We start from the raw sequence: 144,179 nt of genomic DNA on the forward strand, positions 1-144,179 counted from the left end.
ATTAGTTTATGGTCTGAAGTTACCAGTGAGGGATACACTTCTGGTCTGGAGCATAGAGTCCCCATGTTGGTGATGATCAGGTCCAGTATGTTTTCCCCTCTTGTGGGAGTGGTAACAAGTTGTTCCATAGCATTTGAATTTATAAATTCTAGGAACCTTTGGGCTAGGGTGTTGGAGCTAGAGTAATGCTCCCAGTCTATGTTTGGGTAGTTGAAGTCGCCCAATATAATGGTGTTTGGAGAGACCTTATCTTCAGTTTTGTTGAAGAATAATTTCAACAGACATGTTAGGTTACCCTCATCTTGCATCAATGGGACTGTTGTTAATTGCTGTTTACCTTCAGCACAAGAAATACAGTTCTCACGATGTGCTTCTCGGGTACTATATCTAACCCAAGATAACCATTCATTATGGTGTACGAATCCCGTCTCGAGTAACAATTGTTCTTTTTTTGTGAAGGCAAAATCTGCTTTATTTGTAGCATTCTTAAGGCTTTGTACTTTAAGTTGGAGGGTCCCCAAAGGATCAGTTCTAGTTGGAAGAAACACTCCGATTCCATAAACTCCTGAATTACTTTCTTGTGGTGACACAATGGTTATAGTAACTACTCCGGTACCTTGGAAATGCGCAATTTTTATTCTTTGTTGCCTGCTTTTATCTTTCTCTGGTATCACTGCACCACTTGTTTCCCATACATTCACATCTGTTGACCACCAAACACTTGACCAGGACGTACAGTCTCTATTGCACAAGTATTTGAAATTATCATTGTTCCATTTAGAACAGTCCAAAATTGCTTCACAAAGTTTCACCTTAAACACAGTAGTAGCACCTGTTTGTGCTTGCAGCACCACCATTCCTTTTTCTCTTGCAACTGTTCCTTCTCGTATGGACATATTTACTTTCACCACCAAAATCATCATCATGTGACAGTTCAAGTACCAGTTGAACATGGCCATCCTCCCTAAGGACTACCTCACGCCGTTGGTTTCTTCACTGGGTTTGAGACGAACTAACAACCTATTGGGCTAATCCCCCTTTGTAGCCAGACTTTGCGCTCAGAGGTCCGGTGGTGTTTGACCAATATCAATGGCAGAAGGAAGAGCCTTGAGTTTTTTACAGTGGGTGATATGAATCCATGAAATCCTCTCAGCGATCTTTACAGCCGTAGGTGTCGAGATAAGTACTTGGTATTGGCCTTCCCACCTGGGGGATGACCAATACTTTCTCTTCACAATTCGGATCCACACCCAGTCCCCAGGTGCCACGCTTAACAAGGTTTCATTTCTGGAATCTGCAAAGGAGTCATTGGTTACAAGAGATTTGACATTTAGCAGCTTCTTCATATAATCCGCTAGATCCTCACCCCCCTCACGTTCCGCTGGCAACAATCCTTGCCACTGCGGGACGTAATATGGTCTCCCAAACAAAAGTTCAAATGGTGTAAGTCCTTTGTAGGAAGGTGAGATTCGCATGTACAGGAGTGCCAACGGAAGGCACGCAGTCCATGACCTATGTGTTTCTGCCATTAGTTTGTGGAGCTTACTCTTCAAGAGACCGTTGTGTCTTTCCACCAGTCCAGCTGATTAGGGATGGTAAGCAAAATGATTTTTGAGATCAATTTGAAACACTTGACCCAATTTCTGAACAATCTGGTTAACAAAATGAGACTCATTATCACTGTAAATGCGTCTTGGTAGGCCAAATCGGGGAATTATTTCTGTAGTCAAAAGCTTTGCTACTGTTTGTGCATTCGGATGCTTCACTGGAAAAGCTTCTACCCATTTAGAAAAAGCATCAATAATGACCAAACAGAACCTTTTTCCCTCTGAGGGTGTCAATTTAAGTCCATAGAGAGTGTGTGGAATGGATACGGCGGGGTAGGAAATGCCTGCTGAGACTTTTTAACTCCCTACTGAGCATGATACTTTGCACATAATAAACAAGATAAACAGAATTGCCTTGCATAAGTTGAAAACCCTTTACACCAAAACACCTTAGACACTATTTGAATCATTGTCTGTACTCCTACATGGGCAGGTCCATGGCTAACCAATGCTGCATACCTAAAAAGGTTTGAGGGTAATACCATTTTGCCATCTTGCCCTATACAACCCACTCTGTTGAGTGATACCATATTTTACCCAATGACATTTTTCCTTCTGTGTCGTCAATGTTTGCATTACTTTTAGTGTCTCTAAGTCTAAAAGGTGTCCGGGCTCTAAATCATTATCATGTAAAAGCAAATCATTTTCTTGAGCTGCCTTTTTTGCAGCCATATCAGCAAGTGCATTTCCCCTGGAGACAGGATCTTTTCTGTTGGTATGTGCAGAACATTTACATATCGCTATCTGAAGTGGTAGTTGCACTGCATCTAACAACTGTAAAATTAAATCTCTGTGATTTATTGGTTTGCCTGTCACAGTAACCATTCCCCTATTCTTCCATAGTTGAGCAAAAACATGTACAGTGGCAAAAGCATATTGACTATCTGTATAAATTGTCACTTTTTTACCCTTCCCCAAGGTACAAGCTCGAGTCAAACCCACCAACTCAGCTGCCTGTGCAGAATAAATGTTTGACAATCCTTTTGCCTCCAAAACTTCAGTTTCTGTGGTGACAGCATACCCTACTAGTGTTTTTCCTACAGTGTCTTTCTTTGCTGATCCATCTACAAACAAAATGAGATCAGAATCTATCAACAGAATATCCGTTAAATCTAGTCGGGGAAGTACTTTATCATGAATGCTCTCTAAACAAACGTGTGGAGTACCTTCTTCTGGGGTCGGCAAAAGTGTCGCCGGATTAAGAGTAGTACATCTTTCTATGGTCATATGAGGCTGTGTCAGCAGCACTGTCATACACAACAAATGTCGACTAGGAGATAAAAAGGTTATCTTATCTTGCAAAAGTATAGTAGCTACTGAATGTGGAACCTGCAATTGTAATGGGTGAAACAAAACTAATGATGCTGAGGCTTGTACTGCCATGGCAGCCGCCACCACAGCTTGAACACAATGCGGCAATGCCCTTGCAACAGGATCTAATCTGGAGGAGTAGAAAGCTATCGGCCTCTGTTTATCCCCATGTACTTGCACCAGAACTGAAGTCATATATCCTCCCTTACAATCAACCATTTGTACAAACGGCTTAGAATAGTTCGGAAAACCCAAAACAGAGGATCCTGCTATCAATTGTTTAATTCTAATAAATGCCTGTATCGCCTTAATTGTCCACTGTATATTATTCTTAGCCGCCATGGGAGTATCATAGATCAGTGTGGCCAATGGCCCTACTTCCTCAGCATAGTTAGGGATCCAACTTCTACAAAAATTAGTCACACCTAAAAAGGACATCATCTCCCGCTTAGTTATAGGCATAGGTGCCTCAAGAATTGCTTGTTTTCTTTTGTTCTCCAATTGTCTACCTGCCTGCGAAATTAAATAACCCAAGTACTTTACTTGTGCTTTCCACAATTGTAGCTTTTCTTTATTTACCTTATGTCCTTGCTCAGCTAAAAAACTAAGAAGGGTAAATGTATCCTTTCTACAACTTTCCTGCGTGGGTGAGGCCAACAAAATATCATCTACATACAACAGAACCTGGCTTCCCTCTGGGGGAACAAACTGAGCTAAATTCGCAGCCATTTCTTGTGTGAATATTGTCGGACTCTCACAATAGCCCTGTGGCAATCTGGTGTAGGTGTATCTTTTACCTTGATAAGTGAATGCAAACCAAAATCTGCTCTCCTTATGTAGTGGTATGGAGAAAAAGGCATTGCTTATATCTATGACAGAAAAATATCTGTGCTGAGGTAATAAATCATTAAGTAATGTATAGGGGTCAGGGACCACCGGTGCTCTTGGGATCACAGCCGAATTAACTGCTTGTAAATCCTGAACCAACCTCCATGACCCATCCGGTTTCTTTACAGGAAACAACGGAGTATTGCAGGGCGAATCTGGGCATTTAACAAGAATTCCTACCTGTTTTAGCTGCTCAATGACTGGCTTAATTCCTTCCTCTGCTTGTTTACTTAGCGGGTATTGGTGCTTACGAGGTCTAAAACCTGACTTTGTAGTTATACAAACTTCACCTGCTGTTTTCATCAGTCCCACATCCCATTTACCTTTTGACCATAAATCTACAGGTAAGGCACTTAACGCACTATCTTCCTCTTGAGTTAGGAGGATTTGTCATGCCATTTCTGTTTTGTCATCCCTGAGGTGCACACTTGGTTGTGCCCAAGTCACCCAATTTAATCTTTGTACCTGGATCTGTTGATCCTTCAACTGACTTTCAGACATTGTGTCCCAATTTGTTACCTTTTTCGCCAAATCTACCCAATGTGTCCCCACCGCTTTAGTAAATGAAATATGTGGGCTATAACCTGAGCGATATAAAGAACTAATTTCCTTGGTCAAAGTACAGGTCACTACTGTATTACCTTGCTTATCCCAAAACATATCATTCAAAATTATCCTTGCACATTTGTGCCTAAAGAAATCTTTTTCAAATTCTTTATCCAGACCAGGGGCCTGTCTGTAGTACATAGTACAATGTAAGTGCGCCGCAACCTGCGGTGACCTGCGCCTAGATTTACTTAAAGCTAGGTTGATCAAATCTGTATCAACCCTCCCCGGCCCGTTTGAAATCAAGTCCTGGCTATACCAGTAAAACAAGTCTTGTACTCCTTGTACCACCAAGCCATCCGCTAACCTTTTCGCCTCAATGCCTTTAGGTGTGGGAATTGGTGCTATTCCAAACAAATGCATCAAATCTCTTCCCAGCAAATTAACTGGACAAACTTTCAATATAATTACCCTACACCTAACAGTTTGGTTTGTTTGCGGATCTGTGAACAATAGAGGATGTGACAGTGGTTCCTTATAGATTTTCCCATTTGCCGCTTTCACAAGGACAAACTCATCTGTTTCGCAGTTCGGGGGTAGAACTGCTGGACCCAAAAGTGTACACGATGCACCTGAATCACATAAAAACTCCACTTTCTGTCCCTCAACCAAAAACTCTATCATGGGTTTTTGATCCAGATGCATAGCAATACCCAAATGTGTCAGGTTTATGACTTCACAGTCACAATCCCGCCCTTCCTTAATTTCCTGGGTGTCCTGACATTCATCGCAGAGAGTGTCTGCCTCATCATCATCACAATCATTTTCGCTTTCTTCTTCTCTACAATAATCACAATAATGAATTTGGCGCCTTCCTTTACTATCATATAGTCATGAGGAGCCCTTGTTCGTAAGCTGTGGGGGATGTTGCCACTCTTCGCAGTCGGCAGCAAAGTGCCCACGTCTACTGCATTTAAAACATTCTCCATGTTTTAACCTCCCCTCATATTCCTCTGAATGTCCACCCTGTTTATACGATGCATCCCATTTCGGGCCCCCACGTCTTTGTACGCCACCACGGCGCCCTTGCCCCCTTTGGTCCTGTACCAAAAATATACCACCATCATTCCCTACTGCTAACACCTGTACATTCTTTTTCTTTTTTAAATTGAAATGTCACTCAGCATGCCTTGCATATTCAAACAAAGGTTGCAGTCTACATGTTCTGTGATCAACCATATGCTTAGTTATAAAACTATTTATCGGAGCCTTACAACCTTTAAGAAAAGCGTTTTTCAATTGCTGTTCGTACGGACTATCAGTAGTCTGACCCTGCGGAATCATCATTCCACAATGGTTATTGAACACTTCTGTCAATCTTACAATATAGTGATCTACAGATTCATCATCATTTTGGATGCACTGATTTATTACTTTCCAATCTACTCTTGGATGCCACTTATCAGAAATTCTCTTCAACAAATCAGTGACTCGCGTGTCTAACACCCCAGAATTATGCTTTAATGTAATGCCGTCATCTGCCTTACATGTCCAAGTACCACAAACTAAGTGCCAATCTGGACCCAGGATTTATCGCACTACTTGTTCTACTTCTAAACCATTTAGATGATAACTTAAACGCACACCAACTATGTCCTCAGAAAACTTTTGAAAATTAACCTTGGGATGAGGAATAACATCTGTAGCTCATTTTATATCCTCTCTAGCCCAGGGACGATAAACTAAAATAGTTGTCTCTTGTCCAACATCCCCTGCTTGTGGGTTTGCAACTTGTATTAAGGGAAGGTCTTCTGAGTGGTCAGAAAGAAAGTTTAATGGCCCAACGTCCTTGCCCTGCTGGTCCCGACCTTAACTGCATAGGTTGGTCTACCTGTTGCAAAGCAACCTTGGGTACTATGGGAATTTGCGGGTAAATTGGAGGGGTCACAATGTTTCCTTGAGCAGCCAATAACCCATCCTGCTGTACAGATCCCATATCTTCAGACTGATATTGAGGAGATTCCGCCAGTACAGCAGCAGCAATTTCTCCATACGGTGGGGCAGTTGCCTGCCTTTGTACCGCACAAACTGTACGCTCATCCTCCTTATCAAATAATAAAGCTACTTTTCCACTTGGCACCAGTGATCCCTTTTGATTTATTTTTTCTTTTTCCTGGCACTGTTTTTCTTTTATAGCTTGTTTATTTGCCTCTTCTAACCATTTTTGTGCTTGGGGAAATCCCAATTGTCTTTGTTTTTTAGTTCTAGTTCCCGCATCTCTTTTCAAATCTCTAACCAATTTTGCACAGGCATTCTTATTCAGTGTACCATCAAAATCATATCTCAAGTTCCACTTTTTCAAAAATTTAACATTATTTTTGTTTAAACCTTTCATATACTTAGCATCAACATTTAAACAGGCATCACTCTCACACTTGCAGCAACTCAAACCCATGTTTCCCCTAGATTTCTTATTTTACTTTCCCCTTCTTTTTTTTTTTTTTTTTCAGGTATTCTAAAGACATGCTTCTGGAGCATTTCTCCCCGGGCCTCCGCTGAAAACAGGATCTGTGGAACCTAGTCGGACTTTCTCGGTCAACAAATGTTAAATAAATAAATAAATAAATTTAGGACTGTATCAAAATTATTTTACAGGGCTTATTATAAAATGGGACTATCTTAATGGGTGACCCTAACAAAATAATCTTAACAAGTAATCCTACCCACCCTTAACTAAAAATAAAACCTTGTCGACAAGATTAAATTAAATTAAAATAAATGTATTTTTCATCCTACCTGAACCAGATGAGACTCTGTTTCCCCTTTTCATTCAGAAACCATCCCTCAGATAGGGATCAGAGAGCAGCCGGCCTCCTTTCAATGACAAATCAGTCGGAGGGCTTTCAGTCGAGGGAATATTAAGATGAGAAACCCTCACCTGCACAGGTTTTTCGGTCTCTCTGTCGGTCTGATCCATATCTTCGTAGAGGTTTCCGGTCCGAAGGACCAAAATGTCAGAAGAAAAAATTCAAACGAGTCACATCTGCGTCAGGTGATGAATTTTCTTTTATTATCAGCTAACCAGATTACACAGCATGTTGGCCAAGATGTCCGGTCTGGACTGATCTGATCTCCTCTGATCTGATCAACTTGTTTACTGACATCATCTTTTATACTGCAAGCAAAACAACTTTTTGTTACATTTCTGACCGTTGACAGTTGGCTATGAAAAACATATAAGAAAAACATGTTTATCACAAATTACCTCAAACCACAGCTAGTACAGAATGTTCAATTCAACAATGGTAGCTCAAATTTTCCAGGACACACAGCCTGTCCCAGTAAATTAACTCTTACTCGGCCGTGCGTCCTTATCCCAGGCTTCACTGAGCTATAACAAAATCTCTTTATTCTGAAATGCAGAAAACAGATATCATTCAGGTTCATAAGCAATGCTGCAATTTGTTCACAGATGAGGCCCATCTTTGATAGGCATATCCCAACAAATAACATGTTCACTTTGCAAGAACAGGAAAAAGACAAATAACAGTATGTTTTTAAAACTTTTTCTCTGAACACATTTACATTGTTAAATACCATTCTTATGTTTTTTGAGTTGTGGTATTTTAATATTAAAGTGTTGCTCTGTTTTTGTACATGGACTTGGACTATGTTTTTCAGAGTTTGTTGCTGTTAAGAGTTTGTTGTTTTGTCTGCGCAAGCTCTTCCTGAAAGTATAATTTTAAAGGTTAAAAGGGGAGCTGTGATTAAGCAGGGACTATTTGTCAATTGTCTTAAAGAAAAATTTAGTTTGAAACATTATATAAAATATAGGTGTGGTGACCCAGCTAACCATATATTAGCAAATGTATTGCAGTATAATTTTAGCTTTTCGTATTATGTAGAGAAATTCTATAATAATAATGTATTGCTGTGCAGCCAATATATAATATGTTGAAGTCTGTTTGTTATTAAATTGTGTTGCAAAGCTGTAGTCAGATTTATGCCAAAAAGTACATCAGGGATAATCTAAAATGTTCTTATATTATAAAATGCAATGCACACACTGTTGATACAGCATAGGCCTTAATGCACCAATTGTCTAAATTGCAAGCTTTCAAATGGAGTTTACCTTTTTTCTTCTATTATCAGTCCAGATGACACTTTCCAGAGAAGCAAATTACAAGGTCATTTCTGCACTGAACATTTGTATAAGAAATTCCTGTCAAGCAATTTTAATTAGTGGAAAGTCCCACACAAGATGTTCAGCTATCTGTTGAACACATGTCAGGCAACCACAAAGATATTTGGACATTTGCAAGACAGCAATAGCGATTTCTAGGAAAACAATAAAACTGCATAAACTTTTCAAATTTTGATATGATTACTGGCATAGTGATTATATAACTTCTTCTTGTTCAGATAGTATAAAAGGGTGCCTGCATCCCATATTAGGGTCAGTCCATAAATATTGACATATTCCTTGTTGCTATGCTACTGTGTTTATGCTTGTAATATTGTTCAAGTTATGCATTACTCTTGTCTGTTTGTTAATCATTTTCCCCAAAACTACCAAATGCATCATTTGAGTTTCTCTGTGCATCTGTTTATACATAAAAGCAATTACATATAAAATTCTCTTGAATAGTTTAGCTGATATTGTCTTGCTGAGAGAGACATCTAAATTAATTTAAGTTTTTCTTAGTCTGCCCAGTGTCTTATTTGTGATTAGATCTTAGGTAGTTATCTTCCAGCAAAAAATCTAACAATTGGATCAATTTGTTAATATGTATATATATATATATATATATATATATATATATATATATATATATATATATATATTGTCACCGTTATGAAGTCTCTGTTTACAGTGTTCTACTCTTATAAGTGTCGTATAGTCCACAAGCTAGAAGGAAGCTGATGAACCTTGCAAAAGTAAACTACTCAGTGCAAAACATCTATAGCACTGAAATGTGGGTAACAACTCTGTAGAGAACATGGCCTACCACCCTTCCTAATTCTCTTATTCTCTTAGAAGGGACCGTCACTGATTCTGTAACAACATCATTTTTTCTACCATAAATCCACAGTTTGTAGCTTGCCCCCCCCCAAAAAAAAATCAAAAAAGCAGAAAACATGTACTCAAGTAATATGAAAATGTGATTTTGGAGTTGTCTCTTGTCACTGTAAAAAGGGATCTATCTGAATAATTCAGGAATGAAGGCAGCTTAGGTTCCGCCTGTTTAGTCTAATTAACTTTTTCAGGTGTGTTGCGCAAGCTGTTAACAGCAGCCATGCTATTCACACAGCTTTTCTAGATTTGGCCAAGGCCACTGATGCCAAACCCTATGCCAACACTGTAAGAAAACTAACAACTTTGAACATTGATCCTTCTGAGGTAAGATGGATAGTAAATTGGGTAAGGCAGAACCCACAAAACACATGTGACAAACATGTCCTTTAATAGTGCTAAGGTAACCAGTGCACTCAACCAGGGCTCTGTACCAGGTCCCCTCCTTTTCAGCATCTACTTCTTTGACATCCAAACAGTAATCCAGGACCGCTGGTCAACCAAATTTGTAGACAACTGAAAATGGAGATGTAACTGTTAATACACCTTCAGGCTTAAAATACCATGAAAAAAGGAAAAGATATAATCCACAACATATGGTCAGTGAAATAAAATAATTTAATCAGCACAAGCACACGTTAAAAAAACTCTCAGTACACCAGACTCTAGCGCCTTGGCTCAACAGCCTTCCAGGAAATAATACACACCCAAAATGCAATATTCTTTTATACTCTACTAAATCACGTTAATTATTTAATTTAAAAAAGCTATTACAAAATAATTAACTTTTAAATATTTAAATAAGAAACTTCCAGTTGCATTCTCTATTTAAACCAACAGGTGTCATAGTATCATACTTTAAAATAAAAACTGTTTCTTTACACAATACATTTTTTTTAAATTTCATTTTCTGATGTTACATGTTCCAAAATGCAACCTTTTAATTCTGTACTAACCCCCCATGAAATTCATTAAAATGGCAAGCCAGCAGGCTCTCTGATTTATTATTCTTGATATCTCTAACGTGTTTCTGCAACCTCTTTCTAAAAGCTCTTTTGGTCTCACCTATATAAAACAGGTTGCAGGAACAACTAAAAGCATAAATTACTCCCATAGTATTACAAGAATATTTGGCCATAGATGTATATTTAACTCCATTTATAACATCAAAAAAATTGATTATATGAGGCATATAGAACAGCCCCCACAAGCCCACGTACCAAAAAATTTGACGTCAATATTAAATCCCATTTTGGGTACTGTAAAATTATTGTGAACTAACATATTTTTTACACTTCTACCCCTCCTATAAGATATAAGAGGGGTACCCCATAAATTCTTTAATCTGTCCATGCCATTCAAAAGAGAATGCCAATAATATTTTACAATTTTAACTATCACAGCGGTCAGTAAACTAAATGTAGTAACAAAATAATTTTTTTTTAATCTCGCCCTTTACTATAATTATTTCTAAAATGACTAACTACTTTATTACTATTATCACAATCCAACTTACATAACCTTTTTAAAGCTTGACTAATTATTCTCATACTATATCCTCTTTGTTTAGACATAGTACAAGTATTGACAACTTCTTTCTCTAAAACTAGCTGATCATTACATAACCTACTAATTCTCAACATTTTTCCATATGGGAGGGAGTCCAAAGTATGTGGAGGGTAGCAACTATTGGCATCTAAAAAATGCCCTCCATCTTCAAGCTTTCAATGGACTCTAGTTCTAATTTTACCATCCTCAGACCCCTCTAAAACCACATCCAAAAAAATTAACAACTTTACCCTTTTGTATACCATCACATTTAAACCCAAAGCAATTCTGATATAAATCACTAATAAAATTATCTAACTTGGATATGCCCCCTTACTTAAAAAATACAAATAATCTATAAACCTATAATAAAGTATAACATGTTCTCAGAAAAATTTTAACTTATACAAAAGAATCTATCTCAAAAAATTGGCATACATGGGAGCAAAGGGGGCTCCCATTGCCATACCCTGAATTTGCTGATAAATAACCTGATTGAACTCAAAAAAAATTTTAGTTAAACTGAAATAAATTAATTCAATAATATAATTAGCCATAGAGCTAGCTCCAAGAAAGACTTTTAGTGCCTCTAGGCCTACTGAATGTTTAATGTTGGTATATAGCCTTTGTACATCTAATGTTACCCAGTAGAAATCTTTCCCCCAGGTAATCACTTCCAGTTTTTCCAAAAATTCAAACATATCACTTATATATGAACTGATTTTCTCTATAAACAGAACTAAATAAAAATGTAAAATTGTTCCAATACTATGTAAAAAGTAGTTGTTAGCTGCTGCACTTGGACATCTAGATGGAGAAATTAAACTTTTGTGTATTTTAGGCAGGCAATAAAATTTTGCAAAAGTACAGTTCTGAATATTAAATTTTACTTCTATATCAAGTTTAGATAAATAACCTAATCTATGGCCTTACTTAAAAGTTCCTTGAATTCAGTTAACACATGCTCATATTCATTATAAGTAACAATCTTATAAACTTTGTTGTCACTAAGATGATCCATACACATTTTTAAATACTGAGAATAATATATTACACTTGTATTACCTTTATCTGAAGGTTTGATAATAAGCTCCTGCCATTTGCTCATTTCACACAAAGATAACCATTCTTGTCTAGTTAAATTATATTTAATTTCTTGTTTTTTTTTTGAAAAAATTACTGAACGTTATCATTTACTGCAAAATTCAACATAGAAGAAAATTGTGATATCCCTGTATGTGTATATGGGGGAATACATTAGGCCGGATTCACGAAGGCTTGCATGGAGTCTAAGAGTAGAGTAAGACTCCAGATAGCCAATATGTCTGCCGAGTGATCCAGGAACAGCCGGCAGGGGCGTGCATGAGAGCTCCTAAGACTACCCTTGCACGCACAGTGTTATGTTATGCAAATTACCTCATTTGCTGCAGAAAGCTATGCAAATGAGGTAAATTTGCGATCCAGGAAACACTAACCTGTCTGAGTAAGAGTAGTGTTATTTGCAGAAATGTACTCCATTGGTAACGGAGTACCGTTCTGCAAATAGCAAAACGGAGCTATGACAGCTCCAAATAAAGGATGCATCCAGTTGAGGAAGCATGCCAATGGCCAAATATAAGGCCATTGGCATTTTTATACATTGCGAAATAGTAAAAAATGATTTTTTTCCCCAATCTCCGATGTTTAAGCATAGCGCAGCGCCACGCAAACGTGCAGCGCTCTAAAAACCAGAAAAAAATAAAAGCCAAAAATAGGCATTTTATTAAAAATATTCATCTGCCATGCAGGTGAATGGCAGGCTGAAGACAACATGGCTACTGAGTAGTGGTTGCTAAGGGGGGAAGCTCAGTCTGAGAGATGTAACCAAGCATTACTAGGCAATCCTATGCAAATGAGGATAAGGATAGTGAATCTTAATTTTGCCTGCCATGTGAACCATGTCACTAGAGTGTAAGAGTAGGATTAGGGGAGTAACAGAGTAGAAAATAGGTGACATCATGAGGGGGTATGTATGAAAGACTGTAAGCTTATTGGAGCAGAGTGGCATGTGTTTGCTGTAAGTGACTCAGGACTGGAAGAGGCGTGTCTACAGTTGTCTTAACTGAAACTCAGAAAACGAAGGTGTACGCCATGGATATAACCAAAGTTTCTTGCAAAGATGCTTACACTGTGTGCGCACGTGTGCGCACCTGTAAACCCGTCTAAGCCTGTGTGCGCATGTGTGCACCCGTGTAAGCCTGTGTAAGGCTGTCTAAGCCTGTGTGTGCGCATGTGCACCTGCCTAAGCCTGTGTAAGCCTGTGTAAGCCTGTGTAAGCCCATGTAAGCCTGTGTGCGCGCGTGTGCGCATGTTTGCGCTTGTTCGGGTGTTGCTGCCCCCTGTGGAAACAGAAAGGGAAAAGGAAGGAAAAGAAGTAGTAGGAAGTTAAGCAAAGAGAACTAGCAGACCTGCCAGGTGAAATCAATCAGAATCAGCCAATTACACAGGCAGTACACTAGCCCAGCCCAGCCCAGCACTTAAAACTCTGCAAGCAACATTCCCCCATGTTTTTTTCTCAGAAACACTGCAACACTGCAGTCTACAAAGAGAACTGAAAACTTAAAAAGCTCAACTGAGACAAAAAAATGTTAGGGGCTGCCATTGCTATTATAAGGCAACATGTGCAAGATGCTGAGGGCGGTGCCAATGTGAATGCTGCTGAGCAACCCACAGTGAGAAGACGGAGAAGAGTGTACAGACCCAGGGTAACCTACCAGGGGCTACATGAGCTGGAGATAGTGCAGCGCTATAGAGTGGACAGAGACCTCCTGCAGCAAATTGTTGCGCTGTGCAGGCCACGCCTCTCACACAGAACCAACAGAGAGGAATCCGTCTCAGTGGAAAGCAAGGTATGTGTTGGTCTAAGAATACTAGCAACAGGTACCTTCCAGAGACCAACTGGTGATATGATGGGGATATCACAGGCATCAGCATCCAGGGTACTACACCAGTTCCTGAATGCCATGTCAGCACATGTCAGTGATCATGTATACTTCCCCAATTCCCGTGAGGTATTGGCCAGCAATATGCATCTCTTCCAGCAAATAGCGGAATACCCTGAGGTAGTGGGTGCAATTGACTGCACACACATACACATCAAAGCACCAGCCGGTGAGCTGGGTAGGGCCTACATCAACTGCAAGGGATTCCCCTCCATCAACTGCCAGGTCATGTGCGATGCCCAGGGCATAAGACTGAATGTGTGCTGGCTGCCCTGGAAGCTACCATGATTCCCATATCTGGCATCTGACACAGCTGTACCAGACATTTGCCAATGGGGACATCCCTGACGGTCACCTAGTGGGGGATGCTGGATACGCACTGGAGCCGTGCTGATGACACCCATCAGAAATGCACACACACCTGAACAAGAACTCCATAATGAGGCACACGCACAAACACGAAATATAATTGAGCATGTGTTTGGGATGTTCAAGTCATGGTTCCGTGCCTGGACACATCTGGTGGAGCCTTGCAGTACTCACCAACTACATGTACCCAAATTGTCATGGTATGTGCCATGCTACACAATATGATCCTGCGAAAACAGCTGCAGCAGGAACAGCATAGGGCAGGGCCAAACAGCCCCCCACCATTGCCAAGGCCTGCACAGGCACAGCGTGACCCGAAGGAGGAACAACCTGAGCCTGCCCCAGTAGGCAGATGGAGGCATGCCTAGTATGCCTTGGCCTTGGCAAAGAGGCAATGCATAGCACATACACTGGCTCAGTAGGAACCCTGGAAATTATACCTCTCTCTGACTCGCACGTAAAATAAAAGGGATGCCTAACTTGACACTACCTGTTTCCAAACATGTATAGGGAGTGTAGTATGTGCATCCGACATAAGCAGCCCTGCAGCACCACCTGAGGCATGATTGCCATGTTTTAAGCAATATAAAGCAGTGCTAAGCAGCTTTTACCAATATTTAGTATATGTAAACAAAATTGCCCGTGCTAACTAGCGCAATGTCAGGCAATGTTGAACAATGTTGGGCAAGGTCGGGCAAAGTTGAGCAAAGACAGGTAAACATGCTCATATTAGCTTTACTGTCCCTTAAGCAGTCTGGTCTGCCCAGCATGAAAATAAAAAGCAGTGACAGGGCTCGAACCCAGGATACGATGCACTATAGTCACAGTACTGAACCACTAAGCCATGATAGCATTGCAGTAGCACAAATACAGCAGGACAATTGTACAGTAATGCAAACACAAAGAAATGCTGTAACATGCCCCTAAAGACGCATATAGGTAACCTCCCCCACAGGCCTATGCAGACAGAGAACATCAGGCCAGGCGGTGTGATGTGGGTTGTGTAGGCTATGAAGTTGCAATCTAATATATGTGGCATTGGACGCTAAGAAGTGTAGTACAGTAGCATGCCTCAAGCCAGTACGATAGGCAACAGTACAGACTGAAATGGTGCACCGTACATAGCAGTGCAGGCATAGCAAATGTGTTTAAGTGTCAGGTGAATCCCTCATCATATGTACACCCACAGTAACAATCAAGTGTGCCCCTGGGTAGAAATGTACAAAGAATAGCTGTCCCCACTGTATGTAGAAATGGTGATAAGTCTATGCAAAGTGTCTCATGGAAGCCCTGCAGGCACAGCATGATCCCTGTTGATCTATGACACAAAGGTGAGGCCTGCTGTAAAAATACAACTTGATTTTCCATACACATATAATATAAATGTCTATACTGGGCGTGCTCACACACTCCCACAAATGTAGTGGATTTAATTCAGCATCACACTGAAAGGTCATACTGGGCATGCTCGCACACTTATGCCAAATACGGAGGTGATAATAAGGGATCTATGGACAAATGTGGATAGACATCTCTACTTCCAGAAACACATTCACAAAGTTGTCAGAAAATCATGCTATGTGTTTACACAAACTGCCAAGGTCTGTGCATGTAGGTCAAAGGAGGTTCCCACTACTCATCAGTCATCAGACCCGTCAGAGAGTACCACAGCACACTTGCGATGAATCTGACTAGGCACGTTCAGCAGCCAGAAAGACCACTGAAGTACCCTAACAAGAGGATTACTGGCCTCAAACAGTTGCCCCATGCAACAAGACTGAATGTAACCCAATTTGTACTCTGTTGCATACTGTCTACTCAGGAGATCTCTGCCCAACAGACAGGTCCATGTCATGGCTACACTCAGATCTGTTCTGAGTTACAGGCACTTAATATACAGACCCAACTGATATTGCCAACATCCTGGCAGATAGGATCAGTGTTAACTGTACCCCCCTCTCACCCATGAAAGAGCACATCTCTATAATGGAAGACTGCAAAGTTGCTGTCATCACGGCTGCACAGGTAAAAAACACTCTCCAAAGCCAGTATCACAGCAGCCATGGGACCAGATAACTTCTCAGGCTGTGTTCCACACAAACCACAGAATGAACAGGCACCACACTGATGTACCATGTGCAGTCATAGCCTCACCTCATGCTTTGTGCCTGTTGAATGGTGCACAGTGATGGTTATCCCACTACACAAGGGTGGAGACACCATGGACCCCAGGAACTAGCGCCCCATTAGCCTGACAAGTCCGCTCTTCAAGGCCATGGAATGTATCATCATACAACATATAAAAAATTACATTTGTAATCCCCAAACCCTGGACCACAACCATGTTGAGTTTGTAAAATGCAGATCATGTCACCTAAACCTGATAGATGACATTGAAGCAGTCAACAAAACTGTTGACAAGGGTAAGGTGGTTCACACAGCCTATGTTGATCCTGCCACGGCTTACAACACCACCCCACACTCTGGAAATATAGATAAACCCACTAAACTAGGTATAAATTGCTATGTCACAAGATGGGTTGCCAACAGGCTTACTGACAGAACACACACTGTGAAAGTAGCAGACTCCAAGTATGACTTTGGACCAGTGATGAGTGCAGTACCACAAGGTCCAGTCCTGTGTCTTGTCCTGTTTAGTATCTACTTCCCTGAAGTAAACTTTAACATGGAAGGTCTGTGGCTACTGAAGTTTCCAGAGGACTGCAAACTAGGAGCCATAATTGTAAACACTAAAGATGTGGACATCCTACAAAAGGGCCTCACTGAGACAGATGGCTGTTGTCAAAGCCATGGGCTCTAGCTCAATGCTAAAAGGTGCATTGTCATCCCCTTAGTTAAAAACTCTGTAGCCAAGAACTACAACATAGGCGGTAGTATACTTAACACTGAAAGTGTGACAAGAGACCTTGGGTCACAGGTGGACAGTGGACACAACTGTGATAATCACATCCCCACAGTAGTCAGGAAACCCTGCTATGTGGCACACCTCAACACAAAATGTGTCTCATGCAGAATAGAAGAGGACATTGTTCTCTACTACTCATCACTCACTAGAACTATAATAGAGTACAATGCCACTTTTGCTATGTACCTCACAAGACAACTACAACAACTGGAAAGCCTGCAGCAATACCTCACAAAGAGCATTAGCAGCCTGAAATACATGCCATACACAGACCATCTCAAAATGCTCCATCTGTACTCCCTTGCATATCGCCTACTCAGATGTGTTCACTGCCTAACATACAAAGCTATGTCAAACACAGAGCTGTTGGACTTGCTCCATGTAAAACACTCACAATCCCTCTGACCTTCGGACCCAAAACCACGAGTGAAATACAAAAGGAAGGGGTGTACCCATTTACCTTATGGATACCCACACCTTCAGGTTAGTGGTACAGCATAAAGCCTTGGAGACCATGCAAGTGCAACTAACATTGGGCAAAGCTGCTCATCAGATTGTAGCCTGCTACAGATTACCTACCTTGTCGCAGGAACCTCACTCAGTATTCCTGAGAACAGTGGAAAATATAAAGGTCCTATCAAACACCATTATATGAGGTGATTACAAGTACCCAAACATTGAGTGGGAGAATTACTTGTGTACAACGTCCTTTGCCCAATGTTTCCTAGAGTTTAAAAGCTCTAACACCCTGGAACAGCTGGTCACCATGCCCACTAGAGGTGACACCATACTGGACATGATCATCACCAACATGGGGTGCCAGTGTTCCACAACAGAGATAAAACTCTCACTGGTAATATCAGATCATAAAGTAATCACACTGGACATCCACATCTCCCCCCCCCCCCACCCAGTCAATGAAACCACCGTGAAGACATTTTCAAAAGCAAATTGCACACATCCCAAGACCAAAGTGGAAAGTTCCAAAGCCCTTTTGCTATAGGATAATGGTATACAATCTGCTGAATCAGTTACAAGTGCATCCTATGAGCATCTACAGGGATGCATGGATTGAGACATCAAAAATAAAACCAAGATGCACTCCTCCAAAAATAAGAAAACAATCTGGTGGTCATTGCCCATAAATAAGCTAGACAACAGAAGGAGGAAACTAACACCTGATAGAGCCAACTTCACTAAAGGAAAGGCATCACTGATCATTATTAGGAAGAAGCAATGATCACTCATAAAATAATTCAAGGACAGTTTCAAAAGACAAATTGCCAAGGACTGTAAGAATAACAACCACAAAGCCTGCTGTAGCTATACCAGACATGTAGGTGTCAACTTCCAAATATGCTGTCAGCTACTGACAAATGGCAAGGAATACACTGAACCAACTTTCATTGCCCACATCCTGGGGGACAAGTTCAGTGTGAACTTCCCCCCATCACCCCCAAAAGGGTCTGTGTTCATCACAGAATGATGCAGAGCCCCAGACGTCATGGACATGCAGGTAAAGACAGCCCTCTCCAAAGCCAAGAACACAGCAGCAATAGGACTGAATGGTGTCCCAGGCTGCGTCTTACACTAGGCCCAAAAGGTACTACACCCTCACCTACATTCACTGCCCAGACTCAATCATACCACAGGGTATGTACCCAAAGAATGGCATACACTAACAGTCATCCAACTCCACAAAGGGGGTGCCACAACAGAACCTGGAAACCATTGCCCTATATGTCTACTCAGCCTGGTCTACAAAGCTATTGAGCAAACTGTCATGGAACCCATAAACAGAGACATTGGGGACCTCCAGACATTGGACCCTACACAATCTCGCCTTTTAAAGGCAGATCCTGCCTCCTAAACATAGTTGACTTACTTTAAACAGTTACCAAGGACATAGATGGAGGTGAAAGTAGTCCACATAGCCCACCTGGACCTCACTCAGGACTTTCTACACCATTTCCCACTCTGTCATCATGGACACACTTATCAGCTTGAACATTAACAGCTATGTCACAGGATGTGTGGCCAAGTGGCTCACAGATCAAACACACATGTTCAGAGTTGCGGGTGCCATGTCCGACTCTAAGACAGTCACAAATGGCATCCCACAGGTCTTGGTCCTGGGACCCCACCTGTTCAGTAGACACTGCTCAGAGGTGCAGGCAAGCACGGGAGGAGTATGGCTGAACAGGTTTGCAGATGACTGCTAACTGTGGTCCATAATCGACACTATGGCTGACACACACATCCTCCAGAAGGGGCTTACAGAGACAGATACCTGGTGTCAAAACAATGCCCCAAGAAGAATGCCAAAGAATGCATAGTCATCCCCTTTGGCTAAAACAAAGTGCAAACAAATTACCACATAGGTGGTACTCCAGTATGTATGGAGAAAGTCATTATGGTCCTGGGGACTCAGTTAGATAGTAAACTCTCCTTTGATGATCACATGGCCAAAGTGTTTAGACAGTCCTTCTATGTAGCCCACCCAATGTCACCTAATGTAACCCACTTTGTCTAGTCTGATGATGTCACCATCCTACAAATATACCTGTGGAAATTTGAACTCATAGTAATGTGTATAGCGCGTCGTGTAAATGCATACACCTGTACTCTCATAAACCGGTTAGGTAGGGGTTTCAATCCTGCACTTGACAAATGTGTGTGTGTCTGTTTGTGCATGATCTTCTTGAAGAGGAGCAACTTTTTTTGGAGAGTACTCATTAAAAGTGGTATACTAATCTTTGTCAGGTCTGATTATGTCACCATCCTACAAATATACCTGTGGAAAACAGAATTCACAATAATGTGTATAGCACATCATGTAAATGTGTACTCTTGTAGTTTCATAAACCAGTTAGATAGGGGTTTGAATCCTGCACTTGACAAGTGTGTGTGTCTGTTTGTGTGTGATCTCCGTGGAGAGGAGCAACCTTTTTGGAGAGTACTCAAACACCTTAAAAGTGGTATACTAATCTTTGTCAGGTCTGATGATGTCATCATCCCACAAATATACCTGTGGAAAAAAGAACTCACAATAATGTATATAGCGCGCCGTGTAAATGCGTACTCTTGTAGTATCCTAACTCAGTTAGGTAGGGGTTTGAGTCCTGCACTTGACAAGTGTGATCTCCTTGGAGAGGTGCAACCTTTTTGGAGAGTACTCAAACACCTTAAAAGTGGTATACTAATCTTTGTCAGGTCTGATGATGTCACCATCCTACAAATATACCTGTGGAAAAGAGAGCTTGCAGTAATGTGTGTAGCTTGTTGTGTTAATACATACTTCTCTAGTATCATGAGGTAGTTACGTAGGGGGTTGAATCCTGTGTGTGTGTGTGTGTGTGTGTGTGTGTGCTCTATGTGTATGACACTGTTGGTCAATGGGTTGTGGGTTTTGCTTTTACTACTGTATGACATATCAGTATGACACCAGTATGTGCATTGCACATGTGAGGTAGCTGTGTGGCAAATACATATACGTACATGTGACCTCAATTATTGCATGTGTGGGAAACCTGCTTTCTCCAAGAACACATCTGTCAGCTTTTCAAGAGATGTGTTTCAAGTGCTGCTGCTTTCCAGACCTTAGGTCACATTTGTATGCTTGTGACAAGGCCAGTCACTACAGTGATCCCTGGCCTAGGTCAGCTGTGTCACACACACTCATTACGGTTTCTATAGAATTGTGTGAGTGAGGGTTTATGGCCGAGGTATATGTCAGACCTGTTCAAATACAGCAAAGTCTATCAATGATGGCTATTCATTATAGGTGTACAACAACCTTTGTGGATATGCATGCAGACCCCTTATTGCTTATGTGATCCACCGAGGGATTTAAAAATACCTTTGGAAATGTGATTATCAAAGGAGAGATGACGTACCTCTTGGCTGCATGTACACATCGGTACCTGTTCTTCTTGTTGGTGGCTACTACCTATGTGGTACTGTGGGAATACCATGTTCCATAAAGGTGGATGACTATGCTTTGGTTGGCTTATAGCTTTACAACATGGGTTTGACAACAGGGATCTGCCTGTGTGATACCCTTGTGGAGGAAGTGTGTGTCATCTGGAGAATGCATTATAGGCCACAGTATGCATTACCAGACATGGACGGACATATCCCTACTGTGATTGCTTGTACCTAAGAGAGCTATATGCCAAACAGGAGTGGTCTCAGTAATGGGTGCAGGTGAATACCACTGGTTACTGGCATAGTATAGTACCTGAAGGATCCAAATGTTACTGTGTGTCCTACATCTGTGTGTCAGTTGTCAAGACATCATCTAACGATTGGTTATGGTCAAGCTGTTGAAGTTATGTATACTACCAGAATGCAAAACAATGACAGATAGTAACAGTATCACCCACAGCACAGTGTCAAACCATGTCATACACACATGTGTAGTCAAGTTCCGAAATGTGTGTAGTACAATGCATACTGGCCACCAAGTGAGACTATGTATGTGTGTGTGTGTGTGTGTGTGTGTGTGTGTGTGTGTGTGTGTGTGTGTGTGTGTGTGTGTATATGTGTGTATGTGTGTGAAGGCCAAGAGTACTGCTATGGGCCAATGTTGATGTAATGTGTGTGGGTATGTGGTGTCTTGTTTATGTGTGTGTGTGTCTGCATGCACACAGTTCCACCATGTGGCTGCCATATACGGGTATTTGTGGGACAGCCACAGACTGTACCTGCCAGGCTTTACAGGTCACCATCTCTAGCCATGTATACGGTACCTGTGCCTGGCAGGGGTGCTACTGACAGTATCAGGTACTAAGCCTGACTGGGTACTATCCCCAGAGGCAGATGGATGTACACTGGACCCAGGTCCCTGCTGGGACTGTCCAGAGCCACGTGCATGTGGTCTTCTAGGACGGTCTATGGACAGCTCACCCCCAACATTGCTGGGGCTGGCACTACGGGAGTGGCTGTGACTTGAGGGATGTCCGCGGCAACTGCCAGCTGCTGATGTTGCTGGCATACGTCCACGTCGATGACTCAACTGTCCCGCACTGTCCTGACACATGGACATGACATTGCAGAGAATATCTAATGTCTCACCTCAACGTCTATCAGTGACCTCAGTGTAATGATGGATGGCACCTGCTAGGTCACAGATACTGTCAATTACGGTGGTATGTGCCCTCTGTGCCCTTAGTCCCTGTCTGGTGTACCGTTCCATATGTGCCTGTGCCTCCATGACAGCCTGGAACATGCGTGAGGTTGTAAGACCTGTGGCAAGTCTGCCAGTGGCATGGTGAGGAGCAGTGCTCTGACGAGAACCCCCGGACATCTGCCTATGTGGTACCCTTCCAGACATCTGGGTATGGCTGCTGTGTCGGGATGCATGTGCCATAGGTACCACACTGTCCTGGCCAATGCCGGCTGTACGCTGTCCCTCAGCTAAGGGCATTGGTGATGGATGTATTGGCAGTATGACTGTGTGCATGGATGGGGTAGACACTTGTGTACTGTCGACTGGTGGCCCAACAACAGACCCTGGCAAACATGCCTGTGCCTCAACACACCTATCATCATTATCACTATTATGCTCAGTGACATCAGTTTCACTGCTGCAGTGAACCAACCCAAAATCAGCACCTGTGAGAGGAAGACAGGAAACACACTTTACGACCTGTACATGATGTCGGCACACATGCACACATGAACACATGCACACATGCACACATGAACACATGCACACATGCACACATGGACACATGCACACATGAACACATGCACACAAATACACTCCTCACTAAAACAGACACACACACACACACACACACACACACACACACACACACACACACACCACCAGCAATCCAGAACATACTCAATAGCGTGTGATGGTGGGGTACAGTATCACAAGCCAAACATTTTTATCAAACGTGACAGCATGCAGGACGTGTGTTGCTCAACAGCATGCAGTGTGAGTGTAGACAGCCCTTGCTAATAACAGTATACATGGCTTTGATGCATGTGTGTTTTGTTCAGTGATTGGCCTCACCATGGAACGCAATGTGTACATGGACACAACATTGCTGTGCAAGTATTAAAAGCTCTGCAATGTCCTGTGCACCATCACTCACAGGTATACATACCATGGCTGGATGTGTATCAGTGTGTCACATAGATATCCATTTCTGATTAGAGCATCTGTGTCTTTAGCAGATAATTATGGACACAGGTTTAGCACACGCATGCTATGTATACACACAGGATGAGTGGTGCATGTATACTTGATGAAATACCATTGCTCAACATAGCCATTGTACAGTGGTTATGGTGAGTGTAGGACATATTGTGGACATGCCAGTGCCAGCCATGACATGGCATGCTACCACACAACTGCAACATTAAACATCACACATACACAATGTGTGTCATGTGACCTATACACTCAATAGCATTACAAGACATATGTGTGTCACTTTGTACAAATGGTGATTGCTATGCACATTGTGAATAGGTGCATATGTTTGCACACACATACAACATTGAGGTTCATAGCAATTAATGATATGTGTAGTACTGTGGCCACTGTAATTGGATGGGGTGTAGTACCATGAGCCATCATCATGCAGCATCATGTGGTCACTCAAGGCTACTAATGTGTGCCAGACCGGCACATAGCATGCTGTACCTGAACTGCAGTACCATGGCTACATTCACCATTTCACAGCCAGTTGTTACATGGGTTTGTAAGGTGCCCAATAGGGAGCATTGCCTAACATGAATGTGTTATGTGTTGAAGAGTGTCGCACAGCCACATGAGAGGCCTCTACCACTCAGGTATATTATGTGTGCTGTGTGGATGACATTTGGGATACTGGAGTGTGACCTTACAGCGGGTGTCTGAATACGCCATCTGTAGCATGTTAACGTGTACTGCATATGACACAGTTGTGTATGTTGTGTGCATGTGTATCGACTCTGCCTATCCAACATCCACTACAGTGTTGCCACAATTGTGTGGGATGCTCTGTGTATTGCATGTGTTTGAGGCAGCTACTCACGTTACTGAAATGTGCATAGTCTCACAGCAAACATGCACAACATGCATTATGCGCTGGTGTGTGACGTGTACATGGCCTACACCTCACCTATGACATGCACATTTAATTAGCAATATTAAATGTGGAACACACTCACCAGCATGGGTCTGCTGCCTTGCTGTCACACCAGAGGGACCTACAAGGATATGAGACAGTTTGTCAGTGGCAACAACTGTGGCATTGCTACTGTGTGTTTGCAATCTTACAGTAGTACGACTGTTGACAGTCACAGGCCTGCAGATTATATTCCTAATTATTATTATTGCACAACACTAGGCACCACATCTTGTAACTACACAGTACACATCTCACATAAGCATGATCTACCAATAGAGGTAACAGTAGTGTACAGCTATGCCATGTTACCTGCATGCTCCATGTCAACTTGCTGGGTGGCTCTGGCCTCCATGATGATGCATGTTAGTTGTTGTTGTTGTTGTTGTTGTTGTTGGCCAGGAGCCACCTGGCTCATTAGCAGCTCCTCCACTCTGGTGAAGGGGGGATGGATGGCTACCCCACCACCTATGGCAAGCTGTTGTCTACGGATATCAGATGCACGCTGCCGGCCATGTCTAATTAAATCACTGCAGTGATGGCGTACCTGCTCATATGTCCGGTTATGCATGTCTATGTCATTTACCCTACGGACAAGATCTTGCCACAGTGCAGTCCACTCATGCTAGTCCTGGCTGGTTCTTGAGAACAGCAGGGCATAGTGCTGAACCATGGTGGCTGTAATCACTTCCTCCTCTGCTGGGCTATATGAGGGATTACGATGGTGGGCCATGACCCTGGAAGACAATGAAACAATATGTGTGAGCAAGTCAAGTGGCACACTTAACATTCTAAAGTACAGATATCAATTAACTGCCATATATAGCAACCTATTGTCAATGCCACATATCAGTGCTCAACCCACAACTGCCTGACAGTGCCTGGCACACTCTATATATCAAACCATGTTTTGCACAGCAACAAAGATAAACCAGTATGTAAGACTATTCAACAGTACACGGCACACTGTATGCGACACAATGCCACCTAGCCACAGGGGGTATATATCAAGCTAATGCATAATGTAACATTTAATCCATTGCAATGATTGTAAAGTCCAGTTACAGTATTACCAGTATACCACACTAGTCACTGATGGCAAACCCCTTCCTAACATATGTGCTCATTCATTAATATAGGTGGCATAGTGCTGTACTAGACTATACATGTTGCTAGATATGCATCTATATCCTGTAACACACATATGACTGAGGCCATGGTACAGGCATACAAACACACATCAGACATACATACCAGAAACAAAGGTATGGCAACCCACATGACCTTTACCTGTGTACCATACAGTAGTGTGTGTCAGTAGTTACAAGACCTTATTCCTGAGGTATGTCATCTGTGAGGACTACGAGGAACAAACAAAACAGTGGTTCCAAGACATGTGGACATACACCATACTGTGCTGTTTAGGCATACAGCTTCAGGTAGTACTACAGTTCATTCAGGGGTTGGATTCACCAGCAGTAACACTCAATTAGCATACATGTACTGCTGTAGCCTACAATGGGACACCCCAGTCGACACTGGCGGACTACGTCAGACTGTATGGCATACTGCTTTTTCTGCCTAGCAATAGCATACACATCTTTTGCTGGGATCACAGCTAGGACACATAATACCATGACAGAAACAGTTTCCCACTTAGTTATCACACATATACAGAACTCTGACACATTCACCAACACATTCACCATCACACACAGTCAACCTCACATAGCAATTATTGCAACAAGTACATGTGGGTGTGCATCGGTTCATAGGTAGGTTATAGGCTATTGGCCCTAGGACCTATAGATGTCTAGCCATACGCTACCCTGGCCTTCGACACACAAGTAATTTCATTTCATGTGGCCCTGTCAAGCAGAGCCACAGAGGTGATTCCTGGGGTGTATTTCCTATCTCCCATACAATCATCGGGATTATATATGACGACTGCTAATTAGGAGCTTTGTTTGCTATTGATAGGTGGTTTGTTCCAGAGTATGGGATGCCTCTGAGATAGGGATCTATCCCTCCAGCATGTGCTATTTATTGAGGTGACAAGGTTTAGGTCCCTAGAGTGTGTAGCTCATAGGGATTGTGATCTGTTTACATGGAGCATGTCCAACAGCTCTGGGTTTCACATAGCTTTGCATGTTAGGCAGAGATCACCTCTAGGTAGGATGTATGCAATACTGTCTAGCTGTGGTTTTGTGAGACGGTCTGCATAGGGCATCTGTTTGAGGCCGGTATTACTCTTTGTGAGGTATGTCTGTGTCCTTTCCAGTTGCTGTAGATGTCTTGTGAGGTACATACCACATGGGGCATTGTACTCTATAATGGGTTTTATGTGTGTGGAGTAGAGGGGAACACTGACCTATATTTCCCTGGATGACACACCTTTTGTGATGACGTGTGCCACGTAGACAGATTACATGACTAGTGTGGCACTGTGACAATCAAAGGGGAAACTACTGTCCACCTGTGTCCCATGATCTCTTATCACACCTTTGGTGTTAAGTAGACTACCACCTATGTGGTAGTTAATGGGTACTGAGTTTTTGCAAGAAGGGATGCCAATGCAGTGTCAACATTGAGCTTGAGTCCATGGCTTTGTCACCAGGCATCTGTTGCAGTAAATATGACCCTGTCTCTCTCTCTCTATCTATATATATATATATATATATATATATATATATATATATATATATATATATATATATTTATATATATATATACACATACATATAAACATCCATTGGTGTACATATAGATATACATATAGGCATATATACAGTCCACCTTTCATGGTGGAAATATCAAGTATGGGAAGGTTATGAGGTATACGGTTATGTCATAATATTGCAGTGTTGTGCGGAATGCATTGAAGGTGTTTTCAGCCCATGTAGCTTTAGCAGGCCTCACTGGCTGCAACACTGCAAACCTGATGAATCATACTCACAGCGTTTAACCACCACATGTCATATACCAGAACTGTATGCTGTCTGGTTTGCCACACACTACAACCTACATAGAAATATGCACATAACAACCTTTAACAACATATATATATCCACCTTTCACAAACAGTTGCAGTATGTCCCTTGCTCTATGCACATGTACAGATGCTAATATATCTGACACAGACAGATCTCCATATGTGTGTGCCATACACACACAAGGACCACACTGTTGTAAGTCCATGTACCTCACGGTTGACCTGTTGGGCCTTGCTGCAACATGAACAGGTGTCACATGTGAGCACACAGTAATATTAGATGGTGTATATATAGCTGCAAATGCTAAATTAGCATACTAGCCTGGTACAGCTGTTGCCAATGCTAAGCTACATGTTAATATGACTATCATGCATTTGTTACTCTGTCACATCCATGTTTACATAACTGTATGCGCTACTCCCCCAAACAGACATTGTACACACTACTGTACAGAACACAGATAACATGGATCAGATGTTTGACATTTAATGCTGAACTACATATGTCACAGTCATATCCCACTGCACACAGCTACACACTGATTTCTCCATGGCAGTAGTTATGCAGGGCATCTGTGCATAGATACGTACTGCTGCCACATATGGCTGATTCAAACTATGTAGAGTACTCTTCAAAAACATCTACTACATGCCAGTAAATACATATCTGTTACATACCTTTCCTTTGTATGTGTTTGTAGTAGTCAGTTCTGTGTGTTTTGTACACTTTGTTTTGTTTATATCTTATTTTTTTAAAAAATATATATTTTTTCAATATATTATATTTTTCAATATATTATTTTTTTCAATATATATTTTTTCAATATATATTTTTTCAATATATATATATTTTCAAGATATTTTCTTTTTTCAATATATTTTTTTCAATATATTTTCTTTTTTTCAATATATTTTTTTTCAATATATATTTTTTCAATATATTTTTTTCAATATATTTTTTTTCCAATATATTTTCTTTTATATCTTTTTTGTTTCCTGTTGTTGTTGCTGTTGCTGTGGTCTGTGTCTCTCGGTGTCTCTCTGTGTCGCTCTGTAACACTGTCTCTCTCTCTCTCTCTCTCTCTCTCTCCCTCTCTCTCCATACCTGCAATGAAATGATTGCATGTGTGGACAGCTAGTACAGCCTGCTTTTATAGGTATCTGCACATGTGCATGTGATGGCCTCTGTACCAATTGTTAGCCACCATTTGGCAATCGCATGCAGCCTGCTGTGTGGTACTTGCAGTACTCACTGTCATAGCAACCAAATGCTATAAATTGCTAGGTCAGGTAGGCGTAGCCCTTTCAGCTTTCCAAAGTGGGGACCATGCTTGTTTGCTGTGGACACCGTTGTGTAAGTCAGAAGGTTGGTGTACTTCTTGTATTTGATGCTAGGGGTGTAGCCAATGATTTGAATGTTGTACTCAGACCTGAATGTTGCCACTTCCAGTACACAGTTGTCAGTGTAGAATTGTACTCACCCCTACAAATGCTAACACAAGATACATGGGAGTATTTAGTTTCTTTTCTACTTATACAATTAGCTGCCATACATACGTAGTTATTGAGATGTTTTCATTTGGCGCATGAACTGTTTGTGAGCTGCTATACTGTGGATATTAATGTACTCACTTCTGCACAGTTTGTTTGTTTTTTTTGTTAACAGCACAGGATGCTCATGAAAACTGGACAATTCCAGTACTGAGTATGCCTACCTACATCCTTGCTGGACCTTGAACACACAGGTATTTTGTACATTTGGGTGGGGATTGTCCTGCTATGATACTGTGTGGGGGTTGTAAAGTGCTGCTGTAACATTATTTAATGCTAAAATGTCTGGTTCTGTTATCACAGTCATGTAATGCAGTTCCACAACAACTGCTGGTAAAGTTCCACAGAACAGGTTTTGTGTTATGGCCTTCCTATCTTACCTTTACATTCACTCATTCTGATGCATGATATATATATTTCAGCAACAATCTGCTGTATATCTACTGTGGCCTAGTGGTACTTCATGCAGTCTAGTGTGTTCAAGGTCCAGGGTTCGAGACTGACGTTGGTGTTTTATTTTGCTGCTGAGCAGTACAAGGGCCCTCACATGCAGGGTGACTAAGGCACTTTTAAGCAGTTGTAAACGGGTTTGCGTGAAGCTTAGCAATACTTAGCTAAGCGCATACAAGCGCACACTCGTGCAAACTCGCTAACTACCGCTTAAAAGTGCTTACTCCCGCTAACCCCCGCGCTCATTTCTTTGAAAGAAAAGAAAATGGGGAAAGGGGAAAGTGGTGAAAAAGGGGCACAAAGAGGGAAAGACAGTAGGGAAAACAGCTCGGGATGTGCATGACAGGTGTAGGGAAGGTCCATAGCTGCCTATTTCTTTAACAGCAACAGCTGTGCATATACTAGTAATTTGAAGGGAAATTTGAAACCTTCCACCCCTGAGAGAGGGGTGAGGACAACAAAGTATGTTGTACTGCCAATTAAATTTCAGTTTATGTGTCCAGCAGACATGTGTGCAAAATGGGCAGCTATGTATGGGGTGTAATTTTTTTGTGGGAGCAGATTGCCCATTTTTTTTTCAGGTGAGAATGGAATGTGGGATAGGGGAAGTAGGTATATTTTGGGAGGTAGGTTGGGGAGGTAAACAGACAAGACAAACAAGACACATACAGGGGCGGAATATGACACATGGGGTGGGTGAACACTATTGACGGGTAACGATGTTTGGAAATCGCAAGCCCATGAGCCCACAGATGGCAACAGTGGAACTGAGATCCCCACCCATGGGCAGTCACAACTGCACCTTCACAGCCTGGAGGGTGGCTGTGCTGGGGGCTGTGTAGGAGGGGCAGGCTCACCCGTGAGTCGTGCCACTCTTGCCTCGAGCTGGCATAGAGGATGAGCAACTGAATGCTCGATCTCCCTACGCACCACAGCCCGGACCGTTTGGAGGGTGATAGATGGCCCTCCTCTGGCCACACTTGCACGGGGGGGACGAGCCCCATCCCCTGCAGCGCTTCCACCTGATGGTGGCACAGGACCAATGGAGGAGGAGGTCCTGGGCTGGGCACCGGACCTGCTGGTGCCAGGTGCCATCGTCAGCTGAGGTGGGACAGGTGGGTCCGCTGGGACCGGCCTTCCCATACATTCTATGTTTAGGAGGATTTAATGACAATATGGGTTAGTAATAGCCAACAGCATTCCAATTTAGTTGTAACAGCGTACAGTAGTATTCCCATTAACCCAACACACCAGAGTTCCAGCAGTTGAACAGCAAGCATAACACATGCATATATAGAAGAACAGTGGACATTCCAACAGCATGCAGGATTGATTGGTGGCAACAGGCCACCAAGATTGTGGTATGTGAACAGGGCACATGCATCAAAGTAAATGCAGATATTTATAAACCAATAGGACATGTGTCCCAACAAATGTTATGAGATTAGACATACCCATTGAGGTGAGGAATTGCATTGTTTATGCACATACAGTAGGGTGTAAAAAGATACCTCCATTAGCAACTTATATATACTTATAGTTTGCACTACATTCCTATTGACTGCAGTTATATATCCCCTACATGTATTATTACACTAGGCAATGTCCGTTAAATTGTGAAATGGGTTTTTCTAGTTCTTGATATACCTGACCTGTATCTGACATACAAACTGTCCTGGATGCAGATGTTACTGCTACATATTTATATATTTCATTTATATTTTTATATCTACATATCTGGATGTGTTCAGGTGACATTATCAGGTATATGTTAACAGCCCCCTACATTTCTAGCAGCACACTGGCATTTCTGGGGAACACAATAACAAGCTACTCATGTGCCAGATTAACCTGTACATGCCGGCCATGAACCGACAGTTGAGGACTGTATATATGCTTAACAGCTACTGGCACTCCCTTCATCCACTTTATATGGGCCTACACATGTGTGGGTTGACTGCGCTTAATACAAAAGCACTATTTCTATAATGCAAGGGTACAACAACATATCGAAGAAAGTGACACTGACACACTCCAGGAATTATACCTTTATTAATTACATTACACACTTTTCTAGTGGCTCTCTCATTTATTTGATATATCAGTGCATGCAGAGGTATTTTATTCAAGACATATTATACCTTTATTAATGGGTTACAACACCTTTTCATGCTGTCTCACTTATTTTATATAACAGTACATGCAGAGAAGTTATTCAACACTTATTATACCTTTATTAATGGGTTACAACACTCTTTTTCAGGCTCTCTCACTTCTTTTATATGACAACACACGCAGAATAATTACTAACCTGCCTGGTGGCACAGCCTTAGCAGCCTATCTGCATAGGCTTGCTGATTCGCAGCATGGACACCTGCAGCTGTGAAGTAAATGAAGGGATATTGAGACATACCTATCCATAATATAGACTACAATAGCAATTTTTACATACTTCATTCCATGGCTACATACTCAGTAGTGGGGCATTTTCCATTTCACGGGCCTCTTGTATCCACTGGTTCAGTCGGTCCTCCTTGCATCTCTTCAGGTCTGAGTAGTGGTGTTGGACCTGCTCACCAGTCCGAGGGACACCTGTGGCACTGGTGTGATCATGTGCTAGATGGTTCCAGGCTTCCACTTTGTACTCAGTGTCCTGAAACTGGTCCTGCAGGAGTCTTGCATCATGATGATGGATGAGGAGCCAAACCATTACTTTTGACTCCTCAATGCCCCACTGTTGCGCTCGAAAACGAGACCCCTCTCCAACACCGGCCATACTGTCTGTAGATGGGAGCTACAACCAGTTATGGCAATTATTCCCACCTATGGAGCTTAAATATGTCTCATTTCCCGCACTTATTTGTGATCGGCCAGTTTTGAAAAATCTCAGCTAAATGCAAACCTGCCTAGCAATGGGTAAATTTCCATTGATATATATGAGTGTGTTGGAAATGCATCCATTTGTAAAGCTGTCATTTCTTAGTGGTTTAGTACTGTGATCATGTTGCACAGTATCCCAGGTTCGAGGCCTATCATTGCTTTTTATTTTACTACTGGCCAGACTTTGCTCAACTTTGTCCAACGTTGCCCGACGTTGCTCTACGTTGCTCTACGTTGCTCTACATTGCCTGACATTGCCCGACATTGCCCAACGTTGTGCTAGTTAGCACTGTGCGCAGCTCCATGCAAACATGTTTTGTTTGCGCTAGTTGGCGCGATGTGCAGCTCCTCGCAAATCCATTGTGCTAGTAAAGCAATGCTAAGCTATGAGCAATTATACTTAACTGTGCTTAATACTAGTAAACTTTGCTTAGCAGTGCTTCACATTGCTTAAGATACATTACTTATGCATTTATCGGTATGCATGACCATTCCACCTTCTTATATATATATAAAATATCGTTCACTACCACATAGGCCATTTCAATGCATTTTACTAAAATTTAAAAAGTAAATGTCAGGAATTCTTTTTACGCACAGATTTCCTACAGAAAATGGGAAGGGGAGTGGCGGGACTCAAACCGGGAATGCCTCCTCTTTGTGTGAGGGCTTTACCACTACACAATTGCTGTTTGACTTAAGTTGCATATAAGTAGTTTATTATCCTCTTCGATGTCTTTACTGCTAACTGTAGCTAAGCAATGGGCAAACCTGCGCATACACATGCAAATACAGGCAGCTATATTGGGAATAATAAAAAAAAAAAGGAAAGCTTTACATTTTAAACTTGTACAGGGATTTAGAATGTGGGGGAGTGTAGTGTTGGGTATGTAGACATTTGAGCGGACTCGCTCATTTCAGTTGACATATGCAGTTTAGGCACTTGCAGGGGCGTGGATATTTGGACTGCTTGGCAGTCTGACATGCCCCCTGCACTCGTGCATGCTCAGTGTTAGCCTTAGAGTTGAGTCAGCGTGCCCTCTTGAATATGCATGACGCGCTGACATCATACTCTTAGACTGCAGTTTCCAAGTAAGACTTAGTTAGTCTTACACGGAGGATTAGTGAATCCCGGCCATTTACTTTTAACAGGAACTTTGAAGTGTCCATTAAGCAATAAGCATTTACAACCTTATTATCCAAAGAACATCTATAACACATCCATTATCAAAATTTATTGATGTTAAGGTGAAAGGGTTACTGAAAAAATATGGTCACAGTTGTTGTGACTCATGCAATTTTTTGACAAAACTTAGGAATATAAAATACACAGGAATTTTTTTTTTTTTTTTTTACTGTGGCTGTAGTAAACCTATTTAATGTGATACCACAGGGTATGGAAATGTTTCATGACCTTTTGACTGAAGTAGAAAGCTTTGACAACAATGAAATAAATGCATTGGATACTTTTCTAGAACTGGTATTAAAATATAATTTTGTACATATAGACAACCAGTACTTTCAACAGAAAAAGGGTGTGGCTATGGGGACCTCCTGTTGCCCCTTGTTTGCCAATATTGTAATGTTACAGTGGGAAAAGGAGCATGTATTTAATGTGTTTAAGCCTACACCTTGGCAGTTATACACTCGATTTCTGGATGACATTTTTATAGCTTGGGAGGCAAATGAAATGGAAATACAAGAATTTATGAGATACTTGAATTCTACTTCATCATTTTTAAATTTTACATGTGAATATGACAGTAACAAAATCAGTTACTTGAATGCATTAGTCAGTAAAGAATAAAGAACCTATTGTAAGCAACTAATTCCATTGGGCTATTGCATTACACTAGTTGTCACCCACAACACCAAAAAAGAGGTATAGTGAAAGGACAATTTGTATGATTGACAAGGATGGTATCTGAGGACATGACCTTTGAGATGGAAAGTAATAAGTTGGCAGAAATGTTTTACACAAAGGGCTACCTGACAGAATTAGTAAGAGAGGTGCATTCTGAGATCACAAGGAAAAGGTATGGTGGAGAACTAGTACCACTTCTTAAGGTAGAAGAGGTTCAGGAAATAGTTAATATGAGAATAGAATCTAAGGTTGAATATGCTAGTTCCTTTATTACTACCTTTGCACATGAAAATGAACATATATATATATATATATATATATATATATATATATATATATATATATATATAAAATGCTGGAGAAATATTGGAAAATATTCCAATGTTTTGTTGGCTTGACTGAACTAATAGGGGAAAAGCCTCTAGAGTAGTGTATAGAAAAGACAGATCTTTAAAAATGTTATTAGAAAATGACACTCAACATAGTTTTGGTTCCAGTAAAAAACGGGAACCTTTAGATGTGGCTTTTGTAGCCAGTATAAATATGTATTAGAGGCTGATAAGGTCGTGGTCAATAAGCAATGGGTTTATACCTCTTTTCATTGTACATGTAACTCCAGGAGAGTTTTTTATCCAGCTATATGTAAAAAATGCGGAGTGGCAGAGAAGTATGTAAGAGTGGTACAAGATATGTACAAGGGTAGTGTGACATTGGTGAGAACTGCAGTGAGAGTGACAGATATGTTTAAGGTGGAGGTGGGATTACATCAAGGATCAGCTCTGAGCCCTTTCTTATTTGCACTGGTGATGGACAGGTTGACAGATGAGATTAGACAGGAGGCCCCGTGGACTATGATGTTTGCAGATGACATTGTGATATGTAGTGAGAGTAGGGACCAGGTTGAGGAGACCCTGGAGAGGTGGAGATATGCTTTAGAGAGGAGAGGAATGAAGGTCAGCAGGGCTAAAACAGAATATATGTGTGTAAATGAGAGGGAGGGTAGAGGAATGGTGAAGTTGCGGGGAGTAGAGTTGGTAAAGGTGGATGAGTTTACGTACTTGGGATCAACAGTTCAGAGTAATGGTGAGTGTGGAAGAGAGGTGAAGAAGAGAGTACAGGCAGGGTGGAATGGGTGGAGAAAAGTGTCAGGAGTGATTTGTGACAGACGGGTACCAGTAAGAGTGAAAGGGAAGGTCTACAAGAGGGTAGTGAGACCAGCTATGTTATATGGGTTGGAGACGGTGGCATTGACAAAAAGGCAGGAGTCAGAGCTGGATGTGGCAGAGGTAAAAATGTTATGATTTGCACTGCGTGTGACTAGGATGGACAGGATTAGGAATCAGTATATTAGAGGATCAGCTCAGGTTGGACAGTTTGGAGACAAAGCAAGAAAGTCAACATTGCTTTGGTTTGTGCATGTGCTGAGAAGGGATGCTGGGTATATTGGGAAAAGGATGCTAAGGATGGAGCTGCCAGGTAAGAGGAAAAGAGGAAGGCCTAAGATAAGGTTTATGGATGTGATGAGAGAGGACATGCAGGCGGTTGGTGTGAAAGAGCAATATGCAGAGGACAAGAAGAAATGGAAACAGATGACCCGCTGTAGCAACCCCTAACGGGAACAGCCGAAAGAAGATGATGATGATTTATGTAAAAAATTTGATCATTTTTATGTTGGGAAAACACAATGAAAGTATAAAGAACAGATTCATGAACACACAGCAGCTATAAGAATGAAGCAAATCAACAATTCATCATACGAACACATAGAAAAATAGCCTGAGCATGGATTTGTATTTTTTGGTATTGATACTGTGCCTATGTGTGTAGAAGGGGGCCTGTGGGTGGATTTGATAGAGCATAAAGAAACTTTATGGCAATTAAGGTTAAATGCACGTGTGCCACTGGGCCTTAATGCATTGTATTTTAAGGCTTCTTTCATATAAAGTAAAGCACACGAAATATTTTTTTATATTTTACAAACTATTTTAAAATATAACATTATATTAATTTTTTAACAGAAGGTTATTTAGTAGCTGTATGATTTTTATTGGTTATAGAAGGTCATGTGATTTTTTTTAAGAGGGAGATTTAAGAGATAATTCATGAATAGGTATATTGATTCTGAAGAAGTCTGTGAATTAGCAAGATGAAAGTGCTTAATCTATGTGTAATTTGGGAAATAAAGTCTGTGTTGGAGTAAACTGGAGTATCTTTGCTTTTCATGAGCTTTGATAACTTTTTGGATACATTTTATCTTAAGGTTCTGAGTTTGTGGATTGTCAACAGCAATGTCCTTGTCGGAGCATAGTGGGTGCACTGGACTGAGACCAGTCATCAACCTGGATGCTTTAAACAGCAGTATTGGTATGTTGACTCAGTTAGTACAGCAATTATCAGAACAAGTGGTTGGTACTTTGAGAAACTTGCAGGGTAGTATTGATTTCAACAGCACTCCCTCTTGTCTTTTGCCATTGGGGCAGTTAAATCATGAAACGGACAATGTAGTCAGCAATGATGACGCTATGCAAGACTCTCAAGGCAACGTTAACTTCAATTTGTGGATTAATAGAAATATGGATTTTAGTACCGGTTCAACAAGAAGCACAGGCACCTCTCAACAGGCATTAATTGACTTTGAAAATGTTTTTTTTGCGGTGTTGGAAGTTACAAGTGGAGAATTTATACCTGTCCAAATGTATTAAAGTGAAGCAAATTCCTAGAGGGTTGCGTAGCTGGAAGTCTCCTACTAGGCTTGTTGCTAGTTCCTGTTTACATTTGGAACTGCTTGAGTTGTTCAACAAACTGGGTGTTGGAACTATTAGAGCTACTAAGAAAGCACAACCAAATGGCAATAGACAAAATGATTAGTGAAGCAACCTAGTTGGACCATGTTATTAAAAATGATTTTTGTTTGGAGTGACTTACAGGCAATACAATACTGTATTTGACAAAATAAATCGGATCGTGGTCAATATTAAAAAAGGAAAAGAAAAGAAACTGGAAAGGGATCATGTGGAGTATCAGGAGGGTAGACCTTACCCTGAGCCAATCGGGTTCGAGAGAAAAGAGTGTCCTTGCTTTTCAAGAGCTGTGGTAACTTCTTGGATACAGTTTGCCTTAAGGTTCTGTGTTTGTGAAAAGTTTACAACAAAATAAAATAAAAAAAAGAACAGAAATACATTCAACTGTTTTAATATAAGCAATAAAATAAAGTGCAGCAAAGCTTTCGGGTTTCCCCTTCCTCGGTGCTATACTGACAAAAATAATTAGCTCATTTAAATAATGGTAATAAAGTCATGTGACATAGCCAACCAACAAGACAATGAAGTTAATAATTGGTACCATATAAAAATATGTACATATAAGTAGAAAATTATTTTTATATACTGTAAAAGGTTATTTAAATACATTAAAAATCATAAAACATTAAATGCAAAGCATGTTGTTTTTTAACTAAGACAGGTTTTATACTCACTTTATTGTTGATGCCAGGGTAGATATCTGCCTGTAGTCTCACTATCCAAGAATATTCAACATTCTCCAAGTTATTGATGTCACCCCCCCCCCCCATATTCTTATAAATTACTATCTATGTTCATTATTGTTTTCAGCTATATGTTTGGCCAATGCATTAGCATGTATATTTTTTCTAATTTCAGACTTGTGCTCTATAATACGGTCCTTTAATCTCCTAGTACTCTTACCAACATAAAATGAGGAACATTTAATACATGTAGCCAAATATATTATAAAAGCTGAATTACAATTCGCATAACAGTCAAAATTGTACACATGCGTAGTGTTGATGAATAAACTGAGTGTTTGTGACTACATCTTCACAACAACTACAGTTATGACAAGGGAAAGTGCCTTTTTATTGGTATTATATTTGACATTACTTTCATTTCATTTAAAATCTTTAAAACACAACCTCTGTCTAAGATTCTTTCGTTCTTATAGGCAAAACAGGGTCTGTCATTGATCATTTGTTTTAATTCTGGCATTGATAGTAAAATATTTCAATTCTTTCATATAACTTGTTTAACTTCCTTTGTTTTAGTATTAAAAGCTGTAACATATCTAACTGCATGGCCATTAGTTGTATCATTATTCATCATACAACGTCTTTCACTGAAATATGGGGCTGTGACGTCCAATCTCCCTTTCATCACATCTTAGGCCATATAGCTAATATTTTCACTGTTATACCCTCTCTCTCTACAAATTTCTGTCCCATAGCCTCCATCTGTTCATTACAAAGATGCTCATTGGTATTAAGTCTGCTCACCCTACAGAATTGGCTTTTAACTATACCTTTGAATGTATGGGGAGCATGCATACTACGTCTATACGTGTATCTATTCGCATGCACTAGTTTTTTGTGCACACTTGTATGTAACTTTCCATTTTCTAGAAATAAATTAATATCCAGAAATGCTATGCTGTTATTTGATGAACACAACTTAAAACATAAAAAAATAGTAGTTTCTTCTAAGGACAGTATAAATCTGTGTAATTCATTAGCTGTACCTTTCCATAAAAGGAAGCAGTCATCCACAAATCCTTTATAGAACAATACATTTGCATTACAAAAACCATCATCAGTATAAATGAATTTAATTTCCCATTGATTTAAAACAAGATTTGTGTACACATTGGCCATTGGAGTACCCATGGCCACCCCAGAAACTTGCAGGTATGATTTTTCATTAACAAGAAAAATATTGTTGTTAAGAATAATATCAATTAATTCACACGCAGTGGCTATTTTCCTTGCTGTGAAGTCAGTATTACAGCTTAAAAGTTCACAAATACATTCCAGTCAAAAATCATTTGGAATGACTGTAAACAAAGAGTTTATGTCCAGTGTTGCCATAATAAATTGTTCCGCTTTATTGGTGCTGTTCCAAGCAAATACTTTCTTCAAAAAAGTCACATGAATCCTTCATTACACTTTTACATCTCATCATATATTTACATAAAATATGTTGCGTGTGTGTGCGTATATATATATATATATATATATATATATATATATATATATATATATATATACATATATTGATTGGGGTTCAGTAATCCAACCCCTCCCTGATACAATCGGTCTGGGGGGTGGTTAGTGATTTATATATTTTAGGTAAACCATATATAATAGGTAACACTGGACAAGAAACTGTAAAAAATGTAAACTCTTCTAAAGTAATGTCATTTTGTAATTGTAAATCATAAACAAATTAATGTTAGAAATGCATTTTTTAAATTCATTAGCATCTCAGTCTGAATGTTTTTCATCACTTAAAAATTCTTACCAGCGCTAACTAAACACTTGTGTTTGTCTGAAATCAAGCATCTTTCTACATTGTGTACCTTAATAAGGTTTTTGAATAACCATATTTGTGCATTCATTCTGATGTTAACTAAATATCTTGTTATTTTTGCTTCTCAAAATCAGAAATTTCATCTTACTGTGTCTTTTCCACATGCCAATTTTTTTAATAACTCAAGCACTATCCTTAAGACCCAAATCTCACCTCTTGGAATGCTCATTTATGCCCCCCACACACACATGCACGCGCGCGCACACACACACACACACACACACACACACACACACACACACACACACACACACACACATACATGTATCATACCTCTCAATCTGTTAGCAGCAGAAATCTGGACAAAGCCTAACATAATGGTGGGGGGGGGTAAAGGCCCCAAAATAGGGACAGATTTTAAACATTGCTCTTCAAAACATAGAAAGTTGCTAGAATAATATGATTTGTTTTTGCATGCATTTTTTGAGAGATATCAAGCCTTAAACTCAAATGTATATAATTATTTAGTGATTTCAATCCTCATTAATTTGCCAGAAAGCCACAACTTTTATGAGGAACAGACCAAAAATGTGAAGGAAAAATTTGAACATTCTGTGAAAATGTGGACAGCTGAGAGGTATGATGTATGCAGAAGTATTCTCACTGCATATGCACAGCCATGGCATAGTTATTTGTATGTGAACTTTAAGGGGATTGCTAACAAGAGAGAAAATGCTTAATATGCAAATAGATATCTATAAATAAGTAGACAGCTGAAGCACAGAGGAGAATGTGAGTTGTTAATGAAGGGTTAGAGTATTGAAAAGGTTGATGAATACAGAGAGCTGACATAACTTTCTTGAGGCTGTTAGGCTATAAACATTGATCATACCTCAAAAGATCATAGAAGCTATTTATAACTGTTGCATGCCAATTTCTCATACTGTTGTTATACTTATTCAGCTGATAGAGGAGTCAACTGTACATATATCCTATAGTAAAAAGAACCCTTAAATAGCTGCAGTCACAGCTGTTGTATATGCCCTGTCCTAATCCTCAAAATTCACATTGGCTATGGAATATGTGGATAAGAAAGAAATGTAATGTCACACAGGAGACATTGTGAAGTGATACATATAAAAACAATTTAAATTAAATATGATATATATCTATACATTTCTTGGCAAGGTGGGTTTCTAGGATGGGTGACAGTAAGGCCTCACTAGTCAACATGCTTCCATAACAAATAAAGAGTAGTTATTTATTTTGCAATAACCAACTTAACTACTGTGGAAACTATTTTCTTACATTTTTAAATCAGGAGGACTGCTGTTGGTGAGTGATTTGTATAAGAGAAATGATTGTTTCTGGCACTAAAAGAATGATATTTGTTATTATGAAACATATTTTCCAGTCTGAACTAGTATCAAGGGGTCCCAAATGTTTCACTTCAGTATACTTTAAACCAAGTGCCTTTTCAAGCTGCAACACAATTTAAGTATTTAACAGAAAAAATTCAAAGCCATTTCTGCTGCACAAAAAGCTTGTTTAGTCAAGATATCAGATGGTTTGTTAACTTAGTTAATGAGAAAAAGGTGCACATATGCTATGTCCTGTAAGCATATATGTCAAACCTGCTTACACATTTATATTCCATGTGCCTCTGAGCATGTTTCAATACCAGGGCAAAGCCTTTTCATCAACCAGGAAAATAAACAGTTATATCCAGTGAGTTTTAACCAGTTGGTCAACATATATAAAACTGTAAAATAGCCATTTATGCCTTTAGAAGTCTCTAGATTAACTCCATTTGGTAGTCCAGTATTTCCCTGAACTGTATTTCACTGAAGGTAACTCTTTCAAATGAAACTGAGTAAAATTGCACTCACCAATAAGGGACTTAGATTTCTCAGAAGTGGTGCAAAAGTAGATTATAATTCTGTGAGAGAGGAGGAGGTCTTCTACTCTATGAAATGTGGGAACTAGGAAGCAAAGCACATTGCATACATAAAATGTGTTAATCTTGCGGGAATCCTTGAATGCGGTTTCATTCAATTTTACTGAAAATTTGGTGAAATACTCATAAGGAACATGTAACACATTTCAGTAATGCAATGTTTCCCAAACTATATTTCACTGAATAATGTCTTTCAGCTTTTCCCAGTCAGGGGTCGCCACACCGGAACTCCAGTCCGCTAATGATTCGCAGTGGATTTTTACAGTGCCGAGGTGCTGATATTTCTTATAAAGAAGATGAGCAAACTAGCACTCAATAAAAGGGGACATACTTTTCCTTGCAATGTGGCAATTCTGCAGTTGATTATAATAAGGATGCAGTTTAGAGACTTGCCCCTTTACTGAGGTGTTGAAAACTTTGTTCCCCACATAACTTTCTTGGGTGGGGTAAGCCAGGGAACCTTGTTGGCTAGGCTTATGTAGGCCCTTGGACCAATAGCCTAGTACCTACCTATGAACCTATGAACCTATAAAATGCTTTAGTTTTGCATTTGTTTTATAGTTTTAGCCAAATGCAATTTTACTCAGTGTGATTTTGGAAACTGCTTGCAGTGAAATATATTTTGAAGAAGCATGCAATATATACGCCAAGCTTTCAAGTCAACAGTAGATCTGCTTTGAGTTTAAACAGAAGCTCTTTGTGCAATGCGGAGTTAAGGAGTTTTGCTTTTACATAATCTGGCAGTGTCTGGTTCCTCATACAAGTGTATCTCCATATCACTTACAGTTTACAATGGAGCCAGATTTAGTTTCTTTACATACCTCTTTTTTATCTTGTCCCTTTGTAAGTTTTTTGCTTTACTGCTTAATTACTGACAATTGTATCTAGTCAGTAATGAAACACAATGGAATTTCATGCTATGTATTTTTCAAAAAAATCATGGTAATGCAAAATGTGTTATTTTACTAAATGTCTAAGTTATTTTACTAAATGTCTAAGTTAGTTTGAGTAATATTTACAGCATCCTTGATTTTGGCCTTTCTCCCCTTTATTTCTTGCTTTCTCCAGGATTATATGCTGTCCCTCTTCTAAATATCTTACTGTTGTTGTACTGAAGAGGCTTGCTTAGTGGGGTAAAGCTGTTCTGTGTTTTTTTTCTTCTTGCTCTGAATAAAGTTTTCAGGCTGTTTGAAGAGATGGCAGGAGTGTTGTTGCTCATTTATACACAGACGCCAGCTGCTTTGGCACATAGATCTTTAGTTTCTTTAGTGTTGTAGTTTGATATTTTGCATTTGGTATTCATTCTTGTAGGGATGTTGTGCTGAATTTCTGTTTCATGTGCTGAATACAATAATGGCCTCTGATACTACTTTACTGACATGTCATTGTATGAGAAGTAAACGTTATGTGTATTTCACTTGATGTTTTACATTTGCCACATAATGTTCAGTAGATTTGAGCAGCTAAAGCTACTAGGTTAGATTCAGAGTTATATTGCACTGAAACCACTAAGAGTAGAACAGCAGTCGTAGGTGAATTTTGTAGATGAACTCCTTGCTCTTAACTTCTGAAAGTTACATAATTTGTAAATTCAAAGAAATCTTGAAGAAGAACCAGGATGTGTCCATTTATACATATACACTATAGCATTGGCTCAGAGGCTTTCACTGCCAAGTCTGACATGTTGCATCATACTCCGTTTCCACTGGGGGTCTGTTTTGAAATTATACTTGGTATGCAGAATGTAGTAGTACCTAGAATACTTTTTAAATGATTTGTCTTTGCATTAGAAGTAAACAATCATATAATTTTGCCATAAAAATGATATTTTGATTGCAACCTGACATAGCTAACATGCCATAGTTTTTAGCCATGAAAACAGTGATGTCAAATTCAGCATTGTGTAGACTTGAATATATTAAAGGTAGAATAGGAAACATATGTGCTTTGTTAGCTAAATAAAATGTTACTGCCTGAAAGTTTTATGATAAAATCACAAAGGACTGAGATATGGCCTTTTTTGAACATGCACCAGATTCAGTGATTTAGAGGTGTTCACTGCTACAGTCTAACATCTTATATTCTATTTTTTTGGGGGTATACTGTTGAAATTCTGTATGCAATATAAAATAATAGTCTAGAATGCTTCCTTACTAGTCATTGTGTAGCAAAAGTAAAATTCGTATATACTTCTCACAAAAATATGTTTTGTTTATATCAACCATAGCTAACAAGCCTTGTTTGTGAACAACTGAAGCTGTAGGGTCAAATTCAGCATTATACGACATTAAAACCTCTAAGATTAGAGTATGATTCTTAGGTGCTTTTGTAGCTGAACCCACATTACTGCTTGGAGGTTCATGATGAAATTTTAAAGGGAATTTAGATATGAATGGTTCAGAGTCTTTCTCTGCCACAATCTGAATTATACTGTTCCTACTGGGGTGTTGTGTTGAACAACAGATATCTTTGTTTGCAACATGCCATGGATAAAATGCTGTGGTTTTGAACATCTAAAGCAGTGGGTGTCAAATTCAGTATTGTTCTGCATTGAAATCCCCAAGGGTCAAATGTCAGACTTGAGTGTTTTTTGTTAGTTGAACAACCTGTTGTTAACTACTTGAAAACTGTACAATACAATCACAAAGTAAGTCGGAGATATGGCCTTCTCTACATGGGCAGCACACCCATTAAATTTATAGACTGAAATTTTTCATTGTATTCTGTATCTATTGTTGGTGTTTGATGAATGTGTCTTCATTATGCAGTGTACAATAATGTCCTACTATGATTCTTTTATGTGTGCTTATTAAATCAGAAAAAAAATCTATATATTTCTTCTGAAAAAGGAAGTTTCTGGTAGTGGAATTATTACCCCTCACATGCACAATTTAAACTTTTGTGCTATATATGGGGATACAGTTGTTTATGTATTGTTATACCAAGAATCACCAATTAAGTGGCACCCATAGTTGAGAGTCATGATATGTTCTGAAAAATTTGTTGCAATGTTTCATGAGATTGCAGAGTTGTAGTCCTGTATCACCGGGTACCATGCATAGTTGATATAGCTATTGGGTGTTTTGCTTTTTGCTATTTGGTTCTCAGCAGGCATGAGCAGTTTGTATATTTTAGGATGACAAACTATTTGGATATGTGAGTTGTATCATTAGTTTCCTCTTATAAAATCAGAACCAAAAAGAATGCTCTCTTTTCAGAAAAAAATATTATTGCTTTTTATTTAATGTTATAGAAAAATAAGCATATTTAGCATATTCCAACAGACATGGTTACATTTGAAATTGTGTTGTCTATGTTCCCTCAATATTATTAGGCTGTGTAAAAACTCAGTAAAATAAGACTATGCAGGGGTCTCATTCTGAGAATATCATAAGAATATATTCAATCAGTGGGGATAGAGAAATTGTCATTTGAAGTTATTCAGGTCAACATAGCCTTTTAAAATTTGCAAAGAAATTGGGTGTACAAAATAGTTGAAAACTAAAGTGTGGATTTCACTTGTCTTCAGACTAAATGAAACAGCAGAGACCAGTCACCAGTAAAATATAAAGCTGTTGTGATATATTAACTGAAAAGAGTTTGCTTTCCTGCATAAAAGAGATATTTAAATCGTTTTCTATGATCAGGCATATAAATGATAAAACATTGATTTGTTTTCAAAGGTTCAGCTGCCATTTTGCCTTCTGATTACATGTAGTCTATATGAGGAAAATCTGTTATTAATTATGCTAGTAACATTCCTTTAATATTTCATGAAAAAATGTGGAATTCTTTTGAAAAAACAACCATTAAAAATAACCTGGAAGTCAGTTGTTTGAGGGCAGTCCTTTGGAAAATGGTCAGTAGTTAATGGTTTAAATGAGATAGATAGTAAGCTAAAATAATATAATACTGTAGTTCATAAGCAGTTGCAAGTGCAGTTTTGTTATTTAACTCTACAGCCAGAGAAGAGAGGAATTACAGATTTTCTGAAAGGCAAATTGCAGTTTAAAGCAGTCCTAGTAGAAGGAGTAAACTTAATTGTAAAACTTGTATAGTTGGACCTGTTTGTTTTAAAATTGTACTCTGAAACATTCTGCATTTCCAAAGCCATTTTGTAGGGTGCATAGTACCCTAGTGGCTGGCAGACTTTCAGCCTTCTAGATTTACAGATTTATGTTTCAGCATGCAGTTTTCTCTATGTAGTTAATATTAGAAATGCATGCAGAAAGGCAAAAACAGTATACATTGGTACTGAATGAAGGAGTTTTGCCAAGCACAGTCTTGCATAATCATTTTGTAGTGTGCATAGTACCCTAGCAGCATGCAGAGTTTCAGCCTCCTAGCTTTACTGCTCTTTGAGAAAACAAATGTTTCAGCATGTAGTTTTCTCTGCACAGTTAATGCTAGAAATGCATGCAGAAAGGTAAAAATGGTATACACTGATACTGAAGGAATTAGTTGTGCCAGGCACAGTTTTGCATAGCTGCTTTGTGGTGTACAGAGCACCCTAGCAGCATGCAGAGCATCAGTCTTGTTTATGGAGGAATTTTGTTAAAGAATGCAATCTTTACAATATTGTGGAACCAGTCTATAGAGAAATAAATTAAAGGTATGCTTTTTTTCTCTCTGAAAAGATGAACTTGAGACTTAAATTAAAATAAAAATGTTAAATGGATTTTATGCAAATTTAAATTTGGGAGTGGAAATGGCTGTGAATGAAATGGCATGACTCGAGAAGGATTGATGAGGTTAAAACAACTTTATCTCTGGTACATCTGTTTACCAGGCAAATGACCAAAATTAAGTAATGGACGTGTAGTTGTAATATGTTGTCTTGCATTTATATGTTGTATTAGTCTGTCATCTTCCAGGATGCTGGAAATGGTAGAGAAAATATATTATTTTAGAATATCTTGTACATGATGATGTCATATTCTTGCATTTTATTTAAATAGTACAGAAGAGTACAAGATTTTGATCTCAAGCATTCATTCATTCATGCTTTACACAGCCTAAATTCCAGTCTTTCAAATGTACAGGCATGAAAAGTAAAGGATTTAAATATCTTTCCCCAAAGAAATTGCCTGTGCATCACAAAACTACATTTGTGATCTGCATTTAATCTGCGGTGCTCATACATGTCATATAGCAGAAGCCCCTCCCAAAACACTCAACTTTAAGTAGGCAGCTTAACACTTGCCTAGCTATAGAAAAAAAATATATATATATATATAATACATCAACTTAACTTTTGACCTATTCTGAGGTTAAATCAATTAAGAATTCAGAAATGCAAATTTTATATTGTGGAGAATAGAATGTATGTTAACAACTTTAGTTACTGTCACTTGTCCCTCTCTAACATAGATGACAAGCAGGTGGGGTATTTCATTTAGATGCTTTAATACATAGAAACACATCAGGATGGATAGCAGGATCATAAAATATAAACAAACTGGTTAACAGACAGACCTTACATACATACATGCTTAGATCTCAGTAGCTTACCACAAAATGGCAGTCAGTCTGACTCTTGCACATGCTCAGTATTTATACACTTGGGCAAGCCCTTGGATAGCTTCTTAAAGGTACATACACACACATTGATCTACATCCTCCCTCTTAAAAAGATTGACCGTTGTAAAATAATATTAGAGTTAGACATGCATTACTATAGACATTACAAACAAAACACAATGTTCATGTCCAAATTGCTGTATATTTGTTACATGCTCTGGAGATATGACCAAATCTTGTAACATAACAATCTGGACTGAATTTAGCAACAGGGACAGTCTTCAGTGAGCAACTCATATCAGGAACTTCTGTATTTGTCACAGGAATGGGAATATTCTCTGGAACTTCCTCAGGAACTGGAACACTGGACAAATCACTCTGAGATAAAGAGTCTTTCTCACAGGCTATATGCTGTGGAATAGGCTCAGACAGTGGTCTCAAATGTTTCTGATTCCACCTAAACTCTGGTCCTTGTGATTCCAGAATGGATAATCTCAGCTCTGGCAAATATTCTTCATGACACTAATCCAATCATAACCTTTGGACATTTGCATCCTTACCACTTCTCCTTCTTGTAATGGATTGAGCGGTTTGCCGGTCTTATCATAGTAGGACATCTGGGTTAAACATTTCTTTAATGGATTGGCTTTCACTGATCACTGCCACTTTCACTGGGCATACTACATTTCAGTTTGGGTAAGAGTTCTCGATGCATAGGCAACAGGTTGACTCTCTTGTAGAATGACTGCACCAAGACCAAATTTCAAAGCTTCACATGAAAGAGTTACTGGCTTGTGAACATCATAGTATCTGAGAGTTGGTGGGCTAGCAATTCTCTGTTTCAGGACGGATGCTATTTGGTGTTTTTCTAAAAAAAAACAGGATACACCTTTATGTGTTAGCTCTCTGAGTGGTGCTGATAGTTGGCTCAAGTCTGGAATGAACTTTCCTAGATAGCTAACCATGTCAAGAAAACATTGCAGGACTTGAACATTGTCTGGAGCTGGCATCTCAAGAATAACTGTTTGCTTAGAAGGGTCTGGTCACAAGCCTGAACTGGTAAATAAATGACCAACATAAGTAACTTCTTCTTGCCTGAATTTGCATTTCTGTGGACTGAGCTTAAGATTCACTTGACGTGCCCTTTCTAGAACTTTTCTGAAGTTTCTGTCATACTCAGCTTCATCAGGACCTCCTACTAGTATGTTGTCAGCTATAATAGCACAAGGATACCTAGAAAAAAGTTGCTCCATTGCACGTTGAAAAACTTCACTTGCAGAATTTATCCCAAATGGCATTCTCAAAAATCTGTACCTGCCAAATGGAGTACTGAATGTAGTGAACAATGATAATTCCTTGTCAAGCTGGATTTGCCAAAATGAACTATTTGCATCTAAGACAGAAAAAACAGTGGCATTTGGCATCAAGGCTGCAATTTCTTTGATGGTGTGCATTGGATGAGGTATTTGTAGCACTTTGTTCAAATTCTGTTGGTAATACATATTCTGATATCATCTGAGCTTTTCTTATGAGCTACCACCATGGAAGATACCCATTCAGTTGGAGCTGCAACTGGACAAATCACACTTTATCACACCATTTTATCTAACTCTGCTTTGACTCTGTCCTGCATGGATATTGGAACTCTGTGAGCTGGCCTGATAACTGGACTGACATCTGGAGCTAACTTCATGGAGTACACAACTGGAAGCTTCCCTAATTTGTCTTCAAAGAGATCAGCATAGGTAGAAAAAATGTACTGGGTGAAATTAGAGTAGTGGTCTTGCAAGCTAACATGATGGACTTCCTTATAAAATGAAAGCAGTCCCATTTTCAAACTCTCTGAACCCTAATAATGACTGGACGTGCCTCTTGACCACATAAAATAAGAGTTCATAACATCTCCCTGCAGAGTAGCATGAAAGCACTACTAAGCCTTCAGTCGGACTTTCTTCACCACCATAAGCAACAAGCTTCACACTCCTTGCCAAATCAAGCCTTTCACCATAACACACTCTAGCAAGTGTTTCTGCTGACATAACACTGTACTTGGAATGTGTGTCAACTTTGAGCTCTATGGGTTTTCCATTTATCCAAACAGTAGAAAAATTTTCATCCTTTGCCCTTAAATCTACTGCATTGACTGTTTCATGAAGCACTGACACACCATCCACATAAAGAGTAGGGTCACAGCTCTCTAATTGATCAACTTGTTTCTTAAAATGTTCCCTCTTAATAAAAGAATGCAGGCTTTTTTATTTACAAAACATTTTGAAATTATTCCATTTATTGCATTTGTGGCACTGTTGACCAAAAGCTAAACATTTTTCCATTTTAGATTCATGATTTCCACCACAATTATGACAGTTGGCAATGAAACTGGGTTGGGGCATATGCTTTGAGTTTGCTGACTCACTTTTATGCTTCACTGAGATTGTGCGAACTCTGGAATTTGCTGGTGAGTGGTGCAGGGGCTAGAGTTGCTGCCATGTGCTTGGGCCTATTTCTTTTAACCACATGCTGCATACTATCAACATGAACTTTGTCACTGTGCCTTCTAGAGCTGTTCTCATTAGTAAGCATATTTGTGTGTTTTTCTGTGAGTTCATATATATGACAAATCTCAATGGCCTTAATTAAAGTTAAATCACTGTCATGAAGCAAAATCTTTTTCACAGGATCATCTTTAATACCACACATAAGTCTGTCTTTTATCAACTCATCCCTTAAATCACCAAATCTGAATGTTTCAGCCTTGTTTCTCAAGTCATTTATATATGCTGATATATGCTGCAAAAGTTTCATGAGGCTTTTGATCCCTTGTGTAAAGTAAGTGCCTTTCCATTGTAACATTTGTCTGGGGGTTACACATTTCTCTAAATTTATGTTTTAAGCACTCAGGCTCCTCCCTTGACTCAACCTGTACAACAATATGATGATTTTCCCCCTCTCCAGCATGGACAGCAGGTGCATACACAAATGAACGTTCCCTTTCTTTGGCTCCTGACCCAGCTAAATTAAGTAGAATAAATGCCTTTGTACAGCCGTCTTTATCAGAAAATGCAGCCTGTATGAAAATGTCGTACTCTTGCTCAAACACTCTCCAGTTCTCTGCAATATTATTGTCAAATACAAGTGCACTGGGTTTTCAAAATTCATCTGCCATGCCCACAAAGTATGTGTTTGTGTATACACTGAAAATATGGCCCTTGTAATTATGTACGAACAAACAGTTCGATGAGCTTGTAATAACATTCAAATGCACAATAAACTCTTTGAAATACTGTGCTTTGCGAAATATGCTCTGTAATTGGCTGCATTTTGTGAAATAACTTTACTGTAATACTGCACAAACATGCAAACACTTTATACACTTCTGATAATTGATATCTTTAATTAATACGAAAAACGTGCTTAGCGAAAATTCAATCATTTCTTTTTATTTTATTTGTTTTGTGCAATTCAGACTTTATTTCAAACATTTTCCAAAGTAATTTGGATATTTTATCAATATCGGACATATTGGTTTATGCAAATATCATTTAGAGCATTCTGTAAGCCTCGTTTCATATTTTGCAAGTAAGAAATAGTGCTGAGCATGTTTTAATATCTGAAGTTCATTTCTGACTTGTTTTGCGAAGTATGCACATTGTAGGAATGATTCACTCCTCTATATGACTCCAGTTTCAACTGAGTGCCTCTTGATCTCGAACTGAAGAATTTGGATTCCATCCTGGCTTCAAGTCCTTTAGACATGCCGCTTCTGACACCATGTTTCTCATCCCTCTTTAACATAGATAAGCAGGCAGGGTTTTCGTTTCGATGCTTTAATAGATAGAAACACATCAGGATGGATAGCAGCATCATAAAATATAAACAAAGTGGTTAACAGGCAGACCTTATATACATACATGCTTATATCTCAGCAGCTTACTACAAAATGGCAGTCAGACTTGCACATGCTCAGTATTTATACACTTGTGTAAAACCTTGGATAGCTTCTTAAAGGTACATACACGCAAACACTGATCTATAGTTTGCACATGGAGGACTTCTACCAACAATTTATTGTTTCTTAACTTATAAATCCTATGATCTCCTTGGATCTACTACCAGGTTAGCCTACTTGGCATTCAATACCCTATCATTTTTAAAAACACTGTCTGGAATTTTCCATCTGAGTAAAAATGAAATAATTTGTTTCCACTGAAAATGGAAATGTAGCCAGTCGGACTATCCCAGTAAACAAATGTAAAATAAATAAATAAATACAGTTACCCATTACCTCTGTGATAGCATTACAGAAGTATAAGAAATTGCATGTAGTACTCACACAGCCTTTGTTTCAGGCATCATAAAACAAAAGGTTTTAAAAAATACCCATTTCATTGCCCTTTTTATAGATTAAACATTAATCCCTGATACTGCGGGGCTACGCTACTTGCCACTTTGTTAGATAGCAGCAGATATTTTTGTGCATTTTGCATTTCAGATGACACGATAATGAATTGGATAAACTTTGTTCTCATAGCATCACAGTTAAAGGATACTGAAGATCTAAATGCTTGAACCTCTGTTTTTAGCGCTTCTAATGATGGATGACCGGAAACCAAATCACCAGGCCAAGCCTTTCATCCCCAAAAGAAATGCAGCTAGTACCTTGCTTGGATGTACAGACTTTCTAATCTGAGAGCCATCTAGAGATTCTGCCAGGTGAGCTTACTTAACATATCTTTGCACAGTGGACAGTGGATTTAGCTGCTTTGTTATGACATATATTGGAATAATATTGCTTGCTAATAGTAGGTGTGTGTGTGTGTGTGTGTGTGTGTGTGTGTGTGTGTGTGTGTGTGTGTGTGTGTCTTTTCAGCTATTTTTTAGTCCTCTGCCTATGTCTGCATGTGCGTCCTGTCTGTTTCAGATATTCTGCAGTACTTAGTGTAGTACTTTCAAGCATTTTGTTGTCTTTTTATGAAATTATTTTGGACAGCATACATTTAAGGGTCTGTTTGCATTTCTATGTGTATGGTTTAAGCAGCATCCATAAAGGGTGATGTTGTAAATATAAATGTTGGAGTCCGGGTGCAGTCATACATATTTCTGAAAGGGGACTATAGATATCGTTGGTGTTCATTCCTTGTTTTTCCATATATCCATTTTTCTATACTATTTATCCTGATGAGGGTTTTGGTGGTAGCATGCTGAGCAGGGTAGACCAGACTTTCCTGCTCCAAGCAACAATTTCCAGCATCTCCTGTGGATTTTAGGTGCTCCCAGATCAGCTGAGAGATTTCTCTCCAGCTTATCATGGGTCTTCTCTGATATCACCTCCTAGTGGGCCATGCCTGGAGTATCCTCTGTGGGAGATACCCAGGGGGGAATCCTCATTGGATACCCAGATAAGATTAACTAGCGCCGCTATTTCCTGATGTATAGTCTCTACTTCAGGATCCTGATAGATTACCAAGCACCTCACTCTGTGTAGAATGAGGCCAGCATTTTAATGAAAGAATGTTATGTCCACTGCTTGTATCCACGATATCATCATTTCACTGGCAACAGAAAAGTGACGGTGGAACGTGTACTGTTTCATAAACTGAGAACTTTGATCTAAGACTTGGTTCCTGCTTCATCACCACAGTGCAGTACAGTGTATAATGCTTACACCACTGTACCTGTCCACTGGTCAATCTGTCAATCTCCTCTACACTTATTTGTCAATAAGACACCAAGATAATTTAACTCTTCCACTGGAGGTATCTGCTGTACCCTTATCTTCAGAGACAGAAGTCTACTCTCTTCCAGGTTTTAACAATGACCTACATTTTCGAAGTGCAAATTCTCATCCCAATTGTTCACATTCAGATTAGAACTCCTCCACTGGACTTCAATTATAAGTCACTTGATGCCAAGAGGGCAACATAATCTACAGATAACAATGATGCAGCCTTTACATCCCTAGACTGTATACTCTTCAATTCTCAGCTGTGGTTTGGTAAGCCCATAAAGATGGTGAATAGAAAGGGAGACAAGATAGTCCTTTGCCTATCTTAAATGTATTCAACTTAACACCAAGGAAGGGAACACAAATCTTGCTCTGCAAATACAAGGACCAAATAGGATGCAGCAGCTGCCCTAGAACCCCATATTGTTGTAGCATCTTCCACAGGATATCCCATAGTTCTCGATCATATAATCTTTGGTTCCCTAAAATCCACATAGATAAGAATGGTGAACTCCTACGATCCTTTCTGTATCTGTGCAAGGACGAAGAATTTATCCACTGTTTCACAGCCAGGATGGTCTCTGCTCTGCTCCTTCTGAATCAGAGGTTTAATCTTTCACAGGATTTCTTTTCCATTAATGGAGATCATTGGAGTATGATTGGGATGAGCAGCTTGTCTGATCAAAACCCAGGTGGTGAACTGGATTTGAATTTTGATGTTTGTCATGGATTTTCCATCACAATGGAGTGCTGTTTGTTACTGGTACTTGGTACCAGAGCACCTTGGCCACAAACTTTGTAGTCATGCCATCAGATTAGAGGTCACGTGCTTTGAGCAGTTGGCTCTAACTGTATATTGTTTTAAATGAAATCTGACTCATTTTAACTAGTCAGAATCATACTACAACATATATAGCAACTGAACATTAACACCTGACTGATGAAGTGTCAAAAAAGTAAAATAGTGAAAGCCTTCACTGCAGTGCTAGAAGCAAATTAGGTTTTTATTTTCAAATATGTGAACGATTTTTGTATTTTTATCTGAAAGACTGAATGCAATGAAATAATCTTGCATCTTCTATCTGCATCATTATCAGTCTTGTGAATGTCAGGTATATGAAATTTTGGATTCATGACAGGTCATCATAATTCCGCTAATTGAAATATAAGTTGATATGATGAATCAGTTCAGTGACAGTTGTTTTGGGGGGTATGGGGCTTTGCCCCTCTCCCCGGAGTTAATATAAACAGACTCTTAGAATGCACTGAGGTAAAGGTTTTTTTGCAAGGTGCATCTTAATGAGCTGGTATATCAAATTCAGTGGATCCATTAAATTTCAACTGTCTCTTCTTTGTCAAGAAAGGGATAATACAACCAGTTCCTTGGCAAAGAAGGATAATGCCCTGACTCTGACCAGGTGACTGGCTGGGAGCCTGTTGGAGCTGACAGGTCAAAGAGGACTGATGAGACACTGGGCTGATTTACTCTTCAACGGGGAAGGGAGAGGAGGTATACGGGGGCATGGCTGGTTTGACAGCCCTGCTGATGATATCATGGCTGAAATAAAAGCCTTTACTGCTGTAGGCAGGTGTGCAAAGAAAGTGTGCAAAGAGACCCATGTCAACATGTAGGTAGAGTTACCACTGCAGACCCTTGTATGCCTTCCTGATGATGGTCAGTCATGCATGTCAGTAGGAGGTAGGTTTTAAGAAGAAAAGCTCTCATCTTCTACAAGAATGACAGCACCCTTCCCAGTATACATGAATCTTATCTGTGGGGATTGAGAGAAAAACAATCAGAGAAGCAGAGACCTCTGAGCCAGACAAATGACTGAGGGAGGCTTGATGGTCAGGAGGTGGAGCGCCAGTAGAGAAAAAAAAAAAAGAGACAGGAGGGGAGGGAAGGACAACTAATAATGATTGTCAGTGCCTTAGAAACCATTTGGCACCAGCTCTAGATTTCCAGACTGTTTCCCTTAATGCTTCTAAGCCCTCATAGAAGGGTGCTTTTGCAGACATACACAACACTGCCATTAAAAACCCTCATCTGTTATTTAAAGAAAAAATGTCTCACTCTTTAGATATCTTTTCTGTGTGTCATTCAGAATATTTACTTTATAGGCACAAGAGTGTATTCAAAGAGACATCTTCAGATGGAAATGATTCATTAGTACTACATACCTAACCAGACAGGTGTATTTCTTGCTGAAAATCAAGCTGCAGAAATACTTGATACTGGTTTAAAATGGACTTCTTTCCTTGGAACTTTGATACTTAAAAAAAAAAGACTTGGCTTGCAAATTCATAATTTACTGTGCACATTTATTATGACCTAAAGACACATTTGCATCAGGAGACTGTGCTTCAGAGAGAAGAAATATGTTTAACCTTTACCACACTTTTAATATGCCCCTTGTGGAAATGTAATTCTAGAAATCAGAGAAAGTTGTGCAGTTTTATTTGCCTTATTATCAAAGCATTGTGCAGTTTCAGATATATTTTCGGGCTTAGTATGAACATTTTCTTGATATGATATTTTAATTTTCTTAATCCTTACTTGCTGACATATTTTATGTTACAGAATTACTTGGGCGAGAGAGAGAGAGAGAGAGAGAGAGAGAGAGAGATTCTTCTGTCAGATCTCAACAGTTGTAGCCAGCCACCTTCCTCAGAAACTCTGTTGTGTTTTAAAAAATGCAGACAGGAGACAAGTAAAATTTGTCCTAACTATGCCCAGTTGAGCGAGAAAGGTCAAATATATTTAGAAGTAGCAAATACTTTTTTTTTAAATTGCATACTTCCCAGAAAGTAACATAAGTTAATTCTTCTTCATTTGGTAGGAAACTGCTTCTCAGTGCTGAAGAAAAAAATATTTGAAAAGCTTTTGAGTAGCAACTCCTACAAAGTTCTCTAGATATAAAAACTCATGAGATCCTCACATTTCAATCTGTATCCAGGAGTCTCTTTAGCCATAAAAATATAAGTGATGTTATCAGCTGATAGATGGGTTGCCAACTTTGAATGAGACAAAAAAACAAAAAGACAAAAGCCACACCTCTTATTCTCCCCCGTCCCACATTTCTCCTCCCCTGCCTGCCTTTCTCCACCATTTTTCCCACCTGTGTGAATAGTATTCATGCCCATTTAATGCATATCTCTCATCACTGTACCATCTAAAATGTTTTTTTTTTTCTTTCAGATGTGATTACAGATCCATTTTATTTTTTACTTTTATTAAAAGATTGTGTTGCACTAATGTGATGCTTGTTTAAATAAATGTCATCTGGAGGTGGCAGCTTGCATCCAATATTCTGTTAGCTGTGGCAAACAGTTCTGAAATCATCATACAAACTCCATTTTTCTACCAAGTCCATGTTCTGAATTCTGGGTAGTCAGAGAAAAAAAAACAATGGTAGGTAGCAACCTTAGTGTGTAGGCATGTGGGACAGATGGGAGAAGATTAGTCTGTGTTAAGTTTTAAACCAGAGCTAGAACCAAACTATTGAACTGAAAAAAGCCATGAAGTTATCACTTATAGAAAGGCCACATCCTGCTTTTGTATAAAGATTCTCTCTCATCCCCCACCTGTTGCTTTTCTCTCTTTTTCTGTCTTCTTAAGAACACCCTAGTGTCCTTTAAGGGATAAACTCTAGCAGCAATGAAGGAATCATTCTGTTGTGCTAGGCAGTGATCAAGACACACATCAAGTATTTTTGAAGGTTGTACAAACCCGAATATCAGACTGCTGGAAGGAGTCTACAGGAAAGTGACAGGCTGTGCATGATGTCGTAGAAAGGAAGAAGCCAATGACTCCATATCCTTGGCACAGGGACACCTTTCATTCGATTGAGATAGAAATTCATACTCCAAACACAGACGCTGAATATCAGAAAGTGGAGCAAGTTGTCTACTAGGGGCTATAGTATGCCCCTTCAGAGTTCAACTTATTTTGCTTTGAGGCACTTTAATAGCAGGGTCCCTTGAGAATGACTTTTTCCACATGCTAAACTTGTTGTCTGTCTCCTAGTTTTCCCACAGCATTCTTAATGTGAATCTTAGTGGGCATCATGTGATGCCATTGCCTAGGAGGTATCTTCCTGGCTGTTTCACCACTCTGCAAAAGAGCAGATTCATTTACTTCCTCGTTTTCGTTTGTGGGTAGTATGTGTGTGTTTTTCCAGAATACTTTTGCCTTTTGCAAGTTTGATATCATTGTGTCTATCAATAACAAGTGTTTGTGTGGGATGAAGATTATTTCACCAGTTGGCATACCAAGAGCTTTATTTGTCTTAGACTATTGTACAGTTTGGATTCAAGCTCACTCTGACACATTTTTAATGTGGCCATGACATGTTACAAGACTAAGGCATTACAGAAGTATACATATTTTTCATACTCGCACCACCTTTCAAATACAACCCTCCAGGTGTTCTCCCAGTTTGCTTGCACGCTCAACCCCTGGATCATCCAGTTGCTTCTTTTGTTTATTCTTGGCATAACCCTTCACAGGATGGACTTCCACAGCTCCTTTGCAAGTCAGCCACTGTAAAACTCATTTGTAGATCTGTGGAGGGTTGAGTGGGAATACATAGGGGAGTTGCTTGAACTGATCTGGGAGCCATCATTCTTATGGGTGCCAGTCAAAGTCCCTACTTTAGAGAGTGCCTAGTGACCAGTGACATTTTTTCTGCCTAATGTAATATTAGAAGATGGTGCTTCTCCTCAACTCTCTTTCTCTCTCTCTCTCTGGTGTAGGAGATCTGGCTATTGGCTGTGTCAACCTATCCCCCACCCTGGCATGCCCTGACTGCAGAATTATGTTTTATCACAAACATTTTCAAAAAGATTAAGCTGGAAATGCTCAAGGACCACAAGTTATAATAACTTCATCAGTTCTTGAAACTTAAAAAAAAAGGGATCCAGAAAGAATCAACATACTATAAAGAGTAACATCTCAACGCGTTGAATTTAATGAGACTTTTTACTGTCAAAATTAACCCTCTGTAAATTGATTTCATCCATGAAAAGATGAGTCTTACCAAAGATGAGTCTTTTCTTAGATGAAAGTGCTAACTGTGAGTTGTCATTAAAGTCTCACCAAATTCTGTAAGTAGAGATGTCCTTCCATATCAGTGTTGCATTATTCATCCCTTCCATTATCTGGCCAATATTCCAAAGCCTTAATTACCTAGGGAGCATTGTATGTCAGATATATGCTCCCCATGGAACTGTGGGGCATAAAGGTCATGTATGTATGCTCCCAACTCAGAACTTCCATGCCTCCAGTCTGAACATCATTATCGTACATCAGTCTTAACACCCTTCACTTTGCTGTTTATACTGAGCCTATGTCTTTCAGATGAGCACCCTGTTGGGATTCTTTTTTCTTTTTCTTGCATTGTTCAGTGGATTACATGTCAACCAAGAAAGGGAAATGTCAGTATGGGAGGCAGATTCCCCATTAGGACCACCATCACAACCATATTCAATGTTCCATCTGTCAGGCTTTTGTACCCAAGACTTTGCAGCCACCTTTCTTCACTTTCTGTTTATCTTAAGAACTGTCTCAAGCTCTTGACCCTAGTTACCATGGCAGAATTAATTTGCCCCGAGTTAAAGCCTCCACAAAAAAAGAAGGGCAAGAATTCTAGGCCTGAGTCTACTGCTTTCCGGCCTGCTCTGGATTTCTCTCTTAAGGTGAGTGAGAACCCAGAGGATAGTCCGGCATTGCCATCAGTTTCTTCTGCTGCAACCTTCTTGGAAGCTGACATGGAACCTGATTTTCATATGTCCTCAGAGGCTTTGAAAACATCCGCTGTGGACATTGAGTGGTCACCACGGCTTATTATTTCTGAAGGACTTAGAGGGTTTCCTCAGATCCTTATTAGGAAGGAGGTGCTGGGTACCTTCATCGAATCCAGGTAGGGGTCCAAACCTCCGCATTTCATTAGAGCAGATGTTCCATTGAAGAAAATGCAGAAGACTTAGCATCTTGTGTGAGCTCCCCTGGGGCCAACAAGGGGAATTGTAGGACTTCACTTAAAACTTATTCTATGCCTTGATAGCACCAAAGCCTCCTCAGGGGGTTTCAGTTCCTGTACCTCCTGGGTCCTGTACCCCTAAGAGAGCTATGGACCCAGAGTCTTCGGATAAGGATTTTGACTCTGAGGTTGACTCCCTAGCCTATTCCTCTCAATCTCCTTCACCTTTAGACTATGGTTCTGAGGAGGAGGAATCTGTCAATCCTGATTCTCATTTGGAGGAGGTTTCCTTTGGTGATACAGTTTTGTGTATGATGGAGCATTTCCAGTGGGATTGCATTATAAGTTGCTACAAATGGACTCTCCTAAATCTTCAGCTATCCCACCTGTGTTGGCTGTTCTATTGGATGCCTTCTCTGCTGCTTCTCTGACTCTGGATTCTCAAACTCCAGCTCCTAAGAAACTTGACAGGTTCTAATAAGGTACCTGATGCCTGTAAGTTTTTGTACAAGCACCCTTCATCTGATCTTACTGTGATTTCTGTATCTACAGTTTTCTAAGCTGTTGTCCTCTTCCACTCTCCTTCCTTCAGATAAGGACAGTAGATCCATGTTGAGGATTGGCAAGAAGGTAAACACATTGGCTATGGTTATTAATACCAAACTCATATGGCAAGGTACAGCCTCTCTTCTTTCCCAGTTTGGGAAGATTGTTTTGGGTATTTCTGTCTCTGAGATTAAGTCCTCAGCTCTCTCTTTGCTAAGTTCCACTTCTTAGTTTCCTCCTTACTCTATTAAATGCAGCTATGATGTACCTGATGCTTCTTCTAGGGCTGCTGCCTCTGGCTCAGTGATGAGGTGCTATTCCTGACTTTGCCATCAAGCCTTGGCAGATAATATCAAAATAAAGCTTCTGGACACTCCCTTGGATAACTAGACTTTGTTTGGTACTGCTGTGGCTGACCGTTTTAAGACCTTACAGGATCAAGGTAAAGTTATGAAAGATTTGAAGCAGATTTATTGTCTCATCTATTCCAGAGTTTCAAAGGAACTATCCTGGTAAGACTGCTTTTTTGCTAAGTCTGCCTAGACAGTCTTCCAAAGGTAAGAAGGCTCCTAGATATGTTTTTTTCAGATAAGCCTACTCAAATGCCAAGGCCCCAGAAGCAGTCCTTTGCTGACAAATCTGCCCTTCCTTCCTCTCCATCAGGTCCCATTGTCCCTCAGGTTCTCTCTTTCTCTTTCTCCTTCTCTCCCAGTTTGGCAGTTTGGCAGCTTGGCAGCTTGGCAGCATATTACCAGAGACACCTGGGTTCTGTCTATTATCTGGCAGGGTTACTTTATGATCTCTGGATGACCCTTCCCTCCTTTTCTGGTATTCTACAACCCGCTGTAGAACAGCTTCCTCCTTTTCCAGGAGTATTGCAGGGTCTCCTGGACCAGGGTACCATTCAGCTGGTTCCTTAGACTGAGAGGGATTTGGGTTTTTATTCCAGGATTTTTCTTGTTCCCAGGAAAGAGGGATCTTGGAGTCCTGTCTTGGATCTTTCTTTTCTGAACACTTTTCTCAAAGTGCCTTCCCTCTGAATGTTCTCTCTTCAGACTCTGTTTCTTCTGTTACTCCCCAGGCCTTTCTGGTTTCCTTGGATCTGAAGGACACCTACCTTCATGCTCCTATCCACCTTCTATTCAGGAAATATTTGCATTTCTCTGTTTATTCCTCTCATTTTCAGTTATCTCCTTTGCCCTTTGGGCTTTCAATAGCCCCAAGAGTGTTCACCAAATGTCTAGCCACTGTAGTCACCTTTTGCAGGCTTCATGGCATTCAAATGTATCCTGATCTAGATGACCTCTTGCTTCAGCCTCCATCCCATATGAACTGGTGCAGGATCTTCATTTTACCCAGATTCTGTTGCACAGCCTGGGGTTCTCAGTAAACCTTTAAAAGTCAATGTTGACTGTATCTCAGGACCATGTTTTCATAGGCTGCAAGTTCCATACTTTTCCAATGCTGGCATCTCTTCCTGCCTCCAAGGTTCTGTCCCTCACAAATACTTTCTGACCCTGCTTCCCCTGTTCTCTATTCCAGCTAGGAAGTTTCTCAGGGTTCTGGGGTTCATGGCTTCCACCACCCCTATATGCTCCCCTGGGCCAGCTTTCATATGAGGAACTTTCAAACTTTCAGTGGTAATTAAAATCAGTGTGATTTCAACACTTCCACACACTGGGCCATCTAGTTCCTCTACTCCCTTGTCTCAAACTGTAATTTCACTGGTGGATTCAGCAGCTATCTCTCAACCCATGTGCTCCATTCCACCCTCCTCAGCCATCTCAGGAACTCTTCACAGACATATCAGAGCTGGGGTGGGGAGCTGCTTTATGCACCCTGAAGGTGCAGGGGCTTTTGGCCACCTTAGCAGAAGGTGGATCACATCAATATCAAGGAAATGCAGGCTCTTATCCTAACCCTTCAAGCTGTTCATGCACTCTGGGTTCCAAGTCCCTTCAAGGTTTACACATACAACACTACAGTCATGTGCTATATCAAAAAATAGGGGGGATGAGGTCCTACCTTCTTTGCAGATTAGCCCTTCAAGCATGGGAAATAGCCACCAATCTGCAGATCACCATACAGTCAGTCTATATACTTTCAGAACTCAGTTTTATGGCAGATTTTCTTAGCAGGTCCAAGACACAACCTCGTGAATGGATATTTCTGGAAATAGTTCATCAGTGGGGTATTCCTCAAGTAGATCTCTTTGCCTTCCCTTTGAACACGAATCTCCCTCAGTTCTGTTCCAGAGATCCAAGTCCTTTGGCTTGGAATGTGACACATTGTCTTACTCTTAGAAGGGAATGTTCCTATATGCATTTCCTCCCTTTCCTGTTCTTTTGAGGGTCTTTCACAAAATCGAGGACTCTTCAGAAATCCTGTTGGTGACTCCCTTTTGGCCCAGACAGCACTGTTTCCCCTTCTTATTCCATCTGTCCAGGAGCAATCATCACAAGTTACTTCACCACATGGATCTTCTCACACAGGACAAATGAGCTCTCCTTCACCCTCATCTGTCCACTTTTCAACTGACACTTTTGGGGGGGTAAGGTTTTGATTCCATTCCGACACCAGTTTTCAGAGGACTTGTTTGGGGTCTTGCAGGAGACCAGGAAATCATATATGTCCAAATGGAAGAGATTTTCTCTTTGGTGTCTCAAACATCACCAGGACCCCTTTTCAGTGGGGGTCCCTTTGTTTTTTTCCTATCTGTAAATGTCTGCATGCTGGCTTGGCATATTCTTCAGTGAAAGCCCACTTGCCAGGCCATTTCTGCCTGTCTGCCACTTACCCCTCCTCTGGATTCTATGTTTGAGGTAAAGCAGTTTTTAAAGGCATCCTTCATATTAGACCCCCTCAAGAAAGCCCATTCCCCATTCTTGGGACCTTAATTTTGCCTGTGAAAAACTGACTCGGGCTCCTTTTGAGCCTGCTGCTTCTTTTTCTTTGCAACATTGTGTATGATAGACTGTTTTATTGGCTGCTTTAACCTCTGCCAGAGATATATCTGAACTACAAGCCTTGATGGCAGTTCCTCCTATTATGCTTTTTCATAGAGACAGGGTGTCTCTCCCTGTACAAATCCTTCTTTTATGCTCAAGGTGGTTATTGAGTTGTCCCTTAATCAGTCTATCCAGCTTCCTTCTTTTCTCCCCTTCTCAAGAATCTGCTAGTGAGAAAATTCTTTGGATTCCTTGGATTCATTCCTTGGATTTGCATAGACAGCACAAATATTATTTAGACAAAACTAAGACCCTTTGTAAATCAGATCAGCTTTTTGTTTCTTTTCATGATAGGAGACTGGGTTTCAAAGTTTGTAAGCAAGCCATCTCCTCCTGGATTCCCAAGGCAATTTTTTTATTATTCTTTTCATGGTAAGCAATGGTCTGCTTCCATGAGGGCTCATTCTACTAGAGCAGTGGCTTCCTCAGGGCCTTTCTTCAGAGGTTTGGACAGCAACTCCATCCTTGAAGCTGATACTTGGTCTTCAGTTCATACATTTACTAAAAATTACAAATTGGATGTCATTTCCAGGGCCAGGACAGGTTTTGCCAAGGCTATCCTTCATGGATTTGTGGAGGCTCTTCCTTGCCTTCCTCCTCCCTGCCTTTCCTGTAGCTTTTGTACTCTCCCAGTGATAATGAATACTGCAACAGTGGTATGGAAAGACGTAGTGCAGTTGTGCAAAATATTACCATAACAGTAGATGCCCTTCTTTTTATTTTTGCAGTATTCCCTCTCTCCCACCCTCCCTCTTACCACCCTTTCTCTTCTTTTTGCATGGGTGGTGCTTTCATACTGGCTGAGAGTTTCCTCTCCCTCTTTCTTCTTTCCTTTTTCTGTATGTACATATCCTCCTTTCCATTGGAGGTCCTAGTTATTCTAGGGCACTTCAGTTCTGAGTTGGGAATGTATGCATGTCAACTTTATGCCCTACACTTGTGTGGTGAGCATATGTTTGATGTATGACACTCCCCAGGTAATAAAGCCTTTGGTATACTGGCCAGACATTGGGCTATCCCTGGCAGGAGATCCCAGAGATAATGAATATTGCAACAGTACAAAACTGTACTTTCTTCTTCAAATTTGGGTATCTAACATATATAATTTCCCCCTTGCTTCTCTTCAAGTCATGCCATTCTCTCAGACTACCCTGGTCCCTCAGTGATCCATATCTATAAATTTTGGCAACACCTTTGCCATTCTTTTAGCTAGTGTAGACATAAACACTTTATAATCCATGTTTTAAAATTGAAATGGGTCTATATGAAGCTGGGTCTGAAGGGTCTTTGCCATCTTTAGGTAACATAGCCACCACAGCTTTCTTCCAAGATGTTGATGCTTCCTCTCCTTTTAAAATACTGTTAAACCAAATCTTCTAGATCTCTGTCACTTTCTTCACTCCTAATTTCCAGACTTCCACAGGAATCCCATCTGTCCCTGGGGACATTCTTCAAGATTCATTATACATCACTGTTTTTATCTCATCACCTATCTTACCTGTTAGTTGTTGAGCCTTGTCTACCTCTAACCTTAGCATAATTAGCTCCTCCATAAATACTTCTATGTGTACTCTTGCTTGATTTCCATATTTCTCTGCTTTATAAAATTTTCATAAAGTTTACAGAATAGCTCTAAAACCTCTCTATAGGATCTTTGACTACTTTTCTTGTTATAGGTTCCCTAAGTTTGGCAATAACCCTTTCAATGTTATGTTGCCTAAGTCTTTGTGGTAAACTTTTTTGTGCAATGGAGTTGTTATAAAAATAGTTGCCTAACTGCAATATTTCTAAACTCATACATATTATCCAGATGCTCCCTTATTTTCTCTTTAGCACTCTGGACTTGATCCTCCTCTTGTTCTGAGATTCCCTTTATTCATCAATACTTTAACATTTGCCAGCCCCTATAAGTAATTTTTATTACTTCTTAACCATATCTCTTTTATTTCAACCCTATTGTTAAACTCCATTTCTGTGTTATTCCTGTCATTAGCTGTACCTTTTAAAATATTTCTGTCTTCCCTAATAACTCTCAAATAATTTCCACTGCCCATTCTTTAAATTCCTCTATGTAACAGGTAGGTGGGAAGGTGCCATTGTCTTATTTTTACTTAATTTCCTCCATTTTATCTTAGTTTTTATTGATGCATGATCAAAAATAGTTATTGGATGTGTGTTGAAGCTTTTAATTAAATGCACATGTTCCTGTGAAATATAATTTCGATCTAGTCTAGTCAAATTTTTGTACCTTGGGGAGCAATATCTCAGGTTGGAAATGGTCTGGCACAGAGTGTTGAGCTAAGACCTCAAGAACAAGGGTTGATTGGTCAATTCCAGTGTTTCTATTTTACTTTCGTTTTTCTGGTATTTAAACCCAGCATTTGCGTGAGTTTGTGCATGTTTGCCCATTGCACACCACCGGTGTGCTGTTTTAACCCTTTGTGCGGTATCTCAGTTGCATTTTTTCCCTTACCAGCACTCCTGTGTGAGTGAGGCCCTCACCTGCAGCTACTGTATTGATTTTATCCAGTCCTACTCACACCTATAGGTATTATCCTCAGATAGCACCCACTCTACTATCCCTGATCTCTCTTCCACAGATTCTGATAATCATGAATGGACAATTTCCTATGGTTTCTCTTGCTAGTCTGGTTGATATGGGCATCCTAAGACAGTGTAGCAACTGCCTTATGTACACAGACAACCCTCTACTACTACCACCTAAGAACAGAATATGTGAGAGATGCAATCACATTAAGAACCTAGAATCCTTGCTGTCTCAGTCACAAGCCAGTACATCTGGCACTGAGAAGGTTGTCTGCACAAACACTACGAACACCACACCTCTACCACCACCCACATCTGTACAACACAGTCCTACATATGTGGGGGTTTACAAGAAAAACATACCTAAGCCAGCATTTCTGCTTGTTTATGCCTTTCCTATAACAAGTCTAGTCCAGATACAGATTTGCTGTAACCAGGACTGTTTGTAAGCTTCTGAGCCCCCAAGCCTTTCTGTGTTGGAGGGAAACCTTCTAGCTTATCAGTGGGTGTGGTAAGCACTAGGTAGCTTATCTACCACAAGAGGAGTGGTTTCTGGCCCAGAAATTGTAGTTTATTGGCCATTTGGGCAGTTTTTCCTTCCTTTTCAACTTTTTGATTTAAAAGCCCACGTTTGCATGGGTTTGCACTTGTTTAAGCTCCACTGATCCAGTTTTGGTTTCCTGCAGACTGCAATAGCATCAAGAAGAGGAAAGAGAAACTGTAAGTGCCTCCATTTTGATTTTTCCTAATTTACTGCTTTGCACACTTATGTTTAGTCATTTTGTAATTTAATTGCATTTATTTAAACTGTATTTGCTTTAATATCGCTACACACTCAAGTGTGATAGCTTGCACTGCATTTGAATTGTCTTTACTGCTGTTTTAGCTAGTTTTCTGTAAAAAAGTTCTAAGCTTGTTTCCCACCTTTCCTGTAACTAGTCTAGTCCAGATACAGATCTGCTGTATCCAGAACGGTTTTTAAGCTTCTGAGCCCCCCAAGCCTTTCTGTGTTTGTGGGAAGCCTTCTAGCTTATCATTGGGAGTGGTAAGCACTAGGTAGCCTATCTACCACAAGAGGAGTAGATTTATTGGCCGTTTGGACAGTTTTTCCATCCCTTTCAACTTTCTGGTTTAAAAACCTGTGATTGCATGGGTTTGCACTTGTTTAAACTCCGCAGATCCAGTTTTGGCATCCTGCAAACTGCAAGAGCACCAGAAAGGAGAAAGAGATATTCTAAGCGCCTCCATTTTGATTTTTTCCTAATTTGCTGCTTTCTGCACTTGTTTTTATTTATTTTTTTAATTTAATTCCATTTATTTAAACTGTATTTGCTTTAATATTGCTATACACTCAAGTGTGCTAGCTTGCACTGCATTTGAATTGTTTTTACTGCTGTTTTAGTTGCTTTACTGTAAAAAACAAAAACAAAAAAAATAAAAATAAACAAAAAAAGTTCTAAGCTTGTTTCCCACCTTTGCTGTAACTAGTCTAGTCCAGATACAGATCTGATGTATCCAGGACTGTTTGTAAATTTCTGAGCCTCCCAAGCCTTTCTGTGTTGGAGGGAAGCCTTCTGGCTTATCAGTGAGAGTGGTAAGCCCTAGGTAGCCTATATACCACAAGAGGAGTGGTTTCTGGCCCAGAAATTGTAGTTTATAGGCCGTTTGGGCAGTTTTTCCATCCCTTTCAAATTTCTAGTTTAAAAGAACTCATTTGTGCTGGTTTGCACTTGTTTAAGCTCCACACAACAGATGCAAGCTGAGGTAAAATTACTGGTGCCAGAAAGTCTGATCTTCAGTTTTTCCCTTAAATCTTGTTAGTTCTTTCTGTCTTGCACTTCAAATAGCTTAATCACTTTGCACTTCAGCAGGTTTTTGTAACAATTATTTTAGCACACCTAATTGCCATCAGCACTAGTTTTCTTCATGGAAATAGCTCCAGTACTTAGTAGTTATGACCACCCCTCCTGGCATGATTAAAGGGCAGTTCCTTGTGCTTTCTCCTATTAACGTGGTGCACTTGGGCATTCTGAGGCAGTGTAGAAACTGCCTCATGTACACAGACAACCCTCTTCTCTTACCTCCCAACACTTAGACTTGTGAGAGATGTACTTATATCACCAAATTCGAAGCTATGCACTCTTCAGTCAAGACCGGACTAGCTGGTCAAGAGGAGAAGATCAACATCTGCACCACATCACATGGAACACATAACCCTCCAGAACACCCACCATCACAGCTCTCACATAAAAACACAAACCACACACCTACCTTCGCTGAGGCTCTCAATAAAAATTTACCCAAACAGCAGAGACCTCCAAGACAGAAACTCACTTGACCACCACAACACAGCACAAAGCACAGGACTCTGTCATTGTCCATTTGAGTTTGAAGAACCTGAGACACACCTCCCTGGACTACATGGAAAGAGACATGGTGGAGCTCTCAGATTATGTTGCCCAGGCAGGTATGAACCTAGCCCTGAGCGGTATCCTATCATCACCCAGAATGATACCTCAGTACAAACAAAAAATGATTGATTTCAACAACTGGCTAAGTTTCTGGTGTCATTCTAAGGGGATCCAGTATCTGTCTACTTGGGATGACATGATTGACAGAACTCGATGCTTTGCCAGAGATGGCCTGCATCTGTCACCGCTGGGTTACCGGGTACTGGCTAAGGCTCTTGCCACCCTAAGTGGTGTTCCAAAGACCAAATTACCACTGTAACAGCTATAAATAAATGCAATCTGAGGGTCATGCTGCTCAGTGCTAGAAGTCTAAATCTCAAGATGCACTCGCTCAAAGCACTCCTCAAAATGCAGAACATCGACATTTGTGCTGTAACAGAGACCTGGTTTAAACCAGCAGAAAGCACCCCTGCGCTACCAGGCTATAACTCATTCCACATCTTTCGGCCCTGAAACATGGACCGAAGCTCCAAAGGTGATAGTGTCTCCATATTCATAAAGGCTATGCACACCTCCAGGCTATTAGCCCAGCATAATGCATCTGAGATACTTCAGGTACAACTAACATTGGGTAAGACAGCGATCAAGGTCATAGCCTGCTATAGGTGCCCAACCATGTCCCTAGACTCTCACTCCACATTCCTAAGCACCCTGGAATCTATCAAGGTCCAACCCAACACTCTCATAGTAGGAGACTTCAACTACCCCTCCATCCATGGGGAAAACTACTCAAGCACCAATACACTGGCCCAGCACTTCCTGGAATTCATTGATTCCAATGGCCTGGACCAGCTCATTCTGACCCCCACTAGAGGAAGCAACATTCTTGAGCTGGTTATTACTAACATGGGTGACTGTTGCTCTACACCAGTAATCAATTCGCTCCTGGTCAGACCAAACCATAAACTAATCACCATGGAAATCCACATCTCACTCACACACCCCGCAAAGGTAACCAGCTTAAAAAAACTTCTCCAAAGCTGACTTTGGGCTCCTAAAACAGCAATGGCTAATTTCACAGCACCCATGCCAATAGAAAATAGCTGCATGACTGGTGAATCATACACCAATGCACTGTACAAACATGTACATAAATGCATGAAAGTAGCCATACCCAGCAGAATCAAAACACTCTCCTCCAAAAAATAAAAGCCAATCTGGTGGTCCCCTGCCATTAATAAACTCTACAACAGAAGGAAGAAACTGTTGCAGAAAAAGGTGAAGTCCCAAGACTGGAAAAACTCCCTTATTAGTGTCAACAAAAAGTTGAGATCCCACATCAAATCCTCTAAAGCCAGCTATGAAGGCAGAATTGCGGCAGACACTAAAAACAATCACAAATCCTTCTATAGTTATGTCAAGAATCTCCATGGCAATACCCAGATTTGCTCCGAGTTACTGCACAATGTTACATCCTATACTGAGCCAACAGATATTGTCAACATACTGGCCGACAGATTCAGAGCCAGCTTTACCACTCTCTCCCCCCAAAGGACCAATCACAGTACTGGAAGAATGCCAGGCACCCAGCATTACTGCAGCACAGGTTAAAGCTACATTGTCCAATGCCAAGAAACAAACTTCCATGTGACCTGATGATATCCCTGGCTGTATTCTACATGAACTACAAAGTGAACTGGCACCACATCTGTGTGCACTGTTCAGTCACATCCTCTTCTCAGGCTTTGTCCCTACCGAATGGTGCACTGCTACAGTCATCCCTCTTCATAAAGGGGGAGCAACTACAGACCCTGGGAATTATTGCCCCATTAGTCTGATGAGTCAGATATGTAAAGCTATGGAGTGCATCATCATGGACCTGATTAACAAAGATATAGAAAATTTTCAAACTCTACACCCCATGCAATTTGGCTTTGTGAAAGGGAGGTCATGCCTGCTAAACCTGGTTGACTTCTTTGAATCAGTCACCAGGGCTATGGATGAAGGTAAGGCAGTGCATACAGCCTACCTTGATCTGGCCAAGGCCTTTGATACCATTCCTCACTCGGGAATTATTGATAAACTCAACAAACTAGGCATCAACCCCTATATCTCTAGGTGGGTTGAAAATTGGCTCACAAATAGAACACACAGTGTGAAAGTAGCAAACTCCAAGTTAGACTGCCGACCAGTCACAAGTGGAGTCCCACAGAAATTGGTCCTGGGTCCTCTCCTGTTTGGCATCTACTTCTCAGAAGTCCAGGCCAACAAAAAGGGACTCTGGCTGACCAAGTTCACAGATGACTGCAAGCTGGGAGCCATTATTATCTCCCCAGGTGATGCAGGCATCCTACAGAAAGGCCTCACTGAGACCAGTGACTTGGTGTCGAAACCATGGCATTAAGCTTAACGCCAAAAAATGCTTTGTCATCCCCTTTGATAAAAACTCAGTTCCCACTAATTACCACATCAATGCGAGCCCACTGAACACCGAAGGTGTTATAAGAGATCTGAGGTTGACAGCAACATCTCCTTTGATCACCACATTGCCACTGTGGTAAGAAAGTCCTTCTATGTGGCACATCTCATTACCAATGGTTTTGCATCCAGGAAGAAAGAAGTCATCGTCTGTCTCTACTCTTCCCTCATTAGACCAGTCATAGAGTATAATGACCCACTTGGCATGTACCTCACTAGACACCTCCAACAGCTGGAGAGGCCACAGAAGTACCTCATGAAAAGGATCATAGGCATTAAACACATGTCCTACATGGACAGACTCAAAAGACTCCAGCTATTCTCTGTCTCATATCTCCTACTTAGAGGCAATCTCTGCTTGACTTACAAAGCTATGTCTGACACAGCTCTGTTAGAAATGCTACATCTAAAGAAATCCCAATCCCTCCACACCACATGCTCCAGAGACCTCAACCTCATTACCACAATCAACAGAACATGCAGGAGGGACAGGTTCCTCAGCCAGAGACTGGCCATGCTCTAGAATAGACTTCCCATAGGTGTCAAGCAGAGCACCTTGCTGTCCCTCTTCATGAGAAATCTTGATGAGTGGATGGGTAATAGAAAGTTAACCCCAGGAAATCACTCCAGTGGCTCTACTTAATAGAGACACTGGGAACTAACGTCGGGCGGCATGATGCCAGGGCATTTCTATGGACTAGGCTTGTAAAGGCTCCAGGGCCATTAGCCTAGTACACACCTATGAACCTATCAACCTAAACAAAAGAGACCTCTGAAGCAAAAACACACACTCACATCACAACCCACAGCACCAAGCATCACACATAGTACATACGTTTGTGTCTCACAGCCTCTAAAGCCCAACCACAAACCCAACATACTAATCATAGGAGACTCTATCATGAGACACACAGATGTGCCCCTCACCAGGCTAGAAAAGGAGAAAGACACAGTAAGTTGCTTGTCAGGTGCTAGAATCCACCATATCACTGACACACTCAAGTCTGTTAACAACAGGTATTGTTATGACTCTGTCATAGTCCATGTTGGTGTGAATGACTTGAGATATATCTCTCTGAATTTATATCGAGAGACATGATTGAGCTCACTGAATGTGTCTCAGGCAGGCATGTCCCTAGCCTTAAGCAGCATCTTATCATCACACAGAATGTTACCTCAATACAAACAGAAAATGATTGACTTTAACAATTGACTTAGTTTCTGCTATCATTCCAAGGAGATCCAGTACCTGATAGCCTGGGAGGACATGACTGACATACCACGATGCTTTGCCAGAGATTGCCTTCATCTGTCTCCCCTGGGCATTAGGCTTCTGGCAAAGGCTCTTGCCTCCCCATAGTGACTTTTTTAGGCAAAGTCATGAGTACAAAATTACCAACATGAAAAATACTTATAAACAAAATTTAAAGGTCATGCTGCTAAACATTAGGAGTCTTAGCATGAAACTGCACTCATTGCAAGCATTCCTTGCCCTGGGTGAAGCTGATATTTGTGCAGTCACTGAAATCTGATTCAAAGCTGTGGAGAGCATCCCAACCTTACCAGGTTACTCATCCTACCATACTTTCCGACCCCAAATGGAGGGCTACAATGCCAAAGGAGGTGGAGTTTCAATATTTATCAAAGACATACGCACCTCCAGGCTGGTCAAACGGTATGACACACAGGAGACACTCCACGTGCAGTTAACTGTTGATGAAACACCTATTCAAATCATAGCTAGCTACAGACCCCCAACCATGAGTCAGGACACCCACTCCACCTATCTGGACTTACTTGAATCCATCAAGATTCAACCCTCTACCCTGATCCTGGGTGACTTTAACTACCCAACCATAGAGTGAAAGACCTATTCTGGACCAAACATGAATGCCCAGAGATTCCTCACCTTCGTCATTGCCAATGCATTGGATCAGCTGGTTGACACCCATATGAGAGGTGAAAATATTCTGGACCTGGTCCTAACCAACATGAGTAGCCACTGTGGCACTCCTACAGTGTCATCCTCTTTGGTAAGATCTGAGCATAAAGTGATCACTTTTGAAGTCACCATCTATCCTGACCATCCCACTTGTCAGGGTCAAATTAAAAAACTTTTCCAAAGCTGACTATAATCTCCTCAGAGCAGGTATAAGCAGCTTCACAGCTACCATCCCTTCAGTTGGAACTAGCACTAATGTCCAAACCTGCACTAAAAACTATATGAGTACCTACATAGCTATTTGGACTCAGCAATACCTGACAGGACCAAATCATCTTCCTCAAGGAAGAGTAAACTTGTCTGGTGGACAGCAGCAATAAACAAACTCTATAACAGAAGAAAGAAATTGCTGTCTGGGGCCAAGAAGGAGGAAGTGCCAAGTTGGAAAGAATCTCTCCTTTGTCTGAACAAGCAAATAAGGTCACTGGCGAAATCCTCTAAGGCTAACTTTGAGTCCAAATTGGTACATCCGCCAAGGACAATCACAAAGCCTTCTTCACATATGTCTGCTATCTCAAAGGCAACACCCAAATCTGCTCTGAACTGGTGGTCAATAACACTATACACAAACGCCATTGATATAGCCAACCTGCTAGCAGACAAGTGAAAACTTCACCCCCCCCCATCAGTAAACCAGGACAGCCCCAGCACCTGTCTTCCTCCCCTCATCACCAGGGAACAGGTCCTTAATGCCCTTTCAAAGGCAAAAAATACAGTCTCCATGGGACCCGATAACATCCCTGGCTGTATCCTGCATTTATTTATTTATTTTTTATTTAACATTCGTTTTACCAGGATAGTCCGACTGGACAGCTGGTGCCCATTTTCAGTGGAGTCCTGGGGAGAAAAGCTCAAAAACAATTACAGTTACAATACAGTTAAAAATACATAGGTTGTTAAGAATTAACATTAAGAAGAATGCTGGCATATTTGGCAGGCATGACAGATGTATGCAATAATAGTTGTTGGATAACAATAATAGTTGTTGAATAACAAGTGGTAGCATGTTAGCATGTAAAAGGCAGTTAAATGCAGTACAGTAGTAGCTCAATCAGCAGATCATAAATCTTGCAATATTTGTACAATATATGAACATAAGGTGCTCAGAGTAGGTACATATTTACAATATTTACAAGGTTATACAATGCACATAGGTGGTTAAAGAGATAGTGAGACGTAGGAAACAGAGGCCTCATGGGGTGTCCTCCTACAAAGAGGTGACAGTTCAGGGGAGGGTCATTGCAATTGCAAAGAGGGGTAGCATAAAGGTGTGATTTAAGCAGGTCTTTGAATGTGGTTGAGCGATTTTGTAGCCTGAGGTCAGGGGGGAGGCTGTTCCATACTTTTGCTACCTCATAGGAGAAAAGGGCTTCTCCAGAGCTGTTCTTGCATGGATTGACTTCAATCAGGGCTTTGTTACTGGATCGTAGTTCCCTGTTGGAGTTGTAGAAATTTAATATGCCAGCTTGGGCGGTGGTCCTCTCAGGGTGATATAGAATTTGATGAGCTATCCTGAGTTGGTGATAGCTTAATAAGGTAGGAAATTCTAGCCAGTGTAGTTTATGTAGGGAGTGGCAGTGGTGAGAGTGTGATTTAGCATTGGCTATGAACTTAGCTATCTTGTTGTAGCAAGTGGAGAGTTTGTTCAGGTCAGTTTTATTTATATTAGTTAAAACTGGGGAGGCATACAGCAATGTTGATAACAGGTGAGTTCTAGCTATGGTAGTTCTCGATTTGGATGTTAAGAACTGTTTGCTACAATAGAGGCATCCTAGCCTTTTGTGGACCTTAGAGATGGTTTGGGATATATGCTTGTTGTATTTAAGTTGTTGGTGTATAGTAACACCTAGTAGTTTGGACTCTGGTACTGGAGTGATGAAGGTGCTGTTGGCTGAGAGAATGGAGAAAGGGGGGTCATTGGGCTTAGTCGGGTAACTGTGTTTTTACATGAACTCAAGCATGGGCTCTCAGCTCCAATAGACACCGTATTCAACCAAAGCCTGAACACCAGCTTTATCCCAGCTGAGTGGAGGACAGCCACTGTCATCCCTCTACACAAAGGTGGAGCATCCACTGACCTAAGCAATTATAGGCTCACTAGCCTAACTAGCCTGATCTGCAAGGCCCTACAGTGCATTATCATGGACCTTATAAACAAGGACATTGGCAACCTCCAAACGCTTTACTCCACAAAGTTTGGTTTTATCAAAGGGAGATCATGCCTGTTAAACTTGGTAGGCTTCTCTGAAACAGTCACCAAAGCCATGGGCAAGGAGAAGACAGTGCACACCACCTACCTTGACCTAGCCAAAGCCTTTAACACTATTCCCCACTTGGGAATAATAGATAAAATCTCCCAGCTAGGCATCAACCCTGATGTTACCAGATGGGTAGCTAACTGGCTCACTGATAGAACCCACTCAGTCAAAGTAGAGGAAGCCACCTCTAGTAGTAGAACCCATAATGAGTGGTGTACCTCAAGGATCAGTCTTAGGGCCTCTACTGTTTGGGATATACTTTTCTGAGCTGCAAGCCAAAACCAGTGGTCTGTGGCTGACCAAATTTGCAGATGACTGCAAGCTGGACACTGTCTTAAATTCCCCTAGTGATGTGAACATCTTCCAAGAGGGCCTTACCCAAACTAATGACTACTGCCAGAAGCATGGCCTCGAACTGAATGCCAAGAAATGCATCAATATCCCCTTTGGGGAAAATGTCATCCCCGCTAGTTATCACATTAATAACAACATACTAAGCATGCAATCAGTTGTGAGGGACTTGGGCTCTCAGGTTGATAGCAACCTGACTTTTGACCACCACATTGCCTCCATTGTACAGAAGGTTTTCTACATGGCCCACCTCATAAATAAGGGTATTTCATCCAGGAACAAGGAGGTCATAACATCCCTGTACTCCTCCCTTAGCAGACCGATTATTGAGTGCAATGCCCCCTTCAGCATGTACCTTGCCAAGCACATGCAGCAGTTGGAGAGAGCACAGAGGTTCCTGACCAGGAAAATCCAGGGTCTCAAAACCTATCCTATACAGATAGGCTAAAAGCCCTGTACCTCTACTCAGCCTCATACAGACTGCGAACAGGTGAACTGTGTCTGGCATACAAGGCCGTTTCAGACCCAGCCTTGATGGAGTTGCTGCATATCTGTAAGACAAACTCCACTCATGCAACCTAGACATCAAGACCTTAACCTGGTCTGTGACATTAATAGAACTTGTTGACGGGATAGATTTGTGTCCCAAAGGCTCCCCCATCTGTGGAATAGACTCCCTCTCCATGTCAAGCAGAGTACCTCTCTAGCCCTCTTTAAGAGGAACCTAGAAGACTGGATGGGAAACAGAAAATATACCCCTGGGATCCCACCTGTGTCCCTGGTGGACAGGGGAAACAGGTGCTGAGTTTGACAGAACATGGGCAAAATTCTTAGCTAGGCTTTTAAGGGCCTCCGGGCCAATAGCCTAGTGTCATCATATGAACCTATTACAGTTGAGTGTGCTTTGAGGTGCTTCTGCAGTTACTCCTAATGATGTCTCTAGATGTCAAACGTTGCTTGTTCATATTTGCATTAACAATTCCAAGTCCAGTATGAGAAGATTTCATCTTAAAGCTTACATGATGGCAAACACAATTATATTGATATATGGCCTCTATCTATTGCAGCTAAAGATATGTTGAATATTATTTGTATATTGTTTACTTGTATTTTAATAATTTTCATATTTTTCTACATATCTTAACATTCAGGTAACATAGACAGAACTGCATAGTCTCATATAAAAGGTCACAGCTGTATGAAGAAAACCCTGCTGGCAGTATGTGTCTTGCTTGAATAGTTACTGAGACATCATAAACTGTTTATATAAAATTACAAAATTAATATTTGCTACCTTTATTTTGGCGTATAAACTACAGTTTAAAGCATAAAACTGAATGAATTCAATTAATGTAAAGATTAATTTATCCTGAATACTTTGCCATTTATAGTTTTTAGTAAAACTTAAGGTTCCAAAGGTAGAGATACTTGTTTGAACTGTAAGATGATGACTTCATTTTTAATGGCTCAAGCTGTACCCACTGGGAGTTAACAGTACATACTCAGAAGAGCTGCAGGGAATGAGATACATAAAGTCTGTCAGAGTTACTACTACTGAATTACATCTTCCATACATAGCTCTTAACCAATCAGGAACAAATGTCAACAGAATCAGGGACAAATCCAGAAAAAATCAGGGACACATTTAAAATATTAGTGCTATTAAACTGAGACATTGACAGAATAAGAGAAGGTGAATTAATTTACATCTTTTGAAGTTAAAGAAGTCTACAACCCTTAATTATTGTCACTATTTCCTAAGTGTAATTCACCACTTTTCCTCCAAAAGTCATCTGTTTTAGGGGGGATTAAGAGGGACAGAGCTAAAATCTGAGTCAAAATCAGGGACATCCCTGAAAATCAGGGACAGTTGAGAGGTATGCTTCCAATTCTTCATAAATCTACCCTCTTTTGTTATATTGTCCCTTCTAGGTGATACATTCTCACTATAGCAACTCAAATTCCAGCCAACCTATAAATAATATTGTCTGCTGAAAGCTGATTATTTCTCCCAACATTTTCTTAAGCTCCATAATAGCAGTTTTCGGTGGAATATAAATATGTGCCATTCTAATCCTCCTCCCTTGCCAATAGCCCTTTACTGCAATAAATCTACCATTTGTGTCTTCATCCATCAGCATTGGAGCCCCTCTAGCAGTTAGTATAATGACTCCCCTTTTCTTCTTTCCTCTGTCTTCTTCTGCTAAATATCCATTCTGAAATCCTCTTTTTGTCAAATTCACAATCACATTGTTTCCAAATGTGTCTCCTGCAGGATTGCTATTTGCACTCTGGATTTCTTAATATAATTCAATATTATTTCCTTTTTATCCATACCTTGAAGGGCATTCACTTTCCAGTATAATATGGTCAGCATAGTCATCATGATAAAAAAGCTATTTTCACACCTATTACACGACAAGTTTTTTTGAATATATATTTCCAGGTTTTGTGCTACATGCATATACTAATGTTTAGCAGGCTGATCTTTTGTGCAATTGTTTCTTCTCATTTCCATTTGAACATATGTCACATTTTTGAAGACTTTTTATTTTAATGAAACCCCACAAACAAAAAGACTAAATACAAAACATCCCCCTCCTATATTAACTTGTAACAAATACACAAAACTATGTACATCTTCAAAACATGAAGTTTTAACCCTCCAGAAGGGAACAATTTCCTCAAATTGATAGCTCCACCTACAGGCATCATATAACCTAAAATGAAGATAACCCATGGTAAAGTCCATGCCACAGCCAGTGCTCCCACTTACAATGATTGATGTTATTTTCTTATCTCTCTTCCCCTCCCAGATATTTAAAACATCTTGTATGCATTCAGAAATGGTTATCTTTTTAGCCCCAAAGAAATAGTGCACTGGCTATCTTTAAATAAAACTAAATTGTACACTGTTCTATTAATTGCATTATAGTATTAAGGATGTTAGGATGTTGTTACCTCTTATTCACTTCTTGTGGTTGTTACTCTTATTCACTTCCCATAAACTTAATTTTTTCACTGAACTGCTTGCCATTGCACCTTTAATTTTTGCATTTCCCTCAGCAAAATATTCAGAATTCTCAAGATTAACTGCTTGCATTTGCAGATGACTTGTCTCCATGGAAATATACTCAGCAATAAGTCTTTGTAAATTTCATGCACAGCTGCCATTAGCTGCAGACATCTTGACTCCACTAAATATTTGTCAGTAGAAAGTAAACAAGCTAATACATTTGCAGTTGTAACAAGTTGAGCATTTTCATGACTTTAATAATTTTGTCTTATTTTTAAAGCATGCATGCTTACAAAAACACCTGTTTACAGCTTAAGCCAAAGGCAGTAATCTAGACATTCACCCTTGTAAAATAAACATAGAAAATATCCCAATTCTGCATATAATATCATCAGTGCACTTTTACACCATATCCCCCACTCTAGCAGCCCAAGGTCACACAGCATATGAACATTAAACTTGCTTTTGTCCAGCCATTGTTTCTGTTGTTATACTGTAAAACCTATATTTCTTACAACTAAAAAAAGTACTTGTTTACTTTAATATCTTTAACACGTACAATAGTCCCTGAAAAGACTCACTTACATATAAAATACCCCTGACTACACTGTACACAAAACTGTTTACTGTACACAACATCCAGTTTGAATCATGAAATTTTATACAAATACTAAGAACAAAAAATGTTTTGTTTACTGTAAGTCTCCCCTTTTGTGTCTTTCTAAACAGTAATGATATAAAATCTCAGCTTTTCTCTGTGTGCTCTGTCTTCAAACTCTATTTTTAAATAGTTCTTGAGAAAGTCCATATTCAGCCAGCTTCTTCTTCATTTCATCCTCTGACTTTGCAATTTAATCAGTTCATCTGAATGGCTAGTTAAAACTTCTATTTTTTTCAGATTTTTGTTATTTGAATATTCCTTTAATGTTTCATTTATTTTATTCACCTCTGAGTACATTTGATTTATCTGTTGAACCAAAACAGAAGCTTGAGCTGCTTTTTGCTGAACAGCTGCAGAATCATTCACAGACAGTGTTTTCTCTTTGTGTTTTCTCTTCACCTTTTCTAGTTGATTTTCTTTCAGGTTTTCCAAAGTTCCTCTTGGCTGGTATCCAGGCAGTGTATTTACTAGCCAATAACTGAATTTTATCAAAAACATTTTCAATGGCAATCATTTTTCTCTTTTTTTTTTTTTGTTTTCTTACTGGGAGGACTGAAGTTATGCTGTTGATCAGCATTGGAAATCCCTTAGTGGTCTTATCATTGGCCATCAGTGATTTTAAGTTTGAACTATGGTGAGGGGGTGTCTGTAACTAGGCTTCATGCTCAACTATCAGAAGTGCAGGGTGATGAAAAGGGAGGTATCTGGGTTTCCTTTCCAAGTTTTCCAGTAAGCTGAAAGCTGTTGTGGATGAGGAATTGGACTAGGGTTTTCCTTCCTCTTTCCAATAGAAGCCTACCTTTGTCAATTTTTGCTTTAAATAAGGAAGAAAAGTGGATGAGGAATCAGGCCAGCTTTTTTATTCCTTTTCCCTGTGGGATTCCCACCTTTGCTGAACTTTTGCTTTAAAGGAGGAAGAAAGGTGAGTAACCATCAGCCAACATCCCTGTTCTTAAAGAAGTTTTGATGAGGCATGCAAGACAAAGAAGTTTAGATGAGGCATACAAGACTCCTGGACAAAGCTCTAGGTTAGACTCTTCTTAAAACAAGGCAACATGAGCTTTCTTGGATAATGAGCTCTCATTTCCTGTAAAGTGGACGAGGTTGTATGATGCAAAAGAGTTTCCTACTGCTGCTGCTGGATAACCCAAAGTAAGATAACAACATTATCATAGCAGCCTTAAAAAAGTATCCTACTGAAATGTCCCAAATGTTCATCCACTTGACAAGGAATCACAGAATGTAGACAACATTCAGAGGCAAGTGTTCTCCTTAACTACCTTTGCTTAACCTCACCAAAGTCAGAGTAGTAATAGAGATTTTGAACAGAGTGCACATTTTTCTGTCACTAGTTAACTGGCCTCTAATGCAAGAGCTCTTTTCCTATCGAGAGATGGAATGATTGTCTCCTAACAGAACTTTCTTACCCCACCTGCTAGAATAGCCATAGCCCGTTCTCATCTACTCTCTACCCTTTTCTATGCCTCCTCTTTACTTACCAACTTAAACAAATGTGATCTTAATAAACTCTCCACTTGTTATAACCACATAGCTAGATTTGCCACTGGTATGCCTTAAAGAACACATCACTGTAAACACCTAAACAATCTGGGCTGGCTAAAGTTGCCCAGCCTATTAAAGTACAACCAACTAATAATGGCTCACAAAGTACTTAACCAACCAGACAATATTCCTGCTCTTAAAAATATTGTCTACCCCCCACTGTAACTTTAGACCACTTCGTTCATCAAATGAACTGTTAGTCCAGACTGTTAAGTCCAAAAACATTGCAGGTGACTCTCTGTTTGCCAATTCTGTTGGTAAAACTTGGAACTCATTGCCTGATGACATCACTCGAGAGACCTCCCTAACACAATTTAAGAAAAGTCTCAAGCAGTATCTTAATAAACATTGGCTATGCTCCTGCTCTAAACCGGACTAAATTTTTGGTAATATCTGTGTATTTATACTATGTAATGTGTTTTTATTACGTGTGCTATATCTCAATTCTTTGACAGTATAACTCAAATGTCTCTGCTGAGCTTGTAAACTATAAATGTATATTTTTTGCTATGCTTATTTTTGTAACTATCTTTGGAGCTTTTCTCCATGGGCCTCTGTTGAAAATGGACATGTATCCAGTCAGACTTTCTGGTCAACAAATGTAAAATAAAATAAAAAAATAAATAACTGAGAACTGTAGAAAGAGAGAGAGAGAATGCAGTGCTGAATGCACAATTCCTTCTTCCCCCACCTTATTGTTGAGTCATTCTGTGATAGACAGACTATTTCAGTCAGTTGATAGGTGACAGTGTCCTTCCACCCAGACCACTAGCCACAGTGACCACAAATGTTTCCAGTATGGTGTGTCAGTTCTCAAGTACATTATGTTCAGAATCTGCTCTGAGTCACATCCTTAAACAGTCCAGCATCACTGCTCAGTACTGATGTCTTCTCTTGTCTTTCCTTTCAAAATAGGATTGTCATGGAATTTTCAGGCACTGGGGTCTATCACTGACCTTTTTGCATCCCTTTCAAACTGCTATACAGCAAATTATTTTCAGTTTTTCCCTCTCCTCACAGCCCAACCATGGATGCTTTTTTCATCCATGATTAAATAACCACCTCTGTTTTTTCCCTTTACCCTGATTTCATGTCTCCTGGCCAGAATCATTGAAAAGTCATTCCCTTTAATTTAATAGTCCTCCTTTGGTTTTATCAAATGTGTTTCCAAAACGTCTGACCCCATGGCTTTTGCTCACTGAGGAAACTTCCCATTGTATTCAAAGTTATTGCTGCACCTGTTGGATGTGCGTCTGTCCTTTTACACCCCCTAACAGTTTTCCTTCTCCAGATAATTTCTTCAAACTTGTCCTTAGAATCATCCCGACAGGTTGCAGCAGTGGCTCATACTTTTTCTACAGTGGACTTATGGTATGGTACTGAGCAGTTAGGACATATCCTTATAGCTGTTTACCTGTTTTTTGTGAAAAAGTAAATTTCTCTTAAGAAACTAGCAAGAAAAAATAAAAAAATAACATATAAAGTTCAGTAGGGGTATTGCCAGTGATGAAGGGCAAAAAAATATTCACAGAATTGAATCCAGAGAGAAGATTTTGCTTGCACCGAAGGTGTCAGCTGCAATGCATCTGGACAACACATGGAGTGAACCCTCCCTTGCTGGGCAGAGTACAGGCTCTGATATCCCTGAGTTGAATGAAAAAATTGGATTAAGTTTATCAGATGATTGTCAAGATGAATGAAACTTTTGGGGAATATATGAACTGCACAGACAAAAGGCTAGAAGAAGTGGAAGATACTCTATTGGGCCAGTCCAGTGAGACAGATAGGTTGAAAACTAAAGAGCATGAACAGAAGGTGAAGTTAGCATAATTAGACTCATCTTTTGAAAGTATCAAAGAGAAATTGGTGGAACTGGAAAATCAGAAATGTGGAAAAGGTTCATGAATGTGCCTGAAGGAGTAGACAGCCAGGACTGTCTTTATGCTACAGCACGTGGACTGGGATACCTCATGCAGGCATTCATATTTCAAGAGCACACAGAGTGAACATTGAAGATGTAGATACCACAGGCCAATAATCATAAAACTAGAAATGTACAATTTTAAAGAAAATTATTATCAGAATTATTATAACAGGAGAAAAGTTTTGAAAATTCAAGGGTAACGAATGTCTGTTGATCAGGATTACTTGTAGATGAGGCAAAGAAGGAGCAGCTTTAGCTTTCTTCCTCTATTTAAAATATGTAGACAGCTAAAAATCAGATTTAAGCTGAATTATCTAGAAATATTATGGTTGTTTTTGCCTATGAGGCCCAATAACTTTTTGGATGAAGAATCTGCCAGACTGGAGCTGGAGAAGTATGATTAACTGCTGCATTCAGCAACAGAAAAAATCAACATCAGCAGAAAGAAGTCAGGAATCAGGCCAGTAAGAAGCAGGAGATGCATGACCAATTAGACACTTCCCACTTTTTATGAAGAAAATGGAGGTGTTACAGAAGCTGAAAGTAACACTAAAAAGAAGAGGGAGAGGATTCTTCAGTATGACCAGGAACAGTTGGACATTTTATTGGACAGTACAGAAGAACTTGAACAGTAATTCTCTCTTTCTTTTACCTTGGTGAAAATCTGATACTTAAATGTAGATCATTTGATTTAATTAATGGTGTAGCCTTCTTTTGGTATCTTTAGAAGATAGCTGTTTGCTGATGGTACGTACTGGACTTAATTATTTGCAAGACTAAAAGGGGTGGGGGTTCATTTTAAGAAAGGAGAATACTCGTGGTTATGACATTCATTATCATTGGTGGATAACTTTTAAAATAAAAGCTCAAGCTTATTGCAGAAGAATTACAGTAATCACTATCATATTTCTTAGATATTGTTTGTGATATGGTGGGGATTCTGAGTCAGCACACACAAGGCAGTTCTCTATATGTTCTATTGTATTTCATTAAAATGTATACCTTAGAACAAGTGGGCAGGGTCATTACATGGAGGGAAGTGTGATTACTGCACTGTCTGAGGGCAGTAAGAAGATGGGAAGGATGTTTTTTGAGTACAGTGAAATTACAAGCTGTAATTGTCAGAAGGAATGATTGCACTGAAAGTCATAGAATAGATAGAAAATAATCACTCCCACCTTCACAAATAAGTTAATGGAATTTAATTTTTCTGTTTAATTAAATGAAAGATGGTATTTCTTTAAAATATATGTAGTTTGATCAAAGTGCACTAAAAGTAAAGGGAACTATAATTAAAGGGGGGAGGAGATAACAAAAAAGAGGTGAATGGATCCTGGTATAGGAAGGTGCCTTTCTAGAGTACTAGTTCAACAGTTTATTTTGAGGAATTTATGTTTACTGTGTATAGTTGGTATTGGTTATTAGATTTATTTGTTCATAAAATCTTTTTGTGCATGGATGTGTTAAAACTTTTTGTAGGACTGATTATATTTCATTATTGCCTGTTTAATTATTTCAGATTGTAATAGAAAAGGACGCTCACCTGTTAGGTTTGAAAAAGATAACAAAGGGGATTTGAAATGGATATTAAGGTAAGGTAAATGGCTCAAACCATTATGGCATGTAATGTGACTCTAAAAGAAGAAAAGAAAATATTACATTATATAAATCGGAATAGTGCAAGTATTAATTTATTGCAGGAGTCTCATTTATATAATCAGGAACATAAGGAGGTATTAAGAAAATGTTTTCAGACAGCAATTTTTGCCAATGGTGTACAGACTAGGAAGAAAGGGGTTTTAACTTTGGCACATACGGTGACTTTCCAAGAAGTTGAAGATGAAAAAATAGATCAAGAAGGTTAATATTGTATGTTAAGAGGTCATCGGTAGGAAATCAGAGTAAGATTCTGGAATGTTTATTTCTCCCCAAGATTACTAGGTGTGGAGTTTATACAGGAATAGGAATTCTGGTAGAGGATTGGAATGTGTTGTGTTAATATCTGCGGAAGATATTACTCAGGGCCCTAGAAATAAGAAGGTTTCACATGAGGGGCAAACTTTAATTGATATAATGATGTCATTTTGTCTGCTGAATAGAGAAAGAGATGGGTAGGAAATAAAGAATGTCTGGAACACTCTCACTTCTTGACAGAATTTATATTACTAATGAGCATGAATATCTTTTAAGAAAAATGGATGTACATCCCCATTTGCTATCTGACCGTGCTCCTGTAGAAGTAAGAATCCTTTAGCCCAAACTAGGTTTTTTACAGCACTGGCAGTTTAGATCAAGTTGGTTGGATAATGTAAGTAGAGGAAAGGTTACTGTAGTCAAATAACAGAGATAATACAAATTACGATCAGGAAGATGCTAGCAATGCATACTGGTGAGATGAAACAAAAGAAAGACTTGGGCAGAGTGGAATGGAGTTAGAGAAACTGGATCGGAGTTAAAGAAGGGGATTAAAAAAGGAAAGATGGGCAAAATTAAAGAATTACAGCTAAGTTATGCTGCATTTACATGGTGCACATGCACGCCAGTGTAGATACAGGGTTAAAATGGTATTATCCAGCATGAAGGGGGCTACTGATTGTTAGACCTTTGGGCCAGATGATGACAAATGTCTAGAAATAGAAACTGGTTTGTCTTAAAGATCATGAGTGATGGTATCTCTTATGGTAGACTGTCCAGAATGATTGATCTGCTTTTGTGATTTTGTCACCAAAAAAAGTCCTTATTACTATATATAAAGTAAGATAATACCTGTGAGCTTGCTGAGCATTGACTTGATTGTCAGTAATGTAAAAATACTATTTTAATTCACGTTTTAATAGCTGCAAGCTGAGACAAGGAAAGCTTCTGCTTCCGAATGCTTATCTCAAGGGAATGCCCATCTTAGTCACATTTCTCAAAAGGGTGACAGTGTTTGCTGTGACAGAATTGTTTTTTGTAGTCCCACTTTTACATAAAAATCATTATTTTATGTGAAAATAAAATTAGACTAGCCACTGGTCACTAGCGAACTTCTCAAAATGGTGAAAACTAAATGTAGATGCTGCATTCAGTTTTATCAATATGCACATGATTTTTAAGAATGCAAGTGTGTCCCCTTTGAAGGGTAACTGTACATTTATTAAATTCTACCTTAGTGACAGACCAATTAGTCTGAGGTAGTATAAACTCAAAGGAAGTTATAACAAGTAAGGAAATGGACCTCTACATGGAGTATAGTAGCTGGCTTGCCCCCCACTTCATCCAGAGCTACTTCTTTTTTTAAGTTATTTACTGTATACTGTTGACATTACAGGCCATCTCTGAATGTGGACTTCAATTAACATACCATAATTCACCTTTGATGATTATTGTTTCAGTGAGACCCTCACAAGTGTTTCTTTCTTCTCTTTCACACTGGGGTGGTTTTATTTTTGGTGAATACTGTGATAGTGAATATCAAACTGATATTGGATACTAGATGTATTACGAATGAAGTTTCAACTCAAGATTATGGTAAGTGCAGCTTTTAATAATTTGCATTTTTTATGCTACATTTTTTTTTCATGCAGCTTGCATTTCTGTTGCTGATTTTCAAGTAGTCCCTTAGAGTGTCTGGATTTTAACCTGTTGTGTATTAGTAGTTATCATAATTTGATATTTAAAGTCTTAGTGCATGGCAATTGAAAATTCAAAGCAGCTGTGCTATTACTGTGATGCATTTATTAATTTATTGCATTTTGCTGACTGTGGTATTTTCTGCTGGGTAAAGTCCATTTACTTAGAGGACCCAGACAGAAACATACCTCTTAACTTCTTAGTGCAAGAAATGTGGACAAATTCGTATAAAAAAAGCTGGCTAGGCAGTGAGAGTATGAGCAAAGCAATTTAATGAATGGTAAAACAATAACATAAAACTCATAAAAACTGGATAAGCGCTTTCATACACACAGGTACTTCATCAGATCCAACATTAAGAGACAAAACAGTTTGTTAAATCATGTAAAACCAATAATCTAGTGCGTTCCCGGAGTATGCTCCCTAAGCACGTGAAGAAAAATGTCTTGAAGGGACAGTTTTTAGAACAGCTAGGTTAAGCACCAGAGACAGCGATATGTATGGCTCTTTTGAGGCACTTACTACTAACCTTATAGATAGAGGTTATGACAACTCAGACATCATAGCTGCACAGAATGATGCTGTCATGCTGAGAGGTTCTCGGACGAGACCATACTTTAATGAACAAGGACAGCCCATATCATCAACACAGAAACCTACCCAACCCATACGCATGAGTCTTACATATTCAAAAGACTCAGGGTTTATATGTGGGATTATCAAGAAACATTGGAGGGTCTTGACTTCAGACGAGAGATGTAAGGGTCTACTAGGAAGTTCCCCCGCGTTTTGTTTTAAGAACCGACTGTCACTTAAAAAGATATTGTATTACAAGCCACTAACCAATAAAAGGAAAAGTGTACGAAGTGAAAGAACTGGTACGCACCCCTGCCATCATTGAATTGTCTTTAGGTATATACATACAGATGACCACTTCATACATCCTGATACAGGTAGGGTGTATGATTTGAGATCTTGTGCGGATTGCAGCACTCAGAATGCCATGTACTGTGCTTCCTGTGTGATTTGTAAAAGTTTCTACACAGGGAAAACGAACCGGTGCTTAAGAGACCAGATTAGGGAGCATGTGTATAGCATTACTAAAGGAGATGAAAGAAATGCTTTGTCCAAACATGTTAAAGTAGCAGGGAGTAATCACTGGTTTAAGTTTTTTGTCTTAGAAATCCTTCCACCACGACTTAGAGGTGGTGATATTAAGACACAGACTGAATGTGTGAAGATTAAGTGGATGCATTTGTTTAGGGCAAATGAAGGGAGAGGGTTAAATGATGTCATCCCTATTAAGCCAATTTTGAAATCACGTGACCTTAGACATTGATATATAGCTACTTGTGTTTTAAGTTCTCTTAATGTTGGATCTGATGAAGTGCCTGTGTGTATGAAAGCGCTTATCCAGTTTTTATGAGTTTTATGTTATTGTTTTACTATTCATTAAATTGTTTTGCTCATACTCTCACTGCCTAGCCAGCTTTTTTGATATGAATTTTGCTTTTGCCTTTGCTGGTTGCTCTTTATTTTACTTAAATTTGGACAAATCCAAAAATAATGGGGGGGGGAATGGGGACAAAGGCCACAAAATAGGAACAGCTTGTAAACACTGGTCTTATAAACTTACAAAGTTGCTAGAATAACATGTTTTGTGTTAGCATGCATTTTCTGGAGTCTGAAGTCTGAAACTCAGATGTCTCTAGTTTTTTAGTGACTTCTATCCTCAATGAGTTCCCAGAAAACCATAACTTTTATAAGGAACTGGCCAAATATACGAGGCAAAAAGCTGAATATTCTGCAAAATTTGGAACAGTTGGGAGGTATGGGCAGGAATACACCACTGTGCATTCAGTGTATAACACAAGTACTAATGTCTCATTTTGCAGATTTTTCAAAAAAGAATAATCTTAAAGCTAACAAAAGGTATATGGGGTAACAGTCTTGTAATGTTTAGACTGTATTAATGTCCATTACAATAATATAGATTCCTATGATTGTGCATTTTCTACAGCAATAAGTAAAAAGTCTCTAAGTTTTACGTATAGCAGGTGCAGTCTTCCATTACACGGACATTGGATTTTTAGACAGTGTAAGTAATTCTTCACATCATTTGCGAGCACAGTATTAAGCAAATCAGTAATGAGTGCAGCTTAGCCAAGGCCTTGTGAAGTTAATGCAAAATGAATCACAAGGTTTGCTGTCTGAGTTGATGAATTAATAAGCCCCCTTTCCTTGATGCCTTATGTAAATGCACTTTAATTAGCAGAATTACCTGATGTAAACAGAGAGTAGAGACTTTTTGTGTGTTCTTACTTCTCATGCATAGACCATTGTATTGATTCACCAAAGAGTACAGAGAAAAGCTTACCAATGCCCTTGTCAAAAACTGCATTTGTCCAATGCCATTTGTAGTGTGTAAGTCTTGCTCAGCCATTTTGGCTAATGTGCAGCACATCCAGTCTTCACCAGTGAGCTAGTGATGTGGTTTTGGAAGGGCAATTTTCATAAAAATCTGTACTGTCCTTCCAGTGGATAACAAAATATCACTTTGATCTGGTTGATCAAAGTTGTGATGATATTGTTCAGCTTGACAGCTATATTGCTGGCATCTAAGCATAATTGTGGGGTAAGTCCTCCTAGACAAAAAGAAAAAAGAAAAGAAAGAAAGAAAGAAAAATGTGTCATCTCTTGTATGCACACACCAGTCATTTCCAGAGCAAAACATTTTAGTCATTTTAAATCAAGTGGAAGCAAAGAAGCAGCATAATTCAATCACTTACTCTTAACAGTTAATACAGTATCTTGATCCAAAATAGCTATTTTTTTTTATTTTTAATAAATACCTTCAAAGAAACATTAAGAAAAATGCTAAGTTCAGAAAACAGTGTATGTAACCACTCAGACTTAATCATCGATACTGTATGGACAGCCACAGGCTGCTTTCATGATTTTAATCAACTGTTAGTGACATTTATTCAGTCATACTTGAATTTTTCCTTCATCTATTTTTTGGCTGCCATTTCCTTCTGTTGATCTACCCCATGCCCCAGTTAGCCCATCACACATCTATTCACCCCCCCCCGCACTCCATCCATTGTGTCCATTGGGGACAGTGGATACCAGAATCTTGATGTGTCCGCCATGAACAACCTTATGGTCTAAAGCCTATAATTCTTACTTTTTCCCTCAAGAGATGAGAGGGAGGAACTGTGGGCATTATATGTCTTGCTAGGGTGAGAAACTTTGGATATGGGGAAGTGAAATTCTTGCTGGTGGGACAAGCATGACTATGTAGGCATCACCGCTCATAAGGTCAGCTCACGAGTGTCCCCCTGCTTCCTTATTATCCTGTCTACAACCAGGGAGAGACACTCCAATCATCATCAAGAAGTGCCCTGATTACATGCACATTCCTATGTCCCTCCTCTGTGATAAGTATGCTGACACAGACCACACATTCCCATTCACTCCTGCCTGGCTCCTTCAGTGCCAGAACCGCTAATTGAACTCTGGTCTTCTAGTCTGCAGTCAGACCTTCATCCCTCTAGGCCATTGATTCAGGGTAAAGCACTGAATTTTAAGGATATATCAGGTTAATAAAAATTCAAAATGCAGTTTTAATTTGCATACCTGTGTTACTGTGCCCAGAAATATGAATATGGCAGTCTTCACCTGTACATCACTCTCTCTAGGGTATGTACTTTTATATTGGTGTCTGTCATACTAGCTTGACTTTCCATTACAATGCTTATTCAGTGCAGAACAATATAGAAAGATTGTCTTTATACTGTTGTAATGCATGGAGTGCTGGGATTATACTCCGATATTAAGAGGAAAGATGAACATGTTAATTGCTTCTTAGTATGAGACCTGATTGTAACAGCTCCTAGAGGTGCTTAACAAAAGTTTAAGCATCTCTAAGTGCTGTTAACAAGAAGCTTGCTGCATTAGGGACATTTCCGTCCAGCAAAGAGCATCAGCAGGTGAAATAGCTTTTAAAAGCTGTTAGAACTTCATCTTGCCACACTTTAAACACTCTGTTTTATCACATATTTGTTTATAATAACTTTTCAAGCTCCTCATTTTACAGAGGCACACGTAAACCACCTCATGCTCCTACAATTTTCTTTAAGTAAATAAAGCTGCGTGCACTACAAAGTATTATGATTGTGTTTCCAGACATAATCAATCATGGATGTCAAGGTTTGCCTATCAAAGTTTGCTTTTAAAGTGAATTTCTTGGCATTCATAACTTGAGCACATGATACACGGGTAAAGATCAGAGACCTGACAATAATCTATTTTGTTAAGCTTCATGTTTTGTTGAGTGCTTAATCTTTAAACCTGTGAATTCCTATAAAGTTTTTAGTGGCCTCCTTTTGAAATATTGGCACTTGAAATGCGGATGCCAACATGCAGAAAAACTTCTGTTTTGTAGGGGGCAAATCCCCCCACACCCCCAAACTTATATATACTAACTTAGAGATCGCTATACCTTAAAGAAAAGGAAATATCCTGAGAAGTGGTCGTCTCATACTAGATATATGTAAGTCTGTTATTTTGGCCATTCAGTCTCCATGAAATTTCAAATGGTTACCGTTTTTAGTAGTTATTTAAATGTTCTAAACATTTTCCTGTTTTTTAATTTGTTGTCAGCTTTTAAATACACCCATGGGCAAGTAGGACAAATAGCTGCTATCTGCATGATTGGTAAGTACTGCAGCATCAATAATTTGTTCAATTTTAGAGATTTTTTAAAAATGTATTTTTATTAAACCTGCTATAAATCAGGATAAAGGTTTGCGTTCAGTAGCCATTTCCGTATTTTGATTTGGAAGCTGCTTTTAACATAATACCAAATGTAGTATAATACATGGGAAATATTAGCATTCCAAGTGCTCATGATTCGCATATGTTTTTAATCTGAAGTATGTCATTTTCAGGTAATACGACAAGTTGCTTTCCTTTTTTAACTGTTTAGATCTCACTTTCATATACATTTGTTGAGGAAGAAATATATCGGTAAACCTTAACAAAGTATCATGCATTCTTAGGGCAAGAATTACGATGTTTGCTAACCCACCCACTTTCTCTGATAACAAACAACAAATGTATTTCTACTAAATAAATTACATGTAAACACTTTGTTGTTATTTATATAACTGTTAATGGCTTATTATAGTTATATTCTTATTTAGCCCGTACCTTTGGTTTCACTGTTTTTATGTAATCTTACAGCCATTGAAATCAAGGAACATTTATACAAATTAAAGATCCCAGTATTTTATTGCATTTTAGTACTTAGCATTCACAATTCAAAGGCAAGGCTTGAAATTCTGAATAAATGGTACTGGATTTAGTGTGTTTTGCAGTGCTTTTGGCTGTTGGTGATACATCTATAGCATATCACAAATCTCTCTCAGCACTGTCAGATAATTAAAAAAAAAAATGGAAATGCAGTGGACAAAACTGTGACTTTACACAAATTAATTTTAAATGATAATCTCCTTAATTATTTTTAGAAGCTAGTTTTTTACTCTGGGTGCCATAACACAGTATTTCCTGTAAAGAAGTGTGGCTTGACTTGCACTGGTTTGCGATGAAAGGATACCACCTGCTGGTCTGAGGGTGCTAGTACTTAAGCACCTTGACCACCAAATTCTGTATAGGCTAGAAGAAGCAGAGTAGGACACATAAATTCAGTATAACAGCTGATTTTTTAGTTTTTTTTGCTGAGGTGAGATATATCACATTATACAACGACCCCCCCCCATTAATATTCAAAAACGTGCACACTGATTGGTCAGCGTGCACGTTGTAAATCAGAGTTATAGTAATGGAAAAAGGTCCGGTCGCCCGGACTTTTTCCATTACTATAACTCTTTTTTTACAGCAATGGAGAACGCAAGATCTCCATTGCTTCATACTGTCTCGCTATGTTAAACGAGTTTAACATAGCGAGACAGTTTGTAAAAAGCAACGGAGATTCTCCGTTGCTTTTTTTAAAGCTGTCTCTCTATGTTAAACTCCTTTAACATAGCGAGACAGTTTGTAAAAAGCAACGGAGATCTTGCTTTCTCCGTTGCTTTTTTCAAAACTGTCTCGCTATGTTAAATGGGTTTAACACAGAGAGACAACTTTAAAAAAGCAACAGAGATTTTCCATTGCTTTTTTTAAAGCTGTCTCGCTATGTTAAACCCATTTAACACAGCAAAACAGTTTGTAAAAAGCAACGGAGATCTTGCTTTCTCTGTTGCTTTTGCCCACAGCTCTGATGTACTGCGTAGGCGTATGCATGCGCAATACATCAGAACTGCCACAGAATACCAGACAGCTGTGGAAGGGCAGCAAGGAGGCATTATACAATGCCATTATTTTAAAAACTAATTTTTTTTTTTCTTAAATAATGTCATTGTATAATAGCAATAACCCACTTCTGGGTGTGGGTAATGCTGGATTTACCCATGGTTGGCTTTGTTTGGCCACTCGGGCTTCGCCCTCGTGACCAGACCACACCAACCTTGGGTAAATCCATCATTACCCAAACCCAGGCGTGCGTTATTGCTATATTATACAACGACCCCCCCCCCAATTAATATTCAAAATTGTGCACGCTGATTGGTCAGCATGCGCTTTGTAAATCAGAGTTATACTAATGAAAAAAAGGTCCGGTTGCCCGGAATTTTTCCATTACTATAATTCTTTTTTTACAGCAATGGAGAATGCAAGATCTCCATTGCTTCACACTGTCTCGCTATGTTAAACGAGTTTAACATAGCAAGACAGCTTTAAAAAAGCCAAGGAGATTCTCTGTTGCTTTTTTTAAAGCTGTTTCGCTATGTTAAACTCATTTAACATAACGAAACAGTTTGTAAAAAGCAACTGAGATCTTGCTTTCTCCGTTGCTTTTGCCCACAGCTCTGATGTACTGCGTAAGCATACGCATGTGCAGTACATCAGAACTGCTGCAGAATACCAGACAGCTGCGGAAGGGCAGCAAGGAAGCATTATACAATGCCATTATTTAAGAAAAGTAATTTTTTTCTTAAATAATGTCATTGTATAATAATAACCACTTCTGGGTGTGGGTAATGCTGGATTTACCCACGGTTGGCTTTGTTTGGCCACTCGGGCTTCACCCTCGTGACCAAACCACACCAACCGTGGGGTAAATCCAGCATTACCCACACCCAGGCATGGGTTATAGCTATATTAATCTGTTCACTTAGAACTGCATTTCATTCTGTGGATGAGGTGCTGAATTGTGGTTACTTGATAAGATGTATATGATATAGCTATTATCTTTAATCTTCTCTCAAGTTATTTTATAGCATGAAGATAATTTTCTTAGTGTTTCTTGCCACACTAGTGGGACTACAATCCCTACTCACCCTCATACATCTCAACTTTCCAGATTTTTGGAAAATGTATAGAGTTTTGCCTTATATTTTTGGTGTGTTCCTTAGCAAATTTGTGGATGTCCTTCATGGTTCACTGTTGCAGTCATGACTGTAGGGTTCTTCCTGCCAGCAGCAGCCCTCAATCGGCCAGAATCCCAAAGTCTGGATTGGGCGTCAGCTGAGGTCACTTTTATCCTGACGTCAATGCGCCAGGAAGTATAAAGACCTCAGCCGACGCTATTACCCCAGTCTTTCTTGCTGCGCGGTGCCCTGAGCAGTTTGCTGATGCCAGTTAGCCTACTCCTGTCTGTTTTTGGATTTACTTCCAGGATTTTTCATTTTCTAAGATAAGTACCCCGTTGGGGAGGTCTTTTTCTTGCTCCAGTCAGATGTCAAAAAAATTAATAATTATATTTCTTGTGGGAAACAAATACCTCATAGGGATTTTCACTCTTATTGTATTCCCTGCCTGGGGCCTGACCATGACGTTGCTAATTGTGGGTTTTGTGCTAGATTTAATCAGTGTACTATTAGGCATAGGTACAACTTTGCCGTCTACTATTTTGGTAAAAGGTTTAATTATAATATGTCTTCGGATTCTTTTCCGGCTTCTGGTGTGTGTAAGAGGCGCAAAGATAAAGACAGGCCTCCGAGGTCCAAAGCAGAGGATATTACTCAGTTATTGCCAGTTGCTGGTTCCTCGGTCGTCAGTGAGGCACCTTTGCAGCCCCTGTCGTCCGCCGCTTTTGAACCAACTGCTTTTACCAACTCCAGTGTGGAGCTGATGGGGCCTTCAGAATTGCCAGGGAATGGACCTTCGGATACTACTCCCTCAGTTGGGTCCGGAGCCAGTAGGCAGGTACCGGCTTCTGAGGGAGTTTTCAGGCCTTCACAGCTTGATGTAAATATGGATTCAGTTTTGCATTCTAAGACAATGACTAAGGCTCCAGCTAAAAAGAAATGGCAAGCACAGACACCTTTTGACCAGGGTCCTAGGCCTCAAAGGCAGATGCTTAGGATGGCTGAAGATTTGTTATCTATGATCAGGGGTTCTCATCCCCCTCCTGACAAAAAGCCTAGATTACAGTCCGATTATAATTCTTCAGACCAAATTTCTGTTTCTTCTGCTTCTTCCCTTGAGCACGATTGTTCCTTTCCTCCTTATGAGGATTCTGATGCTGAAGATTCCTTTCCTTCAGCCTCTCCTCCTGAGGATTATTCTTTTGGTGAAACTTTGCATGATATGAGGGAGCATTTTCACTGGGAAGGGCAGGAATTCTCTGAAACCAGGAAAAGGCTTGGGGATTTTCTTCTTCTCCCTCAGCATAAGCCTCTTGCTATTCCTCCTGTATTGGACATTGTAGATGATGTTTTTTCAGAAGCTTCCCTCTCTCCTGATTCTTTTCCCCCTGCTCTGGTCAAACCAGCTAGATATTATAGGGTTCCAGATTCTCACAAGTTTCTTTTTAAGAATCTTTCAACTGATCTGGAAACAATTTCTCAGGGCCCTAAGGCGGCCTCTGCTAAACATCCTATTCCCTCTGACCGAGAGTCCAGGCTTTGGAAAGATGGGGTAAAAAAGTTTATACTTCTGCTACATTGTCTATTAGAGCTTTGAACTGTCAATTTCATATACTAAAGTATCAGCAATACCTTTTGTCTGTATTTAAACAAAAGATGTCAGCTGTTTCTATTGGTGCAGATGACAAGGAGTTACGGGATTTATTGCATGCTATTGAACAAGTGGGTAAACATACCCTGCATTGTGGTTTTGATTCTTTGGAAGCTTCTTGTAGGGCTGCGACAACTGGTGCAGTTATTAGAAGACATGCTTGGTTAAAGGAACAAAGCTTGCCGGATCAGGTTAAAGCCAAACTTTTGGATGCCCCTTTGCAGCACGATGTTTTGTTTGGGGCCAAAGCTGAAGAGGTATTAAAGAAAATGGAGGACAAAGCCAAATCTATGCAGATGGTTAAGGATTTTCTACAGGTGCAACCTCCTAGATTTAGCAGGCACTGGCCAGGTAAACCTTGGTCCTTTCCAAGCTCGGACAGGCCTCAGAGAAGCAGATTCAGGCGTTCCAGAGGTAGGGGACAGGCACAAACCCTTTTTAGGAATAGACAGTGGCCTGCCCCCTCTCCCAAAGGTGGAGAAGATAAGTCTCAACCCTACCGGAAACAGTCTTTATGACTCTCCCTTTCTGGTTCCAGGGGATCCTCTCCTGGAAGCACCTTTGGGAGGAAAAATTTCTCTTTTTTATCAAAATTGGGGCCGCATAACCCGGGACAAATGGGTTCTGTACGTAGTCTCAAGAGGTTACAGATTTCATTTCCACACCTTGCCAAGACTGAACAGTTGGCCAGATCTGCCGAATCATCAATGGGCAGAGGCACAACTGCAGGTTCAGTCCCTCTTAGCTATGAGGGCCATAGAATTGGTACCAAATTTAGAAATAGGGCAAGGTTTTTATTCAAGACTTTTCCTGGTTCCCAGGAAGGAAAATTCGTGGAGACCAATCCTGGACCTTTCCATACTAAACACCTTCCTAGATGTACCAAAATTCAAGATGCTCACTCTGCAGCAGCTGCTGCCTATGTTGGGCAAGAACCCTTGGATGGTGACTCTGGAGTTAAAGGAAGCTTACCTGCATATTCCTATAAGGTGAGAGTGCAGAAGGTATCTGAGATTCAAAGTGGGCTCGAAGCATTACCAGTTCTCTGTGCTGCCCTTTGGCTTATCTACTGTGCCCAGGGTCTTTACAAAGTGCCTGGCACCAGTAATGGCGTTTTGCAGACAGAAGGGGATTCAAATATACCCTTATCTGGATGACTGTCTTATTCAAGTGGACGACAAAGACACTCTACTTCAGCATCTAGCTTTTGTGCAGCATCTTCTACAGTACCTCGGATTCATACTGAATCTAAAGAAGTCAAATCTGGTGCCCACACAACAGATTACTTTCCTGGGTGCTCTTCTGAGTACTACAACCCAGATGGCTTCCTTGACACCAGACAAAAAAGCGCAACTGGCTTCTTCTTTCCAACACCTGGCTTCAATGAAACAGCTGACTGCAAGAAAGGTTCTGCAGGCTTTAGGTTACATGGCTTCCTACATTCTCCTAATACCATTTGCAAGACTGCATATGAGGAAACTACAGTGGTACCTCAAGAGTGTGTGGTCTCAGCATTACCACAGTTTGGAAACAGTGATCACGATTTTGCCTTGTCTACAGCAAGAGTTTCTTTGGTGGGCCGAAGCCTGTCTCCAGAACAATGGGAGGCCTTTTTGTCCTCCACCAACCAACCAAATTCTGACAACGGATGCTTCAGGTTATGCCTGGGGAGCCCACATACAAGGGAGATGTCTTCAGGGTGTTTGGACAAAGGAGCGAATTCACCTGCACATAAATTTGAAGGAGATGCTCGCTGTACAGAATGCTCTGATAGCCTTCAGGGGCTTTCTTCTACCAGGGCAATTGTTGATAAAGACAGACAACACTACAGTGATGTGGTACATAAACAAGCAGGGGGGCTCTCACTCTTACCCCCTGTGCAGGTTAGCCATGGCTCTGTGGTACACTGCACTGACCTGCAGAGTCCACTTACAGGCACAATTCCTGCCAGGAAAAGACAACACTCTGGCAGACACATTGAGCAGGACACTTTCGGATCCGCATGAATGGATGTTGGATGTTCGGATATTCAGGATGATAGTACAGGCATGGGGATGTCTGGACATAGATCTTTTTGCATCCCCTCAGAATCATCAACTTCCAACATTCTGCACCAGGACCTACCACAAACTAGCATGGCAGGTGGATGCCCTCTCATTCAGGTGGAAACACCTCTCAGTATATGCTTTTCCTCCTTTTCCTCTTCTACCTCGGGTACTTCTGAAGATAAAACAGGACAGACCGCAAATGATTTTACTGGCTCCCAATTGGCCTCGACAATTCTGGTATTCCACTCTGATGAACCTAGTTTAGGAGCCTCCCTGGATTCTGCCTCAAATCCCTCATCTACTGTCTCAACAGGACGGCCGGATACTGCACAGTCATGTCAAAACTCTGAATCTAGCTGCCTGGTGGATCCAGGGTCTGTAAATACCTCTACTCTTTCCAAACAGGTAATGGATGTAATCCTTGAAGCTAGATGGCCCAGCACTAGGAAATCTTATGCAGGTAAATGGAAAAGATTTTGCTCCTAGAATCAGGTCCAAGGTGGTGATTCTACTCTTCCGAACATTCCTCTGATTTTAAAGTATCTGGCAGAGTTGTTACATACGGGCCTATCTTTTTCATCTATCAAGCTTCATGCTTCTGCTATTTCTGCACATTACAATACGGATCCTCCGATTTTTTCTCATCCATTACTTAAACAATTTCTTAGAGGGGCTAAGAATCTTCGGCCCCCTATAAGAGCACCTGTTCCCACTTGGGATCTTAACTATGCTTTGGAAAAATTAACCTCGTCTCCTTTTGAACCTGCAGCTTCCATGGATTTAAAATGTTTGTCTTGGAAAACTGCTTTTCTTTTAGCTATAACCTCTGCTAGAAGAATTTTGGAATTGCAAGCACTCATGGCTGTGGAACCCCTCATTATTTTTCATCAGGACAGCGTATCCATAAGGACTAATCCCACCTTTATGTCTAAGGTGGTTTCGGCACTGGCCTTGAATCAGACTATTCATTTGCCTACTTTTTATCCTAATCCTCAAAGTGAGGAAGAAAGTCTTTTGCACTCTTTGGACGTGCACAGGCAGCTTCATTTTTACCTGGACAGGACCAAGATATTCAGGAAATCTGACCAATTGTTTGTCGCTTATGCTCCTACTGTTCTAGGGAAAGCAATCAATAAGCAAACTATTTCTAAGTGGATTGCCCACTGCATCAAGTTCTGTTACTCTTTTCATGGCAATCCAGTTCCTGTTAATATTAGGACTCATTCTACCCAAGCTACTGCTACTTCAGCAGCCTTTCTTTGTGGGGTTCCTACCAAGGATATTTTAGAGGCTGCTACTCGGAGTTCTGTGCATACTTTTTCTAAGCATTACAACCTCCCTCTCTATTCTTCTCTATTCTAAATCTAGGGCCGGTTTTCTTCTGCGGTTTTGCAAAGTTTTGTGGCCGCGCCTTCTGTTTCTCCTCCAGCCACCCTTTCTTAGCTTTGGGACTCAACCCTACAGTCATGACTGCAACAGTGAACCACGAAGGACATAGTACAGTTGTGTACTCTTACCATAAAGATGTTCGAGTGTGTTCACTGTTGCAGTCTGAGTTATCCTCCCTCCTACCACCTCTTTTGTTTTTTCTTTGAGTATTGTCTGTTATGAGGTATTTTAGCTGCTGAGGTTTTGGGCACCTGACATCTGAGGCAAGAAAAACTGGGGTAATGGCATCGGCTGAGGTCTTTATACTTCCTAGCACATTGCCATCAGGATAAAAGTGACCTCAGCTGATGCCCAATCCAGACTTTGGGATTCTGGCCGATCGAGGGCTGCTGCTGGCAGGAAGAACCCTACAGTCATAACTGCAACAGTGAACACACTCGAACATCTACATTTACGGTAAGAGTACACAACTGTACTTTTTCTGACATATCAAGGATTGAAGTTACTAAATAATCACAGACACGTGAGTTTTAGACTATGTATCCTTCAAAAATGCATGATAAAACAAAACTTGTTAGTCTAGCAATTTACTAAGGTAATACAAGCAATAATTAACATCTGTCTCTGATTTTTGCCTTTTTTCCACAATTACTTTTGGCTTTGTCCAGATTTCATGTGCTAAAATTTTGAGAGCTATGCCTACCCCTGAAAGGAAGGCAGACAGCTTATTATTACTTTTTTGATGAAATGATGTGACCTAAATGTATCCCAGGTGTAGAAGTCTACCTTTTGAACTGCTGTGATAGTCAGAAAAATGCTTCTTTAAAGCAAGGTTTAGCAATGCCAGAGAATTCCCAGTTTGCTGTTTCTATTTTGTGCCTAGCTGCTTCCTAAAAACTGCTGTCTGTTCTTTTGCTCCCTTAACAGATTTGGTGGTGATAAGAAGAAATGTCTAGGGGAAAAATAATCCATCTAAACAAAGAAACTAACTCACACTCTTAGAGATGGGAGACATACCTCTCAACCTGGAATCATCAAAAATCTGGACAAGGCCTAAGAAAAATAGGTACAAATCTGTAAGCTGATTAACATCTAATTTGCATACATAATTATGTAACCCCACCCACTCCGATGGAATTGTGGGATACCAACTTTCAAACACAAACTGAAGAACAAACAACCAAAATATGGCACCAGATTCCAATGTCCTATTACCTGGCTATTTCGCCCCATTTACCATAAAAACTAATGTGTGCATATTGCTTTACTTCTACAATCAATGATTTGGATTTTATTTTTACATTTTGCAGCATATCAATGCACAAACACTAACAGACATCTGATCAACAAAGCAATACTGTCTCACAATGAAAACAGACTTGGCATTAAAACTTCTCTGCCCTTGAAACTCGCATTCATTGAAACAGCATTGAAACCCACACCACATACAAAGAAAACGCATCTGGCCAGCAGTGGATAAAGATTACCTTTGGGCTGTTTTCAAATCATTGGCCCATTGCACACAAAACATACACCTTCCTAAGTTATATTCCTTGTATAATACAGCACACTGAGTGCATTTTAAATGTATTGTTTGAATGAACATTTTCCAGTAGGCTGTACTGTAGGCAATGAAAAAAAATGCATGAACCAGTATTTACAAAACTGCACAATTCAGAACATTTCTGTCATAAAAGTCTACTGCCACACCCAAACTATAAACAGAATAACATTAGTGTAAGCCATAGGCATCTTGCACAGCTTCTCGCACTTATTCTCAAATAAAGCTTTTTTTTTGGGGGGGGGGCAAAAGGTTAAAAACCAGGGACACATTTTAAACATTGCTTGTATAATTTTGGAAAGTTGCTAGAATAAAATGTTGTGCTATCACCATGCATGTTACTGACAAGTCTTGAAACCAGAATCCTATATACTACAGTCAGTGCAACGTACCACTATGCTAAATCAGCAGTTTGAAAAAATAGGAAGACTGAAACTTAATGGCTATCATTTAGTGAATTCAGTTCTCACTTCTCACTATAGCTCTCAGCCTCTTAGCACAAAAAACCTGGACAAACAACAAAGCCAATAATGGGGGAATATAAATTGTGTTTTCACCATAGCTCTCAACTTTTAGCACAAAAGAAATCTGGGCAAAGCTCAGAAATAGTAGTGGCTAGGGACTTTAATCCCTTTACCCTGTACCAAAGCTACAGGGTTTGAGCCTAAATACCTCTGGCCACCAGGTCTTATTACATTGGGGGGCATTTTCACAAACAAAATATGGATTTATTTTATTTTTAAAAATAAGCAGCTCAAATAAACTTTCTTTTTTTTTCTCATGTTCTAATGAGAAGATACATTTTGAAAAGCTTTTTGTTATGCATAAAGGGTATAAGGGGCACCAATTGTGTGAAATGCATTATAACAGTTTTTTTAGTGCTATTCTCAGCCCTCTACCATAAACATCAATGACAGGGCTTAAAAATCAGGGACAGATGAACAATGTTTTAGACAAAGCCTTAAAAGAAAAACATTTCTCACTGACTGAAAATGATGTGCATATGATAGAATGCTTTCTGGAATCGTTAATTTTCCTTGGCAGAAACATATGTATTTAAGAACAGATCATGGCAGTTTTTCATGCAGAATAAGGGATGCCCTTAAAAGTTAAATAAAGTGAGTTATGTTTTCAAGCTATTGCAAAGTCTGAATGGAATACAAACATGATCATGGCACTGAAAACATCATGCCCTTTTTGCTGTCTCCTGAACTGTTGCTCTGGTGACATCAAAGCTTCAGGACTGCTTTACAAGAGTCTCATTTACATATGAAGGTTTGTTTGAAATCCACAAGCCTGTGTCAAACTGCTCTGCTCTGTGACTGTTACTTAGCTGCACTATTATATATAATGACAAAGACATTAACGGCTAGAGAAAGGATAAATAATGACATCATTCTACAACTTCTTCTGATATATAGAAACCCTACGTGTGAACACAAACACAGAAACATATACTACCAGTTCACCTGGAGTGAATCTTACTCTACTGGAAGAGAATCCCTGTACCTCCAGCTCAGAGGGGCTCTGCCCCAGACAATGCCTCTAACACTTTACACAAACTCCTATTTTTGTTTGTTGGATTGGGAGAATACTTATAAATACCATAACCATGGACAGTATATACATCCTGCCAAATTAGCAATTCCATTACAGAAAAAATAAAATAATAAATCACAGCTATAAACAGCTATAATCCTCATAATTACAATGGACACCTTTATTCCACCTATATAGTTTGTGACCTTGCATTGCAGTATTAGAAACCATATTTCTAGATGTGCACAGACAGGAGATGTTTGGACAATAGTTAAAAACTTGTAGATAGAATATAACATAATTCACTGTATGCTCAAGAAAAACAGAAAGGGACTTTTACATAACTCAATGGAGTAAGAAAAATATAAAAGTATGTATGTTCCAATGAAAATAGGCTCAAGCACAAAGTAAAACATGACTGATGGGATAACTAAGCAGTGCAGAAATGGGCGGAATTGTTTCTTTTCAGTTAAAATGTAAGTGAAGAGAAAGGAAAGCTATAAGGAAGAATGTAAAACAAGTTTTTAACAAAGAACTGAAATATACTTCAGATTAATCAGATGTTTTTATTTTTTTATTTTTTTATTTATTTTACATTTGTTGACCGGGAGGATCCGACTGGATGCATGTCCATTTTCAGCGGAGGCCCGGGGAGAAAAGCTCCAAACACATGTAACAAAAAGCATTTAAATAACAGTGAAGCAAATTTTACATTCAAAATTAGAGCATGATAAGTTATTCTTTCTAATTTATCTAAGATGTCAGAGGATTAGGATAGTAAGGAGATGTAGTAATTCAGGTGTTATGGCTGTTAGTCCAGCCTAGAGTAGACTATCCCGGGTTTAGGCAATGGCAACTTCGCATTGAACCCAGATGTGTTTTTAGCTTAGCTTTAAATTGACTTAAAGTAGAGATGGATATAATATCATGGGGAAGTTTGTTCCAAATTTTACCTGCAGCGTTGGTGAGAAGGGAGTCACCAGCAGAGTTATTAGTTTTGAATGTTTGGATTAGGAGACGGTTGGATGACCTCAATGGACGTGGATTGTTACAAAGGGGAAGCAGCATTTTGAGGGAAGGAGCATATTCAGGGTTATATATAATTTTGTGGGTAAGGACTAGTAGGTTGAAAGAAATAAGGTTAGGAAGCTCAGTCCAGTTGAGCTTGGCTAAGTTGGTACAATGATGGGTCCTATATGGTGACCCAGTAACAAACCTTGCAATATGATTGTAGCAGTTGGAGAGTTTGTTCATGACAGTTTTACTTATATTGTGAAGTAAGGGGGACGAGTACAGGAGTGATGAGAGAAGGTGAGTCTGGGCGATGGCCATTTTAGCTTGGGGGGTCAAGAAGCTATTTATTCTATATAAAGAGCCTAGCTTCTTGTTAATGGTCTTAATCATTTGGTTTACGTGTATATCAAATTTTAGTTTGTTGTCTATGATTACCCCTAGTAATTTTGTCGAAAGGTCCGGAGAAATTATGGTCCCATCCTTAGCTTGGATAGTAAAGTTGATGGAGCAGGACCTTTTAGTTGGTGGAAACAACAACATTTTAGTTTTTTTAGGATTAAGAATCAAGCGACGACTGGAGAGCCAGTTTTCTATTTTGCTGAAAGTAGACTGGGTTAACAATTGTAAATCTGAAGGGGTAGTACCAGAGCAAATTAACGTAGAATCGTCTGCGTATTGTATGCAACTGGCATTAGGAATAACTGTATGCAGATCATTGATAAAGATGGAAAATAATAGCGGCCCTAAAATAGATCCTTGCGGGACTCCCAATGTATTGGGTAGTAACTTAGAGAGTTTGGGCTGCCATAAAACTGCTTGTTTTCTGCCAGATAGATAGGAACTAAACCATTGTACAGCAATGGTGTCCAGACCAAGTGAAGGCAATGTATTGATTAGAAGTTTATGATCCACCATATCGAAGGCCTTCGACAGATCCAGAAATAGTGCAGATGAGATATTATTATTGTTACGATGGGTGTTTATGGTGTTTGAAAAGACAAGCAGGGCTGAGGTAGTACTATGGAGGGGTCTGAAACCATGTTGGGTATCAGCCAGTAGTTGGTTGACAATTAGGTGTTGCATGAACTGTTTCTGAACACATTTTTCCATTATTTTTGCTAGAGGGGAAAGTATGGATATGGGCCTATAGTTAGAGAGATCTGTGGAGGTGCCTCCCTTATGGAGAGGAATTACATAAGATATCTTCCAGATCTCGGGGATTTTGGCCTCTGCTAAGGAGCGGTTGATGAGGATTGACACTGGGTAAGCAATTACATCAGCTGTTTTTTGCAAATATTCAGCTGGGAGTTGGTCAGCTGAGAGTGTGGAGGGTTTTAGTTTTTTGATTAATTTACAAATAAATGAAGTTGCTACAGGTTGAAAGGTAAGTAGGGGAATATTTTTGAATGTTCGAGAGTCAAAGGTATGAGAGCTGGGTGGTAATTGATTAGACAGAGTTTGAATTGTCTCAGTGAAGAAGTGGTTAAAACTATTAGAGACATCGTCAGGGGATTTATCAATGAGTGTGGCAGGGACAGGGGTAGTAGTACAACCAGGGTGAAGAAGTTGATTTAGTCCAGCCCAGAATTTTTGTGGACAGTTTTGGTGGTCAGTTTGCAATTTACAATAGTATTGTCTTTTATCTAGTAATATTAGCCTTTTAGTTTCATTCCTAAGTTGTCTGTGTTTACTTTGGTCCAAAGGGAGTTTAGTAGTACGCCAGGCAGACCACGCTTTGTTTCTGAGATTAATTTTCTGCCTTGTTTCTTTTGAGAGCCAAGGAACATCTACAGTTTTGGTTTTCTTTGAACGAATGGGAGCATGGAAATTAAGAATTTCTAGGAATTTTTTGTTAAAGTATAGCACTGCTTCATCTAAGGGTAGATATTTTAGTATTGTCCAGTTACAAGAAGATAGTTCTAGTTGTAGTTTAGTTAAGTCAAATTTCTTTTTGTTTCTAACAGCTCTGAGTGTGGGTTGCTTAGGAATGGCTATCTTATGCTTAATGATGTAGGTAAGGTGGTGGTCACTTAAGCTATCGGGGAGAGTACCAGATGTATAGTGATCAGGATGACTATTTATTAGCACCCAGTCAAGTATACTGTCTTTCTGGTTAGATTTCCCTAGCCTGGTGGGAGTATTAATAATTTGCTTGAAAGAGTAGAGGTTAATATGTATAGAAGGAGATGAGGGGGCACAGGTATTCCAATCTATGTTGAAGTCTCCGAGAACTAAGGTCTCTTGGGGGAAATGAGTAGATATCCAGTGAAGGGTGGATTGGAGGGTTTCTATATTATTTCCTGGGGGAATGTACATACAAATAATATAGATAAATTTATTGCTATTAATCTGGAGCTTGGAAATAAGTATTTCTGCATTGTTAATTTGAGGTGGTTGCATAACATCAATAGACACAATTAGATCAGATTTATAGAGTATAGCTACCCCACCTCCTTTCCTAGGGACTCGGTCTCTCCGATGTATATTGTAACCCGGGATTAGTATTTCATTGTCGGTAGTTGTGGGTTTTAACCAAGTTTCAGTTAGACACAAGATCTCTGGGGAAAGGTCTACTAGTACTGCGTGAAGTTCATGTACCTTGTTGTTGATGCTTCTGATGTTCAGATGACAGGTTAGAAGAGAGTTAGTAGGGCGGGCAGTAATGGGATTTGAACTAAGGTCAATGCTAGGAGAGGACTGTTGGTCAATACTGGTAGGACCAGGGTTGGGGTGTATATCGCCATGAGGAAGCAGATTAAGTCTAAGTTTGGAGATAAGTTTTAGGAATTTATCTAAAATTTTATAAGTTTGTTTCAGTTTGGGGCTTTTATTTCTTTTTGCGGTAGTTGGATAAGGTAGCAGTGAGCAGGAGGTTGCTTCTTCCCAAGTACCATAAACATGAAAATAGTTAGTGAATTTAATTCCAATAGTATTGGTCTCTGGTGTAGTAGTAGAGAGTAATACCAGATTTTGGGTTTCATACAATGTTGTGAAATAAGAGGTTAATAGCAATGGAAGAAGAAAGAAATACCACATGTTTAAGTACTTGTGGTAATGGGCCGTAGAAAATGCTATTACCGAATGATAGAGGAAAGAATGGATGATTTATAGAATGAGAGGGAGGGGGAGAGAGCGGGAGTGGGTAGAATGCTAGGTAGGTGGAGTTTCAGGGATTGGGTGGGGAATTGTTTGGATGTTTTGAACAAGGCATCAAGTGAAAAAGCAAGCACTACACTATACTCTCAAAAAAATGAATATCAGTACAATGCAGAAATATCTATGTAAATTTGTGCATTTGTACTACAAACACACACCTTTATTATTTCCTTACCTAATTCCCCAACCGAGTCCGAGTGCTTTATCCGTCCCACGTTTACCCGCTCACGCTGCCTGCTGCTTGGAAAAATTAAACCGCTACTACTGCTGCTTGTAATTCTCATTGCTGCTATATTCCTGCCTGTATCCAGCTTGAAAAAAAATAAAATAAGCATTACTGCCATTACTAACCATTAGTGGTGCTGCCTGGTTCTCGCTACTGTATTCCCGCTCACAGCCAGCCGGAAATAATGACTTGAGCTCCTTGAGCTCAATTCCGACTGGCTGGTAGCCCTGATGGCGCTGACATCATCGCGCACGTGATGACGTCAGCTCCGACAGCGCGATTTTTAAAAAAATTTAAAAAATGAAGCAAAAAAAATCAGAAATGAAGGGGTGCCAATCGGGAATCATGGCACCCCTTCATTTGGACCCCAAAACTCGGTAAATGCCGAGTAATTCGGTATGGTTGGGAGGTATGATGGGAGAACAGAAAGACACAAAAAGTCAGATCTTAGCTAGGTGTTTCATCACCATTTCAGTGAGTTTTAAATTATGGTCTGCCCCACTTCAATTTTGTTTTGAGCACTTTTTTATTTTTTCAACAGAATATCTAACAAAGTGCACCCAACATTTTAAACAGTACTGCATGGTTATAAAGTATAGGGATGTGAGCATTTCAGAACCATCATTTCTACACCTGTTAATTGCAGTAAGCCATTTGGAGTATCTGTAAATTTCAGAGAAAGGGTTTGCTAACAAAATAAGCCCATCTTGGGTTCATATATATTCATGCTATAGTTTGAAAACAAGGGAAATAAGGTCTGTCATTACTATTCTGTTAGTAAAGGTTGAGAGGTAACTTTTCCTCTCAAGTTCTGTCACAGGATATTGTAGTCTGACAAGGCTCACCAACAACACCTCAGAATGCTGTTGCCCAGGACAGGTGCAAAGTATTCAGTGCATGATACCCACTAAAGGGTATTGTGAGTTACTATCCTGTGGCCTTTCTTACTCCTCCACTAAAGTTCATTTATTAACCATTTCAGCATGTCTGCCCATGGATCTACCCCTTGCAATGCATTCTCATTTCAAAATATTTTTAAAAGGGGCTTTGCATAAGAGGCCTCCAAGCAAACCTGTGGCCTCCCCTTGGGATCTTATGTTTGGGCTAGAGAAACTAACATTTGCTTCCATTTGAACCAGCTAATCTGGCTGACTTGAGGTTCTTAACACAGAAAACTGTTTTACTGCATCCTCTGACCTCTGCAAAAAAGGGTATCTGAGTTGCAAGCTCTTGTGGCTAGTCAGCCCTGTCTCATTTTCCACAGAGACAGGTTTTTTTAGAACTACTCCTTCTTTTATGCCTATAATGATATCTGGATTTACTTTAAACTACTCTGTCCATCTCCCCATTTTCTTTCCTGAGCCTAAAACTAAGGGAGAAAGGATACTCCATACCTTGGATGTCCACAGGCAATTCAGATGCAATCTCAATAGAACTACATCTGTCAGGTCTTCAGATCATTTGTTTATTTCTTGTTAAGGTAAAAATAAGGGACAGTGTGCGACAAAACTGACTATTTCCAAATGGTTGCCTCAGACTATTACCTTTTTATTATACTCACCATAACAAATCTATTCCAGGCAGGGTCAAGGCCAACTCTACCAGGGCCTTGGCTTCATCTATGACTTTTTGGAAAGGTTTGGATTCTAGAAATATTTTTAAATAGCAGCAACCTGGTCCAATGTGTACACTTGTATTAAGCACTATAAAATAGATTCCTTCAACAGGTCTAGGCCAGGCTTTGCTAGGACCATTCTCCTGTAGCTGCTGGGATCTCACCCTTCCTCCTCTGTCAGTCAAAGCTATGGTTGTTTACCCATATAGCTAAAGCTACTGCAGCAATGATCCATATGATGAACATAGTACAGTTGTTTAAGTACACTTAACCCAACAGTAGCCATTTGAGAGATCACTGCTGCAGTAGCCACTCCATCACTTCATCCCTCTTATTGTTTTTATTGCCACTGTGAGGACTTTTATTTTTGCTTTCCTAGCATTGTCCATGTTGGGGCTTTGGGCTCCCTCTCTCTGTTGGCATGAAACCTCTGAAGAGCTTGGCGCCTATCCTGATATTTTTGTCAGCTCAGCTCGAACTGAGTAACGGTTGTCTGTTATATCCTCATCAGGATATAACCAAATTTGCTAAGGCTCCCTCAGCAGTGATCATGCAAACATCTACTGTTAGTTTACTTACACAACTATACTTTTTTTCCTCATACAGTTAGCGTTTACCTTCTTTTTGATCTCCTGGAAAAATACATTAGGATGTTAGAAAGCAATGGTCTTGATTCCTGTGCAGGGATTCATCTATTAATATTGTTAATGTGCAATTCTTTGAGAGAAATGTGTGTAGAAGGAGAGTTTGTTTTTTGGTTTGTGGCAGTAATGCTTTGGATAAGTAAGAATTATTGCATGCAATAGTATGCATGGGCAGCACTTAAATAAAATTTGCTAAATGGTGATATAAGCTTCACAAAAAGAAATAAGCATTGTAAAGAACCTCTCAGTATTGTAAAGCCTTTAAAGTAAAAACTGCAGTATTTTGCTATATCAGTTGCTGTTTTTACTTTGAAAATGTTGTGGTATTGTAAGGTTCTTTGTGGTGCTTTTTTCATTTTGTTAACAGTTAGTGTATTGGCACTGTATTTTCTTGCTTGACTGCTGTGTTACTTAGATATAACATTCATTATGAAGGCATTTATATAGTGGGAATATGTACAGCACTGTTGAACTGCTTAGGGTCTTCTTCAGTTGTATTACATGATTCTGCCAATATTTTACATAGAACGTATTAACTCTTTACTGTAATATAGTTATTCCTTTTGTTCTCGTAAACAATGGCAGTGAGTGTCAAGTGTATCCCACTTCCTTTTAATTCTTTCGTGCATTTTAGTAGTCAGAAAGTAATCCATAGGCTTGATGGTTGACTTGTTGCATGACTCATACAAGCTTTTCTATGATCTACAGCGTACTTTCACAGAGTTGTAATATGTTATTGTCTCTGTTTTCCTAAATTTTAGCATATTATGTTTGTCTATGATACAGAGAGGGTAACATACTCTGCTTAGAGATCAGCACTGTACAGTAGCCAAATAGGTTCTTACTGTCAGTTACACCCATTTTTGTTATTCTATGGCTTGCTTACACTACAGTTCCTAGAAAATTTTAAAATGCAAAATGAAGCCATATTTCCTTGCTTTTTTTAAATGCTGCATTTTGTGAAGTTAAACAAGAGGTTATGGGAAAGTAATTAATTCCTTAAGGTGATGTAACTGGAAAATAACTGGCTTTTAGAATAACAATTTTCAACCTCATATGCAGTCTTTGTAAATGCTGAAGAATACAATAATTTTAGTAAGTAAGTAAGTACATATTTATTTAAGACCTTGGTTTGTGCTAAGTCAGGTAGAACAAACTGGAATTCTGTTTTTAAGGGGTTAGAACGCTTGATCGAACACCTTAAAAACTATAAGCTGCACCCAATGTAGTAGGTAAATTTAGAAATGTTTTCTTATTCTTTTTATACTTGATGGATATTTAATACTTTCAGTTTATTAGTCCAGTCTTCAGGCCTGAAAGCTGTCAAGGAAATGGACTCCTTCAGGTATGGATCAAAAGCTTGATTTTCTTACCGAGCAATCTAAATTCTTCTAGAAAGATTCTAGTTTGGCATGCATATGTATATGATATGGTAGCGTATTCTACATATGTGGTATAATTCTGGGTGAAGTATGAACCCCTTAATTTAGTTCTGCTATCGCATTCACTCCAGTGCAGCTCAGGAAGTTTGCACTGTAACTTCCAATGGATGGAGCCTAAGCCTTTTGACAGAATCAAATTATGTCCTCACATTTCAAACAATTGTTTGTATATCTGGAACCATAGTGGTACTAAAAGAAGCATAAATGGCAAATGCTTCAGCACAAACTACTTTTACAGTGATAGTATTCTTTAGGTTCTAGGTCTTAAACTGAATTTTATATGTCACAGTAAACAAAGTAACTATTACATCTGTAATATTTTTAAACAATTTACAATATCTTAGCAACCACTCAAGTTACACACAGTCAGCAGCATTTTATTCATCTAGTTGAGAGCTTTCATATGAGGCTAAGGAGTTCTGACTGTGTTACTTGGTTGTTGAGTTATTTAGAAAAATGTGAAAATTATATCTATATAAATTAATATCATAAAAACAACAGTTAATATCTATTTACCTGCACTAGACAGACAACAAATATTGGTACTTACGTATTATCGCAACCAGATTTCCGCACCGACATTATTCTGTCTGTGTTTCTGTCGAGAATTAAGCAATAGTCTCAGTGGGTATGAGCCCAGAAGAGGAGTACGAGTGAAATTTTGTACTTGTGGATGACGCGCCTCATTGCTCCTGTAACTCCACGTTGCCGAAATGCTTTACAATACCTGCATATCTCACTACAATGTCAGGAAAGGGAAAGTGACTCACGAAAAACACCCTGTAACCTTCTACAATGTACAGTTTTCAAGCCCAAGGATTGCTGCCTTTTCTACTTTATCAATATTTTCACTTAAGGTACTATTAGAAACTGAAGTTAGTTCCTGAAAACACCTCTTGTTACTAGCACTTTGGAAAACATCTTACTGCCTGATGATGCGATTCTTCATGCCATTTTTGGCATGTAGCATGGTTTGTCAGTGTGACCTGCTCATATGTTTACAGTTAGTTTTGATTAACGTTTAATTTTTAACAGTCTTTTCTGTGTCTGTGCTTGCTTTCTCTGAAGGAAGTCTTCCACTCAGTGCAAGGAATCTGTTCATCAGAACAGTAGCAGGCATGATAACGTAAGTGTGCATGTGTAATGCATGCAAAAACTGGAAGAGGGTTTTCATAAATGTTTCTTTTCCCAAAGGTAATGCAAACTTAATCCACAGCAGTAAACACTATGAATACCACATTGCAGTGTTTCATGGCCTCCTTTCTACAGAAGTATGCGAAATTTGCAACCGCGAAAATCTGGTTGCGATAATACCTAAGTACCCAAATATTAATGCAGTTGATTTTGCCATTGTGTAAGCTTTAAGATGAAATATTTTAAAACTTTGCACATAGCATGGTTTTGGAATTAGTGATGCAAATATGTACAAGCAATATTTGATGCCTAGAGGCATCAGTAGTGGTTAACTGCAAATGCACCTGGAGGCATCACCTGGATGTAATGAGTTGACAAACAGTGAAATTTACATTCCTGTGTTTTGATGTATTGAGATTAGAATAAACTTTTAAATCAAGCAAAGCATGCAGAAACCCATTTTAAATGGTTTGTAGGCTATAATAAATTTACCTATGAAATGTTTGTATTATAGTGTAAATAAATTCAATGTCTTATACCTTTCCACATAGCTAAAATATTTTACTGAATAAAAATATAGTTTTTAAATACAAATACAAATTTGAACTTTATCTTTTCGCTCATGGTGTATGCACAGAAGGCATTACTGTATTCTAAAATGGGATGAAAAAAGTTTTATTTAACATTAATTTCATACCTTAGGGAGAGAATTTTCATTACTAAACCAAGTTGCTTTTCATCAAATAAAATTTACATGTTTGTCAAACGAGAATTTATATTTTTGTATTCAGTTATTACTTCTAAAATGGAGCTGCAAAGTGTTAGTGGGTTACTGAAGACTGGCTTTCCAAAGTACATTGTGTAGATCAGAGTGTATGTGCTGTATCTTTAAGAAGCATATCAAGGACTGAGCATGCACATATAAATACTGGGCATGTGCTATTCCCAGTGCCATTTTGAGAGCGCAGCCAGAAAGTGAGCATGTATGATTGCAATAGTTAGTCTGTATATAAGTTACTTAAGTTAAAGTCAGTAAACTTCTATCGTGATCTGTGTGTATATAATAAAGCTGCTTGAACAGAACCCATGAATACTCTTCTATTGTGTCCAAAGTAGCAGAGTGACATGGTGTCAGAACCGGGATTCCAGAGAATGATATTCAGAGCCATGAAGTGCAGAAATGACATTGAAAGTAAACTAAGAGAAATGAGCACAAAAAATAGCCAGAATAGAATCAAAGGCAATAAGAATTTGTACAAACTGCTGATTTTATAAAGAAGATACAACTGAGCATTACAAGGGTACAAACCTCATTATTAAACAAACGGGAGGCACAAAAAGTTTATTATCCAAGCAAAACATTTAAAATTAAGATATTTGATGAAACAATTATCAGCAAAGTAAAACGAGTATGTTTAAAGTAAAATGAGAGTGTTTAAAGCAGAATGGGCATGTTTAGAGTAAAACGGGAACAAGAAAAGTACAATGGGCATGAAGAGAGATTAAACAAGCAAATGAATATGATAAGGACAAAAAAAGGCACATTAAGCATAAATAAAGCAAGGCGACTACATGTTGTTTGGCAAAGTGCTGTGTTTTGGCATAACTATGGCTTTGTATTGTATCAGGGGCATAACTAGAGTTATTCAAAATATCTCAAAGTGTGTAAAATTCCTTACAGTGTGTGTTTATTACTGTGCATGCATTCCAAAAAGTTTATTTGTGTGTAAAGCGCAACTATTTCATGAAATACAGTTAAAGTATATCCATTTCGAAAAGTTTCATGTGCTGGGTGTGTATATTCGTAAAGTGCCGCCATTACTAAGTGTTTCTTGCACTGTAAAGAAATGTCTTGCAAGGTACCGACATTTTGGGGAAATTTCAGTGTGCTGTGTACAGTTTATTGGCAAAGTGCAATTACTTCAAAATGTTACTGACTCTGAGCTTCTCTTGCTCAGTTCATTCACATTGTGCAGTTATTTGAAATGTTTCTTACACTGATAAGAGGTTCATTTAGAGGTTTGTTGTGCTATTGGGCAAAGTTACAAATACTGGTATAAATTTCTGACATATATGTATGTGTATGTGTTCATACATATTTGCAAAACCCTTCACTGGTATGTGTTAATATGGCAGATGGGTTTTGAAAGCCCTTACCACTTGTATTTGATCAGAATATTGCAGAGAACTGGAGAATATTTGAGCAAGAGTACAATATTTTATACAAGCCGCTTATTCAGGTAAAGATGCATGCACCAGGGCATTCATTTTGCTAAACCTTGCTGAGTCAGAAGCCATTGAAAGACAGCGTTAATTTGTGTATGCACCAGCAGTATATGAGGGAGAAGGTGAAAATCATCATATTGTTGTACAGGCTGAATCAAGGAAGACCCAGAGTGTTTGAAGTGCAAATTCAGAGAAATGTGTAACCCTCAGACAAATATTACGATAGAGAGGCATATGTTTTACATGAGAGATCAGAAACCAAGGGAAACCTTTGCAGCTTATATAACTGACCTGAGAAACAAAGCCAAAATGTGTTAGTTTGGTGACTTAAAAGATGAGTTAATAAAATACAGGTTCATGTGTGGTATTAGTAGTGCTGCTGTGATAAAGATTTTGCTTTGTGATAGTGATTTAACGTTGAGTAAAGCCATTGAGATTTGTCAAACCCATGAAGTTACAGAAAAACACACAAGTATGCTTGCAAGTGATAAGAGCATGGTTTCTGTAGGCTCCAGAGCAAATGAAGATAGCATGTGACACATGGTAAAGAGAAGTAGGCCTAAGCACATGGCAGCCACAACCCCTGCTGGTTCACCAGAGAAACCATATAGTTTTCCAGCAAGTTCTAAGACCTGTTCAATTAAAGGAGCATGCTCAGTGCAGTACAAATGTGAATTAGTAAAACCCAAGTCCAGCTTTATTGTTAACTGTCACAATTGTGGTGCCAATCATGAGTCTGAAAGAGAGAAATGCTTAGCATTTGGTCAGCAATATCATAAGTGTAAAAAATGGAACCATTTTCAAAAGTTTTGCAAATCAAGTAAACCCCACACAGTTGTAAAGAAGGGTCAAACAAAAAAGCAAATTTATCAAGTAGAGTTGCAGCAGTCAACTTTTTATGTAGATGGTGTTTCAGTGATTGGTGAAAGAGTTGATGCAGTGAATTTACTGGCAAAGAGTGAAGTGTTTTGTAAAGTCCGGATCAATGGTAAATCTAGAGAGCTTAAAGTGAACACTGGTTCAAAGTGTAATGTTATATCAGCAGACACATTTGCTAAAGTGAGAACTAATGAACAACTCCATGTGGCCAGCAATGCAAAACTTGATATTTATGGAGGTGAAGAAACTCAAACCAAAGGCTCAGTGATACTTTCATGTTATCTGGCTAAGAACTGTTACAGTTTGTTATTCTATGTGGTCTGAAGACCAGTACAGTCATTATTAGGTCTCAAAGACAGTTTGAGAATTAATCTGCTTTCTTCTACCAAAGAAGTTCATTGAATAAGTGCATATCCTAGTTCCAATTTTTCTGAAGCCATTTTCTCAGAGTATGCTGATGTTTTCAATGACAAGTTGAGCAAACTTCCAGTTGTTTATTCCATAAAGTTAGATCCAGAAGTCACTCCAGTAGTCATACCAACAAGAAGAATTCCAATAGCTATCCAAGATAAAGTTAAAGCTCAGCTGGATAAAATGGTACAGCAAAGTGTAATTTGTCCAGTTACAGAACCAACTGAATGGATGTTGTCTATGATAGCAGCTCACAAAATAGGCTCAGATGAAATCAGAATATGTATTGACCCAAGAAATCTGAACAAAGCATTTAAGAGACAGCATCATCCAATGCATACAGTCTAAGAGGTCACAGCTCTAAAACTGAATGCCACTGTTTTTTCTGTCTTGGATGCAAAAAGTTAATTTTGGCAAGTGATGCTTGATCACAAATTTTCATTACTAACCACTTTTGGTACCCCATTTGGCAGATACAAATACCTAAGAATGCCATTTGGAATAAATTCTGCAAGTGAAGACTTTCAGCGTGCAATGGAGCAAATAGTAGATGATTTATTGGTTGGAGGCAATGGTGAAGCAGAGCATGAAAGAAACCTAAAGAGAGTTGTAGTGAAGTAAACTTGAAGCTCAATCCTCTGAAGTTCAAATTCAGACTAACAGAATTTACATATGTAGGTCATTTATTTACCAGTACTGGCTTGAGACCAGACCCGACCAAGCAAGCAGCTATTCTTGAGATGTCAGCACTAGATAATGTTCAAGCCCTGCAACGTTTCCTATGGATGGTCAACTATTCAGGCAAGTTTATGCCAGACTACAGTGAGTTGACAGCACCCTTAAGAGAGCTGATGTGCAGAAATGTTACATGGTCATGGTTAGAACAACATCAGAAGCCATTTGAAAACTTTAAGCAGAAAATTGCCACCCCATCTACATTAAGATACTATGATATAAATAAACCAGTCACTCTTTCCTGTGATGCTTCGAAATTTGGTCTTGGCGTAGTTATTCTTCAAGAGGGCAAACCAGTAGCCTATGCATCTAGAACACTTACCCAAACTGAAATGCAGTATGCTCAAATTGAGAAAGAACTTTTGGCAATAGCATTTGCATGTTCAAAGTTTCATGATTATATCTATGGTCGAGCTAGTTAGGTTGAAACTGATCACCAACTTCTAGTTACTATTCTAAAGAAGCTTATGCATTCAGCTCCAGCAAGATTACAAAGAATGATGCTCAAATGCAAAAGTACAACTTCTAAATGGTCTATACAAAAAGCAAACTACTTTATCTGGCTGATACCTTATCCAGATTGCCCAGAAATACAATGGAACAGCTTGGCGCAGAGAATTTTGACCTTGACGTGATGCCAGTGTAATTTCTGTACCACTAGACTTGATGAGCGGAGAGATCCTACAAAGACTGATGCAATTTTGCAAAAGCTCAATCACTACATTAATGTTGAATGGCCGTCAAAGCAATCTAGTGTACCACCTGAAGTGCAAACCTATTTTCCTTACAGAGATGAAATGTTGATGGAAGATGGCATTATTTTCAAAGGTCCTAAAATTGTTGTTCCTGCTATCTTACAACAAGAACATGTCTAGATTTTGCATGGAGGTCACCCAGGTTCTGCACCCACTAAGAGAAGAGAGAAAATAGTATTTTGGCCTTCATTACTGAAAGACATTGATAAAGTACTTTCTTCTTGTTCACTATGCAGTAGCACTAGACACATCAATGGTACGGTACATCAGCAAGTAAGGGGGAGCCTAATCCTGTACCCTGTCCTGAGAAGCCATAAGATTGTGGCAATAGGCAACATCTTTGCAGAACTTTCTGACGGTGCATCCTGAAATGTAGACTACTGACTCTTTTTTATTTTTTTAACACCTTTATTGAATTATCACTGAAGACGTAGGTCACCATGCATTTATATAAAAGAAAGCAAACCACATTAACGTGTTTCGGGTTACACAGATTATACGTCACATATGTTCTTTTGTATAGCTATCACAACTATGACATTACATGAATTATTCAATTCCTGCCTTCCCTTAAAGGAACACTCCGGGCTCAATCACATTTTTACTCAACCACCAGTCATCTTCATTCCCTATAAATTGATCCCAGCCATCAGCAATTACGAAAATGCACGAAGAAGTTTGTCACTTGTAAATTTCTGCCTTTCCCTAGTGTAAGGCAGGAAAGCCCATCCCCCATTCTTTGCTATCGCATTCTTTCTGGTCTAATTGGTCTCCACCTTGCTGACGTATCTTTGACACAGCCAAAGCAGGAGTTCCCTCTCCAGCTGATCCTCCCACACTCTGACATCACCATTATCTCGGTCTGCCCCTATCAGTTATTATAGATTACAGTGTGAGTTGTTGTGGAACTCTATTCCCTCGACTGTTTCAGTCCGGAGTAAAAACAGCATCGGATCGTCGTTTCTCTAGCAAAACTGCAAGCCAAGTCCCTTGAGATCGTTAATTTTTCGGTAAGAATGCATCTATATTTCTGTCGCAAAAGCATTAATTTATTTATCTGTTATTTTCCTGCTGATGTTCCTTTACATTGCCCTTCAATTTTATTTGTTGCTAGAGATGTACAGCCCTCTGCTCTGCCGGCAGCTCTGTGAGCCATCAGCAAGTAACCAAATGTTAGAAAAAAAACAAAAAAAAAACGTTGTTTTCTTACATTTGTTTACTTGCTGATGGCTCACGGAGCTGCAGGCAGAGCAGAGGGCTGTACACTTCTATCTGTAATAATCTGACCGCTTACAGTATGTTGATCGGCTTATTACTGTGGAGTTAAAAAAAAAAAAACTAACTCCACAGTAATAAGCCGACACTGTGTTTATCGCTTATTACAGCTAGAGATGTACAGCCCTCTGCTCTGCCTGCAGCTCCGTGAGCCATCAGCAAGTAAACAAATGTAAGAAAAAAACAAAAAAAAATTTGTTTTCTTACATTTGTTTACTTGCATGGAGCTGCAGGCAGAGCAGAGGGCTGTACACTTCTATCTGTAATAAGCCGATCGCTTACAGTATGTCGATCGGCTTATTACTGTGGAGTTAAAAAAAAAAAACGAATTCCACAGTAATAAGCTGATCAACATACTATAAGTGATTGGCTTATTACAGCTAGAGATGTACAGCCCTCTGCTATGCCGGCAGCTCCATGAGCCATCAGCAAGTAACCAAATGTAAGAAAAAAAAAAACTTTTTTTTCTTACATTTGTTTACTTGCTGATGGCTCATAGAGCTGCCGGCATAGCAGAGGGCTGTACACTTCTAGCTCTAATAAGCCGATCGCTTACAGTATGTCGATCAGCTTATTACCCTGGAGTTAAAAAATAAAAATGAACTCCACAGATTTCTTGCTCTAAGAGTATGCTTTTATGGTAGAGGTAATCCAATGTATGGCCTTGTCTTGGTCTTCTTTGTCTGGCAGGTGCCAGTACTATTAAAATATCAAAGAAGGCCTTCATGACAAATTTACCTGTGACTTGCCTGAGACTGGATAAAAATGTTGGAAGACAAAAGTCATTAGTTTTACTATATATTGTATAGCGATGCTATTTAATTTTAGCATGGGATCAGATTGCAAAAATATGGTGATAGTTCATGAAACAATTAGGATACTAGCAGTTATGATATTATTCTAAGTAAATTCAAGGAGATGATCAAGAGTATTTGTTTTTGGTAAGCTTGTCTGTCCTGGTAGCATTCGTATTGTGTTGTACAAGTCTGGAAAGGTGTGCAGGGTGCTCACAAGTATGTATTTGTAGCTTGTTTCCAGTCTATACTGAAGTCTCCCTTTATAATTGGCCTGTCCTTAATGTTGTTACACAATCAGAGTGTATCCTCAGTGGTGTATTTTGGTTAGATGAGAGGTTGGTAAACAGAAAAATGTCAGGGTTTTTGCCTTATTTATTCTGTTGTACAAAAATGTGTTTGTATGAGTAGAAGATGAGAATTATTTGCACAGAAAACAATAAAGCTGTCTGTACCTCATGAGCTCTGTCAAGCATCACTACTAACTCTACACACACTTACAGCTCATTGTCTTCTCTGCAGTTGATAATGCAATATTACATTTCAGTTTCAGAGCAGAGATCTTGAACAAAATCAAAGAGCTTCAGCAAAGTGGGCAGTTCGAGTTATTTACTTTAGGGACACCTAACAATGTGTAACTGTGCAGGATTTAAGGTGCATATTTAAAAAGTAAAACAAGTCATTTAATACCCTCACAAATGACTGTAGATTATTCATTTCTGTATGGAATGAATGTCAATAATGCTTGTACTCATTGTTCATAAATAGTAGTCATGCAAATACATGTAGTAGTACATAAATGACATTTTGACACATGCATTCCAGCTCTTTAAAGGGCATTCTGTTTCATGCATGCAGCCCCATAAGCACAAAGTGCGCTTGTGTAAATGTCGATGTCTACATTCTGTGACCATCCTACTGATGTAGAGAGGTGACACTCTGATTAAGGCCCTACTGAACCAGGTCTGTTTCTCAGCACTGGTGTATGATGGAACACTCAGGAAGGATAGATGTACGTATCCGATAGGAAGGACCTGCGATGATGTGGGCAGATGACTCAAATGGCTGTCCTAGGATCAAAGGCAGGAATACTGTCAGAGGCCCTTTCACATTGCCCACCCCTTAACCCTACAGGCACATGCTCTGCTCCACCTCCAAGACATTGCTTTCCCTTGTACCTTCTACTCTATTGTTTGATCCAATCTGTAGAGTAGTACTTGAACAATTCTACTTTTCGGTTCTCCTTTCTTCACTGACATAACCCCAAAATTGGGGGGGTGTAATATGGGATTTGGGGCTGGAGCATTAAGTTGCCTAGCCGCTGATGGTCAAACAGCAGTACCAGGACCCACAAAATGTCTCCTGCACTGCTCTTCTCAAGATCAATCCTACTACTGCTTCACCAATGTTCTGCTGAACAGAGTTTGGTTATCAGAAAAGTTAGTCAGTGAAAAGTCATGACTTATGAGGTTAACAATTAAATGCTTTACAGCCAAAATAAATCAGTAACAATTTTAAAATATTTCTGCCAAAAGCCATATTATTTAGTATTTTGTTTTTCACTTTTTCATGACACATGGGGCAAATGCAGGATAAATATAATCTCGAGTGTTTTATTTGTTTTAATAGTTGCCATAACTTTAAATAAGGATATTACTGATATCTGGAATCCATGTCATGTGATCTAGTCCTTCCTGCCATTCTGCTGTACTCAGTCTTATAGTGTGGAGGCTCTCCTGTGTCCTAGCCTCTTTATTCAAGGCCCTTCAAGACAATACTATTATATACACGTTTTACCCAGTCTCAGAACTAATAGGTTAATTTAGGTTATCAAACTATGTCTGCTTGAAAAAACTTCCAGTCTATAACTTCTGAAGATAGAAAAATGAACAAAATGGGATAATTTCCACTATGCGGGTGTTGTTGTCATCATACAATATTTGTTTGTATGGAGTGCTACCAAGCAGGAACTAAGATGTAAGACTATTTGAATTATTGGACAGTCAACCCAAGGCAAAAAGGTCTGAAATTTAACAAAGCAAAAGAGTCCTCCCCACTATGTAGACATTCAATGATGTACCCCATTTCCTCATGGTCCTAGGGGTGACTGACTGTACCCAAACTGTTATAAAGAATCCATCTGCTCCTGAGAGCACCCCAGCGCTATCAGGTTTTACCTCATATCATGCGTTCCGGCCCCAAAATCCGGACAATACCAAGAAAGGAGGGGGGGTATCCATATTCATCAAGGACACCCACACCTCAAGACTGGTGGCAACGCACGATGCATCGGAGACCATCCAGGTGCAATTAACCATAGGCAAGACTGCTCTGCAAATTGTAGCATGTTACAGGCCACCCTCACAAACTCAGGAAACTCACATGGCCTTCCTGAAAACACTAGAGGGGATAAATGTATCACCAAACACCATCATACTAGGTGACTTCAATTACCCTAATATAGACTGGGAACACTACTCAAGCCCAAACACCCTAGCCCAAAAGTTCCTGGAATTCATAAACTCAAATGCCATGGAACAACTAGTCACCATCCCCACAAGAGGAGATAACATACTTGATCTCATCATCACGAACATGGGAGCACAATGTTCAACACCGGAAGTATACCCCTCACTGGTGAGATCAGATCACAAACTAATCTCGCTGGAGGTCCTCATCCCACCCCCACCCGAAAAAAAAAAGACCACAGTAAAGAACTTCTCAAAAGCCGACTTCACACTTCTAAAGACTAGTGTGGTCTCCTTTCAGGCCCCCGAGCCGGCGGAAAACAATACTCAATCCGCTGAATCACTTACAAACGCCTTCTACCAGCACCTGCAGGACTGCATGGATAAGGCAATCCCAAGCAAAACAAAGACTCTTTGTACCAAAGGCAAGCGTCCAGTCTGGTGGACCCCAGCCATAAACAAACTCTACAACAAAAGGAGGAAGCTACTACAAGATAGAGCAAAATCCTTAAAAGGTAAGACACCCTTAATCACTATAAGTAAAAAACTAAGAGCTCTCATAAAATCATCCAAAGCAAATTTCGAGAGAAAAATAGCTAAAGACTCAAAAGACAATCATAAGGCCTTCTTTAGCTATGTTAGAAACCTAGGAGGAAACTCCCAGATATGCTCAGAACTAGTTCAAAATGATGTGAAGATTACTGATCCTACAGACATTGCCAACATACTGGCTGACAGGTTCAGTGCAAACTTCTCCCCTCCCCGCCAAATGGAGAGATATCTATACCAAATGAGTGCAGCGCGCCAAACATCTCCAACGCCCAAGTGAGAACTGCTCTCTCCAAAGCAAAAAACACAGCATCCATGGGACCCGATGGTGTCCCCGGCTGTGTGCTCCACAAACTCAATGAGGAATTAAACCCACAGCTACGACAGCTGTTTAAACAAAGTCTTACCTCTGGATACGTACCCAGGGAGTGGCGCACTGCAACTGTGGTCCCACTTCACAAAGGCGGTGCCTCCACAGACCCTGGAAATTACCGGCCCATTAGCTTGACAAGCCTTATCTGCAAAGCCATGGAGAGGATCATAATGGACGTCATAAATAAAGACATAGGGAATTTGCAGACTTTGGATCCAACCCAGTTTGGCTTTGTCAAAGGCAGATCATGCCTTTTAAACTTGGTTGACTTTTTCGAAACAGTCACCAAAGCCATTGATGAGGAAAGGCAGTCCATACAGCCTACCTCGATCTGGCTAAGGCCTTCGATACAATACCCCACTCGGGTATCATTGAAAAACTCATCAGCTTAAATGTTAACCCATACATCACAAGATGGGTTGCAAACTGGCTGAGTGACAGAACCCACAGGGTCAGAGTTGCTGGCGCCATGTCAGACTCAAAGCCTGTCACAAGTGGTGTCCCACAGGGCTCAGTCCTGGGCCCACTCTTGTTTGGCATCTACTTTTCCAAGTACAAGCAAACACAGGAGGGTTATGGCTGACAAAGTTTGCAGATGACTGCAAACTGGGCCATAGTAGAAAACACATCTGACACAGATATCCTTCAGAAGGGTCTCACAGAAACGGATAACTGGTGCCAGAGCCACGGCCTAAAGTTAAATGCCAAAAATGCATAGTCATACCCTTCGGGAAAAACAAGGTTACCCCTAGCTACCAAATAGGTGGCAATCCACTGAGCACAGAAGAAGTTATCAGGGACCTGGGGACCCAGGTTGATAGTAGTCTGTCATTCGACACCCATGTAGCTAAAGTAGTTAGGAAGTCCTTCTACATTGCCCACCTTATCATGAAGGGATTCTCATCTAGATCAAGGGAGGTCATAGTCTCCCTTTACTCATCACTCATCAGACCAATGATTGAGTACAATGCCCCATTCGGAATGTATCTGACCCGACACTTGCAGCAGCTGGAGAGGACACAAAAGTTCCTCACCAAAAGGATAAAGGGTCTCAAAATCTGTCCTATGCTGCCCGACTGAAAGAACTCCAGCTCTATTCAGTCGCCACGCTTGCTCAGAGGTGACCTTTGCCTAACATACAAGGCCATGTCAAACCCAGATTTGATGAATATGCTTCACCTCAAAAATCTAGATCCATCAGAGCCACAAGGGCGGAGACTTAAACCTCGACACGGCTATTAATAGGATGTGCTGGAGGGATAGATTCATCACCCAAAGACTCCCTATGCTGTGGAACAAAATCCCGGTACATGTGAGGCAGAGCACCTCGCTGGCCTTGTTCAAGAGAAATCTTGACCAATGGATGGGAGATCGCAGATATACCCCAGGAATTACCTCAGTGTCACTGCTCGACAGAGGCACAGCAAAATAATGGGTATAGTTCCCCATACTAAAGGGGTGGCGTAAGCCACAAAACGATGGGCTAGGCTTATAAATGCCCTCGGGCAGATAGCCTAGTATGAACCTATGAACCTATGAACCTATGTTGCTTCTAGTACATCAACTTCAAGTATTTCAATTATTTGAGGAATCATTTCCAGTGATGGGCTATAGTGTTTAGAGATGGAATGCTGGCTGGGTATACCATGCTGCCTTACAGTGTCAAGACTGAAGGTATGTTGTCCAGGGTAATATATCACATCAGATGTGTGTGGCAATGCAACGAGATGCCGGACCAAGACTTTGGAATTCCGTCCGACTGCGGGGCCACCTGACGACAGGATAACCCAAGTGTGATGACTGCAGCAGGGTAACATGATGAACATCTGCAAGAACAGCAGTTTCTATGTCTTCCATCAGCAAAATGAAGGAGATCAGTATGAGTAAGGCAACCTTGAGGGTCTGCTGGTAGCCTCTGTTGCTGTTTCACTGCTGTGGAGTTGCAGGCTCCTCATCAGAGAGTGGCACAGACAGGCCCTCCTGGCATCAGGCATGAGACTTAATTGCTTATGAGGTACAAAATAGACTGGTGGCTTGATTCACACAGTAACACCTCTGAAATGCCTCTTCAGTTGGCTGGTAGAGACATGCGTCTTGCCAGCCCTGACCATTGGACCACCTGAATTAGAGGCTGGCCATGATGTGTTAACATCCCAACCTATCTCTCCATCATTGTTTATGGGTGTTTTCTAGGCTAACGACCACAAGGGCCGATTTAAGCCTAGCCATGCATCCCAAATCGCTGACAGGTTATCAGTATAAGCAGGGGCTTTGGAGATGAAACCTGTACATGCAGGGGCCTGAGACATGAACCATTTACATTCTGCCTGTGTCCATTAGAGACATAGGCACCGAACCAGAAATGAATTTCCTGTCCCCCATCCAACTGTCCAAGTTACACTTGAATTGGGTAAGAGAGGAACTCTGTTTGACATGGATGGGGAACCTGTTCCAGAGATGGGGTAGTCCCTGGGATACATAGATCCTTCTCCAGCAGGGTCTACTTATATCACAGGTGAGGTTTACGTCTTTAGCATTTGTAATACTGGTGTTTAAATGAGTTTTCTAATGTGTGATACTGTTTACCCTCCTTTATTGTTCTGTCTTGCCTTTGACACCGACCTTGGCTGAAAAAGGTTTCTGGACCAGTTAACCTCACCATGATTGTAAATAAATAAATAGATAAATGGCAATAAATAGATAAATGGGCAACTGAATGTATAATTAAATAAATATTAGAAGCTGTCATTAAGCAGATTCAATTTCATGATCAGTAGCTTAAGAGACAGCATACTTACTTTTGATGTTGGGAAGATCCAAAGACTGTGGGTTCTATTCTTACACTAGTTACTTGGATTATTTTCTGGTACTGATACTTCAGTACAGCATAAGGGAAGTGTTGCTCTCCTGAAATACTGCCCTTCATATAAACTGTTAACCAGAGGTCACATTTATCTGAGGTGGTAGCGGCTCGGGGGGGGATGCTAAAATGTCGCCATTCTCATGACACTTACTAAAGAAAGCAGTGCAATTTCCTTGGTGCCATCCACTTTAAATTTCCTCTGCAAATAAGTTATACCTAGTGCAACTAACCTGGCTAGAAATGTAAGTAAATAAATAAACAAACTATTCTGATGTAGTAATATACTGTAAATACATTTTAACTATTTCATCCTTCTATATGAAATCACAAAAGTACCAGTCTTCCTCTGGTACCACTGTGATACCCACAGTCTCCATTATTCTGATACACATAGATAACATATTATGTCACACAGTTCACACAGAATAAAGTCCTGACTACAGATCAGAAGACCAAAGTTGGGCTACCAGCCTGGGCACTTGACTGCACAGACAGGAAGGATGTAAATGTCTATCCTAGGGGCTAAGGACTATGGTTCCCACCTGGTTCATGCCACCACTCTAATGAAAGGGCCTCAGCGGCAGACCACAGGGGAGAGTAGATGTTGGAAAGATGTGAGCATGGTCACCCAAGCCTATGATAGCAACCTCGGCCACTGCATGTGGGGTAGGAACACACACGTATGCCGAAGGAGACATAGGTAGTTCTTGCAGAGGCAAGATTGCTGACCTCATTATCTAAAGTGGAGATAGGTTAATATAGAAAAAGAAAAAGAAAATCGTTTTGTTGCAGGATGTTGGCAAAAGCTCAAAGCACTCTCATTGCTGGCTCCTGGATGAGGGCTCCCACCTCCATCGGAAAACATAATGTCCAAATTTAATAAGGCTTGATAATTGGCAGTCATGGGGGAAAAATGATGCAAAAATGACAAAAATAAAAACAGCATGAAACACAATACAGATTGTCTCATCCTATTACCTATAACAAAACACTGCAGACCAAGTTTAAAGATTGTATAAGACAAATAATGAGAAAGGTGTCACTAAAGATAGGAACTGGTTATATATTGGTTGGATACCACTTTCCCTATATTATCTAGGTGTGTTTCTTTGTGTATCACTGTTGTATGTTTATAGCTTTAAAGCAGTGTTAGTAGCTCAGCAGGTAGCATACTTTGGTTTTGATGCAGAAGGCTGTGGGTTCTATTATCACAGCATGCAGATGCACTTCTGATACTTTGTTGGATTTTTAAGATGGCCAGGTGCTGCAGTCCTGAGTATGTCCTCCTTTGGATAAGATGCCTAGTAACCATGAACCTGTTTTAGTTTGCCATCCATTCCCTACTGCAGTATCACCAGCTTATCATTTTAATGAAACATAGGCAATTTATTCTTCAAGGGCAGCAGTCAGTGAATTTGTAAATGAAATACTTAAATATAATTTTTTTTGCTAGCAGCAACCTTTTCATTAGTTACAGTCAGATCTCTTTAATGTGGAATTATTCAGATGATGTTTCCTTCTGCATAGACTGTGTATAGTGACTGATATGGATGGGTTGTAATGATAGAAGTTAGAGTGGCCTTTTATGGTTGAAATGTTCTGAATTGGGCAGTTTTGGCATTATTGGTTCATATGTTTTGTTACTTTACTTACTGGCTATAAATTTAAATCACACTTTAACAAGTGGTGGTGTATTATACAAGGGATCTAATTTAATTATTATATATTATAATCAGATACAACCATGAAGATGAGTCAGAGAAATTTTGCATGGTCCTAAAAAAGGGTGCAAGGGGTCTATGATTTGAAAACAGCCCAAAGGTAAACTTAATCTGCCACTGGCCAGATGCATTTTCTTTGAATGTGGGTTTCAATGCTGTATCAATGCATGTGAGTTTTAAAGTCAAAGAAGTTTTAATGTCAAGTCTGTTTTCATTGTGAGACTGTATTTCTTTGTTTAGCAAATGTCTATCATAGTTTGTGCTGGAAAATTTGAAATAAAACTTTTAAATTAAATCCAAATATCTATAATCATTGTAGAAGTAAAGCAGAAAGCAGCATTCAAACTGAGAGTTTTGAACAGTGTTTATGGCAACTGGGGAGAAACAGCCAAATAATGGGATACTGGAATGGCTGCGTGGGGGGGGGGGGGGTTGACCTAAATGCAACATATGCATACCACCACCTGTTTGTTTACAAAAAACATTTTTATATATATATATATATATATATATATATATATATATGCATAGAGAAAGAGAGATACCTACATATAGCTATACATATATATATATATATATATATATATATATATATATACATATACGTCATTCACTCTGTCAATCCTTCAGTTGTCTGACAGAGTGAATGGCTTGAAAAACATTTTGCATGTTGCAAATGTCAAATGTTACATATTTTGAAAGAAGGAATATTGAGCGTGTGTTGTTAAGGTATGTGAAGATTTGAGATTTTTATGCTAAAACTTTCAGATATACTGAATGTTTTGGCAGGGCAGGAGTATTTATTTATTTAGTTTTCATTTGTTTGCCGGGATAGTCTGACTAGATACATGGCCATTTTAGCGGAGGCCCAGGAAAAAAAGCTCCAGATAGACAAACATAGATTACACAGAAGTTGGCAAACAATTATAAAAACAAAGTGATTGTATACAATGGCGTGTTCCCTAGTAGGAACTCACAGTTCTAATGGACTAACACAATTAAAAGTAAGAGACATCAGATTGGAGCCAGTGCTTGGTGACGTAGTTACAAGTTATCATAAGTACAGAATATGCTTTCAGTGTATGACTTAATCAGAGTTGGTACATGGGCATAGCCAATTCACTTTGAGATACTATTTGAGGTTTTGTTAAGAGACTTTTGGAGGAATGTAGGGTTATATAGTTTGGCAACGAAATCCAGGTTTTGCCAATGAAGTTGGCCAACAGGGATTCACCAGCAGAGTTATTAGCTTTGTGGATTTGGACCAGTAGTTTATCGGCTGACCATAGGGATCTCAGGTTGTTATATGGCTTAATAATATTTTTAAGAGAGGGGGTATCCTCGGGGTGGTACAGATTTTTGTGTGCTATTAAGAGTTGACTGAATTTAATAAAGCTGGACAGTTCTAGCCACAGAAATGTATTGTTTCTATACAGTGATCCAAGCTTCTTATTGATGGGCTGTATGGTTTTGTTGACCTGTAGGTCATATTTGAGATTGTCTATGATAACCCCTAGCAGTTTGGTGTGATGATCAGGGGAGGTAGTGGTACCATTGTTATATGTGACAGAGAATGAAAGTGTGGTAGATCTACTAGTGGGGCAGGGGCGGCATGTGGCATCGGACTGCCGTACTGCAGCCCCCTCAACAAAAAAAAGAAAAAAGTACCTTTTTGTGTAGTGAGTGTATTTTTTTTGTTTACTGTGTCTGAAGCAAGCCGCGACTCGTCTTTCAAGTTCCTTCCTGCCTCGGCAAGTACGTGCATGCGCACTTTAACCGCCTCAGGTTGCAGCGGTTTTAAATAAAGACTTTTTTTGTTTGTTTTTGCTGCAGCCCGGTGAGGACCTTAAGGCATCAGTGTGATGCCCAGCAGTCTATGCGGTTCCAAACCACATAGAATTGGAAGGGGTTCGGACTGCGACATCTGCAGGCACGTACATGACGTGCCTGGGCTAAATGCTGCTGATTGGTTGTCGCTCTCTTCCCGGGCTTTATGTGTTGGGAAAGGAGCGAGAATCAGTTTCAGTTGTGGACTGATTTGTGACTGAGTCAGTCGAGGTAAGGATTTACCTAGCTAGTATTTAGCATTTATTTGCTATTGGATTTCTATTTTTTTTTTTTTTTGGGGCGGCTATATTTTGTCAGCTGTGCTGAAGGTGAAGAAGAATTACTGAAGATAAGAAAAAAGTAGTACAACAAGTTAGAAGAAGAAGAACAGAGTAGAGTACAGAGAGTTTTCTTCTTGGTGGTATGTATATTATTTTTTATTGCCCCAGCCAACTGCATCTTTTTTAATTGTCGTTGTTTATGTTATTATGTTTATTGGTAGCCCCTTTAGCTGGACATGCTTGATTGCTTTAGTGTACTATATTGTTTAATCAGGTGGTTACTTAACATGGATGGTCTAGCAGTTGTTGCAGAGATTAAGGTTGCGAGCTGTAGTTTCTGTGGTAGTGGGTTTAATTCTTTCAGCCTATTATGTGTCTTTGAGCGGGTCACTTAACAAGGCATTGCTCCCATGTTGCCCCTGAAAAGGGAATGTGTGTCCAGTAGGCCTACCTGGTTAGCAAAGGTGTGTTATTATTATTATATTCTTAAATCTTGAAGATAGGAGAACTTATGACATTGTTAACTACAGGAAGGAATGTTTCAGATTACTTTATTCAATTAGGAATTTGGGAATATATTACCAATATTAAGAAAATGAATGGGCTTAGTTCTGTAGCTTTACATTTTCAAATATATTCCTAAAACTATAAAGAAAGAAAAAGAGTCTAATATTACTTTGAAAAAGCAAGAGCCGTTATATGTTTAATACATTATTAAAAATCCAGTGCATTATTTTTCAATGGACTGAACATGGAACCAGACCTGAAGTATTGGACAGTCAAAATCTGCGGACTATAACTGAACTTGAATTGTATAGGTTGTTTTTAAACTAGTTTCTTTGTATTATAAATTATTGTAATTGTTTTAGATGTAAGCATGGTGTATTTTGTGATCAGTTTGTCCCTAGAAGACTGTTAGCTGAAGCTGAAGTGCTGGAAGGTTTTTGTTCAGGAAGAAAAACTGGTATGAAATAAAATGTTTTCTTCTATTTTTTGGTGTGTGTGTGTGTGTGTGTGTGTGTGTGTGTGTGTGTGTGTGTGTGTGTGTGTGTGAGTAAAATGCCCCAGTGGCTAGAGCAAACTCATGATGGTGTGGTAGGAAATACCTCAGGCTTGAACCCTGTATGCAGGTGTTAAGGGCCTGAATTCCCTACCCACCACCATTTGTAAAAAATTTGCAGATTTTTGCCTCATATTTGATCTGTTCTATTCCTCATAATATCTGTGGTTTCTAAATGCGTAAATGTTTGATATTTGATGGTGCAGTGGTAGCATTGTTACCTCACAGCTGCAGGTTCTTAGGTTTGATTCTTGGCTGGGGTGCCTTCTGTGTGGGGTCTGCATCTTCTCCCTGTGTTTGTGTGGGTTTGCTTTTGTGTCCTCCATTGTTACAAAGACATGTCTGAATTATTTCTTCCTGGGCTTCTGCTGAAAATAGTTTTTTTGTTCTAAGTCAGACTGTCCTGGTTAACAAATGTTAAATAAAATTGACAGGCATTTGAATTTCAGACTTCAGGTTTCTGAATGTTTAATTCCTTGCATATTTGATGGTTCAGTAGTAACATTGTTGGCTCACAGCTATAAGTTTTCTGGTTTGATTCTTGGCTGGGGTGTCTTCTGTGTGGAGTCTGAATCTCCTCCCTGTGCTTGTGTGGATTTGCTCTGGTGTCCTGCCATTTTACAAAGACGTGTCTGCACTATTTCTCCCTGGACATCTGCTGAAAATTCTTTTTGTTCCGTCAGAAGTAAAACTGACAGGCATTTGAATTTCAGACTTCCTATTTTTCAGAAAATACATAGTAACACAACCTATTTTCTAAGTTTATAAGATGAATATTTGAAATTTGTCCCTATTTTTGGGACTGTATTCCCCCATTATTGGCTTCGTCCAGATTTTTTGTGCTAAGCTTGACAGCTATGGCAAGAACTGAATTCACTGAATATGTTTGAGGGCTGTATTCCCTCATTACTGAGTTTGTCCTGGTGTTTTGTGCTAAGAGGTTGACAGCTATGGTGAGAACTGAATTCGCTAAATGATAGCCATTTAAGCTTCAGTCTTCCTCTCTTCCACAAAGCAGCTGATTTGGTGCAGTGGTATGTTGCTCTGACTGTTTTGTACAGGGACCTTGGCAGTAAAATGTATGGTGGTAACACAGCATTTTATTCTAGCAACTTTCCAAGATTATACAAGCAGTGTTTAATGTGTCCCTGGTTTTTGGGCTTTTGTCCCCCCCCCCTATAAATTTTGGCTTTTTCCAGAGTTCTTGTGCTGCGAAGTTGAGATGCAGTTTAGTACTGAGTAGATTTTACAAGGAGCTGAGAGCTGCAGAGGAAGAGAAGTTTAGTGCTGCTTATGCAAAGTCTGCTTGCATTGTTAATAGCACAACAGGTTGTGTACTTGCTTTTGATGCAGAAGGCTGTGGGTTCTACTCCCACAAGGGGTGGATGCTGCCATATGAAGAATGTCTTCCTTGGCGAAGATACTACCTATGAGCCTGTTATCAGTTTGCCATCCAATTGCAATATTACTAGCTTATAATTTTTTTAATGTAATATAGGCAATTTATTCCTCAGGGGCAACAGACACTTTATTTTTTGATGAAACCATGAAATATAAAGGTGTTTGCTAACAGCAACCTTTTCATTAGTTACGGATTTCTTTAATGTGGAATTATTTAGATGACTTTTACTTCAGAGATTGTGCATATACTGATTATGGTGGACTGTAGAAGTTTGAGTAGACTTTTATGATGGAAATGTTCTGAACTGGGCAGTTTTGTCATTATTGGTGCATGCAATTTGTTTCATTGTTTAATAAATTTAAAACGCCCTCTAACAACTGTACTGTATTGTACAAGGAATATAATTTAGTACAATCAGGAAGGTGTATCAAAGAACACTTGTATGTTTCATATGCAAGGGGCCTATGATTTGAAAACAGCCCAGAATTAATCTTTATCTGCCACTGGCAAAATGTATTTTCTTTGAATGTGGGTTTCAATGCTGTTTCAATGAACGTTAGTTTCAAGGGCAGAGAAGTTTTAATGCTAAGTCTGTTTTCATTGTGAGACTGCATTGCTTTGTTTAGCAGATATCTTAGTGTTTGTGCTGTAAAATGCAAAATAAAACGTTCAAATGAAGTCCAAATCATCATATAAGTAAAGCAGTATGCACATTAGTGTTTATGGTAAATGGAGTGAAATAGCCAAGTAATGTATCATTGGAATGGCTGCAGGGGGGAGGCTCCATTCGACCATGTTGTGAGGGGGAAGGGCGGCAAACTCACAGCCCCAGCTGAACTATACCTCCCAACTGTCCAGATTTTCAAAGAATGAATAGATTTTTGCTTCTTATTTTTGGTTTGTTCCTCCTATATCATTTAGTAATTAAGTCACTAAATAATGGCACACTGAGTTTCAGACTTCATAACCTTCAGAAAAATGCACGTAAACTTTTGACGCTTACCATCACCTACTCTGTTCAGAAAAAGCGTGGTTTCCATACCCATACCCATTTACTGTCTCTGTCAGTCCATCATAGACTCCATGAAGTTATGTTTTTGTCAAACGTAATAAATTGATCATAGCAGCAGTACAAGGATATGACTATGTCCCCATCATCTTCTTAGTGGTAATTGTGCTTCATCTTCTCAGTGGTAATTGTGCTTCAAAGTTAAAGTGATCATGTAACTATTTTTGTATTGTGCTGCGCAGTCAGCACATGTATTAGAAAAATTCAGAATTCACAGTGTAGATGAAGTCTACTTGTCTATGGTAAAACTAGAAGAGTATGTGAAACTGTAGTCACACGTTTCATCAGCTAACACATTTCATGCATCCCTGTTCATGTTTAAAATGTGGTATGCTTCCGCAGTGACTGAAATTGGGAAATGCCATGCATCTGTGCTCTGCTACTGGATTGATATCATATTTCACTGGACAATGTGTTGCTTTCTGCACTTCACAGAATTATTTGGCGTGATGTTCGGGATGAATATGCACGGTCCAGTTCCTTTCAGTTTTAAACCCGAATATGCACCGGGAGAAACAAGACCAAAACGACGCCGAGATAGCAGTGGAAGCAGTGATGTAGAAGCACATGAAGAGAACACCGATAGCATGACTTGGTGCACGTGTGAAAAGTGTGTTGTAATGAATACCCCACATAAATGCTACTGCTGTGTATCGTCCAATCGCACACGTGCTAAAATTGCTCAGCTTGAACTCGCTGTTCAGCCAGTGTGCATCACTGATCACACAGACTTTGAAATGGCGTGCCTAATGCCACTTGTACTGGAATTGATTCTGTGGTCAATGCACTACGTTACAAGGCAATCACGCAACATACAGTGGACCAATAGGTAAGGGAGAAGTGTCTGATTCGAAAGATGGTTGCTGTTACAGCACATAAATATTCACAGGTGATATTTACGTAGAGCTATATCTTACCTTGCACTGTATGAACATTACTTTTTAGAACAACACCAATTATGTCAGGTTAACTTTCATAGCCAGAGAAAAGCATGGTGACCTCCTTTCCAGCTATTATAGGTAAATGAGTAGTTTGTGGTAAGACATTGGTAACTTTGTGTAGAACGGTGTAAAACTGATGCTGCAGTCGAACGTTGATGTATTAGGGTCAGGTTGGAAAATATTATCCGTTATCTAGATTCCGGTGATATTGGAAGAGTTGTATGTTGGCCAATGTTTGTTGCAGGTAGCCCACACAAACATGTCATAGTCCTAACTAGAAATGTGAAGAGAACGTTTTGTGATACTTGTGATGAATTCATGATCAGGTGTAAGTTGCTATAATAGATGTTGTGATTTGACAGGTTGTACCGCATGGTGGCATACCGGCTTATGTGCTATGGATTTTTGAAAATCGAAGACTGGGACGTGGGAACAGAGTTGTAATTCCAGCATGTGTAGTGTCACGCATACGACAAAACTTTACTGAAGATGACAACGAATATGTTGGTTTCCTGCCTTTTGAAGGGTTTTGGGTATACCCGGAGTAACTCACATACATTGATGTAATGGAAGTTGAATGACTATTCAGTGTCTATAATGGAGCATTATGTTCCTCTGCTATAAGGATGTCTGAAAGTGTAACATGTCATGTGCTTGTATATGGCAATAAAAGTTAGAATTCTTTGGGAATTGTTTTGACTTACGATTATTTGAAGCAGACTGTGAATAACAGATGTACTGGAAAGGTAAATATGGATTAGTCATATGTCTTTGTAAATACAGACTTTGGGTGTACTGCATGCAAGTTGTGCATTGTAAGTAATGTGTGGTATGCTTGCTGGCAGTGTAAGCAATAGAGCCAATTATGGTCCTGCCATACATCATGTCACCAACCTAGAAATGGGTAATAATGCCTTATCAGAGCATGGCTCTGGGTCATGACAAAACTAGTAATAGTTGAGACTGTGGACTTGTATAGCTGATGCCTCTCTAAGTACACTGCTGTATTGAGTCAATGAAGTTCACTACTGATGGGAAATGTGTCCGTGTCCATAATGTCTCATTGGACATTACACATTCACTATAGACATAATGCAGACCCATTTTACAGTGGAGTGTACTGTGATCTACATCTCTGAGCTAAATTGAACGTTTTCAATATGTTTCTGAAGTCGGGCACAAGTCGTGACAAGTGTCATTGTTACATCTGTACCGGCATTGTATAATGACTTGATACTGCACTGCTGAGCATTTATCGCGGATTGACAGAAAGGGTTATGGGAGGTCACGAAGTGTGATTGTCATCGCCTACTGTAATCTTGTCCGTGGTGTAATATGTGATTGCACACACAAGTCAATCATGGGTGACAAATAATGGATGCGAAAAATTGTAGACACAATGTGTAGTACAAACGTATTAACAATTCAGGGTGTGTGAGTGTGTTGTAATGGTCAGTCAGTCTGCTATAAATGATGGTCCTTTATATGCAGTCCAATAAAAAAATTGCCAAGGCATTTAGTTCCTTTGTGATTACGACTAAATCACTGAGATAGGCTGACTCCAGCTGTAAAACTAAAGCAGGATTACTGAAGGTAGTTAACTGAAGCCTATGGCTTCGAAGGGCTACTGTTCAAGAGCGAGCGATATGAAGTGGGCAGGTACACACACAACCAGACTGACCAGCACAAAAGCAGTTGTGGTTTGTAACATTTTAAGTAGATCTTGTGGCAAGTACATGGCTGGGTGTATTCCATCCAAACTGTTATACATCCATAGTACATCTTACGTTTCTGTGAAGGTGTAGTCAGGGCCACTAAACATTTTTTGCATAAATGAGCTCATCTAACAATAAGTTTATATTTCTATTTATAGATAGATATATATTGCATTGCAGCACTGAAATATATATTGTTTAAAGTTCTTTGATGCAGCCAATATTTAGTGTATTACAGTACATTGGTGTCTAACTTTTCATTCAATAACTGCATGGATTTATAAATATTTATTTTTTTTATTAGGTTAGTCAGTATTCTCCACAAGGATTTGACAGAATGCCGCAGTGCTTGGCTTATGGCTGTCAGACCAGAAGAGGGCGCATGCCTGAAGGTATGTCATTCCACTGATTTCCGCGGAATGCACAACTGTGCACAGTGTGGGTGCGTCGATGTGGAACAGATGTTGGTAACATTCGAGAATTTGTTAAGGCGGAAATAGTGAGCAACCCCCCAAAGCATTACCTGTGCTCTCGTCACTTTGAAGAAGACATGTTTCAGTTAGACTATCAATTTGAATTGATGCCAGATTCCATGAAACCACGTAGACCTCGTCGTATATTGAAGGCCAATGCACTACCAACGCTGTTTGACTTTGCCCAAAAACACATACAGAATACTTCAGTGCAACGTATTGATCGGAATATGCAAAGAAAGGTATGTCTGCTTTTACAGTAACAACTACTATTAAAAGATGTCAGGTCACTAGTGTCCAACGACCAGTATTGCGCAAGCAAGCTTAAAGACCCATTACCAGGCTTGTATATAGTCACTGTAAGGGTGATGTCACTTGTTAGTTACTTACTGAAGTTCATGTGAAATATCACAACATTATCTGTAGTATAAAGACAGGTGGAGATACAGAGAAAATTCATAACTATTTGATTGTATTTGTGCAACATCAGTGATGTGCACAAATATTACTGTTGTACTTGTATTTGAGACCTAAATGGTGTGCAGAAATGTACTGTTGTAGATGCACTTGCAAGTGCATCAAGATCACTGGGTCAATTAAAGGTTACAGTGTAGTATATGAAGTTGTTCTCCTGTATTTTGTGGCTTGTGGAGGACCTGCTGTCAGAACCACAGCCCGTACAAGAACATTTGGAGGAGACAACCAGAAGCAATAATATGCAGGTAAATCAAATCAGTTGCATCAGGCAAAAGTACACTTGAAATGAGCCTATGCACTCCATTTTAAAAGTTTTACAGAGAGGTTTATAAGTAAGGCATCAGTACAATGCATTATTACATTTGTACTGCAGTGATAGTGAGAAATTTCATAGCGAGAAATTTAATTAGTAGATAATTGGAAAATAGATATGTGACTGACTAGGGTACAGTTGACTAACAGTTGTACATCTGTGTGAGTATCAGTTAGACCCCACACGGGCGTGGAAGTATGAGTAGTTAAATGTAAATAAAATGTGCCTTTACAGGATGTATGTTCTGATGACCCAAAAGTTAAGGTGATAAGAGTCTTGTCACTAACACTTTCCTGTAATGGAATTTTGCTTGTAGAGATGAGTGAAACAGGAGGGTGTGTAGGACTCTTTTTGTGTGAAGAGCTCATGCCGAAGTAATGTGTATTAGAAAGGGGAAGTTGCACAATCCTGGGTATAAATGCACACAACTTTGGAAAAAATTTTGAGTATGGTCCACTTTGGTAGAAGAGGGTACATAAACAGATGGCACTGACACATTCTACAAAACTAAAGGGTGTGTATACATAAAAGGATAGCCATCCGTACATCAATGTCTAACTCTTAATTGTTCTCCATTTGGATTAACAGCAGCATGCAGTATTTGAGCACGAAGATCACTGTGAGAGAACGCAGATGAACATTACAGAGCAAAATACCAGTGTGGACATGGAGTCAGGCATACATCCGACTTATGTAAGTGAAATGTACCAATTAGTACATCAGAGAAATAGCAGATGATATCAGTGTGCAGTGATTCCTTTTGGTTGTGAATGAGTAATCACCCTAGTCTCTTTCAGGTTTTCCAGTGGACTTTTAGATTACATCCCTTGGCACCTGGGGCCATCATTGTAGCACTTTGCCCATGGTCAGCTTGTCCCAGAAAACAGAGCAGACAGTATGCCAAAATTATGAAGGGATATGGCACGGACGAGTGTATCATAGCTGCATGTGTCAGATATATTTACCGTAGCAATTTCACAGGTGCATTTCTCTTGAAATGCTTGTGCTGGTAGGTCCCAATGTCAGTCTGAGGACATGGCAGACCACTGTATGGAAGCTTAAGTAGAAATTGAAAATCAGGTGTGATATGCAACCAGAAGTGCGGGTGTTTGAATGACCATGTTAGAAAGACTGAGACTCCGGACATCTATTATAAGGCTTAGTGTTTGTGATGTATTTGTAAATGGCCACCACAGCACAAGCATTACAAGCATGAATGCCCCTCAAGTTATTGTCACAGCACATCAGTTCATAACATGATTGTCATAATTCCTTCCGATATACCTACACTGACCTGTGGCAGTGAAAAGTTTATTTTTTAGCCATGAAAATGCTGCAAGGCTTTTTATATACTCGGCCTTATTGTGTATGCTAATTGTAATGTATGACATTCAATTTTGAGATATACTGCTCAGGATGATTGTTCTATGTATTCTAAACAGGTGGAGATGGAACTTGGACCAGTCTGCACAGAGGTCATAGTGGACAGCAGTGAGGTAATGATTAGCAGACTGAGAAAAACAGGTAAGTTGAAGAACAAGTCCTGTCAGACCCAAAATATGCTGACTGCAGTAAGTGTTGGAATAGAGACAAATATACCAGAAACTAGTAGTAACACATCTGAAGTAAAGTTGATCCAGAGCCATAATGTTGCTATTCAATTTCCAGAAATAGTAGTGCAAACACTTGTAGATCACAATTACAGTAAAGTGTCAAAATGCACAAGGAAGAGAAATGCTTTGAAGCCAAGCACAGAAGAGGATGTAGGTCATACTAATGTAGAGAGTGCGAGTAATCATCATTCAGTGGTACAGTCTTGCATTGAAGCAGTGCAGGTCCAAGAAGAAAATGAGGGCAGCATGTGTAGTGACAACAGTAGTGAGGATTGTATGTCTGAAGGAAGTATAGCAAATATGGGTAATGAGAATCTGGAAGACCCAGACTGGGGAGAATCCTCAATAAGCATGTCTCAGTCTGAGGCAGATGATTCATTCCAGGAATTGTCAGAGGAGGAAGACATTGTTGGACAAAAAAAATTCATTGTTTTTGAGGCATGCCTCGATAACTTGTTGATGAAATTTATATGTCCAGTGTGCAGGGCAGCAGCTTGTGAAATTGAGAAGAAGACCATACTTGGAACTTTTGTTTGTGTTAAAGTGTCCTGCTTTAATGGACATGAAATTGTAAGCTGGGAAAGCCAACCACTGCTTGGTCGAATGCCAGCAGGCAACCTAATGAGTGCCGCCATACTGTTCAGCGGTAGTACTTATGCACACATATCAAGGTTTTGTGCCTACATAGGTGTAGAATTCATTGGAAAGACGACATACTACGACATACAGAGCCAATATCTTTTCCCAGTTGTGCAATTCCATTGGCATGAGCAGCAGAAGGAGCTGTTGAAGGGAGACTGATAAGGTTAGGTGGTGATGGACGCTGTGACAGTCCCGGATTTTCCGCTAAGTACTGTACCTACAGTATGATGGAGTTAGACACAGGATACATACTGGATTTTGCTGTGGAGCAGGTCTGTGAAGGGGTGGCATCAGTGGGACTTGAGAAGATAGGTTTTGAGAGGTGCATGAGAAATTAAATTAGTAAGGGTGTGAGTATCGGAGTAGTAGCAACAGATAGGCATCAGGGTATAGCATCCCTAATGCGTACTCAATTTACTGGCATAGATCATGAGTTTGATATTTGGCACATTTGCAAAAACATTTGAAAAAAAATAATGCTGGCTGCCAAACAGAAAGGACAAGAGTATTTACTGCCATGGTGCCGCAGTATTTGTAATCACTTGTGGTGGTGTACAGCAACATGTGAGGGTGATCCAGTATTACTTATGGAAAAATGGTTGTCCCTGTCATGTCATGTGATTGACCAACACAGCTGGGGGGGGTGCAACCAAATATGTGAAATGTCCACATGAAGTACCAGTCCCTCGTGGGACTGATAAGAAATGGCTAGAGGAAGGAGGGGAGTGCCACAGTGCACTGCATAAGATTGTAACTAACACATTGTTTATAAAAGATCTGAAGCAGACGACAAAGTTTTGTCATACTGGCAATCTGGAGGCATTCCATGCATTACTGTGTCGTTACTGTCCAAAGTTAGAGCACTTTAGCTATGGAGGCATGAAATCAAGAACAATGTTAGCTGTCTTGGACCACAATGCAAATCAAAATAGGGAGCATTTAGTTATTAGGTGCCCCTCTAGTCGCTCTGGGCCAGTTGGTGAAAAGAGATACAGAGTAGTGTATCCCAAGGCCAAGCAGGAGTGGATAGCAAAGCCTATATTTGAAGGCAGGAAGTATGACTACATTTATGATCTCATGATGAACGTAGTGTCTGCCAAAACAGGTAGTCTGAGTGTGGATCCTATGCAAGTACCAGAGCTGCCCAGAAACATAGCTAGATCTGAGCGTCCAGAGAAAAATACTGTGATTGCACAGTTACAGTCCCGCTTCTGCAGTAAGTCGTAAGGTACACGTAAAAAAAAATTACATTTATGACTATTTGCTAACTAACTGAGTCCAGGGTAAATTAAGGATAAGTTGCTTGTCATGTGCATATAGGAAAAAGCCAAATTTTTCAGCAGTGCCGTTGGTACATATTAAGTGCAAAACAGTGTCAGATAGTCTGCAAGACTTTGACAGCAGCGGCCTATCTGACTATTGTCACTCAGTACAGAAAAAAAATCCTGGTAGAAGGGTCACTATTGAAAATATGAGAAATGGTAGAGTGCGTCAAGCTTCATATTTTTTTGGTAAATGAGACAGTCATGGTGAGGCAGTTACAGAAGTAGATGGTAACTCGTTTATGAAAGTTAAATGTAGCTGTTGGATGGGATGGGCCATTCAATTTGTGTCGCGTGCACTAAATTGTAGGCAGGGCAGTTATTGAAAGATAACGCGAGAAAAAGTGTCAGTCAGCGAGACTGACATAAGTGACCAATCTGAATAGTGTCATTCAGTACAGTAACTAATGTAGGAAGAAGCATTACTAATGATAATTTGTGAAGTGGTTGAGTCCCTCAAGCTTTATATGTCCCTTGAAAGTGACAGATGCTGATGTTAACTCATGTTTGAAAGTGTAATGAAGTTGGTGGATGGGATAGGACATTTCATTTGTGTCACTTGCACTGTATCAGCTGAGGTTAGTCTTGGTTTTCATCCACTTTTACCCGTTTTTACAGTTGAAGGCTTGTATCACTTTGAACATGGGTGGTATGGGTGAGAAAAATAGGGAATGGCCTTAGCTAATGATATGCAACCTGGTATATTTCAGGTTACACGTCAGTGTATAGTAGCTGAAAATGAGTTGTCTGAGTGGGTATTAATATATACAGAGCAACAGCTGATCCATGTAAAGTGTGTACGCATATAATGGTGTAATTTTTTCCAATGGTTCTCTCTCGTCTATGAGTCCTGGTGATTGAGAAAAGGTGATGTGAAAGTTGCGTGATCCATTTGCCGGTAATGAAATCTTTGCTGTCATGAACATTGCTGGAGAGAACCGTCCAAGTGACGATGGGAATGGTATTTGACATGGATGCCAGAATTACTGAGCTGACAGCAAAGGTGGGTATCACAGGTGATTTTACAGCATGCAAGGAGTAAGGATTAAGTCATACATAAGTGTTTTTATCTGTAACCTAACATTATGTGTTATTGATATGCATTTACAGGCGATGTGAATGTGGAGATCTCAACTGAAGAAATATAACCTGAACGAAGTGAAAGGATCGGCAGAGTACTCATGGTAAATATTGCACAAAGGAAATATTACAGCCAAGGTAAGTGTGATTAAGTTCATAACGATAGCCCTTGAAGCAAAGATGACAGCTGATAAGTGAGTTTGTAAGGTAGACAATACTCATACTTGTTACTGAAAGGAACTGTCATGATAGTGTGTTATACATGAATGTTTTCTTTATGGTGAGGAAAGTATGTTGGAGCAAGAGTGGCATTGGTTCTAGGTTGACATATTCAAAGTGGTTATAGTGCGAAGATAAAATGTATAGTGATAACAGCATTCAGGAATACCAGCTGGAACAGGTTTCAGCTCACTACACATTGCTGGACATGAACACTGCAGAGGCATGCTGTACCAAGGATGATGGACATTGAGAATGACCCATGAGAGGGATGGTTGTTGAAACTGTGTCTGTTGCACTTGGAAAGGAGAGGGAATGGGAGGGTTAAATGGCAGTCAGTCGATTACATTCTGTGGTGGTATAATAGAAACACTTAACAGTTGCAATGGTCATTGTCTGGTGACGACGTGCTTGACAAACAGCTATGTTAGATGTTGTGCGGGAAACTGATAGGTTATGGTCTGCTGACTTGAAAGCATGGCGGTGTGACACTATTATGAATGTTTGATGTGCAATTGGAAGGGAAGCGCAATGATCGGTAGACAGACTGATTGTAACATAAAAATGAGAGGCAGTGGTAGGTCAATGCTACTAATTAGTGGACGTACAGTTGATGAATGACTATGTGTTATAGCAGACATTCATGCACATAGTTAATTTAATTGGAAATCTTGTATCCTTATTTTGGCACACTGAATGCAGGCACATCCGTAGGATAAGTATATTGCTGGTCGTGCATGGTTTTGTGTGTTCATGACTATTTCAGATATGTAATTGCATCATTATTTTTGTTTGTAACACTTTGGTATTACAGAGAGTCTGTCAGTTGCAGTAGTGCACTGAATTTGATCAGGCCATGCACCGGGATAAAGGGAAAAAAATCATACTAAGCAAAGACATTGGATGTATGTAGTATGTACTGTAAACCAAAAATAGATTGAGCTTATGTAACTAGCAGGAACCAATTTCCATAGATACTCTTGCACAGTCACTGAGAAGGCATTCCTTGTTAGACATGAGCCTGATAAGCAAATGGGTGTTGACATGGCACAGGAATCATAATGTACAAAATCCTGTGTAGCAGTTATGCCCTGTAACACTGTTTATAGTCCAAGCCTTTGTGTAGTGTGCTCCCTGTCACCTGTGCAGATGATGATGGCTGGTACCCTTGACACACTGTAACTTGTGTGAACATGTACTAAAGTCTGATGCACAGTGTGAGACAGCACAACATATTGCAGCAGTCATAAAGTTGATGGCAAAGGGGTTTGTGTGATGTGATACATGTATTTTATGTATTTTAGGTACCCTTAAGTAATTTGTAGGGCCTACACACAATTACACAAAGGGTAGAGCGCTATGACATGTGCTTTTGGATCTCAGGTGGCAATATTTAGGAGAACTTGGAGTAAGATGTGCAATATTGCCAAAAGGGCACACAGCACTGCCTGGTACAGTGACTTGTAATAACGTAGACAGGAAAATTATGGAGTCAAACTTGTCAGTCTGTATTCATGACACTGACTAGTATTACTCTGATGAGCTTTACTGCCTGACTTGACAAATTTAGTTACTACAACTGCAAATTGGCTGCTGCAATCCTTATTTTAGTGAAATGTGTAAACCCTCTTACATGATGTTTTCTGCAAACTGCATGTCTCTTTTGTTGTTTTAAAAATACCAAAGTCAAATTAGTAATGTGAAAAATATGAATAACTGTTTGGCTGAGTAGTGTCTACTGCCAATTAACAGCTTGATATATGACCAGTGTAGCAGTAAGATTTGAAATCTGCACAAAGAAAGGCAGGGAGGGCCTCAAAGTAAATTTACTAATATGGAAAAGGACTAAAGGATTGCAATATAGTATCAGCTGAATTAGAGATGATCATGTTAAGCTCCCAAAGTGCCTCAGGTATGTGCATTATGCAAGTGATACATACATGCAAAATATTAAATAGTAGCCCGCCACAAAAAAAAAATTTCACTGCATGGAGTATAGAAAACAGTGAGTTTTCGGTACATGCTGTTGCTGTGCCAGCATCATATTCACAGGTTTGCAGTCTACTGTTGTACAGTCCTTCAAAATGTGTGATGATGCAAATGTCATTGAAAATACAGAAAAAACATGTCACTAGGCTGATGTTCCTCAAAGAAATTGTAAAACAAACTTAAGTTAATATAATAATGTCTTGTAGAAATAAGGAAATAAAAAAGTGTACACAATGAAATAATGAAAAGTTATCCTCAACTGTTGTATGAAATTTAAAAAGAAATTGTTTACATAAATCTTTCTGCTGCTGCCTAACAAATGATTCTGCAGGCAGAGGGGAAGACATTTGAAATGGCACTCCCTTCCTTTCAATTCTGAGCTGTCAGTTGCAGTGACAGTTTTCACACCTCTGCAGTAGTGTGGGAGGAGGGGACTGTTAATTCATGCAGGACTACAAAAGAACATTTAGAACAAAGGCATCCAATTTAGCTACATCTCTGTCTGCTGCTAGATAACTTCAAATTATACTGTAAAGCAAGCTCTGGTCTAAACATAAATGAGGGTGATTAGCAACAGAAAAGAAGCAGGCTTAACACAGAAGGAATACAAACTGACAGTGAGTCACACATTTCCCATTATATGTCAATGGCATGGGAATTCACAGTTACTTCCTTATGTCTGGTATGAGTCACAGAAAGGAGACTTGAAATGCTTTATGGGAAAGAGAAAGGCTTGAAGGAGAAGAAGATCACGTTGATATAGCAAGCCCCATCGGTAGCCATGTTGTGGTAAACTAGCTAAAATTACTAAAAAAGCACTTAGAGTCAATTTTAGGAGTTAAAATAGGTCTGGAAACAAAGAGAGACTAAAAAAACATATTTTTTTAGTTCTAGCCCGGAGATTTCCTTTAAACCTCACATCTCTGCCAGAACATTATTCTGCATGCAATTTCCATTTATTTCTAAGTAAATTGCTCATACCCTTTCTAAAGATCCCACTTCAATTTTTTTTATCTTTTTACAATATTCAGTATTTCAAATACAGCTGTTTCAGACTTTGATTTCCATCTTCTAGTAATTTTTTTGACAGCCATCAGAATTAAACTTAGCATGGTTTTACTATGTCTAGGCAATTCAGATCCTCTGTCACAGCTCAAAAGAATAACTTCCTTAATTAAAACCATTTGCTTACTCAATAGTTCTGACAGAGTACTCTGTAGGGAATTGTTAAAGTCTGCTAACTCATTACACTCCCAAAACATATGTTCCCATTTACCTCTTTCTTCCCCAATTGACCTCCAACACTTGCCATCTACCTCAGGAAAAAATTTTGGAGTCTGGTAACATCCTAGCTGTTCTAGACTTTGTTGTATACTTGGGAACCATACATATGTCCTACTATTGTTCCCTTGTAAACTGCTTATTCAATTTCCTTTCTTAATATTTTCTAATGATTGATTCCTATAGTAACTATGCAATATTTTAAACCACTTTTAACGTCACACACAAAGAAACCAAAAAACCAAATAACCAGATAAAAAAGAAAGGAAGATGCCAAACTCAATTTACGCGTTTCGTCCACTTTAATATCTATGAACTTCTTCAGAAATGTCATCCTAACAATTTAAACCATTTAAATACAATTAGAAATCATTCCATGTGATCTAACTGACCAATACAATATAAAACGTGGTTAATTCAAATGATTAGTATTCAAATTTGTTAAAACACCACTTTTTTATAAAAAACTTATACAAAAGTATATGTGTTATAATTATATTATATAATAACACTTACAACTAAAAAATTACATCTAAAAGTTGTAATATACAATAATAATTTTATAATTTTATAACTTTTGTGCTTGTAAAAAGCACTTTATATTTATCATGTTGTTCAAACCAGGAAGCTGGTCTGCACTGAGCATTATCTGCCACAAGGTTTCTTTGCATTCTAACTTAACTTTAAAATTTCCACTAAATAGATCATCATTTACTTTTTCTAATACTGAAAATGTGAACTTTTTAAAATTTGAACACTTAATGGCATGTTTTGCTAATGCATTAGCCGTATCATTTTTTCTAATTGCCAAAGTGTGTTCATAAATACGCCTATTCAGCGTTCTGATGGTTTTCCCTATATAAAAATGTTCACATGAACTACATAAAGTGGCATAAACCACATTTCTTGACTTACAGGTGTAATGCCCTCTACTGTAAATGACCCTAATCAGGTGCTTGAACAAAACTGTGTTGCTACCAGAGATATACCTACATTGTTTACAAGATCCACAGGGAAATGTACCATACTTAGATTTAAAATTATCAATAACCTCAGTGGACCTATAATTGTGACTTTCAAGCATAGTTTTCATATTCACAGTCTTCTTATACATAAAAGATGGGACTTTGCCAATAACTTTGCACAAATCAGTGTTACCTAATATTACTTTCCAATTGTTACAAATAATCTCTCTAATAATAACCATCTCATTTGAAATTGGAATGGGAAAGGCTAGCCTGTAAGTACTGCAAACGTCATCCACACTATTCCTACCTATGTTCAAATCCATAATTTGGTGTAGTATTGGACGTGCTTTATCTGCCCTCAGTTGAATAACTTCACTTAATATGTGATTTAACCATACCCGGTCGTATCCTCTTTCTAAAAATAATTTAGTAAGTTTGACTGTTTGGTCTGAAAAAATATCATCTCTACTAGTCAAACAACTTAGTCTAATGAACTGACCTTTAACTACACCACGTTTCATAAATTTAGGATGTAAACTATCGTGGTGTAGATACTGATTGACAAATGTTGACTTCCTAAAAATGCTACTTTCAAAGTGTGTCTGTTCATTGTTCAG

This window comes from Protopterus annectens, chromosome 10.part0, assembly GCF_019279795.1.
Source record: "Protopterus annectens isolate FY-2018-M chromosome 10.part0, PAN1.0, whole genome shotgun sequence".
NCBI lineage: Eukaryota > Metazoa > Chordata > Ceratodontiformes > Protopteridae > Protopterus > Protopterus annectens.